Source organism: Dreissena polymorpha, chromosome 7 (genome assembly GCF_020536995.1).
Source record: "Dreissena polymorpha isolate Duluth1 chromosome 7, UMN_Dpol_1.0, whole genome shotgun sequence".
NCBI lineage: Eukaryota > Metazoa > Mollusca > Bivalvia > Myida > Dreissenidae > Dreissena > Dreissena polymorpha.
The window spans coordinates 33911511-34054529 of record NC_068361.1 but is presented as its reverse complement, the minus strand read 5'-3'; the positions used below and the strand labels follow the sequence as shown (position 1 = coordinate 34054529).

General features: G+C 36.8%; 5 protein-coding genes across 11 annotated transcripts; 1 reads left to right on the top strand and 4 right to left on the bottom strand.

The window, feature by feature from the left end:
• Positions 1-16993: 16993 nt before the first annotated feature.
• LOC127837486 (uncharacterized) lies at positions 16994-28692 on the bottom strand. The gene is made up of 5 exons (XM_052364619.1): positions 28410-28692; positions 25709-26382; positions 24870-25028; positions 21520-21583; positions 16994-17434 (listed from the first exon to the last, which is right to left on the bottom strand). Exons 2-5 carry the CDS (start codon positions 26237-26239, stop codon positions 17058-17060), a joined length of 1131 nt encoding a protein of 376 aa, XP_052220579.1. The 5' UTR covers positions 26240-26382; positions 28410-28692; the 3' UTR covers positions 16994-17057.
• An 18721-nt stretch (positions 28693-47413) lies between these two features.
• On the bottom strand, positions 47414-97061 carry LOC127837485 (actin-related protein 5-like). Of its 7 annotated transcripts, none has more exons than XM_052364614.1 (22): positions 96908-97061; positions 89347-89507; positions 87700-87794; positions 87195-87299; positions 86917-87028; positions 85332-85427; positions 84605-84709; positions 83386-83474; positions 82597-82713; positions 70973-71071; positions 70184-70267; positions 69740-69868; positions 69062-69214; positions 62892-62975; positions 54869-54977; positions 53738-53799; positions 51296-51390; positions 50907-50981; positions 50231-50348; positions 48533-48644; positions 47802-47937; positions 47414-47638 (listed from the first exon to the last, which is right to left on the bottom strand). In XM_052364614.1, exons 2-22 carry the CDS (start codon positions 89468-89470, stop codon positions 47605-47607), a joined length of 2133 nt encoding a protein of 710 aa, XP_052220574.1. In that variant the 5' UTR covers positions 89471-89507; positions 96908-97061; the 3' UTR covers positions 47414-47604. The 7 variants fall into 7 exon arrangements, 5 of the variants coding, with proteins under 5 accessions (XP_052220574.1, XP_052220575.1, XP_052220576.1 ...); XM_052364615.1 differs by having other exon boundaries at positions 89347-89502; positions 96908-96990; XM_052364616.1 differs by lacking the exon at positions 96908-97061 and adding an exon at positions 96352-96405.
• Positions 97062-101274: 4213 nt separating this feature from the next.
• LOC127838143 (vesicle-trafficking protein SEC22b-like) lies at positions 101275-111741 on the bottom strand. Its single transcript, XM_052365718.1, has 5 exons — positions 111538-111741; positions 109519-109634; positions 107128-107288; positions 104421-104567; positions 101275-103548 (listed from the first exon to the last, which is right to left on the bottom strand). The coding sequence occupies exons 1-5, from the start codon at positions 111610-111612 to the stop codon at positions 103394-103396; spliced, it is 654 nt and encodes a 217-aa protein (XP_052221678.1). The 5' UTR covers positions 111613-111741; the 3' UTR covers positions 101275-103393.
• Positions 111742-116491: 4750 nt separating this feature from the next.
• LOC127839136 (protein FAM166B-like) lies at positions 116492-125690 on the bottom strand. Its single transcript, XM_052367337.1, has 6 exons — positions 125454-125690; positions 120084-120319; positions 118875-119050; positions 118396-118534; positions 117713-117934; positions 116492-116866 (listed from the first exon to the last, which is right to left on the bottom strand). The coding sequence occupies exons 1-6, from the start codon at positions 125513-125515 to the stop codon at positions 116787-116789; spliced, it is 915 nt and encodes a 304-aa protein (XP_052223297.1). The 5' UTR covers positions 125516-125690; the 3' UTR covers positions 116492-116786.
• Positions 125691-127593: 1903 nt separating this feature from the next.
• LOC127839618 (uncharacterized) lies at positions 127594-134020 on the top strand. Its single transcript, XM_052368006.1, has 6 exons — positions 127594-127636; positions 128475-128667; positions 129227-129315; positions 130379-130549; positions 131955-132178; positions 133842-134020. The coding sequence occupies exons 2-6, from the start codon at positions 128488-128490 to the stop codon at positions 134018-134020; spliced, it is 843 nt and encodes a 280-aa protein (XP_052223966.1). The 5' UTR covers positions 127594-127636; positions 128475-128487.
• The last annotated feature ends 8999 nt before the right edge of the window (positions 134021-143019 follow it).

The window sequence follows — 143019 nt, the reverse complement described above, 5'->3', positions numbered from 1 at the left end:
TGCTTTATTTGAAATGGGGCTTTTCAATCATCAATCATCGAATACAACAACAAGCATATGATACACACAAGTAATCTGAACTTTCATACATAAAAAAGCAGCCAACGGCGAGTTACTGTGTCAGGCATATATGCAATATTAATTTATTTCCAGAGTGTAAACAAATCTGATTATTTTAGATCTGATTTGATTACCTCGTTTTAGAACGCACGTAATCCAGATTTGAGCTCGGTCTAGAAATTGTCAAGACAAACTTTTGGCCGACGTTTCATAAATATTGAGTCACAATTTTGGCCTCAAACGTGGTAGCAATGCTTATATGAGATTAGACATGTCGACTTTGTTTTTTGACGGAGAAGACCGTGATCCTAGAAATGACAAGATAAACATTCCTATTCAGTATCATTAAGAAAGAATTATGACTACGGCCACTAAAGTGGTTATAAGGTTTTTCTTATATTTGACGCAGAGACTTTATCGCCAAGTGTTATTGTCCAAGAAAACATTCTCACCGAAATAATCAAGAATGAGTCATACTGTCAGTTTCTAGAGTGGTAATACGCTGTGTGTTTTTTGCTTGACCTTGTTACCTAGGATTTTGGCCGCAAATAATCCATATATAAACTACAGTTGTAGCAGTTTGAACGTTTTATCATGCACACGTTATGCCGCAAAAGCAAAAACTAACCGTCGTGCTCAGGGAAGCAAATACAAAAACATGCAAAGAGGACCACGACTGACATGTAGCGTCCACATGTAGCGTTCACTTGAGTTCACGGACACCAATTACTTAAGACTTGATCTAGTTTTAGACCTCCGTGACCCAAAATCCAATTTTGCCAACATAATGTCAAAATAAATGCTCTAACAACAAGAACCATTAAGACTGCGTCATAAATGTTTGCCTAGAGTGGTATCAAGTAGATTATACAATAAGACCAGGTTACACAAAGTTGTTGAGCGAATCTGCCCAAACTTTGACCTTGGCCTGCCATTGTTTAGAGTGGTAATAAGAGTTTTTATGGTTTGACCTATATATGAACTCAATCCGGAATGAAACTCGTTCTAGATATTGTCTAAATCAACATTATAATGAGGTTCCACCCAGATTGAGTCAAAATGTTATAATAAGGATATCTTATGAATTTGAAATGGTGAAATATTTTTGACTCACGTAACTTAGATTCAATCTTTTATTTGCCTATTTATTGTCCAAGTAAATATTGTGGATAATATTATCAAGAATGAGTTCTTAATGTGGCTTACAGAGTGGTAATCATGTTTGTTTTTTATTCGACCCAAATACCCATTCTGGGGCGAACATGACCAACCTTGGAACTCGGCGTAGACATTGTAAATATACACTTAAGTTTCATTTACGTTCTCAAAAGAGCTTACTTAACAAGAGTGTTTTGTTTAACGTATATTGGAACTCGACCATCTTGTCAAAAGTTGATGATTTACATAACACGACGCCGGACTTGGGTTGTCACAAAAACTAACCTTTGGCACGTCGTGCTCAAAACAGTTAAAAACAAATACAATGCGGGTTATGTTTTAAAGTCAATGTGCCGACAATCAAATTATTTCTGAGTAAACTACCGTTATATAATATTTAAGAACTTTGTTTGTTTTAGACATTGTCAAAAGTACTTAAATGAGAGAACCTGCACAGACCGACCAGTTCACATATATATGAAAGGAAAAAATATGGTGTTTAACAGGTCGTATGATATGTATTTAAAATGCTGAAATAACAACATATACATAGCAAAGCGGCAAAATTTTACTTCGATGTTTCAATATTCATAATAATATTGTAAGGTAATATTTAATCATAACATTGACAACGCATGTATGTTTTAAATATAAGACAGTTCAACATAAAATACCATTCGACGATAACAATGTTTATCAACATAAATACCGTGTTATGGACAAAATATGTAGACATCTTTTAAAAGATTAATCGTGTACAGGTTTCATTTGAGCTCAGTAAAAAAGCACATTTACAAGATTTCAGACTGATAAATAATGAACTGTTAATGTGTATGTTAACTACTAGAATGCAGAATTATTCAATTATTGTGCTTCTTGTCCAAAAAAAGAATTTTAGTAAGAATATGTTATTAACGCATTCATATTCATACAATACACGCATTGGTGTTAATAAAAATACAATTAATACAATTATAAACATATCATCTAAAGAAATATTATGACAATTTAGCAAATTGATGTTGGTCTGTAAAAAAGAACAGTACATTATGTTAAATGTTTTCCCGATTAAAGAATGATCACATGTATGTACATGTAACATCATATATACCCAAAATTACGGTTATAAATAAATTATACTTTAGGATCATATTTTCTGGTTGATATCCAACGGTCAGCAGTATATATACAAAGAAATAAAGTCATAAGTGCGACAGACTCTGAAAGCACGTATCAATAATCCATTCCACGGGTTATTCGACAACAAAGTATGATAGAAAATATGATTCTGATTCTAACACCATTAATTTTTCTAAGTTTGAATTTAAAATCAAATTCCATTGAATATTAGTTTTCAATATTCCGCCCACCTGTATTCTTAGCATATACAACACTATAATGTCGATTGCATTCGTACAATTAATGGTATTACGTAATTTAAATTGACACAAAATCAAACAATCAATATAAAGGTGTATTAAGGGACATTATAATGGATGTAACATTTTCAAATAATTTATTTAAAATAACTTAAATAACTGGAACATTTTGTACAAATATTTTTTTAATTCAAATTATGTAATCCTAAGTTACCATTACTTGCTAAATAGTCTACATGTATTTTGAAACGAATTGATAGGGAGCATGAAAACACGTGCATTTCATGGTTTAATTACACTGAAATATTTAGAACTATTTTTCAAATAATAAACGGCGCCGATTTTTTTTAAAGAATAATCCACATTAATCCACGCATATACAAGTAAAAACCTGAACATATGGGCTGTGCTCTGTGAAAAGGGGGTTTAATGCATGTGCGTAAAGTGTCGTCCTATATTTGCCTGTAAAGTCCGCACAGGCTAATAAGGGACAAGACTTTCCGCTTTTATGATATTTTTCGTTTGCAGAAAGTCTATTCTTAGCATAAAATCCAGTTAAGGCGTAAAGAGTTGTCCCTGATAAGCCTGTGTGGACTGCACAGGCTTATCTGGGACGACACTTTACGCACATGCATTTAACCCTCTTTTCAAAGAGTACTGCCCATATGTTCAAGTTTATACTGTATACGCGTTTAAACGTCCATAATGACTTTCAAGTTTTCATTCTGAAATATTATTACTTATTTAGTTGTATCAAGGTTTATACAAAAATATTTAATATTATTCCAGGACAAATACATGCACATATTTTATTTTCTGATAACGCGTCCAATACTCAATTAACAATTCCACATTCAATTAATTATAATCGTGTTTGGAACAATACATGATATATTACACAAACAAACACACTTGTGATATATATAATTCAATGTACACCCAATCAGATAAACTTTCGGTAAATGTAAAAAATGGTGCATTTTGCAATGTAAACCATTATGCGCTAAACTTTTATTTGAAATGTAAATATTTTTTTTATTTAAACATTTATAAAACAAAATATAATCGATTCTATGCTGCACTTACAACATAAGAACAAATTAAAATATGAACTACACCATTCCTTTCAGAGCTTCTTATTTGTAGTTATATTATAAAGATATTATTCATTTTCGGTCAACAGAAGCTGTCGAGTCCTATTTTGTATTACACGCCAATATCAACCTGCCACTGACCCTTATGCATGAATACATTAAAGAACCGTTCGAAAATTATAATTTCGCACCGGAAGAGATTTTAATCAATTGAAGCTTACATTACTGAGTATACGGCTATGGTCTTAACAGCTCGTTATACAATTGTTTACCTTTTATTAACTACAACTTTATTTAGTTTCGATGACCTAAATATGAAATTAACCGGAACGATTTGAATACAATTGGGTCACCCAAGAATCATTCATGTGAAAATGTGCCCAGGAGAAGTCGTTAGAAGAACGAAATTGAGGAAAACGCGCACGGATTGACGTACGACGGACAACATGGTATAAAAAAGCCCAATTTAAGCATAATGTGCTCAGGTGAGCTAACAAACAGAGCATTTAAGGGAAAATAAGCTATAACATTATAGTTCATTTGTTATTCTTAAATTTTACACGTCTTCATATTTTATAAGTAGCGTTCAAAGTACATGCAGGCGTTATTAACGAATAGTAAAAAAAACAACACATATACTATTTTTAAACAGTCCTATAACATTTATAAAACACGTATAAAACCAAAATGCCTGACAAATACACATTGTACTATAAATTAAACTTAAAACAAGAGTTCCGCGGTCGGAGATGACCGCATTGAAGCCGGATTTTTGATTTAAATGACAGGAAAGTACCTTTCGTGTTTTTGTCAATGCAATACTTAAATTACTGAAATATTGTTCAAAGGTCAAAATGAAATGTAAGTACTTTTCAAGGCATGAGCAAACCTTGTGTTATGTTTTGAATGCATGCATATACATGAACAACAATAACATTTAAGGTCACAAATATGAACTTGAATTGACAATTAGGAAAGTTTGATCTCAATTTTTTTATTAGCAAATTAGTAACATATTGTTTGAAGTTTCCATCAATTTCATTATCAAATGTAAGAAAATAAACTTAGATGAAATAATACTATTTATTGTTTTGCTTTCACATACCTACACAGAAATCCAGACAGCCTTATGATCACTCCAAAAGGTTTCTATCACACCAGTTCTAGCAGTGACCTTGACCTTAGAATGAATGACCTTGAAATGACCAGTGGTCATCTAAGTGTGCTTGCAAACCTTCATGTCAAGTTTGAAGACTCTATGTCCAAGCATACCAAAGTTATAACAATTTTAACATTTTAACATTTAAGGTCACAGTGACCTTGACCTTCAAATGAATGACATTGAAATGACCAGTGGTCATCTTCTAGTACTGGCCAATCTTTATTTCAAGTTTGAAGACTCTAGGTACAAGCATACCAAAGTTATAACATGAAATAAGAACTTTAACATTTTTACATTCAAGGTCACAGTGACCTTGACCTTCAAATGAATGACCTTGAAATGTCCAGTGGTTACTTACTAGTTCTGGCCAACCTTCATGTCAAGTTTCAAGACTCTAGGTCCAAGCATACCAAAGTTATAACAACTTTAACATTTTTACATTCAAGGTCACAGTGACCTTGACCTTCAAATGAATGACCTTGAAATGTCCAGTGGTTACTTACTAGTTCTGGCCAACCTTCATGTCAAGTTTCAAGACTCTAGGTCCAAGCATACCAAAGTTATAACAACTTTAACATTTTTATATTGAAGGTCACAGTGACCTTCACCTTCAAATGAATGACCTTGAAATGACCAGTGGTCATCTGTTAATCCTGGCCAACCTTCATGTCAAGTTTGAAGACTCTAGGTCCAAGCATACCAAAGTTATACCATGAAATAAGAACTTTAACATTTTTACATTCAAGGTCACAGTGACCTTGACCTTCAAATGAATGACCTTGAAATGACCAGTGGTTACTAACTAGTTATGGCCAACCTTCATGTCAAGTTTCAAGACTCTAGGTCCAAGCATACCAAAGTTATAACAACTTTAACATTTTTTATATTGAAGGTCACAGTGACCTTGACCTTCAAATGAATGACCTTGAAATGACCAGTGGTCATCTGTTAATCCTGGCCAACCTTCATGTCAAGTTTGAAGACTCTAGGTCCAAGCATACCAAAGTTATACCATGAAATAAGAACTTTAACATTTTCGAGCACGCCGCCACCCCGCCCGCCCGCCCGCCCCCCCGCCCGCCCGACAACATCAATCTATAAGCCGAGATTTTTTCGAAAAAAATCCGGCTAATGATTGTATTTGACATGATAAATCATTTACGGTGTAACACGTTAACCATCTATGTTCTAGAAGTATCGTTTTGTCACAGTTATATATTGGTTTACGGCATTTAAGATACTATGAAATATAAATAATTTACTGAAGCGAGTACTAGTTAGTGGTTATCAGTAACAAAAAGCTTTAAACGATCCTTACGTTTGCATCTATGGTCTAACAAAAATAAAATTATAATTTTGAGAACTCAATGGAAAATGTATTTACAGGTAATTACAAAACTATCCTTATGTTGGCATTAATTGACTTACAATTTTAAAGTAAGCATAAAAGGTAAAATATATACATGTTATTAAAAGATGCTCCTTATGTTGGCATACATTCACTTGCAATAATAGAGTAATAATTAAAAGAAAAATGTATATACAGGTAATAACAAAATATCCGTTTGTTGGAATAAATCAACACCACTATTATGTATGACGAATTATACATTTGCATACTTTTCACAAAGTGTTTACATAATTTTCTCAGGACAACGTTCGTGTAATTTACAGCAATACATATCGTACATGTTAACGTTTAGCATGACAAAACAAAATAATAACCATAACGGCTATGCGAAAAAACTAAACACACATTTGAATTCATATATGTAAATCATTTTAACAAGATACATACATGTGGAAAAAGACATTTCAAACAATCTAAAATGTGATATATTTTATACTTAATATAAGCAATCCTCTTAGTATCACAAAATATAACGACAACAACAGAACTCTCCAAATTATTCAATCGTTTCGCGTTGCAACGCTTTTTAATTGTCATGGCTTTAAATCGTCAAAAAATGCATATAATGGATATTTTAGAGCATGGTAAATGTTCAGTATTACTGTTTCCTCACAAATATCATAACTTCAAAGAAAATTTACAAATCTAAACATTTTTTTAAATTATGTCAATTTACCAAAACGTGAACAGGTCCCTTTAACTAGGTTTTTTATATTGTATATACATTTACACACCTTCTTTTCCTTTAATTTACATGGTTATTCTAAATGACCAAAGTAAAAAAAAAATTCACACCTTTATATTTACCGATACAAATTATATTTGGACCTTGATTAACAAACATTTGCAATAAACCATTTAAACTCGCCAAACGATACAACGTATTACACGTCAAACTACGATACAATAACAATGTCAAAACAAAAATGTACATACTTTCATTTACATCACAAAAAATCTACATTTCAAAATAACACTATAAAACATAGCACCCCCGTTAACAATGACGGCACAATATTTTTAAAAATGTGCACAATAGCACAAAAGCGAATTTCAATATACGCAACATCACAAGTAGGTATTGTCACAAAACTCATTAAGTAGCAAATTATCTGGGACAGGAATTACTCTCTTTAAATGTTGAATAACATGAACAGCATAGCTTTTTTTCTTCACATCGATGCGGATATCATGTGACCATAGACGCTTGAGAAATTGACAGTGCAGTTAACGTGCGACGGACGTTATCTTTGGTGCAATACTACATCATCAATCACGGTCTTTTTTAATTTTCTAATGGATTGCCTAGCGAAAACATTGCGGAGAACCTGTTCAAATTTAAAAGAAAAAACACACATAGGCATGTTTGTGTATAGTATTATACAATCTTTTAAAATTTACCAATGAATGCATATGCTATTAATATTAATGATATATTTTATACAAGCATGAGCTTTATAATTCTAAAATCAATCGTTTATGAGTATCTCTCTATTTAAATTGTGTCTTTACGCCGTTAACAATTTACAGTTACATTTAAAGTGCGATACAAATTTGATAGATATATTTCCGGATCTTTACCTCCAAGATTTAATCTTGACGTCATTTTACACGTATGAGTCTGGTATCGTCGATTATCACGGCAGAATGGCTGTTCTTGCTCTCCTCATTCATATCTGCAGAGGGCTTCATGACCGAAACATCTAAAAATAAGGTAAACGTACTGAGCGCAAAGTGATGTTAATTTTTACCTATACTATAAAACCTAAACACAATAATTTGAAACATTATCTTACGTGACAATACATAGCTTTTCAACTTATAATTATTTATGAATACATTATACAATAGCAATTATGTTCATGACCGTTAATAATCATAAACTAAGTTTGCAGTGTAGAAAAAAGTAATGTGTCGTATCGACTGATACAATGCTTTTTGTGTGAATATAATGTTTACGTGACCTAAGTCGGGAGCAAAAGTTGTTACTTATATTTTGTTCACTAAAATTAAAACTTAAATACAGAGTATATTTGTCACCACATGTGTATGAGTCCGAGCCTTATGTTATTTATTTAATTGTGCATAATTATGCATTTATGTAAACAAGTATTAATATTTGGATATTCATACATATCTAACTTTCTGTAAAATCATCATTCCTATGATTATTGCAAAAATCAGTCGAGCGTCTGCTATAAAACCCGAGATAGTATAGATCTGTATTTTTGACTTTTGTTTTCGAAGACCAACGAACTTGAAGCAATACGTTATAAATTTACAGCATTATCATAAAACAAGAGCGACATAACGGTCCTTTAGCGTTCACACGCGTTTATTGACACCAATTGGGGTAGTCCTGACCCGATAGAAGGAACGGACTTAGTATCAGAACAATTGCATAGACAGGATGATCAAGAGATCTGTCCATAGATCACGGGTGACCCAACATTTTTCATCTTAAAATCCTGCTTATGTCCAACATAACCTTGATATAGCCAATTGACCTCTAAGTGTGAACTTGACCTTTGAAGTAGGGAGAATTGTCATAAACCTGACAATCAATCTCCGCATGGTAGTCATTTGTCGTAAGTTGTTCCCCAATTGAATGATAAATAAAAAAATACAGACTTAACAAGCTGGTGTGTAACCAAATTTCGTTTAAATACTTTTATTTAAGTTCGATTGCATGGAAAGCTCTGAAGTCCAATTCCTGGGTAGAACCAGTGCTTGGTGACTATTGGGATGGTCGAAAGAACAATCCCATAAACCCGTGGGTATCCGGTCGCTAGGCATAAACAAAATCCACACACTGTGACCTCTAAGTGTGACCCTGACCTCTAAAGTAGGAGAAAGCAAAATAAAATACATGGATGTCGCTAATGGCAATTAATTGTAAAAGATCATGCACAAATAACAAATTGCATGCCGATTAAGTTGTTTTATAGAGAAAACATATATCTTTGAAGAGTGACGTTAACCTATGTGGTGGAGAGACAGTAGCACGCGACAGGTCGCCTTATGATGACTAGAATTTGTGCTATGTTTTACAATACATCAATATAAAGCCACGTTGCGGTACTTTCAATCTGTTTAATGACAAAATCGGAAAATTATGACCAAATGCATCACCACATTTTACTTTTGACCTGTAACTGTGACCTTGATCTTTGAGGTAGGTAGACGATTGTTACACATGAGATTTTGTATTATATGAACAGGTGGCCTTGTTTTCGGAAGCACTTGATCCAGATTTGAACTCGATTGTTTAGATCAATAAGTTCGATCAAGAAGTGATGAACAATGTGGCCTTTGAGAAAAGTGATGAGCTGAACGTTGACTACGCAAAACGGACACGAACGACGAAGGACGCCGTTCTTGGTGTGATCCCAATTGCTCACCTTGAGCATTTGGTGCTCAGATGATCTAAGAAAAAGCAATAATTTCATATACAACAGATATTTCCATACTGTCCATTCCACGTATTTAAGGACTATCAGAAGTGCGAACGATTATATACGCAAACCACTATCATTTAATTCATGTTTGTGAGATCTTTCCCTGTCTAGAGTTTACATGCCCGGAAGTGCTATTTGACGCATGTTTAGCTGATTTTTTACACTTAATATTACACAAATTATGCAAACAAGATTGACCTGAAAACATGTAAAAATGAAATGCCCAATAAAAACAAGTTCATCTATTGACAATAGAACCACAGAAATAAAACTATTCGCTTGACCAAAATATTTTTGTTTGCAGTCAATTATATAAAGTATAGGTTATTTCTCACTCTTTAGTCGTTTAAAGCATTATAATCATATATAGCCAAAAAAATGGACATAAATAGATTAAAGTAAAATTATAATTAAATTCATAATTAGTCTATCTAAATACTATTACCTTAATTTTCGCAAAAAACAACAAAAATAACAATTGAACATAACTGTGCCATGCATAAAAAGAAATGTAGTTCAATGAAATTTTTAACATAAATGTGATCACGTTTTATTACAGAACCAAAATGTGTGTTTGTGCCATGTAAAAAATATGCACAGTTTACTTGGCATCTAAAAACAGTCTACATGTCTTCTACGCGAATGATTTGTTTCGTATTTTTTTAAATTTTTCATTTCGTTGATTTTCTGGTACCGCTTTTGCTGAACTTAAATTTTTTATTAAACAACCTATCATCTTTTAAAAAAAAAACAATTGTGTTGAGATATTTGTTATTGACAATAAAAAAGCTATATCAGAATACATATCTTAGTAATTAAAATAAATGAGCCGTGCTCTGTGAAAAGAGGGTTTAATGCATATACGTAAAGTGTCGTCCCAGATAAGACTGTACAGTCCGCACAATCTAATCAGGTCAGACACTTTCCACCTAAACTGTTTTTGCTAAGAAGAGACTTTCTTTAAACAATAAATATTATAAAAGCGGAAAGTGTCGTCCATGATAAGCCTGTGTGGACTGCACAGGCTTATCTAGAACGACATTTAACGCCCAAGAATCGAACCCCCTTTTCACAGAGCTGGCTCTAAATATATCACCAATACCTCCGACAAACCGTTTACTGGTTTGTGATGCTGACTTGGCTACTCGGCGATAAAGACCATGCTTTTTTGAGCTGCTGACTTGGTAACTTGGCGATGAAGAGTACGTTTGCCGCGCCTGAATCGGAAGTTCGTAGATGATGACTAGAGTTTGCCCTGCTGAATTGGTTACTTGGCGATGAAAACTATGGTTCACTCTGCGGAATTTTGGTAATATGTCGATGAAGATTATGGTTTGCGCTTCTGAATTTGAAATTCGGAGATGATGACTCTGGTTTTTGCTGCTCACGTGGTAACCCAACCATGAAGACCATGGTATGTGCTGCTGATTCGTTTGCTCGTAGGCCTGAACTTAAGTTTCAGCGACGTATTGATTACTAGTAGACGATGATTATTGTCTGCGCTGCTGACTTGGTAGCACAGCGACAATAACGACGGTTTGAGCTACATAACAAGTGACACTCAATAATGTCCGGATTGCACTTTTGAATTTGTAAATCGCAAGGACGACCATGGTTTACGCTGCTGTCTTGCTGTTCCGCGATAACGACCATGGTTTTCGAAAGCTTTCTTGCTGAACCGTGATAACGACCATGGTTTACGCTGTTTTCTTGCTGTTCTGCGATGGCGAACATGGTTTTCGGAAGCTATCTTGCTGTTCCGCGATAACGACCATGGTTTACGCTGCATTCTTGCTGATCCGCGATAATGAACATGGTTAACTCTGCTTTCTTGCTGTTCCGCGATTACGATCATGGTTTTCGGTTACTTTTCTTGCTGTTCCGCGATAACGACCATGGTTTTTGTTGCTTTCTTGCTGTTCCGCGATGGGGACCATTGTTTACGATGATGAATTGCCGTTCCGCGATGGCGACCATTGTTTACACTGACGTCCAGCTGACCCAGACTGGCGAAAATGGTTTGAGGCTCGATGCACACTCATAGGCCTTTGGTACATTACACTTTTTCAGAAAGGAAGTTGTATTGTGGGTAAATAGTTTATTGCGCACAATGCGGACCCATATTTAAATATGCTAATGATTTATTTAATCGCGTTTTGCTTTTATAATATAGCAATGCGAAGTTGATTTTTTCATTTTTTGAGAGTTACTTAAGATTAACCAATATGTATATTAAATCTTCTGGATATATTACACACGGTTAAAGGTTGCTTTACAATAACATGTTAATTTGTATATAAAAAAAACACTCTGGTGTAATGCTATTACCTTAAAATATTGCAAAAAGCAAATTTTGTCGAAAATAAATAAATATCAAAAAATACGAATCTTTGTAAAACAGTTTAAGCCCTCTTCAAATCATAATATAAATGTAATGTACACAATCAAAATGTTAATTTTCGTATTGTTCTTCTTATAACCGTGGAATATCAATCAGATATTAATATGAATCTATATGCTACACCGTTTTCTTATAAAAGTAAATTTAGTGAAAACATTTTAAAATTGGTATTATGGTGAATGTGTATGCAGTTTTCTAAAGAAAAACAAGCGAAAACATGTTATTGAATTGTAAGGTAGAAAATTTCAAGATGGGGACTTCTAAGTAGCTGTGCAATGCGGGCTTCGATTCATACATGCTATAATATCCTAATTAAAACACGCACGAGTTTAACGAGCACCAAAGGAGTTGTCTGAGCACGAAATGTTCATACGAATTTTACAATAATGAACCCACGGTTTCGTATCAACGTATTCTCCCTGACTTTGCAGTATATATTTTTCATACTCGTCATCAGCATCATCAGCGGTAGCAGAAAGTGTACGAGAAGCCCAACCACCAACAACAGCATGTCGTTTGTCCACAACTTCAAACAGTTGCACTTCCAATAATTCCTGGTCACAATATTCTTCTTTGATTTTCGTATATTCATCTTCTTTCTCCTCAACACGGAAAAGCAGTTTACAATGCACAGTATGTTTGGTAGTAAGCATGTTCTGTACGAAATGTCGTAGCGAGGATGGAGACAATGTTTTGAAAATTACAAACACATACTTTATAGATTCTGGCATTCTCATATCCATATGATAGTTATGCAAACATATCCTCAGCTGCTCCAAGTAGGTAAGACGAGACAGTGTATGTGACAGCATGTCAAAGTGGTCTATTTCAGTCATGTTCAGACTGGTGATTTGCATTGTGGGTAATAATTCATACAATCCAGGGCAGTCCTTAATAACCTCTAATTTAACACTCGACAAATCTGTACATGGCATGGCGGGTGGTTTTGAATCTTTTCCACAGGGCCCGTGATTATGTAACACTACAAATTTATGCAATAACAAGCGCACGGAATGACCTAATGTTAAAAGGTGTATCAACAAACCGTAAAGCCAGTCTGATGAACATGATCCTTCTTCTAAAATCAATAATTGCAGAGAAGCTGGTAATATGTTTTTAAACTCTGTCGAAGGAATTCCTTTTAAATGAATTTCTTTCAACATGGTTAATGCGCTTTGTGGCACTAACGTTAGTGTATTCTCGTCCCAAACTATAAGTCTAACACTTCGAACACTTGAACCACTCAATATGTTAAACAAGCTAATGCTGTTGGTATTAACCCATATCTCAATATTGGACAGGTCACGTGACAATATTTCAGAGCGCAAGTCTGATGCATGTATATGAGAATCATCTCCGTGAGCTTCTTCACATGGCTGCAATACAACATCCCACAGCCTACACTCGACATGATCTAATGAAGACAGTGTGATCAACAAGCTGCACAGCCACTCAGCTGAACATTCGACTTTCTCCAGACTAATACATTGCAGTGAAGCAGGTAGCCTAAGATCACATCGACCCGTTAAGGTCCCACATAAATATAGCTTTGTGAGTTTGTTGAGCGTGTGAAGAATCTCTGACGCTAATGAGACACGATCAGCCGTTCTCAGATCTAGGATCCCTATACTTGAATCACGTAATATTTCAAACAGTTCCATACTGCAATTCTTCACTAATATCTCAATATTGGACAGGTCACGTGACACTATTTCAGAGCGCAAGTCTGATGCATGTATATGAGAATCATCTCCGTGAGCTTCTTCACATGGCTGCAATACAACATCCCACAGCAAACACTCGACAGGATGATCTAATGAAGACAGTGTGATCAACAAGCTGCACAGCCACTCAGCTGAACATTCGACTTTCTCCAGACTAATACATTGCAGTGAAGCAGGTAGCCTAAGATCACATCGACCCATAAAGGTCCCCCATAAATATAGCTTTGTGAGTTTGTTGAGCGTGTGAAGTATCTCTGACGCTAATGAGACACGATCAGCCGTTCTCAGATCTAGGATCCCTATACTTGAATCACGTAATATTTTAAACAGTTCCATACTGCAATTCTTCACTAATATCTCAATATTGGACAGGTCACGTGACAATATTTCAGAGCGCAAGTCTGATGCATGTATATGAGAATCATCTCCGTGAGCTTCTTCACATGGCTGCAATACAACATCCCACAGCAAACACTCGACAGGATGATCTAATGAAGACAGTGTGATCAACAAGCTGCACAGCCACTCAGCTGAACATTCGACTTCCTGCAGACAAATACATTGCAGTGAAGCAGGTAGCCTAAGATCACATCGACCCGTTAAGGTCCCCCATAAATATAGCTTTGTGAGCTTGTTGAGCGTGTGAAGAATCTCTGACGCTAATGAGAGGTCACCCGCGGTACTTAGACACAGTTTCCCGATAGTTGTACCATAAAGTAATCCATATAAGTCAGTATTTCCCAGTATCACATTAAGTTCAATATTTGTCATGTCACTTAACAATAAATCTGACTGAAATAGGTGTGTATTGCAATCAGTATCAATCGCAAACAAACCACAATTAGTATCGTGTTTTAATGACGCTAAGTGCATTAGTAAACGTCGCAGAAACACGTCAGTACATGTACATTTTAACAAATCAATTTGTTGTAGTGTGTCAGGAAGAACGATGTGTTCCGAAAAACGCGAGTCCTCAATTTGCAAATACGTTAATTGAGACAGGGACGAAATTACGCATGAAAATGATGATACGTCAATTTTCCCAATACAGTGTAGCTCTTGTATGATCGTCTGCTGTAATTCTTTATTGATTTCTGGAGTCATTTTCGTCTTAACGCGTTTAAGACTACGCTTGGAATGTTGAAGGACTGTCAGTATTTCGCCTGTTTGTAGAACATTAGTTTCTAAAATAAGTGACCGCACATTTGACTTGTTGAATATTAACAGTTCTTTTAATGCATTTGAATCGGCATTACTCACATATTTACTAAATGTAAAGTCCCTACAATTCAGGCAAATTTCCTTCTGACCGCTGGCTTTAGCCTCAATGCAGCATGAAATAATCATGCGCTGGAACAAGACTGACAATGCAACAAGAAAATGTGAATCTTTAGCCATCTGAGTGTGTTTTGATTTAACATCCTTTATCTTTGTATAATCGTCAGTCTGAAATGCCATTAAGTGTTTCATGTCAACGTATCCATGTACGTACTTGCTTAGTCCTTGGTTTATGTTTTCTAGGAACTCTACGTCAGTCAGACGGTTTAACAGTTCATTAGCTTTCTTACAGTCTAGCCCACACAGATAAATAACTGTCTGACTCATTTCTAAGACATTGTATTTCGTTTCGGTTGGGAAAAAATCTGAAAGTTCTTGCTTTGAATTTGCGATATGATATGCAGCCAGGAATTCCTGGACAGTCTCGTGTATAAATGAAAACTGTGATTCCTGTGCTGCTTTACCGAGACTGCGTCTTCGTGTTAAAACACCAGCATGGAGGCAAAATTGCAACTGTTCTACAGTTAAATAATTCATTAATTCCCGTTCGCTGAACGCTAGAGATGTTTTTGATGAAAACGTAAACTGAAACGCAGCATTCGCAAGCGCATCAAATATATCACGTTTTTCCTTAATGAAGCTCGTATTTGATAAACACTGTATCGAATGCCCAGTTGGAAAGTAACCCTTTTTCGCATGTGCCTTCTTAAAAAGAAGGTCAAGTAGAATACAGTTAATTTCGCACAGGGAACCCTTAAAATCGCTGTTGTTCATCCACACATTAACTAGCAAGACCTGCAGCCAGGGCGACGTAAGAAAACGCCTCAATTTATGTTCATTAACGTATGCCTCGAATTCATTGTGTGTCCTGTCAGTACCCGTCTGAAGACTGAGTATTATGTGCTTTGTGAGCTCTTCTGAATCGGTTATCCCTTCAATTTCTATAAGTCTGTCAATGTCAGAATCCTTGATCCGCTCATCCATCATTTTCCATGGTCGCGTTGTTACTACAGATACGCACTTTGTATGGCAGTTTGCAATTAAAGGTACCGTGTATTTATTTAAATCATCTGCCCATTCGTTCAGTCCATCCATAGTTACGAGGCAAGGCTCTTGTTTCATGATTTGTTGTAGAAGCTTAAAAGCCTTATTTCGTTCATCACCCGTATAAATTATGTCTATTATTTGTGTTTTTATCATCTCTATCACCTCACGCTGACCGATGGCATCTCTTAGTAAAATGTGAAACAGAAACCGGAAGTCTCTTAACGTATCAACATCACTGAATGTCGATACGAAATTGGGATTGTGCGATGACACTGCCTCGCACCAGTCAAGCGCAAGTTTAATAAGAAATGTAGATTTCCCCGTTCCGGGGTCTCCTTGAATAAACAGACGGTTAAGCGATTTATCGCTGTAAAAGATGTCCTTGTATTGTTCAATCGTGCGGTTTGTTTTCGTTCGAGAACCATCTTTTTCGATAATAATTGGACTCAATTTCGGCGTCACAAAGAAATCCCTGATCGGTTTGTCACAACCTTCCCGTAGTGGAGAAACAGATACAGTATGCATCCTCGTCAGATAGAACCGTATTAGGTTGCTGCAAAAATCTGAAATAATACATGTAACTGAGATTGACATCAATATACATAATGAAAACAACACATACCATAACAACACTGCTTCTTCTACTACTACTGCTACGTCTACTTCTACTTAATTACTTCTTATCTGCTGCTGTTACTTTTACTAATTCTACTACTACTAATTAACAACACCTGCAGCCAGGGCGACGTAAGAAAACGCATCAACTGATGTTCATTAACGTACGTAAAAGCTTAAATGCCGTTTTGCGTTCATTACCCGTGAAAATTATGTCTATGATTTGTGTTTTAATCATGTCTATCACCTCACGCTGACCGCTAGCATATCTTAGTGAAATGTAAACAAAAACTGGAAGTCCTTCAACGTATCAACATCGCTGAATGTAGATAGGTGAATAGGATTGTGCAATAATACTGCCTCGCACCAGTCAAGCGCAAGTTTAATAAGGAATGTAGATTTCCCCGTGCCGGGATCTCCTTCAATTAACACACGATTGAGCTTTTTATCATTGTAAAATATGTCTTTGTATTGTTGAATCGTGTGGTTTGTTTTCGTTCGAGAACCATCTTTTTCGATAATAATAGAAATCAATTTAGGTGTCACAAAGATGTCACAGACGGGTTTGTCACAACCCTCCCATAGTGGAGAAACCGATACAGTATTCATTTTCGTCGTATAGAACTGTATTAAGTTCCTGCGAAAATCTGAAATAATACATGTTACTGAGATTGACATCAATATTAATAAAGAAAACAAAGACTACCATAACCATAATACTACTACTTCTACTACTACTATCACTACTATAAATTCTGCTTAAAGTACCTTTAATCCGCTGCTGCTGCAACTTCTATATATTCTACTACTACTAATATTATTACTACTACTATATCGCTACTTCTACTACTACTATCACTACTACAAATTCTGCTAAAACTACTTTTAATCCGCTGCTGCTGCAACTTCTATTTATTCGATTTCTACTTCTACTACTATTACTACTACTACTACTACTACTACTACTTCTACTACTACTCCTACTACTACTATTACTACTACTACTACCAGTACTATTATACTACTACTAAACTACTAATGCTGTCGCTGTTGCTTCAACTAATTTAACTTCAACTTATGTCATTCTTACTACTACTACTACTACAACTACTACAACTACTTCTACTACTACTACTACTACTACTACTACTACTACTACTACTACTACTACTACTACTTCTACTACTAGTAATACTAGAACTACTTCTACTTCCTGCTAATACTTTTATTACTACTTATAATTTTACTACTACAGCTACTACTACTACTATTACTACTACTATTACTACTACTACTACTACTACTACTACTACTACTACTACTACTACTAATAATAATAATAATAATAATATTACTGATACTACTAATACTACTTCTACTACAACTACTTATACTTCTACTATAACTAATTATTATACTACTCATAATACTTGTACTATTTCTACAACTACAACAACAACTACTACAACTACTACACCTACTTCTGCTGCTGCTACAACTACTACTACTTCTACAACTACTACTATTACTCATACTACTACTACTGCTGCTTCTCCTACTACTACTACTTCCACTACAACAACAAATACTACTACTACTACTGGTATTACTACCACCACCACAACTACTACTACTACTATTACTACTACTACTACTATCACTACTACTACTTCTACTACTACTACTACTTCTTCTGCTACTACTACTACTACTACTACTACTACTACTACTACTACTACTACTACTACTACTACTACTACTACTACTACTACTTCTACTACTACTATTACTACTACTACTACTACTACTACTACTACTACTACTACTTCTACTACTTCTACTACTACAACTACTTCTACTACTACTATATATACTACTTCTACTACTACTACTACTACTACTACAGCTACTACTACTACTACTACTACTACTACTACTACTACTACTACTACTACTACTACTACTACTACTACTACTTCTACAGCGACTGCTACTTCAACTATTTTTAATAATTTTACTACTAATAATACTTGTACTATTTTTACTACTACTTCTACTACTAAAACTACTACTACTACTGCTACTACTAGAACTAAATCTACTACTACAACTACTACTACTGTTGCTACTAACAGCAATTTTACCCGGAAAATTGGTTTCATGCGATATATTCTTGAAACATTATTACCGGATATGTGCATTTAAACATTGCATACAATTACATTACTGTTTCCTTCATTTGAAATTGACAATTAGCAAGTATATTTTGTTTTAGAAATTCTTGTTTAATACCTGAACTACAAATGTTACTAACAACGTCAAATTATCCAAGTATATATTAAAAAAGGACATCAATGAAAACATGTTATTTTTCTAGAACTCTAATCATTGAAATCTAAACTCAATACCGCATGAACCACTCAGGCCTTCAAATAATAGGCCGAAAACTATATAACAATTTTTGTAATTATCCATTATCTTAATATTTTTGCATAAACTCAAATATAAACTGTATCGTTCATTTATATATAGGTAAACATTGCATCAATTTAAATATTTAAGTTCAAACAGGCATGTAGCACTTTAAATTAATACGCATGTAAAAAGAAATATATTACTGGTTCAAACAATAGCAAACTCTCGCGCACATTTCCTCCATCACGTTTGTACAATGATTGGTAAGGAGATAAACTTGTTCTAAATTGTATCAATGAAGACAATGATATGCGAAGTATTAACAGATTTAAAAGTATTAACCAATTGGTGATTTTATATATGAACATATTTCAGAGTGCGTGTTTATCGATACGAAGTTTAAAAGAAGAGTCAAATATTACATTTATAAAATATGGCTATGTGCGTCATGACAAGTATTCCTGATGTAAAACAAGAGACGCCGTATAACTGAACAAGCTATTAGGTGGCTATGTCTCCATTGCTTTTTATGACAATTGTGGTAGTGATACCAACACAGTATTGAGTAATTGCTCTAAATGTTCTCAGACGAACTTAAAAAACAAGAACTCCTGGGATTTAATTCTTGACATTTGTAATGTTTGAAAGAAAGTACAAGATGAGCTATCCAAAATGATCGCCTTTTACTATTTACACAATATTTAACTAACGATAAGTGTTAGTAAAAGGTACAAAGTCACATGGTTAGTTTTAGAGTTATGCCAATACTATGTACCTAATTTATATCAGCCTACTCAGTCGCAGATAAGAGATAAGAGCCTTGGTCAGTAACCTTGAAGACGGGGAGCAGTTGCAATTGAGTACATTTAATGAATGCACAGATGTATTGATGTTGCATGCAGACCTTGATTTGGCATTTGGTTATGTTATGAACGTATACTAATACTGTTAAATGAAAATCAGAGAAATGGGCCTTGCAAAATGCCTCAAATGAATACTTAAAAAAAACTTGAAAAACGTTACAAGCATTTATTCGTTGTAGTTTCATCAACTTATACTTGCACACACAAACAAATCTCTGATACTAGAAGAATTCGAAGCAACATATGTTTGCAAAATTGCAAATCAGAGTTTAACGTCTTGGTATGTATGACATTTTTTTTCAATTTTATATGAAAAGTAGTACAGAAATTTCCAATTGTTGAACGTTAACCTTATCTTAAATTGCATCTTGTACACGAATGTTAAACCTGACTTTTCTTAATATGAACATTAGGCACAATTCTGCTCAATTGGCAGGGACCTAACATAATGACTAAGTATGCGAAGTCTTAATTAAATACATGCAGTATTTGCAGAGATTTAAAGTGAATAAACGCAAACCTTAACCCTAGGATTTCGCAAACGCCTAAGACCCAGCAAGCAGTACAGATTGTAGGTATAATACATAGTCCAGATAAAATTTCTGGACAAAGACGTGTTCCTTAATAACGCGCTCGATTATCAGTCTGCTGACTAGTATATATCACTATGTACATTTTGTTTTAATCAAAAGTATATATCTACCCCAAAATCACACGGGAGAAGTTTCACTTATAGTTTTATAATAGTTATATTTAAAAATTTCAACTAATATTAATTAGTATTCCATATATCATATAAACTTTAAATTGTTATATTTACGTTTAATTGCAGGCCAGAGTAATGAGCCTTTTTAGTGAACTAGCATAAAACGTATGTGAAATTCCAAGTAAAAACAATCGAAAGTTACATACTTATATGGATTTTGTTTACAAAACAAGAGCTGTCACCATATGATGACATATGCCCCCGAAAAACGCTTTTTCGAAACCTAAACGCAGATTTTGAAACCTAAACGCGGACCCTAAGTTCAAAGTCAAGGTCAAAGGGGTCACAATTTGTGTGCGTATGGAAAGGCCTTTTCCATAAACACTTGCATACTAGATATGAAGGTTACATCTGAAGCGACATAGAAGTTATGAGCATTTATCGAAACCGGAACGCAAAGTGTGACGGACAGACAGACGGACAAACAGGCAGACAGACGGACGGACATGCGATCACCATATGCCCACCTTCGGGGGCATTAAAACAAGCCTTAACAAGAACATAAGGTTGATGAGCAGGTAAGAAGTGTAGCTAAAGACAACTCCTTAGGGATTAATTGTAAATGTACACGTCTTTGTATATATGAAATATATGGATCACGTGTCCATATTTGTTTCCAACTATGGTTCGCTTTCGTTTTGCGATAATAATTAGTACATGTATAAGGAAACAAACCTGTTTAACTTACCTGCTTTGCCTCGTTCGTATTCTTCCAATTCTTCGATGGACATGTGATCATTCTGCAACTGAATCTAAATCCGAAAGATTATTTAGTTGCTTTAGACCAAACCAAATATGTTAATATGCCCAGTCATATTGTACAGAATACTGCTAGATGAATAATTGATTCCGTGCGAAGTCGTTTTAGCATTTCATGAGTGTTCATATATTGTTTTCGAGAGTTTCGGAGCCACGAGAATAAATAAATGAATCTTTAATATGACTCAAAGTGAAAAGGAAAAACAATCTAACAACGAAATAAAACACAATTTATTTAAAATAAACTTTAAATGTCTTGCTCATGCACATTGAATTTATCAAATGCGAAAGATATGATTGAGCGTCATACAATTTTGTAAATTGTAACCTCACATATACGATACCATCACATATTACAGAAAGGACCTTCAGTGAGTTAAGAGTAAATAGTAAATTCTTTTATAATACTCCCTTTATTATCGTTCGAGCATCAAAACTTTTATCAAATTTACGGAAACACTGCTCTAAAAACATTTCGACATGGCGCCTTTAGCAAAATTACAACACCAATCCTTGGACTACATGTTTACATGTTTTAACACCCCATGCTAGAAAAAAGTCAATGTTTTTAACTGATTTAAACTCTTGAATCCAATACAACTCCTTAAATAGTCTATACTAGTGGGGACTGTCACGCATTTGCGCTAACGCTGAGGCTTAAAGTGGTCTCGCATATTGAGGTGTTCCTAAATGGGTTTATCTCTCCGTAGTCGCACGTCATTCGCATGTTCCTTGGCCCGTTCTTTTAATGTTTTGCTGGACTCCGATACCTGCAAAATCTTCTTGCAATCGTTGCAAACTATTCTATGCACTATGTGGTAAATGTTTAAGTTTTGTTTCGTCACGTAATTTGGCATTTTGATTATGGGTTTGATATGGAAACTTTTTTAACATTCCACAAACAATGCATTTTTGCATGATCTAGTATTTGTTGAAACATGAAAAATATTGTTTTCATGTCTGTACACAACTATTGAAAAATCTTGGAATCGGTCCAATTTGTTAAGCTTGTTTGTAAATTTTCGAATTATTGCGTGGATATTTGGGAGAACGTTGAAATAGGTACTCTGTTGTTGGCTGATTTACTTTTTTCTTCTGAAGTAAGTCTCCTCTTTTTTAAAACATCCATTCGAGATTATTCATGTTCTATAAAAATTACTTGCTTCTTTTTGTGCAAGTATGCTTACGTCTTTTTGGGAGTTTGATGTGTTTTCTTTCGTCAGAACATATTTCTTAATCATGCTCTAAGTCTATAAAAAAATATGTCATGACAAATGTTCGATGATCCAATATTTGAAATATTGATGTTTACTAGTTGGCTTACCAGTTGGTTAAACGTAATAATAAGTTTCTTTTTTACAAGTTTACCGTGGATTTTGTGTGTCTTCTACTTTGATGTGTTCATATATTTTGTTTTCATATTCAAAAAATTGTGTAAAAACATTTGTTCGATGCGTCCATAGTGCAAAATAATAATCTATGAATTACTTTTAGAATATCGGTAATAATAATCTTTCATTCAATTTGCTCATGTAACAGCACGCAACAACAACAACGATTTTACGTTTTCATCTTATAGCTACTTCCTCTCGTTGTCTGTAGTATTGCCATTAAAATTCAATCAAAATATAGACCGATAAATTTGTTGTATCATTTCTATTATTGCTTCTGTGTTGATGGTCTGAACAAGCTGTTATCTGCTTTAACATTGTCTCTCTTTCTTTGGATTTGTCATAACATAAAACAGTACACAATAGTTCCTTCTGGTAATGGTTCAGCAACTTGTCTTTCTTAAACATTTTCAAGCATCTGTGTGCCTTTGATGTATGTTGGTGTCTCTACTTAATACATGTAATGCTAACTCATTTTCTGCTACTTCTACTATTGTTTCAGTACTTGTTTCCATGCAAGAAATCTCGTTCAAGAATATTGTTCTATATGGGTTGCCTTTCTTGTGTATTTTTATGACAATTCTGTTTCCTTCATAATGGATATCAGTTGTTTATATGATTCGTTGTCTTCAAATGCATTCTTTCGTTTTTCTACATATGACGGTAATTAAGTTAGGTGTATAATGCCGGGTTTTTTTAAATAGCGATATTTGACTGTCCGTTTTGTATGCTATACTTTAAATCTTTAATACGTCTATATAAGCATCCGGCCACTTTTCTCATATTTTTTGGTAAAATGGCTTCCTCCAATGGCTTTCTCAAATACTCTTTTATTTCATCTTCTCTTTCTTGATTTTCATCATTATTGAAATACTATGCAAGACGCATCCTGCTCTCAAATTCTGCTAGGTCACTGTATATCTTTGTTAAGTCTAAAGGTTTTTGTTTACGGTATACAAGATCTTCCCCTGGATAATGATACTATGGTCATTGTAAAATATGTATTAATTTGGCCCATCTTTGTTCCTATTGTATAATATAGTCGAAAAATTCAAGCCAGAATGAAATTATCAAATGGTACGATATCATTCTAGCTTCAGTGAAATGATAACGTTTGATACTGTATTTGTATTCTACACTCGTTCAACGCAAATACAGAAATTAATTAACCCTCCACAAGGCTTTCACCGTCTGTCAGCATACTACTCTATTTATATACAATGTATATGTTCATATTTTAATTAATGAATCCGTGTCCGGATACAAATGTGAAAGTATATATGTTTATCAATAGTTACATATAATATTAATATAAATAATTACATTTATTAGGTGGCTCGTCGCTTCCGTTTCCTAACCACAAAGCTTTATCCACCTTTTGGACAGAATACACATATTTTGTTTTTGAAAATCATGCGCGTCTACATCTTGCAACTTGCGCCCTTAAATTTGTCACTCCAATAAGTACAAAGCAGCTACGATGAAGTCCTTTAAGATTACTTACACAGGAAAGGCAATAAGCTGTAAAAATGTGAGCAATATCGTTCTGTAATTTAAGAGAACAAAGTAAACTCATTTTGGGTGGTTATATATTTTAAAGTTTAAACATAGACAAGAGGGCGAATATTTATGCGAAATCACCAGTTCAATGAAAATCTTCGTGATGGACTTACGTTTCAAAGAACGTACGAACGAACGGACGAGTGTAATGCTTAATTCCTTCCACGTTGTGGGGAAACCATCTTATTTCACAAAACATTTATATGGCCTTAATGTTATTTTGATCATTTATAATAAGTTATTTTGTTATTGTGCTTTTTTTTGTAATTTTAAAAGATGTCACAAACTGATTTAAATTTGTAAATGTAAACGGGTCCCTTAGACTTACATCTCTAAGAGTCGTGCATGCAATGGTTGCTGAGGGATCATGTTGTAAGCAGTTTGGATCAGCCAGTAGCGTGGACAGGGTCTGGAAATAGTCCTGTTGGTCAGCATCTGTAACCTTGTTGTCGGATGTGTGACGTACATCTCGGCCGATCTGACGGACCTAAGAACAATATATCATGGTAAATGAGCAAGTTGTATGTTTATCCAATACGGAAGTTTTAGTTTACACGATTTAAATGTCAGCATTTTATTTTCGCAATCTTAATAAACATATTAATATGCCCGAGGAATATTAAAAAATAAGTAAAAATTAATTAAATATCTTTGTAAAGTAACATCAATCAAACATAATTACTTCATATACATTTTAAACCGTAACGTTCACTTGTATTTGTTGTAGAATCAAAAGTGCGTCTATGTGTTGTATAACCGAATTTAAGAAGGCTTATACGGATTTGGTAATATAGGACCTGCCGTGTGAACATGAAGGAGTTTTCTACTGCACAGCAGAACATTATGTGCGATTTAAAAAAACAACTTTTATTTAATTTGTTTCCTGCTACTACTTCTACTTAATTTGTATTCTTTTCTTTGAATCATCACAGTTTTATCTGTTAAAATGAAGATCGCATATACTCGGTGTAATTTACAAATACATGAAATACCAATGTAAGCGTGTAAACACTATTAAGAAAGTCATATGATATAAATTGATGACATGAAATATTCCAAACACTGTGTACATGTCTCCGTGATTTTCGTTATTACATTCAGTTATGCGTGAACGAAAGAGACACAATACTGTATAAGCATTAAACTCTTGATTTTAAATTGCATAACCTTTTCTAGTGGACATTGTTTATCAGGCGGTGGAGGTGATAGACATGATGAAGAGAGACATGTCTGGAAGTGTAGGCAATTCAACATAATGCTTATCACGCCATTGAAGTCTGATTCCTGTACCGAGCAAACATGGCTATATCCGTCTGGAGGGAGGAAGCATTTTCCTATTTCCCAATAGTCTTGTGCCCAGTTTTCCGCACGAGTGTTTCTCCAGGACGGCCCACTGTATCTGTGCTGTAATATGATATTCTGTTTTACGTGATCACATGTTGGACATGGCTGTGGTTTCTGTGATTTGTGAAAAGGACAATAATTTCGTTTCCTCTTGTTACAATATGGGTTTGTGGGACATGGTATGAGTTTTTCGATCGGGCAGTTTCCACAACATTTACCAAGAGCGGCGTGTACATTCTGTAATTGTTTGTCAAGAAAGTCAGTAAGTCCTTGCTTCGCCACATTGAGTGCTTTGGACGCCTTGAACCAATTTATAGTCTCCTTGTCGGTGAACACGTTGTTCTTGGCGGCCATCCTGCTATAATAACATGAGCCGTTCAGTTGAGCGTACGATGATGGACATGTATAAACACGACATCATTTCCCTTATACGTCAGATTCCGATGTTCAAAATTGACTCCGATTATATACTCTTTTCAGTGGTTTTCATTGGTCATCTGCAAACAATAAGTTCATGTACAAAACTCACGACATGGGTTTTGATCAAACCCGTCTAACACTAAGTGTTTATACATATGTTATAGATTCATAAGCATACATTTTATCTATTTATTAACATATTGGCCGACTGTATAAATATAAGCTTATCTCCTACGAAATCCTATATTAATGACAGTAGGATTATGTCGCTTAGATGTGCATCTTTTATATCACATATAATAAAACATCTTCATTTGCGATTCTCAGAACACCATACTGTTTGAGACTAATCGATAAATAAGAAACCTTTGTTTTGGTATTTCAAAACAAGAAAAATACAAAAATGATATAAAGAATGCGCCAAATGCAACGGAACTTGGAGTTGAAAGTTAATTTCCAGTTTGCGGATATTTGTGTTTGAACGATGATTTTCACAATTGAAACAGTCGCTAGTTGTATGTTCCATAAGTCTGAGTTTGCTTTTGTACAATTGCATAATCGCTCATATTAAATCTAATAAAACACATGTTTTGGTCCAGTAATTTTTTGAAAAATGAAATGCCAGTCGGTATATGTTAATGTTATTATTTTACGTCAACGTTTAAATCTCAGAAATGTGTGTGAGTACTTGTATAAGGCCACAATTAAAATATTGTTGGTTTGCCCTTTACCGACCCTAGATTTTACAGGTGGGTAGGTTGGTAGGAAAATTATTTTATTTTATTTTAGAAATTATATTTTAAATGCACTAATAGTCTATGAATATTTATAACACTGGTATTAAAGCCCTGTTACAGTGTAAGAAGTCCTATGTAGCTTAACCATATCTTGTTTGCTGTTTTCTTGCATATATTAATATCAAATGCATGCTTGTGTGTTATTACATCAAATATGTGTTCGATAAATGATGTTAATTGCTCTGAATGTAAATAAAATATCTACAATAAGGAAAACATCAATACCACTTATTGTAACAAGATATTTATAAATTATGATATGCCAATGTAATTGTATAAACTATCATGCATGGGTTTTGGTTACTTCGGTTTGAAGTAAGTATAAAACTAATTAAAATCAGTTTTCACTTGAATGAATGAATGAACAGTAAAGCAAACCGTTTAAGAAGCTATAGAGATCATTTGACTGACTGTGACAACCAAATTTAAACAAAATAAATCGTTTCAATTTTTCATCTAAGTTCTAACTTCAGGTTAAAAGCGAAAGTAGATTAACATGTGCAAATATTTACTTCATTTGAAAACCATTATCCATTTCAAACTGAAATCTTCCGTTAAATAATAATAATAACAAAATGTTCAAAGCACAAGAGATGCTGTGCTTTTAATCTGTTTAGATCGTATTCACAATTGAACATAAGTTTACATGTTGACCTTCATTGAAGATTAACACTGTCCGCCATTTTCACGATTTTGATTGTTCTGACAGGAAGCGAAAATCTCTTCTATTTCCTGTGAAAAACAATTTTAAAAACTCGTAAATTAATTTCTTTTTACTGTTAATAGTTATAATATTTATGTTTAAACCATATGTGATATGAAACCATGCATGACATGTCTTTAAAAAAATAATTTTGAAATTGGAACCACATGTACTTTATTGTTTTAAACAAAATGACGGACTAAGTTGACAGTTCATAGACGCTTGCATAACTGCGCACCTCCTATTATTCCGAAATATTGACTACAGTCTATGTCATTCACAGCTGTTGATAATGACTCCTAACACTTCCCATATACATTTGGTTTAAAATCATATCTCGCAATATTGAAAGCTTAATTACAACAACCAGTTTTAAAAAAAGGTCGCACATAAATCAACCTATACAACAATAATTGTTTTGCAGACACCTTTTTTAAACAGAAGATTACTCCACGAGGTCGGATATTCACGTAAAAACAGTCATTTAATGAGCGAACGCATGCAATACATCATTAAGTCCATATATAATTAAGAGCGGTGTATGCACATAGTCGTTATTGAACACATTCCTCTTAATTAAGCACAATATATTTAAAGAACATACTTTTTTCTCGTCGATGATAGAAGCTTGTCACCGTTCGCCAACCAATTTCACTCCTCTGCACTTAACCTACTGCAAGATGGCTAAACTTGTCGAACGTTCGTTTCGCACGTAAACCACTTTGACGGTTGGGATTGGTGGAATGTTTAAGACTTCCTAGTCAAAGATCCTAGTAACAAGTGGGCTGTAAGCGAAATAAACAATACAGCCTTGTGCGTTTCGGCCGTTGTACCATTTACGCCCTTAGTCTTAGTTGAAATGACAAGTGATACTTGAAAAAAATGCGATTGCTATAAAGCGATCCGTGTAGAAACCGCGCTCTATGAAACGGTTTTATTGAATGTGCGTAGAGTGTCGTCCCAGATTAGCTTGTGCGGTACCCTTCGTGTGTGTTTAAATGCCTGTAATTTAGTCTGTGTTTGAATACATTTTAACAGAATTAATTTGTGATAACAGGTTTTCAAGTTATAATGTTAAACAAAAATTTGCACATTCATCATAATTTTCATTATTTTTGTCTTTATTTTAAAATATGTGTTTAAAAGCGGGTGCTGTTTAGTTCACATTAGCTTTTTGCACGAAATGAAATTGATATCTACCTATTGGTTTGTGTGGGTTGATGTTCGAGAGTGCAGTCATTTTCATGGAATGAATACTGGGTATAAGGATAATTTATAGAATGTAAAGAACTTAAAAAGCCGATTCAAATGAAAGTATATGCTAGATAATTATTTTATACGGGTTCTAAGATATCACATTACACTGAAACATTTTACTGTGAGTGCTTCAAACTTTTCATTCACCTGGTGACTTTTATTAAAATTTGTAAGCAAACAAATACAACACCAATTTCACTATTTAAGTTAAAAAAACGACGCGACTTTTCCCAATCTGAAAGGCCCCGGCCCTGTTCTCGAAATGGTGAAGAATTAAAAAAAAATTCTAACTTAGCCAAGTGACTTGCGGAAGTAAGTAAACGATGGACAATTTAAGAAACATATACTTCGTTAAAATGAAAGCAATTTTAAACAAATGTGTTCCCATACTGCTCGTGAGGTCCAAGAAATATATCCAAATTATCCCAAAAAATTAAATGTTGCAAGCTATAGATCCCGCAATTACGTATTTGATGAGTGTTATTATGTCATTTGCGAGTTTTAATTTGGGTAAATACCTTCATATTGAACTGTTCAGTACGACTAAAGTTATAGTCAAACATATACATTTTCGTGTAAATAGAAATAAGTTCGGATACTTTGTTAGCGGTGTAAGGGCCTCAGCAAAAATATATGTAAGTTAAAATAAATAGTTTGTACATGAAGAAACATCTGTTTGGACTCCGGACCATTTTAAAGGGACCTGTTCACGTTTTGATAAATTGAAAAAAAATGAAACATAAAATGTTTCAGATTTGGAAATGTAAAACGAGAGTTGCCTTTAAAATGAACAAAAGGAATCCGTGTTTTTTCAAGTACATCCACGGTTTTCTCGAACCATTGTTGTGTTAGCAGATGTGTTAAATACTATACTTCAATGAACATGCAATTTGTCAATATTATTCAGCATGCCTTATAAGAACATAAGTGAAGCTGTGAAGGGCATTGTTTTAGGCCTTTTGAGATGCAAATGCAGTTACAGAAGCATTCAAATGAACTAAAATGATGGACCATGCTATTTCTTTGGGAAGTATTCAGAATATTCGACATGACGCTACTGTATAGCGCAGAACAACGCCTGGTGGTGCTACAAATTCTACTTCAAGTAGACGTCCATATAAGGTCACGCCTGACGTCGTATGCAAAATTCGTCGGTGGATCTCTAAAATCAATCCGCCGACCCAGAGAAAAAAGGCATTGGACACAGGAATTTTCAAGGGAACAGTATACTACATCATTAGGCATGATGTGAAAGCAAAACTACGGAAGAAGTTCAAGGCTCATCAACTCAACATGGCACAGATTCAGAAGCGCAGGGCCAGGTCTTGGAAGCTATATATCTTAAGCTTAAATGTGGCAAGTGGAGAGATTTTGTTACATCTGACGAGCGATGTTTTATCTTGGTGGAAGTTATGGAAGAAGAAGAGTATGCTATGTCAGAATGGGAGAAAACGTTTGCGATTAACTGAAGTTTGTAAAAAGTGATGCGTTTGCCCGTGGCGTCATGGCGTATGCTGCTTTATCGTCCAGAGGTAAATCAGTGATCAGAATAATTCCCAAAGGGACCAAGGTAAACTCAGAATACTATATCAATAAAGTTCTGAAACAATTTATACGAAAGGATGTACCGAGACTCTTTCCGTTGGATAAACACGTCATGACATTCCAGCAGGAAAGTGCATCTAGCCACAATTTTAAACACTGTTTTCTAAAAAAAATATCAAAACATTAAGTTCATATTACCCGAAGAATGGACTTAAGTCTCTAGATGCGGCCCAAATTGATTTTGGTATGTGGGGATACTAAAACGACGCTTACAGAATCGACACGTAAACTCACTTTCTGGTCTAAAAAGAGCTCTGAAGAACGAATGGCGAAAATTGGAACAAACAACCATCAACTAGACGTTGAAATCTTGGCCAAAGCGTTGCAGGATAAGTTACAATTGCCATGAATCTCATATTGAGCATTTGTTGCAAAAAAATGTATTTAGATTATAAATTATTCATATTTTTGTTTTGTTCGTCATGAAATTGGGAACCTCTCGTACTGAACATTTATGATAACCTTAAATATCCATTATATGCATCTTTTGGCGATTTAAAAACCTGAAATTTATAAAGAGTTCTTTAGTTCCTATGTTTACATTTATCAATTTAAAGCATTTACTTACAAACTTCAAACCAGGTCAAAAATCAGTAAACAAGCCCCTTTAATATATACAGATTTAGCATATCCGTTTTATGCGGCGGCCTTTAGAAAACGGAAACCGTCGCTTGCTGAAACAATAACAACATTATTGTCCTTAATTCATGACTCACTGACTCACTGTTCTTTTTCCACGAATGGTGTATTTTTAGTTTGGTTTTGGAATAGTTTGCAGACGGATAAATTGCACGATGCTAAGTGTTTATATCGTTATTCAAAAACGTTTTCCTGCCAACAAGAAGTGTCCATATTGCAAATTACTAGAAGTTGGTATACACATGTTTTAATAAAACGTACTTAACCCACCGCGAACGACAACGAAATGATGGTCAGAACATTTATCATTATACTCAGTTATATACATGGTTAATTTGTAAATTCACACATTCATTACGAAAATATAAGAAATTACTTGACGTACACATTATTACCTTTTTATAAATTATTCACTCGAAATGCATTCAAGAAACAGTTTACAATAATTAATATATCAAATTAACTTAATTGACTCGCGTCATGCGAAAATTGGTCTTATGCCATATGCGACCAGCGTAGCTTCAGACCTGCCTGCGCATTTGCGCAGTCTGGATAGGCGATACTAATGAGACCACGAAACCTTAGGTGACATTTTAGCGGACAGCGTAGATCTTGGCCGCCCGTAGTTAAAGCCGATGTTCGCATGTCCGTGAATATAACGAATACCCATATAACATAATCTAAAAACCACCAAGAATTGTCTAATGCCAGATATTGCTGACAGTCAGATCCTCGGACTTGCCTAATTTACAAAAAAGGCGTAAAAAAGTTGTTTGTTTTCACCAACCCATTGCACTAACGTCCCTACGTGTTTGTGCGAACCACACCCTGATTTTCGGTATTGCATATTCACTAAAATAACTATAGCATAAAAAACAATCGATCAACTTTACTTAACTGACTTCAAATTGACCAAAACCATATAAATATATTGTTAAATACAGAGTGGGAAGATTTCTGCATGTCATGGCATATTCTTATCAAGGGTAATCAATCGTAAAAGAAAAATTTAGAAAACAAAACTAACGTTTAACCGACCTACCTACCATCATGTTTGGCTATGTTAGTGAAACTTTCTTTTGGACTAACTATACGAAAACTTTGTACTTATGTGCTCTATAACCCCTTGATAATCTAGCTTTCACCTGCCAACATTTTTTGCTTAATTGGTAATTGTAGGCTCAGGTACTACTAAAAAGTACCCCTGGCATGAATATTTAATAAAGACATACGCTAAGAGAAATCTAGAGAACACAAGTGGAACTATTTAAGTTTATTTAAGGCTCATTATTGTTCATGTTGAACATTTCAATCGTGAATTAAGATGTTATTAAGAAAATTTAATAAATAATTAAATCTGTTAAGTAAATATTGAGAACAGCACAAACAACGTTTATTTCAGGCAATAAACTTTTACATGTAAAACGTTATTTAAATAAAAAAATAAGAAAGTTATTGACAAAAGCTGATATGTCCTTTTCAATAAAAAAAAGTATGACATGTCCGGACATCTTATACAGTTTTGCAAACGAATAACTCCGGTACTTGTTCATTTAAAATCACAAAATTCATTTCCGGCTAGATATTTTTGTATTAGCTTAAGAGCGATTTTTAAATAAAAGATTGCTAAAAACCACTTTAGTTTAAGACTTAACTAGATACATAATATTAATTTTTAAAAAAAACTGACCTGAAATCTTACAGAGTTCCGCTTATAAATATTTCCGGACCAATTTTAGAATCACAAACTTCATTTCGGCTATAGATGTGTATATTACCTTTAAAATGACACTTACAAGGGAAATATTAATAACGAAATGGTAACTGTTGAGACAAACAAAGATATGTACTATTCAATAAAAAAGCCATCATCGGTCTTTAAGTACTGTTTATTGGAATAAAGCGAGTGTACACTATGATAACGTTGTAATCTACCGAATTCTTCAGTACCGTTTTAGTAGCGGGTGACGTAATAGCCAATATGGCGGCGGTCAATTGATGGATTCTGGGATTGTCTATCGGGGCATATGAAATTCCAACCATCGCAGCGACCTAGATCGGTCAGGGGCGATAAGAATGGACAGGGATAACGTGCACGAATAAATACTGCAGTCGGCTCTTTTATGATCGGCGAATACGAAAATAAAAAAATACGTTTTCAGAAATCGCAATAAAAAAATTTGGGTCGGGGGGTAAAAAGTGAATCGGTCGGTAAAGGGCAAACAAACTTAATTTTAATTTAGGCCTGACGTAGATCACCTGAACTTTACGTCATTCTTGAGGCATTGGTGAGTGTAGCAGGATTGTTAACGTGGTGAAGAAATTGTATATTGTACAAAGAAGATATTTGCCTGAAGAAACATAAATTTACGAGTTTTTCAGGTTCATGAGGTGCCGAAAGGCAGTAGGAATGATAACTTTGTAGAGGTAACCTGGATGTTTGTTAAACAAAGTAAATGTTTATGAGACAAAATAAATGAATTGTAATTCATCAAGATGTTGCGATCGTGGCAACACTACTTGCATATGGCTTGAGGTTTAAAGAGATATAATGACAAACAATTAGCTTGACCTAACTTTCCTTTACTTTTTCCATCTGACGTTTGTTACCTGTCATGTTTGCTTTTGAAAAATACTAGGACTGCCATATATTGAAATAAGGTATCTGACCTATTCTCTGATAGGTTGCTAGTAATAGACTTAGCGGAGGTCATGTTAATAACAAGGGGATTGTTCACGGCATCGGTAGAATATACTTTTAATAGATACATACATCTTTTTTTAAGTTGGATTCTCCTTACTTTTTTGCTACTGAATATTAAAATCACTTAATTTCAATGTAACAATTTGTTGTTAAGTTTATCTTGAACAAAACTTTTTTGCAATCTGTTTATAAATCATCAAATGATGTCATTAAAAAAAAATGATAAATATAATAAAACAAGAGTTTTGAGAATGTTAACATAAAGAATAATACTTTGGTGAAAACAAACAAAACAATACAATCTTTTTTTAAATGTTATATACAAACAAGGTTAATGGACTTAATATAAACAAACACACTTGAGTGTTCGTCTTGTGTTACTGATGTATTAAAGGGGCCTTTTCACAGATTTTGGCATTTTTCAGGGGTTTTTTTTACTAAGAAAGTGACGCCGATATTCGGCGTCTTCCCCTACCAGAATTTTTCCCCTTAAAATACAATTTCCCCACCAACAATATCATTTTTCACCAAAATATAATATTTTCTCTCAAAGAAATGTTTATTTTTCCTTGGGGCATTCGACAATTATCCAATTTGCACCATGTACAACAAATTCGCGCTCTCTCTCTCCAGACGAACACACAACATCTGGGAATCCCAGTTATTCTAAATATAGCTCTTAAATAACGTCATGTAAACTGGGCAACTAATCGTAATAATCACGTGACTATTTTACTGGATACCGGTCTTGCGCGAGAAGGGTGTTTCGTCAATTAATTACCGGAAACCAGTCGAATTTTCATCCGGGCTATGTGCAAGCCGAGGTATAAACGTGAAAACAGAAAAAAATGTCTCACAATTAGCGTTCTTACACAAACAAAATAAAACATTCGAACTCGGAAGATACTGAACGCATCGAGGCATTTTTTAAGAAAGAATCATCGAAAACCGTTATAACCCAGCAGGATTCCGAGGTAATCAACATCGAACATTGTGAAAGTGAAAGTAGACAATCGGCAGCTGCCGCTCCTTTCCCTTCCAATACTGTAGCAAATCAAGATCGTCAACCCATTCATCATGAAATTGAAATTACAAAATTGACATCGTCCCCCGGCCCCAGTACAAAGATATAGTTGAAAACATTTCCCATTATTAGATCTACACCTGCAACTTTATTAAGGACTTTGACTTTAATACCTGTTAAATGTGTTTAAGAACAAAAAGGACAGAGACAAGTCTCTTTTGATGAGTTATAGACATTGAAATGAACAGTTTTTATTTTTTCCCCTAATATCTCTCTTTCGCACTCTTTTTTTCCCCTTTCACCCAGCGTCCAGCGTCTTCCCCTTTCTCAAAAAAAACCCCTGTTTTTTAACTTATCAAGAATAAAATTTGAAAAAGGAAAAGAACATTGCCCGGAGCAGGTTTCGAACCAGTGACCCCTGGAGTCCTGCCAGAGTCCTGAAGTAAAATCGCTTTAGCCTACTGAGCTATTCCGCCGAGTACACATTATAGAGGAATTTTATACCTTATATAAGCAATTTTCGTAGTTTCACAAAATTTAACGACAAAAACAGAACTCTCCAAATTATTCAATCGTTTCGCGTTGCAACGCTTTATTATTTTTAGGTTTTAAAATCGTCAAAAGATGCATATAATGGCTATATTAGAGCATGGTAAATGTTCAGTATTACTGTTTCCTCACAAATATCAAAACTAAAACGAAAATTTGCGGATCTGAAACAACTTTTTTCAATTTTGTCAATTTACCAAACCGTGAAAAGATCCCTTTAAACTGAGTTAAATTAATATATTTAATTTGTTTACCTCATTCTTTGCGAAAGTCGGCGTCCTGTGTTTGAATTGAACCACGAATCGTATTTAGTTTGTATATTTTTCCAATCCGTGAAGTGGTCTATGATAGACATGTGTAACGCGCCAGCCGTCTATTTTTAGACGTGTTGCAAGGTGTCTGCATTCGAGGTCGCGTGATTAGTGGTGCGGAGTAGTTTAAGTGCACTAACTGACCTGAATGTTTACAATGATAGCGTCGCTGTTCAAAATGTAAACGGAGTACGAGAAATCGGGGTTTATGAGCAAGTCCGTCTGTGGCGTACCTAGAGCAGCGCGGGTTGGGTAGGGTTTTGGTTTGGTGTAATGGATATGGTGAAATCATTGTTTTATTGTAATTAATATTTAATTGTTGCATTTAAGTTTGAAATAAATTAATAGACGTATTTTTTATTGTGCGTGCTGTGTTTCTTCAATTTTTTGTGTACTTTGCTGCATTAGAAATGAGTAGCCAAAATATGTCTCCGGGTCTTGTACGTGTAAATTTCGACCCCCCACAAACGTTGATGTTGATCTCCGGAATAGGGCCCAAATTGGCGCGGGTCATTGTCCAACTTAGACAAGGGTCAGGTAACCTAGACATGGACACCTTGGAGGGACTAATTGGGCGGCCCCTAAGTGAGAGGGAGTTAGACCAGCTCGATTTTGCAGAAAATCCAATGCTTGCAGCGGCGTACCAAGCCAGTGGAACGGAAGAAGAACACCCAAGTAGGTCCAGGGCCCCAGCGCCAATGTTTGTAAGCACGCCATACCTAAACCAGGACCAGATGAAGGCAGTGCTAGCCTCTCAGATATCAGATTTAGAGGCGAACATCACTCGATGGGAGGAATTCCCGGGGATATGGAGTGATTTCCTTCCCCAGTTTGCAATGCATTTGTTCCCCAAGCGTCTGTTGTTTTAGCCAGATGCTGTGGTGGTTACAGGCATGCCAATACCGTCTGATGTCGCATCAAGCGTCCCCGCCCCGCCCAAGCCGTTAGGTTTGCCCCAGATGAGGGCTGGTAGGGCAATCAAGCAACCTAGGCGAAGTAGCCTTTGTCGCTCGGTTACTTCAGAGGCCTCCTCCATGGCCCCTTCAGCGCATAGCACCTGGCGCGCGGCAGATTACAACGTGCCAGCACAATTTAGAGAGACGTCCGCAAATTATTTGGGACACTTTCGGGCCCCAAGAAGCCCTCCTGCTCCTATAATGCGTCCTTTTCCAACCCATTTCACCATGCCTAACAACCAACCTGTTGTAAGTGGCGTGTCACTGTATAACAACCAATCTGTTGTAAGTGGCCTCGCACTGCCTAGCAACCAACCTGTTGTAAGTGGCGTCTCACTGTATAACAACCAACCTGTTGTAAGTGGCGTCTCACTGCCTAACAACCAACCTGTTGCAAGTGGCGTCTCACTGCCTAACAACCAACCTGTTGTAAGTGGCGTCTCATTGCCTAACAACCAACCTGTTGCAAGTGGCGTCTCACTGCCTAACAACCAACCTGTTGTAAGTGGCTTCTCAATGCCTAATAACTCACCCGGTGTGAGAAGTGTTCCCATGCAAAGCACCCTACCGGTGGTAGGTAATCTCACAGTAGCCAGCAATTTACCTATAGTGGGTAATAACCCTGCACACAACAAACCACCCGTTGCAGGTAACCTTACCCTACCCAGCAGTGTCCCCGCTCAGACAAGCCCTCCAGTCCCAATTAACCCCCCCGACCCAGCGGGATCGGGATGTTTTGACCAAGCTGCCAAAGAGCCTGCTATTTGATGGGTGCAGCAATTGGTTGTTGTTTAAGAAGAAGTTTGAGCGTTACGCCAGAATGCAAGATTGGTCTGACGAAAAATGCGGTGATTGTCTTGGTTGGTGTTTAACTGGTAAGGCGGTTGACTTTTATGCATTTGTGACCGAAGGAAGGGAGACGTTACCTTAAGCCGAGCTTATGCAGCGGCTTCAGGAGCGCTTTGGTGCCAGGGAGCTCCCAGCCACTGCGCAGGGTCGTTTCCAGGATGTCCAACAAGAAGTAGGCGTGTCCCTGGACGATTGGTCCGATCGGGTGCTGACGCTGGCAACAACGGCATTTCGTGATCTGCCCTATGCGTACGCCACTGAGCAGGCAGTGACGAAGTTTTGTCACGGTTTGCTTGACAAGGAGGCCGGCAAGCATGTATGCCTGCAGTTACCCACATCGATGGGAGATGCAATGAACATGATGAGGATATATAGCCATGTTCAGTCGGCTTGAGCCGCGACTCCGAGGGATAGCCTTTCTAAGACTTTCCTTATTTTCCTCAAAATCAGGCGCTTCGCACGATTTTTTTCACATCAAAAAAGGTCAGGCCTTTTCCCCAAATTCAGATGAAAAAACCTGCACTTATTACACATGTTCATTATATTTTGTAACATTTAAATAATAAGTTATCAAAATAGTCGTTATTTACCAGTTAACGGAATCTTTGAAATATAAGAAACACTTTTTACATGCGATAATTTTTCCCAGCTGAGCCAATTTTTCGATTAATTTTTTTCCCAAAATGGGGGTTTTCACGACGCGAAATTCCCAAAATTCCAGTGTGGCGTGTTCCCAAAATGGAGCGGAAAAAGCCTGAGGATGTTTGTTAAACAAAGTAAATGTTTATGAGACAAAAAAATGAATTATAATTCATCAAGATGTTGCGATCGTGGCAACACTACTTGCATATGGCTTGAGGTTTAAAGAGATATAATGACAAACAATTAGCTTGACCTAACTTTCCTTTACTTTTTCCATCTGACGTTTGTTACCTGTCATGTTTGTTTTTGAAAAATACTAGGACTGCCATATATTGAAATAAGGTATCTGACCTATTCTCTGATAGGTTGCTAGTAATAGACTTAGCGGAGGTCATGTTAATAACAAGGGGATTGTTCACGGCATCGGTAGAATATACTTTTAATAGATACATACATCTTTTTTAAGTTGGATTCTCCTTACTTTTTTGCTACTGAATATTAAAATCACTTAATTTCAATGTAAAAATTTGTTGTTAAGTTTATCTTGAACAAATATTTTTTGCAATCTGTTTATAAATCATCAAATGATGTCATTCAAAAAAAGATAAATATAATAAAACAAGAGTTTTGAGAATGTTAACCTAAAAGAATAATACTTTGGTGAAAACAAACAAAACAATACAGATTTTTTAAAAATGTAATATACAAACAAGGTTAATAGACTTAATATAAACAAACACACTTGAGTGTTCTTCTTGTGTTAATGATGTATTAAACTGAGTTTTTTGTGTGTACTTTGCTGCATTAGAAATGAGTAGCCGAAATATGTCTCCGGGTCTTGTACGTGTAAATTTCGACCCCCACAAACGTTGATGTTGATCTCCGGAATAGGGCCCAAATTGGCGCGGGTCATTGTCCAACTTAGACAAGGGTCAGGTAACCTAGACCTGGACACCTTGGAGGGACTAATTGGGCGGCCCCTAAGTGAGAGGGAGTTAGACCAGCTGGATTTTGCAGAAAATCCAATGCTTGCAGCGGCGTCCCAAGCCAGTGGAACGGAAGAAGAACATTCAAGTAGGTCCAGGGCCCCAGAGCCAATGTTTGTAAGCACGCCATACCTAAACCAGGACCAGATAAAGGCAGTGCTAGCCTCTCAGATATCAGATTTAGAGGCAAACATCACTCGATGGGAGGAGTTCCCGGGGATATGGAGTGATTTCCTTCCCCAGTTTGCAATGCCTTTGTTCCCCAAGCGTCTGTTGTTTCAGCCAGATGCTGTGGTGGTTACAGGCATGCCAATACCGTCTGATGTCGCATCAAGCGTCCCCGCCCCGCCCCGCCCCAGCCGTTAGGTTTGCCCCAGATGAGTGCTGGTAGGGCAATCAAGCAACCTAGGCGAAGTAGCCTTTGTCGCTCGGTAACTTTAGAGGCCTCCTCCATGGCCCCTTCAGCGCATAGCACCTGGCGCGCGGCAGATTACAACGTGCCAGCACAATTTAGAGAGACGTCCGCAAATTATTTGCGACACTTTCGGGCCCCAAGAAGCCCTCCTGCTCCTATAATGCGTCCTTTTCCAACCCATTTCACCATGCCTAACAACCAACCTGTTGTAAGTGGCGTGTCACTGTATAACAACCAATCTGTTGTAAGTGGCCACGCACTGCCTAGCAACCAACCTGTTGTAAGTGGCGTCTCACTGTATAACAACCAACCTGTTGTAAGTGGCGTCTCACTGCCTAACAACCAACCTGTTGCAAGTGGCGTCTCACTTCCTAACAACCAACCTGTTGTAAGTGGCGTCTCATTGCCTAACAACCAACCTGTTGCAAGTGGCGTCTCACTGCCTAACAACCAACATGTTGTAAGTGGCTTCTCAATGCCTAATAACCCACCCGGTGTGAGTAGTGTTCCCGTGCGAAGCACCCTACCGGTGGTAGGTAATCTCACAGTAGCCAGCAATTTACCTATAGTGGGTAATAACCCTGCACACAACAAACCACCCGTTGCAGGTAACCTTACCCTATCCAGCAGTGTCCCCGTTCAGACAAGCCCTCCAGTCCCAATAAACCCCCCGACCCAGCGGGATCGGGATGTTTTGACCAAGCTGCCAAAGAGCCTGCTATTTGATGGGTGCCGCAATTGGTTGTTGTTTAAGAAGAAGTTTGAGCGTTACGCCAGAATGCAAGATTGGTCTGACGAAAAATGCGGTGATTGTCTTGGTTGGTGTTTAACTGGTAAGGCGGTGGACTTTTATGCATTACTGACCGAAGGAAGGGAGACGTTACCTTAAGCCGAGCTTATGCAGCGGCTTCAGGAGCGCTTTGGTGCCAGGGAGCTCCCAGCCACTGCGCAGGGTCGTTTCCAGGATGTCCAACAAGAAGTAGGCGTGTCCCTGGACGATTGGTCCGATCGGGTGCTGACGCTGGCAACAACGGCATTTAGTGATCTGCCCTATGCGTACGCCACTGAGCAGGCAGTGACGAAGTTTTGTCACGGTTTGCTTGACAAGAAGGCCGGCAAGCATGTATGCCTGCAGTTACCCACATCGATGGGAGATGCAATGAACATGATGAGGATACATAGCCATGTTCAGTCGGCTTGCGCCGCGACTCCGAGGGATAGCTAAGAGAGTGAGCGAGAAGAGTCGAGGTGTGTTCATGAGGTGAGAAGAGCACCCTCTCCAGATACGGTAAGCGGGTCGGCGGTCGACAAATTGACCCAGGTGGTCGATCGGCTGCTGGGTTCTGTGGGGCGATTATCGGACTGTCGTGGGAGCCAGGGCGATGATTCTCGCGTCAGACAACCGGTTCAGGTGTTCCGTTCCGATGAAGAATATGGATTGTATGGCGAGTATGCAGCCGAAGGTTCCAATGAAGACGGCACCCAGAACCGGGGCTTCAACAAGCAACGCCACGTTAGGTGTCACGAGGGTACGGGTGGCGGCGGTCCACGTGGGCATCGGAACCAACATGCCTACGAAAGGGGATCCGGCCCAAATGCTTAACAAGGGGGCGCCGGTAACCGGCGAAACAACGGGAACCGTAGTGGGTACCAACATTCAAATGTCCGCCCCGAGAGATCGAAGCGAGGCAGGTATGGTTCAAATTGGGGCGAGTATCCCGGGATGGCGAGGCGGGACATATCGTGCTTGTTTGGTGATTTGGAACATTTCCGGTGTGATTGTCGTGTGGGCGCCGGGTCCGTTGCCAACAATGTGTCGATACCGATGTCAGTTACCGAGGCGGCTGAGCAGCAGAGTAGACTGGAATTAGGTCGCGTCAACCAGTTGGGTTCAGCTGCGAAGTTTTGTTTAAAGGTTCAGGTTGGTGACGTAATGGTTGATGCAGTGATTGATTCGGAAGCGGAAGTCAGCCTCATCTCAGATCGGGTCTATAAGGCCATGAAGCAGCCACCTCCCAAGCAGCGTGATGTCAAGCTGTTGATGACAGGAAAGGATGCCTCCATGCAGGGTTTTGTCGTAGGCCAAGTTAAGTTAAAGATTGGTAACTACTGGTATCAGCAGCATTTGTATGTAGCCCCGACTGATGTCTATATGCTTCTTGGTTTCGACATTTTGATGAATCCGGGCAGGGCCATCATCAATATGGCAGAGGCCACTATTATTTTTGATGGGCAGGTTTTGAGCCTCGAGGGGGGAAGCCTACAGCATACCGACCACGTGCATGACGCAGTTCCGTTTGCGTTGCCGACAGCTTCAGAAGTCGTCCGGGATCCACAGATGGTCACCGATGAGAGCACTAAGCGGGACCATGTGGGTTCTAGTTATGTCGGTACGTTTCGCGTGCAGCGGGTGGCGGTCCAGTCTGGAGTTAGGGCCACCCCGCCCGCCGGACATGCAGATCCGGCTGGCGTCACCGCGGAAGACAGCCGGGAGAAAGCGTCCAGTTGTGGTGTCGCCGCGGCAGACCGTCGGAAAAGGGCGTCCGGTTATGGCGTAACATCGGAAGTCCGCTGGAACAGTGCGTGCGGTTACCGAGTCTCCACTAGTAACATCAAGCTGCCGACAAGTCGCGAAGTTGTCCGACACATTGGGGTGTGTACCGACATAAGCGCTGAAGGAGGCAACGGTGAGACTGGCGGCGTCGGTGACGGTGAAGCTACAGCGGAGGGAGAAAACTGTTGCAAGCCGTATCCAGTCCCGCAGGAGGTGTCCAGTGTGGGCAACGCAGCCCTAGAAGAGTCGTCTTGCTACGGGAACTCTGTCGGCATAGTCCTTACAGGGTTGCCCAAGAGACCTGCCGGCATAGTCCCGAAGGAGGTGTCCAGTTTGGGCAACGCAGCCCTAGAAGAGTCGTCTAGCTACGGGAACCCTGTCGGAATAGTCCTTACAGGGTTGCCCAAGAGACCTGCCGGCATAGTCCCGAAGGAGGTGTTCAGTTTTCGGAGCACGTCAGAAGAATCGTCTAGCTACGGGAACCCTGTCGGCATAGTCCTTACAGGGTTGCCCAAGAGACCTTTCGACATAGTCCCACAGGAATTGTCCAGTTTTCGGAGCACGTTAGAAGAATCGTCTAGGTACGGGAACCCTGTCGGCATAGTCCTTACAGGTGTGCCCAAGAGACCTGTCGGCATAGTCCCACAGGAGTTGTCCAGTTTTCGGAGCACGTCAGAAGAATCGTCTAGCTACGGGAAATCTGTCGGCATAGTCCTAACAGGGTTGCCCAAGAGACCTGTCGGCATAGTCCCACAGGAGTAGTCGAGTCGCCGGTTTCCCTCTGGTAACACCCAGAGGAACCAGTTTGGTCATGGCGACTCCTCGGTAAACCGCCAGAGCGGTGCGTGCAGTTACGGAGTCGCCGCGTGTGTACGCCGGAAGATCTCGGAGGATGGATCACGGGGACCTTTCAGGCCTGGCTCTGAAGGGTGGCGACCCTCAAGTTCTCGCCGTTGGGAGCGGTCCCAGCGGTGGAAATTAGGCAAGTGTCTGAGCGAGCGTGGGGGCCTGAGGAAATTATCTATTTAAAGGGCGGGGTGGGTTCCTTTAATAGTTCTCTGTTTTTCTTGTTTTATTTTAGTTGTGTTTCGCTCCATTTAGTGTCAGTGAAGTGTAAACTTGTTATGTGTCAAACAATTCTGATGATATAATCGATGTGTTTGATTAATCAAGCACGTGTCCACTTATTCGATTAGGCCCTATTATTGGCCTCGCCCACCAGTCCATATTTTGGTTATTATTTAGTAACTTTGAATACATTATTAGACTGACTAGTTACTCTTGGTCTCCGTGACAACGCAGGGTTGATTTCACTGTCATGACATCCGGCAACTGATACCTTTTTTCATTTTTCTGTTCATGTTTCCCTGAGTGGGAGTGGAGATGTTTGGGTTGGTATTGCCACCCGTAAAAATATAGAAAAAAACACTATAATTGTTGTAGTGGTGTTGTTAAATAGTAGAAATGCAAGCATTATAGACATATTAACATTTATGTTAATTATTATTATTATTTCGTAATTGTACTGATGGTGTGTTTTCACGCGAGTATAATACGCCTGATGTCGTAATGGGTACACGTCGCCTCGCTGAATACTGGGGGTAGTTGGCGGCAGGGCGAGGCATTTAGATTACTCTTATCAGATCCAGCTGTGAGCTCTTTCAGCCCACTTTTATTTATATTTCTCTGAATAACCACTCATGGACATGTCATCATTGTATATTATGCCATTAGAAGATGTAAATTGTTGCATGTCAGGTACTGTGGGGAACTATTGCATGTCAGGAACCGTGGGAAACTGTTGCAGGTCACCCAACGTAGTTTTTTAGTGAAATTTTAGTGTAACTGTTCATAGCTGAAGGCTGTCCATGGTTAAAGCTTTGTGGATTTACTGGCTGGGCGAGTCCATTAATCTCTCGGCATGAGACTGTGAACGGCAATATAAAGCAATACTTAAATGTTAGCATTCTATTTTCATTTTATTTCAGACCAGGGATCACTGACATTTTATGGAGGGTATTACACTTGAATTGGGGTATGCATGCATATTAGAATATTCTTGGTGGTCGTACGAAAACCGGCCAACGGGTTAAATTAGTTGTGGTCTTTCTAGGGTTGTGTCCCCCATTCTGCGCACGTTGTGGCGTGCCTGTAGTTTTGAAACAATTAGGTTGTCCCGACTTTGGGGAGTCCGGGCACGGTCATAGATCCGCTAGGTCGCTGCGTCTAGGCGTACATCGCATAGCGAAGGCGCCCTTCTTGCTTACGAAAGGGGCCTTGGATCCGAGAGATAGTCAATATACTTCCTCGGGGTGCATGGAACGGCTTGGGCGCAGCGGCTTTAGAGTACGTTGCATGGTGAAGGCGCCCTCCTTGCTTACGAAAGGGGCATTGGGGTCTGAGAGATAGTCAATATACTTCCTCGGGTGCGACAGGACGTCTGTGGCGGACTGACTATGACATTCGGTGGGACGATTTCTTTGTGAGTAGGGGGTCGTCCCAAAAAGAGAAAAGTGAGGGGAGTGTAGTGCCAGTGACATCCGGTGCCACGCCCCCCCCCTGCAGAGTGGTACCCGGCTTGCGTCGTTCATGTGACTGGACCATGCTGCATGATGTGGAGCCAATGGGATGGACGCAGATGCCTGATGGGATGACCATGCTCTCTTGCTACCCGGTCCGCGGACGTGTGCAGACGTGTTCCCTGAGGTAAGTATTGCCAGGAGGATAGATGCCCTGATGTAAGTATTTCCAGGAGGATAGGTGTATTAGCCTGTGACGTAAGTATTAGCCTGTGACTTAGTGTCTTGCCCTGGAGGTTTAGCCTGTGCGTGAGGTAGGTATTACCAGGAGGATCGGTGGTGTGCAGCCGACGACGACAGCAGACGAGTATTTCCCTCGAAGTGTGTACTGCCGAGGACGACGTCTGCCATCCTGACAAGGTCTACAGTCGATGATCATTTGAGTGTATTAGTCAAGTGTCGTTGTTAGTAGTTGCTGAAATTGCAGGCAAAACCAACTGAAGAGCTATCCTAAATAATCACCACATTTCAATGCTATTTCAATTTACTGAACAGCGTGACAAACATAATAAAGCAGAATATGCATATGAATCTGATTATACAGAGATCCTCTATCATATAAATCTAATCATGTTTGTCTATTTCCATGTTTGAAAGATCCTCTTCTAAATTGTTTTACTTCGCGAGTAGACTTAACTCCCAATTTGCAAACAGAAACACTGGTTTCCGTGACACAAATTCAATGTGCACATTTCTAAACAAAATATGTGTTTCTTGTATCTAAAACGTAGTCTTTTTCGTGGACAAACACATTTCATTATTCCTATCAAACTATATGATGTGAGTCGTTATTTCGCTTGCTATTTGTCATTTCAATAATCTTAATTTTCACTTCACAACGGCGCCATTTGCATACGAAATACCAAACACATTTTGAGAAACCGATTTTAATTGGACGACAGCCAATTATATCGCTCGTTTTAAAAATGCTTAGGCAGAATCTACCAGTGTCAAATGCGGAGAGATTTCGCAGGCCGCGGATATATCAAGCGTATGTTAATTCTTGTGACCCCCGGGGCAGGGTCAAATTTGACCCCAGGGGCGTAATTTGAACAAACTAAGTAGAGAACTATTAGATGTCACTACATACCGAATTTGGTAGACCTACGCCCTACGGTTATGGACAAGAAGATTTTTAAAGTTTGCACAAAAAAGGCTTTATATAAGCATATGTTCAATTTTGTGACCCCCGGGGCAGGGTCAAATTTGACCCCAGGGGCATAATTTGAAGAAATTTGGTAGAGGACTATTAGATCTCTCTACATACCAAATTTGATAGCCCTATGCCCAATGATTATGGACAAGAAGATTTTGAAAGTTTTCACAAAATAGGCCTTATGTAAGCAAATTTTCAATATTGTTACCACCGGGGCGGGGTCAAATTTGACCCCAGGGGCATAATTTGAACAAATTTGAAAGAGGTTTACCCCAGGAACATTCCTGAGAAATTTAATCAGAATTGGACCAGTACTTTAGGAATAGAAGATGTTTAAAGAAAAAGTTAAAGCACGGACGCACGCACGACAGACACAGGACCATGACATAAGCCCCACTGGCCTCTGGCCAGTGGAGCTAAAAACTCGTGAAAAGGCTAGGGATAGCAATTAGAATATCTTTGTCGTACTGCTAGAGTATCGAAACATACCACTCAACTGCGGCTACAGCCCTGCACAGATGTTACTCAAGGTCAAACAGTTTTTAAAAAAACACTCGAGCGAGAAACAAGCAGAACTACGATAAGTCGGTCAGATCCCTCCTGCCACTTAATGTAAATGACCCTGTTAGGATACAGATGGGTAAAATTTGGATTCCGGGAAAAGTGATACAAAAGCACTGTCCAAGGTCTTACACACAAATGCAAAAAGTGTATCGCACAAATCGCATTGCTTTATACAAAACAAACGAAAATGTATCAGACATATTTGTACCAGACTACAACATTCTTGCAAATACCCCAAAGAAACCCTAATAAGCTGCTTCAGCCAAGACTGCCCTGGTCAAACCTTCAGACAATTCTTCCGCAATACGGTCTGGGAGAGAAGTAGAGGAATGCCCGCTTCTACAGAGCAGAGTATGATAACCAATGATTTGTATGATCACTGATAAGTACAAGCACTTAAGACTCAATACAGTACAAACTCGTGACATAGATTACTTCGTCTTCTATAATTAAGCATGAATTTTTAATCTTGTTATATTTTGATTTATGCATGCATTTCAATTTCCTTTTCATTTATGAAGAGGGAAATGTTGCATTATCAGAACAGTATAACAACCACGTGATCAAACACGTGTTAAAGGTTCCTGCTAGAGCCCGCTTCGGTGCTAAGCCCTCACTCATTAGCTATCTAGCAACGCAACTGTACAAACGCTTATATGCTACCTGTAAATATGTTAAATAAAATTGTACAGTAGAAGTTCGTGTATCTTGTAATATCCCCTTCACATTAGTGTTGACATTCACATACCAAATACACAATATACAACAGAAGGGTAAGTATTCTTTTACAGGCTTTTTCTGCACTAGAACTAGAAGGGCAAGATTTTGATTCTTTATTTTTTATCACTGCTCCGTGATTATGATTTCATTCATCAGTCTGTGCTATAACAAACAGGGCTAAGTTCACATTATCAACAATTACTCAATAAACACATGGTGGGCAGAGTAGTTTTTCCCCGCACTAGTCTTGAACCGGAACCAAGTGGGTGGGATATTTTCCTATTCTCAACTATTTCTGCACAAGGACCGGGTGGGGCAGGTACCTGTAACAAAATTACAAATATTTATAAAATTTCCAAACAGCATATATGTATGAAACATGAACAGCGACGAAAACATAAATTAACAAACATATATAGCCCGTGGTATTTATGAACAGTTTTTCGCGTTGTGTATGTAACTATTCCATCACATTACCCCACATACCTATTGGAAGCCATATGTTCCTTGAGATAGTGACCACCCTTCTCGTCGTACTCCTGGCGGGTGATCCACACGTCTGCCACTGGGTCAGTGGTCAGCCACGCCCTCGCACCCAACCATGCGTCAAAGCCCGGATTTGCTGTGTAACAAGTAATAAATTAATTAATAAAGTTATCTGACCCAGCTATAATCAATATTCTATAACATTACCTGTCCAAAGAAACTAGAAAGCATGTTCATTTTGTTTTAGGTCTGTCGTAACAGTCTGAACTTAAGGCAACTTTTTATTTTTAAATAAATGGTTCTCACATTCTTGACCTTTCCCCTTGTGTACAACAATTATTTTGGATTTACAATTTTAAAAAATACCAGATAAAATCAATTTTATGTTTCGAATCCGCATCATGATCTGCCATCCATCAAGAAAAATTAAGACCAGTATGAAAAAATAAATCCAAAACTTCTCTCAGACAATATGTTAAGTCAAATCTTAAGTATATGATAACTAGCAAATTGTTATATATTATCTTATATCGTCAATTTACAGCCATCAAGTATTTTAATATTTTAACTTTCTAGTGAACCGTTACAATAGTGTGTACCAAGTCAATAATTTATATTTGGAACAAAATTCTTTTCCAGGCATTAAAACCCTACCAGATCGAAAAATGCTGAAGATTAAACAAGTTGGTAAGGTCTTAAGCAAAGTTGTCTGAGAAATGCGCATATTTAACCTGCGGTGGCAATGTTAAACTTGGACTGGAAGGGCCGGATCGCTCGTAGCTCCCTCTCCAGGCGCGCTGGGAAATAGTGAAAGTTTGCGTTGCTGCCTGTCAGAAACACACACTGCAACAGGAATTAAAAGATGCATTATAAGCCTCGCTCATTGAAAACAGGCCTTAATTGATGTGCGTAAAGAGTTGTCACAGATTAGCCTGAGCAGTTTGAACAAGCTAATCCGGGATGACCATTTCTGCTTAAATTAAATTTTTCATTTAAAGAAAGTCTCTTCTTTATATAAACATTTTAAAACAGAAAGTGTCTTCCCTGATAAGCCTGCGCGGACTCAACAGGCTAATCAGGGACGACACTTTACGCACATGCATCAAGCTCTGCCTTCCCACAGAAAGGCACGTAGTATTAATGTTGACTTCATTCCTAAACTGTAAAATCCCATATATCTATCCTGGCATAATTTAAATATTGCATTTTTTTGGAGTATAATATGTGCCGATCTGGCTATAATTTGCAATACAATTTGATTAGGTCTAAAAATAGTTAAAGAGGTTATACAAAAAATCCATTTGAGCTGTTAATTGGTAGGTTCTTATTAAAATATATATATAACTTAATGTTGTTGAGCGCTTGATTTTTATATTAGTTGTTCACTTTCCTCTTGTTATTATAAGCATTTATTCTTCAGGCATCTTAGGGGTAAAGTATGTGTTTTACTGATCTGAAAATTACAGTTATTCTGAAACCACTGTGTGTAAGACTGCATCTGTCGCTGTAGAGTAGTGGATATAATGTACGCCTAGCAACTGGGAGGTCACGGTTTGATCACCACTGTGTGCGCATTCTTTCCATCTAGCATAAGGACATCAAGTACTGGTTCTACCCAGTAGACAGACTTAAGAGCATTTAAATAAGCAAAATGGCATCCATGCAATCAAGATAAATTATTTATTGACATGTTTGTAGTCACTAAGATCAAAAAGATCATATAAAAGACTTGTCTTAATAATGTATTTTCAAGTTTTAAAGGCTTCATTCTCAACCTTAAGATATTCATGAGCAGCAAACAGAATAAAACCTGAACAGACTGCAAGTTACTTGCAACCTGTTCTAGTTTAAGACTAGTTGCATACAGCCATTTCATATTGCTTCTGAGTCGAAAAGGGTAAAACCACAATGTGTAAGACTGCAACCTGTGCCAGTCTATCCTACAGCTGTGCCGTGTACTTATTGAATACATAGTCCATACCTGTGCCAGTCTATCCTGCAGTTGTGCAGTGTACTTCTTGAATACATAGTCCATACCTGTGCCAGTCTATCCTACAGCTGTGCCGTGTACTTCTTGAATGCATAGTTCATACCTGTGCCAGTCTATCCTACAGCTGTGCCATGTACTTCTTGAATACATAGTCCATACCTGTGCCAGTCTATCCTGCAGCTGTGCAGTGTACTTCTTGAATACATAGTTCATACCTGTGCCAGTCTATCCTACAGCTGTGCAGTGTACTTCTTGAATACATAGTCCATACCTGTGCCAGTCTATCCTGCAGCTGTGCAGTGTACTTCTTGAATACATAGTCCATACCTGTGCCAGTCTATCCTACAGCTGTGCAGTGTACTTCTTGAACACATAGTCCATACCTGTGCCAGTCTATCCTGCAGCTGTGCTGTGTACTTCTTGAATACATAGTCCATACCTGTGCCAGTCTATCCTGCAGCTGTGCTGTGTACTTCTTGAATACATAGTCCATGGTCTCCACAATCCCGGCCTGATCCAGGCCAATCATGGACGGCTGAAACAGCAGCTCTGGCACCCTTGAATAGCCCAGAAACAATCTAACCTACTGGTTTACTGTACAAAATTGAGCCTCGTCATAGCAAAACAGGGCTTAAAGCATGTGCGTAGAGTGTCATCCCTGATAAGCCTATTCAGTAGGCACAGGCTAATCAGGGACAAAACTTCAGCTTTTATTTAATTTTACGCTAAACAAAAATCAAGTTTAGGCACAGGCTAAACAGGGACAACAAATCCACTTTTATTGAATTTTAAGCTTAAAGGAAGTCTTGTTCAAAACCAAAATCCAGTATAGGCCGAAAGTGTTGTCCCTGAATAGTTTGTGCAGACTGCAGAAATGGTTCAAAGTGATTATTGGACTTAATTCAAGAGCAAATAAATCAATTAAGAGAATCTTGCTTTTAAATGAAGGGCAATTACTATTAAAATGTGCCATTTGCAGGTATTCTGTCTGATTATCAAACATGATTTAACTGTTGAAATAAGACACTCAATTGAGGAAGCAAGGCATCTGGAATAGTCATCCAATCAGAAGCCTCCACCGAGATCACATGATCACACACAAGGTTACACTGCACCTGATTCTCTCCACAGCAATGTGCAGTCTGTAGTACTCTGTAATGTCAAACTCCCCTGCTTCCTTATCCATCTCCCTGAAAGGGCCATGTTTTGACTGGCTTATGCACAAGCTCACACAACATAAAGATGATAAAACATCTAGAAACCAAGATTAAAAATATTTGATAAGGATTATACCATTTAAGCATTAATTGTACATGTTTCAGCACCATTCAGACAATTCATCAATCTGAAAGGGAAACAATTCATCAGCATGAAAGGAAGACAATGCATCAGCGTAAAAATTCCATTAGCGTTAAAGGAAGACAGTTCACCAACTTTAAAGCAAGAAAATTCACCAATCTTAAAGGGAGACAATTCCTATTTTTTACAATAGTTATTTGCTTACTTCTGGAAGTCCGGGTCGTGTTCCTTCAGCATGGTCTCCAGCTCCTCCAGCTGTAACTCCTCTGCCTCAGAGTCACTGTCAGACATGTTGGGATTCTACAAGATCGCATATATAGGTCACTGTCAGACATGTTAGGATTCTACAAGATCACATATATAGGTCACTGTCTGTCAGACATGATGGGATTCTACAAGATCACATATATAGGTCACTGTCAGACATGTTGGGATTCTACAAGATCACATTTATAGGTCACTGTCCGACATATTGGGATTCCACAAGATCACAAAGATATAGAGTTATAGACACTTAGTCACTATCTGACATGTTGGGATTCTACAAGATCACATATATAGGTCACTGTCAGACATGTTGGGATTCTACAAGATCACAAAGATATAGAGTTATAGACACTTAGTCACTATCCGACATGTTGGGATTCTACAAGATCACATATATAGGTCACTGTCCGGCATGTTGGGATTCTACAAGATCATGAGATGATTTATCAGAAAACTGTACTTTATACATTATATAAAGTGTCGTCCCAGCTGAGCCTGTGCAGCCGGAAAGGCTTATCAGGCATAACACTTTCGGCTTTTATGGAAATTTTTGTTTAAAGGAGATCTCTTATGCACAAATCACAAGTGTATGGGTAAAGTGTTGTCCCTGATTAGCCTTTGCAAAGTGTACCAGCTAATCTGGTACAAATCTTAATATACATGCATTAGGCCTGGTTTTCCAACAAAGCAGCTCACATACAAATGCACTAAGGGCAAATGTTACAACTGCAAAATTCATGTATATAGAGATGTCAGGGAAACTAATGATTTAAATGTTTAATACATACAGAGATAGAGACATAAGGCAAATGTTACAACTGCAATTTGACAAATGTTTTAACTGCAATTTTTCAAAAGTTACAACTGCAATTTTATAAATATTACAACACAAAGAGAGTTACAGACATTCTGCAAATGTTACAATGGCAATTGTTAAGGTGTTAAAACTGCTTTTTTCATACAATATTTTTTTAAAGAAACAAATTACAGTCAAAATTGCAAATGTAAAAATTTACAAAAAATGTTAGAGACATACGGAAAATGTTACAACTAAATTGTTTCAATACACAGAGACAAAGGGAAAATGTTTTAAAATAATATCTGCCATTAAATACGGAGTTTATGTGTGTTTATGTTCCCAAATGGGATATTCAATTTATACACAGTTCAGGTTAAAGTTTTAAATCTTGATAATATAAATTTAACTAAAAGGGATGCAACAAAATATGTCTTGTGTATCTATTAACTATTTGAACATTTTCTGTAAACATCTCAGCAAAACATATACAATTGTGTTTAAGACCTTTGGGCACCAATCATTTAAACTTCAAAAATCATTTTAAAACTTAAATTGAACGTCCAGCAATAACTGAACTCTGAAAAATGAAGTGCAGCATGAACAGAGTAAAGTACATTTATAATGAGCACCTCACTTATTTGGAATGTATATTGGGGAATTAAATACATTAAAATCAGCATTCAATGAAGATTGACAAAAATAGTATGTGCTTTGGCCTTTTGCTACAAGTTTTGAACAAAACATAAATAAGCCTTGCTCTGGGAAAACAGGGTTGAATGCATAAACGTAAAGTGTTATCTTAGACAACAGGGTTGAATGCATAAACGTAGTGTTATCTTAGAAAACAGGGTTGAATGCATAAACGTAGTGTTATCTTAGAAAACAGGGTTGAATGCATAAACGTAAAGTGTTATCTTAGAAAACAGGGTTGAATGCATAAATGTAAAGTGTTATCTTAGAAAACAGGGTTGAATGCATAAACGTAAAGTGTTATCTTAGAAAACAGGGTTGAATGCATAAACGTAAAGTATTATCTAAGAAAACAGGGTCGAATGCATAAACATAAAGTGTTATCTTAGAATACAGGGTTGAATGCATAAACGTAAAGTGTCATCTTAGAAAACAGGGTTGAATGCATAAACGTAAAGTGTCATCTTAGAAAACAGGGTTGAATGCATAAACGTAAAGTGTTATCTTAGAAAACAGGGTTGAATGCATAAACGCAAAGTGTTATCTTAGAAAACAGGGTTGAATGCATAAACGTAAAGTGTTATCTTAGAAAATAGGGTTGAATGCATAAACGCAAAGTGTTATCTTAGATTAACCTGTGCAGTGTGTGCAGGCTAATCAGGGACTACACTTTGTGCCGCGACTGGATTTTCCATTACAAGAGACTTTGTTTTAACAAAAAATCCATAAAAGCGAGAGTATTGTCCCTGACTAGACTGTGTGGACTGGACAGGCTAAACCTGGACGACACTTTACGCACATGCATTAAGCCTGGTTTTCCCAGAGCACGGCTCAAGTGTACATACCGTGTACTCACAATTTACCTGTACACACAATATGCCATGTACTCACAATTTCCTTGTACACGTCCCAGTCCTTGTCATCCTGACCAAATGTGTCGTCTTTCTTCGTGTCTGAAATACCATGCAGGGGAATCAACCTATCACTTCACTTATATTGTGGCAGTATACTGGGCAATTACTGGCAGGCAATGACAGTCTAATACCTGGAAGGGCTTTTTTGCACATTTTTGGGAATATGACATATACCTGTGACATTGGGAGATTTAGCGTAAATTCAAATTTTATTGAGAAAATGTATTAATGTTTCATTTATACCATTTGAATAATTGATAACAATAATATAAAGTAGAAAATCAAAAGCATGAACTTCTTAGTAAAATGTAAAATGAATATTATTATTTCAAAAGTCTTTATTTCTACATATGACAGCTGCATTCCCAAATATCTTAAAGTCTAACCATCAACAGGGAATTTTAGGACAGGATTTGAAAAGAATGATACTATTTCTTATATGAATATGACCAAATGATGTCTATGAGATCAGACGAAAAACCTTCATGATAACTGAATTACCAATTAGTTCATAGTTATATTCAATTGTATATCTTGATTTCATTTCTTATGAACTAAAATTCTTCTCCTAACTGCTTTTTTTTTCATGTCAGAGATCAGAAGTTGCTCCAAAGTTTATCAAAAGTGTTCACACTTTCCATGCTTCCATTATTCTCGTGTTTTAATAATCAACATTAATTTGCTATACATTTACAGAATATTGTAGGCTACATGTTGAAGCTGCTCAACGTTATCTTCATTTCCTTATATTTGTTGAATATATAAATAAAGTGCTAAATTATTGCAGAGTTTATTTACAGTAATCATTAAATGATACTTTCCAGGCATCAAATGTACTGTTATTTGATTGCATGAACAGTTTCTACATAAAAATCTTCGACAAACAGAAGGCCAAGTAATCTCATTTGCTCTACTGGTTAATTCAAGACATGTTTTCCATGCACTACAGGCTAAATCTATTCATGTATTCCACCCAATACAGGTCAGTTCTATAAATGCATTCCACCCACTACATGTCAGTTCTATAAATGAATTCACCCACTAGATGTCCGTTCTATAAATGTATTTCACCCACTACAGGCCAGTTCTAAACATGCATTCCACCCACTTTTCGCAAGCTGTGAGATGATCTTCATCCTCTGCTGGGCTGCGTACGTCTTCCTCTTGGCCATGTCCGTCTTACGCTGCTTACGTGACTGACGAGACTCCACCAGTTTCTACAAGCATATGGAAAAAATGACATTCTACAAGCATTTAAAAGAGTGAGTCCAGATAGATAGAACTGAGTTTCAACAAGCATACTAAAGACTAAGTTTCAATAAGCATTCGAGAGAATTAGTTTCTAAAAGCATTTTAAAAACTCAGTTTTCATAAGCATTTTAATACATTTTTACAAGCTTTTGAAAGAGTTAGTGTCCACAAGCATTGAAAGACTTAGTTAAAACATGCTTAAGAAAGACTTTAATTCTACAAGCATTAGAAATACTTAGATTCTCAAGCATAAGAAACACTTTAATTCTTCCAGCATTCAAATAACTCAAGTTTCTACAAGCATTAGAAATATTAAGATTTTACAAGAATTGGAAATACTCAATTTCTACATTCATTAGAAAGACTGAGTTTCTTCCAGTGTTTGAACAACTGTGTTTTTAAAAGCATTATATAAAGGCTTAATTTCTTACAGTATGCCAGGGATGGAAACTTACGTTTTACAATTGGTGGCCGACACAGGCAACCATCTTAAGTACTTTGATTGCCCATCTAAAGACTATCAAGGCAAATACCATGTACATGTACATGTTGTGTAACTTATACTTTCTTTAATTAACAACTAACAATAAAATTGTAAAGATGACACATTTTCTGTGTATAACATTTGAATAAGAGTCTGAGCTGAATCTTTGCCTTGGCCTTGATAAATGAATAATGTAAAAATAATTATAAGTCCACAGTCGCCAATTTGTATTATATGTTTAATTGCACTGAACTGTTTCAGGCTTAACAAGAGATGTTTTGTCAGAAACACAATGCTCCCTATTGTCCTGCTTTGAAGCCATATATTTGACCTTTGACCTTGAAGGATGACCTTGACCTTGACCTTTCACCACTCAAAATGTGCAACTCCATGAGATACACATTCATGCCAAATATCAAGTTGCTATCTTCAATAATGCAAAAGTTATTGCAAAACTTTAACAAAGGTTAAAGTTTTGGGACACAATGAATGAATCACAGACGGACGGTTGGACGGACGGACGGACGGACTGTCAGACAGACAGGCCAAAAACAATATGTCCCCGATCTTTCGATCCGGGGACATAAAAAGTAAAGAAAATTTTTATTTTTTATTTTCTGACCTTTGACCTTGAAGGTTGACCTTGACCTTTCAACACTCAAAATGTGCAGCTCCAAGAGATATACATGCATGCCAAATATGAAGTTGCTGTGTTCAATAAAAAACAAATTATGATAAAACTTTAATAAAGGTTAAAGTTATAGGAAAGAAAAATACAATGATATTTTACCTTTGACCTTGAAGGTTGACCTTGACCTTTCACCACTAAAAATTTGCAGCTGCACAAGAAGTAAGTAAGAGATTGAATGGAGAAATGAAAATTATTTTTATTTTATTTTGACCTTTTAACCTTGAAGGATGACCTTGACCTTTCACCACTCAAAATGTGCAGCTCCACATGATACACATGCATGCCAAATATGAAGTTGCTGTGTTCAATATTAAAAAAGTTATGATAAAACTTAAACGACTTTTCACTACTCAAAATGAGTAGCTACATGAGATACACATGCATGGTAAATATCAAGTTGGTATTACGCATAACGTATTTTTTCTCTGCGTAATGAGTAAATCTGTCCCGGAAATACCCGGGTCCTATATACCGGATTCGTTCCGTTTATTCCAAGCGCTTTCATTATAAAATTCGGCACAATGATATGTACGGAAGAAAGCGTCTATGTAAACACGTGTTATTGTTGTGAAAATGTCGAAACCTTGAGGCTGTAAAAAGGGAAATATCGTATCCCAGGCACAAAAAACTCAATTTTCAAGTGATATTATGCGCATCAAACAGTATATAATGCTATGTTTATAGGTGTCTATTGCAAACCGTTGTTTAGTTTTGGTGTTTTCACTGCATATACACTTATATTTGTTAATGCAGCATCAACATACTTAAACAATATCCCGGAAAGAGAAAAATAATGCATTTGAACATCAACTGTACTTTCGTTTTGACAACTGACGACAGAAATTATTCGATGTACGATGTGAATCTAAATTTAGTTTAAGTGCAGATTGGTTTATACAACACAAAGACACAATTTTGTTTTATGGATCATTTCGGCTTAGAGGACTGGGACAGTCATGTACAATATCGAATATAATATATAATTTTTTTATAAACAACTAGTAGCAAGATGAGTTGTAGATAAATGGTCAATTACCACATTTTAACTGACTCTTTTGACCTGTTACTTCTTTTCAGCTCAATTCAACAGTGAAAAATGCGCCTAATATCACTTTAAGTTATTTAACCGCGAGCAAAAAAAAATCAGAAGCGGAAAATATAGTGCAACCAATTTTTGACGTTATTGTGTCGGAGGCAAGCGCTGACAGTGCTTACATTGTAAGAAAACTGGTGGAACAACTCGTCGAACTTTTTTAAAATCAAGACTGTATACTAGTATTATGGATACATCTACATAATAACACAAGATCTCTGAAACTAATCAATTAAGAGTGGAACTTAACCAGCTCATTCAGGTAAGCATTTGATAATTTAAGACAATGAAAAGACCCAATTTTAATACAACAAGGGACAAAATTGTCACAAAACCAGGTTTTCATTGTGAAAAAAAATCTGATAAAGGGAGAAAACTCAAACTGAACTTTTGAAATGAACAAACAAAATTAACCCCCTTTGTAAGTTTGTTTTTTAAAAAAATCTATTTTTAGTCGTGGCGACCTTGACATTGGAGATATTGACGTGATTCTTTCGTGCCACACACCGTCCCATGATGGTGAACAAATGTGCCAAATGATTTTAAAATCTCACAATGAATGACATAGTTATGGCCAGGACAAGCTCATTTATGGCCATTTTTGACCTTTGAACTCAAAGTGTGACTTTGACCTTGGAAATATCGACGTAATTATTTCGCGCGACACACCGTCCAATGATGGTGAACAAATGTGCCAAATGATTTTAAAATCTGACAATGAACGACATAGTTATGGCCCGGACAAGCTTGTTCCGCCCGCCCGCCAGCCAGCCCGCCAGCCCGCCCGCATTCGCCAATCTAATAACCAGTTTTTTCCTTCGGAAAACCTGGTTAAAAATACCCAATTGTCAATTGAAGTAGGGAGTACCGACTTTTTTGTACCCAATCAAAAATGAAAATACCCAATTGAACTCAAAAGTAGTGGGTATTTATCCAATTACTCAGAAAAGTTATCTGGAGCTCTGGGACTGACAGTTCAACTGCTATATGCCACCCTACCGGGAGCATAACAAGAGCTGTCAGAGGACAGCGCCCTCGACTATTCGAGTGCTTGACAGAATAACGTAAGCCATCATGGGTATACGGACCATACGGACCATGGACCATACGGCCCGGACTATACGGCCCAGATTAGCGGACCATATGGCGCAGATTATCGGACCGTACGGCCCAGATTTGCGGATCATACGGCCCACATGTTTCTTTACGTCATGTACATTATTCTAAAACACGAATACACTACAATACTGTGCTACCATTGTTCCGTAAATGTGTTAAAATAAATACATGCGCTAGTATGTGTTTCGCTTTTGTTAATAAATTACACGGGAAATGAAATAGTTATTATTTCTCTCAGATTTTAAATTCATTTTAATGTTGTCATCAACTATTTATGTAAGCAGTACACATCACGCAAACATTCACTTTAATCGACATAATATATTTTAATAAAGTTGTAAATAATACTTATTAAATTTAAAACATGCCGCGTGGTGAAAAACAGTAAAAAAAAATTATAACATAATTATAAAATTTAATACATGCCGCGTGGTAAAAACGGTTATACAAATTTATAACATAATTATAAAATTTAATACATGCCGCGTGATGAAATATATTATAATTGCAATAGGGGTATGACACTCGAATAAGTGACTCGTACGTTTGTATATTGGATACGCCCTATTTATGACATCTACTGATTGATCTTATCTATTACAGTAATTGATAATAGACCCTTATGGATTAACATGTCTGTAAGTACCAATTAAAGGTAAAGTGTGATAATCGTTATAATTGTATACAACAACGGCTATTGTTTGCACATCTTGCGCGCTATTTATAACATAAATATTGATTGGTGTTGATAATTACACTAATGCTAATAGAGTGAGCATGTCCTTAATTACTAATTAAAGGTAAAGTGTGACAATCGTTATAATTGAAGACAATATAAATATCAAGTATGGACATGGTCGATGAAAAATGCCTGCGCCTCCGTGTTTATTTTGTTTAAGGAGAATTTACTCCAACTCAAGAGCGATCACTTGACTTGTGACAAGTGCCAACGTTGGCACTATATCCGATGTGGAAACGCCGGAATATCGGAAGAGGTATATGACGAAGCGGTTTGTATTCAGTATGAACTGCGTTTCGTATGTGAATGCGAATGAAGTACCTATGCAGTGCAAACTCATCAAGGATAAGAAATTGCAGCGGCATCAGAGTCGGCAAACACGTGCCACACAAGGGCGTTTGTGCGCGGCTTGGGACCGGTACGGGAAAAAAAGAAATTAGTACGAGTGAGCTTCTCTGAAAGAGTGCTGTAGACTGTATGGACCTGTGTAAATGTGTACGTGTGTTTGTTTGTTTGCTAGTGTGAACGATTGAGTGAAAATGTATATATCTGTTTGTTTGATTGTATATAAAATATATTTGTTTGATTGTATGTATGTAATACAACTTTGTTCTTGTACATTTGTTTGCTCACATTTCACAAAATTGCTATAAATGTTGTTTTTTGTTGTACATATATATGTATTTGTTTAGAAGTGTTCTATATATATATGTGCCTGAAATTGTTTTTTTATTTGTTGTACATATATTAGTTTTTGTTGTGTATTTTGATGTCGATATTATATTAACAAACATTAAAGGAATTTACTAGGGTATCAATAGTTGTGTCCTTACACGATGAAATAATATAAAATATGCTTGAATGAAAATGAAAAACTATAATTTTAATATGTTCTTAAATTTATTCATACAATATTTAAAGGAACACTGAAGAAATATTAATTAAGATATGGTCCGTATGCTTTACAAATCTGGGCCGTATGGTCCGCAAATCTGGGCCGTATGGTCCGCAAATCTGGGCCGTATAGTCCACAAATCTGGGCCGTATAGTCCGATAATGCTTACACGATGAAATAATATAAAACATGCTTGAATGAACATGAAATACTACAATTTTAATATTTTCTTAAATTTATTCATACAATATTGAAGGAACACAAAAGAAATATTAATTAAGACATGGTCCGTATGCTTTGTAAATCTGGGCCGTATGGTCCGCAAATCTGGGCCGTATAGTCCGATAATCTGGGCCGTATGGTCCGAGAATATGGGCCGTATGGTCTGGGCCGTATGGTCCATGGGCCGTATGGTCTCTAATCCCCATCATGGAGGGGGGGGGGGGTATAATGTGGGTGTGTGGTTATTTAATAGATGATGTTTCAAAAATAACAAAAACAAGAGCGCCGCATGACGGAGCAATATACGCCCGATTCGTGTGCCATTGGAGATGCACTAATTGACCCTATGACCTAGTTCTTGACCCGACATGACCCATATTCGAACTTGACCTAGATATCAACTAGATGCAACTACTGACCAAGTTTGGTAAAGATCGGATGAATACAATTTGAATAAGAGTCCGGACAAAGTGGCGCTGTTGAAAATGGACTAATTGACCCTATGACCTAGTTTTTTACCTGGCATGACCCATATTCGAACTTGGCCTAGATATCAACTAGATGCAACTACTGACCAAGTTTGGTGAAGATAAGATTTATACAATTTGAATTAGAGTCCGGACAAAGTAAAATGCACTAATTGACCCTTTGACCTAGTTTTTGACCCAGCATGACCCATATTCGGACTTGACCTAGATATCAACTAGATGCAACTACTGACCAAGTTTGGTGAAGATCGGATGAATACAATTTGAATTAGAGTCCGGACAAAGTGGCGCCGTTGAAAATGCACTAATTGACCCTATGACCTAGTTTTTGACCCGGCATGACCCATATTCGAACTTGGCCTATATATCAACTAGATGCAACTGCTGACCAAGTTTGGTGAAGATCGGATGAATACAATTTGAAATAGAGTCCGGACAAAGTGGCCCCTTTGAAAATGCACTTATTGACCCTATGACCTAGTTTTTGACCCGGCATGACCCATATTCGAACTTGGCCTAGATATCAACTAGATGCAACTGCTGACCAAGTTTGGTGAAGATCGGATGAATACAATTTGAATTAGAGTCCGGACAAAGTGATGCCTTCCGCCCGCCGCCCGCCCGCCGCCCGCCCGCCCGCCCGCCCGCCAAGGGGTTTCACATAATACGTCCCGTATTTTATACGGGCGTATAAAAATAATAATAAAAAATTTGTTTCGGGGGGGGGGGATTCTGGGGTGGGGCATGGGGAATGGTTTGGGTGGAGTGCATTGTGGTATGTCAGGTAAGTGTTGTTTTGTCAAAGTATGAATCAAATGTGATCATAAATGAAGAAGTTATGGCAATTGAAGCAAAATGTTCAATTATCAAAGTATAAAAGGGGCCATAATTCTGTCAAAATGCTTGAAAGCAATATGTCAAAGGATATAGGAAATATTTGAGGTGGTATGTAAACTTTAACATAGATTTATCAATAATATGCATATTCTAAGTATAAAAGGGGCAATAATTCTGTCAAAATGCTTGATACAGTTGTCTGCTCTTGTTTATAGATTGGGGTCATGTTGGTAAAGAAGTATGCAAAATATAAAAACAATATGTCAAAGGACATAGGAAATATTTGGGGTAGTACGCAAACTTTAATATTTGCATGCTAATGGGAACGCTGACGCCGGGGTGAGTAGGATGGCTCCACTATATATATTTCATATATAATAGTTTCCACAAGCATTTCAAGGACAACATTTTTTACAAGCATTTGAAAGAGTGAATTTCCACAAGCACTTTAAAGGGTAAATTTCCTAAAGCACTTGAAAGAGTAAATTTCCACAAGCACTTGTGTTATTTTCACAAACACTTCAAAGAGAAAATTTCCACATGCACTTGAGAGAGTAAATTTTCACAAACACTTTAAAGAGTAAATTTCCACAAGCACTTGAGAGAGTGAATTTCCACAAACACCTTAAAGAGTAAATTTCCACAAAAACTTGAAAGAGTGATTTTCCAAAAACACTTGAAAAAATGAATTTCCACAAGCACTTGAAAGAGTAAATTGCCACAAGCACTGTAAATAGTGAAATAACAAAAGCACTTGATAGATTGAGTTTCGACAAACTTTGGAAATACTGAGTTTTTACATAAATTTCAAATTCTGAGTATTTTATATTTTCATTATTTTTTTTGCTTTAAAAAAAAATCACGCTTTATTTGGACTTGATTTCAATGACAAAATAAACAGCAGTGCACGCCAAAGAATGACGTAAGTTCTGCTGTTACGTATATGCACTGAGTTGTTGTAATGTTGGAAGTAAGCAAACAAGTTGCCATGCACACCCCTGACACCACTTAATAACAAAACTCAATAGCTAAAACTGGGCTTAATACATTTACATAAAATGTATTCTAGATTAGCCTGTTCAGTGAGATCAGGCTAATCAGGAACGGCACTTTCCGCTTTTATGATTTTTTTTTGTTTAAAGGAGATCTCTTCGAAATAAAAATTCAGTTTAGACTTGAAGTGTTGATCCTGATTAGCCTATGGGGACAGCACAGGCTAATCTGGGCCAACACTTTACACACACGCATTATGCTCAGGTTTCCCAGAACAGCCCCCAATAAAAATCAATCTGCAGCTAAAGTGTATCCCTACCTGTCGTTTCTGTCGAACCTCAGCCAACCATCCCTGAAAGTCCGTGAGCCGCTTCCTCTCTAGAGCCTTCTCTACAGCTAGCTCCTTTAAAAAGATAGAGGGATTAGCAATGAGTAAACATACAGCTAGCTCCTGTTCATAGATAGAGTTGCATTGAGTACACATACAGCTAGCTCCTGTTCATAGATAGAGTTGCATTGATTAAACATACAGCTAGCTCCTGTTCATAGATAGAGTTGCATTGAGTAAACATACAGCTAGCTCCTGTTCATAGATAGAGTTGCATTGAGTACACATACAGCTAGCTCCTGTTCATAGATACAGTTGCATTGATTAAACATACAGCTAGCTCCTGTTCATAGATAGAGTTGAATTGAGTAAACATACAGCTAGCTCCTGTTCATACAGGTTTTTTTTTGGCCCGATTTTATAGCCGAAATTCGGCTATGTTCCCAATCCCAAAAAGTATACTTTTTTCCCAAAATGTGGCAAACAATTCCCTATTTCCCAAAAAAAAATAATATATATATTTTATTTTTTTTTAAAAGAAGTGTCGTATGCATATTGTATCTCAATTTTAATTCAATTACATCTAACAAAGTATTTTATGATTTTGTTCTTTTAATTTTAATGATTATAAAATGTTATATCAAATTTAGTATTTCCCTAATTAGTGGACTTTTCGTGTGGACAAAAAAGGCTAATGAATTAATTTTCCCAATTTCATGAAAATGCCGATAAAATTCCCAATTCCAAAGCCATGGGCTATCTTCCCAAAAAAGGGGAAAAAAAACCTGTCATAGATAGAGTTGCATTGAGTAAACATACAGCTAGCCCCTGTTCATGGACAAGAAAGAAGTGTTGTATTAATATTAATCTTGAGGTTACAGCTGTTTTGTATACAGATGACATAAGTTGCCAGCTGAAAATAGGAATCCTGGACATTTCCATTCTATCACAATCACATTCCCATTTTATCTGAAGTAACATTCCCATTTTATCTCAAATTACATTTCTATTTTGTCTAAAATCCAATTCCCATTGTATCCAAGATTACATTCCCATTCTATCTCAGATCACATTCCCATTTTATCCCAAGTAACATTCCCATTATATCTGAGATCACATTCCAATGTTATCCCAAGTAACATTCCCATTATATCTGAGATCACATTCCTATTCTATCCCAAGTAACATTCCCATTATATCTTAGATCACATTCCTATTCTATCCAAAGTAACATTCCCATTATATCTTAGATCACATTCCCATTTTATCCAAAGTAACATTCCCATTATATCTGAGATCACATTCCTATTCTATCCCAAGTAACATTCCCATTATATCTGAGATCACATTCCTATTCTATCCAAAGTAACATTCCCATTATATCTTAGATCACATTCCTATTCTATCCAAAGTAACATTCCCATTATATCTGAGATCACATTCCCATTTTATCCAGAGTAACATTCCCATTATATCTGAGATCACATTCCCATTTTATCCAAAGTAACATTCCCATTATATCTGAGATCACATTCCCATTTTATCCAGAGTAACATTCCCATTATATCTTAGATCACATTCCTATTCTATCCCAAGTAACATTCCCATTATATCTTAGATCACATTCCTATTCTATCCCAAGTAACATTCCCATTATATCTTAGATCACATTCCTATTCTATCCCAAGTAACATTCCCATTCTATCTCAGATCACATTCCTATTCTATCCCAAGTAACATTCCCATTATATCTGAGATCACATTCCTATTCTATCCCAAGTAACATTCCCATTCTATCTCAGATCACATTCCTATTCTATCCAAAGTAACATTCCCATAATATCTTAGATCACATTCCTATTCTATCCAAAGTAACATTCCCATTATATCTTAGATCACATTCCTATTCTATCCAAAGTAACATTCCCATTGTATCTTAGATCACATTCCTATTCTATCCAAAGTAACATTCCCATTATATCTGAGATCACATTCCTATTCTATCCAAAGTAACATTCCCATTATATCTTAGATCACATTCCTATTCTATCCCAAGTAACATTCCCATTCTATCTGAGATCACATTCCTATTCTATCCCAAGTAACATTCCCATTATATCTGAGATCACATTCCTATTCTATCCAAAGTAACATTCCCATTATATCTGAGATCACATTCCTATTCTATCCAAAGTAACATTCCCATTATATCTTAGATCACATTCCTATTCTATCCCAAGTAACATTCCCATTATATCTGAGATCACATTCCTATTCTATCCCAAGTAACATTCCCATTATATCTGAGATCACATTCCTATTCTATCCCAAGTAACATTCCCATTATATCTTAGATCACATTCCTATTCTATCCCAAGTAACATTCCCATTATATCTGAGATCACATTCCTATTCTATCCCAAGTAACATTCCCATTATATCTGAGATCACATTCCTATTCTATCCCAAGTAACATTCCCATTCTATCTCAGATCACATTCCCATTTTATCCCAAGTAACATTCCCATTATATCTGAGATCACATTCCTATTCTATCCAAAGTAACATTCCCATTATATCTTAGATCACATTCCATTTTATCCAGAGTTACATTCCCATTCTATCTCAGATCACATTCCTATTCTATCCCAAGTAACATTCCCATTATATCTGAGATCACATTCCTATTCTATCCCAAGTAACATTCCCATTATATCTTAGATCACATTCCAATTCTATCCAAAGTAACATTCCCATTATATCTTAGATCACATTCCTATTCTATCCAAAGTAACATTCCCATTATATCTTAGATCACATTCCCATTTTATCCAGAGTAACATTCCCATTCTATCTCAGATCACATTCCCATTTTATCCCAAGTAACATTCCCATTATATCTGAGATCACATTCCTATTCTATCCAAAGTAACATTCCCATTATATCTTAGATCACATTCCCATTTTATCCAGAGTTACATTCCCATTCTATCTCAGATCACATTCCTATTCTATCCCAAGTAACATTCCCATTATATCTGAGATCACATTCCTATTCTATCCCAAGTAACATTCCCATTATATCTTAGATCACATTCCTATTCTATCCAAAGTAACATTCCCATTATATCTGAGATCACATTCCTATTCTATCCAAAGTAACATTCCCATTATATCTTAGATCACATTCCCATTTTATCCAGAGTAACATTCCCATTATATCTTAGATCACATTCCCATTTTATCCCAAGTAACATTCCCATTATATCTGAGATCACATTCCTATTCTATCCAAAGTAACATTCCCATTATATCTTAGATCACATTCCTATTCTATCCAAAGTAACATTCCCATTATATCTTAGATCACATTCCCATTTTATCCAGAGTAACATTCCCATTATATCTTAGATCACATTCCAATGTTATCCCAAGTAACATTCCCATTCTATCTGAGATCACATTCCAATGTTATCCCAAGTAACATTCCCATTATATCTGAGATCACATTCCTATTCTATCCAAAGTAACATTCCCATTATATCTTAGATCACATTCCTATTCTATCCAAAGTAACATTCCCATTATATCTTAGATCACATTCCTATTCTATCCAAAGTAACATTCCCATTATATCTGAGATCACATTCCTATTCTATCCCAAGTAACATTCCCATTATATCTGAGATCACATTCCTATTCTATCCCAAGTAACATTCCCATTATATCTGAGATCACATTCCTATTCTATCCAAAGTAACATTCCCATTATATCTTAGATCACATTCCTATTCTATCCAAAGTAACATTCCCATTATATCTTAGATCACATTCCCATTTTATCCAGAGTAACATTCCCATTATATCTTAGATCACATTCCCATTTTATCCCAAGTAACATTCCCATTATATCTTAGATCACATTCCAATGTTATCCCAAGTAACATTCCCATTATATCTTAGATCACATTCCTATTCTATCCCAAGTAACATTCCCATTATATCTTAGATCACATTCCTTTTCTATCCCAAGTAACATTCCCATTATATCTGAGATCACATTCCTATTCTATCCAAAGTAACATTCCCATTATATCTTAGATCACATTCCTATTCTATCCAAAGTAACATTCCCATTATATCTTAGATCACATTCCTATTCTATCCAAAGTAACATTCCCATTATATCTTAGATCACATTCCTATTCTATCCCAAGTAACATTCCCATTATATCTGAGATCACATTCCCATTTTATCCAGAGTTACATTCCCATTATATCTTAGATCACATTCCTATTCTATCCAAAGTAACATTCCCATTATATCTGAGATCACATTCCTATTCTATCCCAAGTAACATTCCCATTATATCTTAGATCACATTCCCATTTTATCCCAAGTAACATTCCCATTATATCTGAGATCACATTCCTATTCTATCCCAAGTAACATTCCCATTATATCTTAGATCACATTCCCATTTTATCCAGAGTAACATTCCCATTATATCTGAGATCACATTCCTATTCTATCCAAAGTAACATTCCCATTATATCTTAGATCACATTCCTATTCTATCCAAAGTAACATTCCCATTATATCTTAGATCACATTCCTATTCTATCCCAAGTAACATTCCCATTATATCTTAGATCACATTCCTATTCTATCCAAAGTAACATTCCCATTATATCTTAGATCACATTCCTATTCTATCCAAAGTAACATTCCCATTATATCTGAGATCACATTCCTATTCTATCCAAAGTAACATTCCCATTATATCTTAGATCACATTCCCATTTTATCCAGAGTTACATTCCCATTCTATCTCAGATCACATTCCTATTCTATCCCAAGTAACATTCCCATTATATCTTAGATCACATTCCCATTTTATCCAAAGTAACATTCCCATTATATCTTAGATCACATTCCTATTCTATCCCAAGTAACATTCCCATTATATCTGAGATCACATTCCTATTCTATCCCAAGTAACATTCCCATTATATCTGAGATCACATTCCTATTCTATCCCAAGTAACATTCCCATTATATCTGAGATCACATTCCAATGTTATCCCAAGTAACATTCCCATTATATCTTAGATCACATTCCTATTCTATCCCAAGTAACAATCCCATTCTATCTTAGATCACATTCCTATTTTATCCCAAGTAACATTCCCATTCTATCTCAGATCATATTCCCATTTTATCCCAAGTAACATATCCATTATATCTGAGATCACATTCCAATTTTATCCCAAGTAACATATCCATTATATCTGAGATCACATTCCAATTTTATACCAAGTAACATATCCATTATATCTGAGATCACATTCCAATTGTACCTCAGAATACATTCCCATTCTATTACAGGTAACGTTCCCATTTCATACCAAATCACATTACAATTCAAGAACAGATCTTAGGTCTTTAGTTTGAAAGTCAGAAGTGCTGGATTATTGAGCACTATTGCACTTTTTTTAACTAACATGTATGCACTTTTGGTAGAACAGTGAACAAAAATTGGGAGTTAATTCCTTCTTAACATCTGTTTACCATTTCCCACACAGATGCAAAGTGAAAATGGCTACATGCAAAGATTTTATGGTCTTTCTGCTCATTAGTATCTAGGGTTGGAAATAAAGCCTTTTAAACTTGAAAGTAGTAAGAAAGGTCTTAAATTTAATTAGAATTTCTAAGCGACTACAAACGCTTCTTACTGAGAGGTAACTGTATCGGTGGCTTTTTGTTTTAACCATTTTGGGAATTGGGCCAAGTCACTATGGATTGGGAAATTGTTTGTGTAATTCTGGCTTAAATTGGGAAACAGGTGTGGTTGGTTTTACTTTAAAACTGAGAATGAAAGTGATTTCCATAAATTTCCATAAAGTTTCAACTTATAGAACTTGATTTGAGATAAACTCCGTGTTGGTTGAACTCAATCTTTAAATTTAAACCAAAAAAAAAGTATCTTGAAACCTTTCATTGGAAATGTTTAGGTCCCATTTAAGAAAAATGTATAATTTGTTGTCCATTGGGAATGGGTTCCCTTGCAGGTCCAAAATTTGACGAAAAAAACAACACTGGTGTTTAAGCAAGCTACTGCATTCAACACTGGTGTTTATGCAAGCTACTGCATTCTCACCTTCTGTCTAATCTCTCGCTGCTGAGCCTGAGCCCGGGCCCGTCCCTCTCGTGCTTTCTGCAGGATGTACTGGCGTTTCTTCTTCACTAGCTGGTCTGGGGTCAACTGTTCATCAGGGATCTCCAACAGGTCAAATGTGCACTGCTTCTTAGGCTGAAGTGATAAAGGATTTTTGTTTAGCCCGTTAATGCTTTATATTGTCAGCACTTTTACAGTGTTCAATTAACAAATTATTACCGCGGCAACTATTGTTTACCATTTTTCACATGAAGGATGATAGAAGTATGGCTTTCTGATATATAAAACTGGTGTTTGTTTTTTCAAGCAATTGCAATTAAATTTCTTATTCATTGATTTTTCAATCACCAAGATTCTGTAAAAGTTATTTGTTCTTTAAATAAATTCTAATGTCTTCAAAACAACACCATTGCAAAAAAAATCGGCAAAAAATATAAACAAGTTTTCTAAGACCAATTTTGATTATTTAATTGATTTAGATATTGATTGCTTGTAACAAAGATGATACTAGTGCAGTATGTTGAGTGGTCCTCTAATCAGGAGTTCAACATGCCTATGAAATATGCCTCGGCATTGGTCTTAATACACTCGCACACAACCCTATTTTGTTATGAATTTTAACCCGATCTGCGATAATCTGTGGTACTATGGGAATATCACCTCAGGTTCCTCAGGGGGTGGTTCAGTCCCATCAATCAAAGCCTTCAGTCGCTGTATACTGACACTCAGCTTGCTGATCAAGGCCTGTAACTCTTCCTCGTTTTCCAGCTCTCGCTCCTTCAACGCCAACTAGAAGGGACAGAAATGCCATTGACTGATATTTTTCTACTTATAGTTTCTGCATTTTTTTCTTAAAATAAACTAGTCAAAGATAATAATCTATTTCATTATTCAATCACCATCATCATAAACATCATCATCATCATCATCATCATCATCATCATCATGAATGAACACAACAACCAAGCCAGCCTATCAAAAACTCATCATCATCATCATCATCATCATCATCATCATCATCATCATCATCATCATCATCATCATCATAATCATCATCATCATCTTCATCATCATCAATAATGAACAACAACGTCGCCAACCTACCAAGAACTCATCGTCATCATCATCATCAGTCATCAGCTCCTGTAGCTCCATCAGTTCCTTTAGTTCCCTCTCTTCCTCTGCAAGCTGCAACCAATGAGTGAGACACACATGTAATCCTCTCCATTGTTTTTTGAATGTGAGATTTCAACTTGCATTTTTACCTTACAATAAGATCTCAGACAAAGTGATTATCAATTCAAAACAAGAAATGTGTTTGTCAGAAACACTATGTCCCCTACTGCACCGCTTTGATTTATTATTTTTTAAATTAATCAAGTGACAGGTTCAGAAGATTATCTCCCTTTAAAGCTTATTACTTCCCTTAGATTTGTTTTTTTTTTACCTTTAACCTTGAAGGATGACCTTGACCTTTCACCAATCAAAATGTGCAGCTCCATGAGATACACATGCATGCCAAGAATGAAGTTGCTATCATCAATATTGCAAAAGTTATGGCAAAAAGTTAAAGTCTGACGCAAACAAACACACACACAAACAAACAAACAAACCAACAGACAGGGCAAAAACAATATGTCCCCCACTATAGTGATATGGGACATAAAAATAGGACTCAACTGTTTGTAGAACTCACTTGCTCGAGATATGTATACTGTAAGCAATGTTTGGCACACTTTTTATATCTGGTAAGAAGGCACAATTATAAACGTCATATTCTACCACAATGCACAACTTATCATCCTGGTGGCATTATTTCTTTGCATAGGAACTCCAAACCATTATCATTACGGCAATTTATCCTCACTTAAGCACACATGAAACTTTGCCTACCTTTTCCTGACGTTTCTTCATGCTGAGATCTTTGAGGCGACGTATCTGCTGCTCCCGTCGCTCTGCCTGCTGTTGGGCAGAGATCTGGTTGCCAGGGGCCTGTAGTCATAGCAACACCCATAGCAACAGAGTAGAAACAGTGTAGTAACACCATAGCAACACTAATGGCAATAGTGTAATAACATCCTCGTAACACCATATTAATGGCCATAAGAACAGCATAGCAACAAGCTGTAACCATATAGCAACACTAATGGGAATAGTGTAGTAACACCATAGCAACAGAGTGGTTTCACCTCATAAATGCAAAACAACAGCATTGCAACAAAGTAGTAACCCCTTAGCGTCATCATAGCTGGGTTGAGAACTTACCCTTACATCATTTACTTACATACACAACAAACATTTTTCACTTAGCTTTAGTTTTATCATGTCAAAATCAGTCATACCATATCTGTAAACGGACAAAATGTTACTGCTCCATTTTCTCAAAGAAATGGAATTAAAATAAAAGAATTGTCTAAATGTACTAAAAAATCATTTTGAGTTAATCAAAAATAAAGATCACCACAGGTGCAAATGTAAATCACAAAACATCATACACATGAGCAATTTTATTACATAATTTAACCACTATAGATGTGATATCCATGAGTTATAATTGGATTATAGGACAGAATAATTTTAATATGAGCCCACCCTCTGCGAAAATGGGACTTAATGCATTCGTAAAAGAAAGTCTAAAGCCTCTTTTAAATGAACATCTACATGTAGTCTAAGCCCAAAGAGTAATCCCAGATAAGCCCCTGAGAACCGCTCAGGTGACTAAATTTTACGCACATGCATTAACTCTCTCAGTGCTGGAACCGAATTTCGAAGGCCTTTGCAAACACTTTGGATCCAGATGAGACGCCACAAAACGTGGCGTCTCATCAGGATCCAAACTGTTTGCTATTCTGATAGTATTCTTTGAAAAAAAAATCGAAGAAAATGCTAATTTTAGAAATTTAGCAGACGACATTTTAGCAGACGACAAATTTCCCAGCATGCAAAGGGTTAAGACTCGTTTTCCCAGAGTGTGGTTCAATTCAGTCTTGGAAGCATATCATAAGAATGTACTAAAGGCTATAAGCATGGTGTGGACAGTCTTGGAAGCATATCATAAGAATGTACTAAAGGCTATAAGCATGGTGTGGACAGTCTTGGAAGCATATCATGAGAATGTACTAAAGGCTATAAGCATGGTGTGGACAGTCTTGGAAGCATATCATAAGAATGTACTAAAGGCTATAAGCATGGTGTGGACAGTCTTGGAGGCATATCATAAGAATGTACTAAAGGCTATAAGCATGGTGTGGACAGTCTTGGAAGCATATCATAAGAATGTACTAAAGGCTATAAGCATGGTGTGGACAGTCTTGGAGGCATATCATAAGAATGTACTAAAGGCTATAAGCATGGTGTGGACAGTCTTGGAGGCATATCATAAGAATGTACTAAAGGCTATAAGCATGGTGTGGACAGTCTTGGAAGCATATCATAAGAATGTACTAAAGGCTATAAGCATGGTGTGAACAGTCTTGGAGGCATATCATAAGAATGTACTAAAGGCTATAAGCATGGTGTGGACAGTCTTGGAGGCATATCATAAGAATGTACTAAAGGCTATAAGCATGGTGTGGACAGTCTTGGAAGCATATCATAAGAATGTACTAAAGGCTATAAGCATGGTGTGAACAGTCTTGGAGGCATATCATAAGAATGTACTAAAGGCTATAAGCATGGTGTGGACAGTCTTGGAAGCATATCATGAGAATGTACTAAAGGCTATAAGCATGGTGTGGACAGTCTTGGAGGCATATCATAAGAATGTACTAAAGGCTATAAGCATGGTGTGGACAGTCTTGGAGGCATATCATAAGAATGTACTAAAGGCTATAAGCATGATGTGGACAGTCTTGGAGGCATATCATAAGAATGTACTACAGGCTATAAGCATGGTGTGGACAGTCTTGGAGGCATATCATAAGAATGTACTAAAGGCTATAAGCATGGTGTGGACAGTCTTGGAGGCATATCATAAGAATGTACTAAAGGCTATAAGCATGGTGTGGACAGTCTTGGAAGCATATCATAAGAATGTACTAAAGGCTATAAGCATGGTGTGGACAGTCTTGGAAGCGTATCATAAGAATGTACTAAAGGCTATAAGCATGGTGTGGACAGTCTTGGAAGCATATCATAAGAATGTACTAAAGGCTATAAGCATGGTGTGAACAGTCTTGGAGGCATATCATAAGAATGTACTAAAGGCTATAAGCATGGTGTGGACAGTCTTGGAAGCATATCATAAGAATGTACTAAAGGCTATAAGCATGGTGTGGACAGTCTTGGAGGCATATCATAAGAATGTACTAAAGGCTATAAGCATGGTGTGGACAGTCTTGGAGGCATATCATAAGAATGTACTAAAGGCTATAAGCATGGTGTGGACAGTCTTGGAAGCATATCATAAGAATGTACTAAAGGCTATAAGCATGGTGTGGACAGTCTTGGAGGCATATCATAAGAATGTACTAAAGGCTATAAGCATGGTGTGGACAGTCTTGGAAGCATATCATAAGAATGTACTAAAGGCTATAAGCATGGTGTGGACAGTCTTGGAGGCATATCATAAGAATGTACTACAGGCTATAAGCATGGTGTGGACAGTCTTGGAAGCATATCATAAGAATGTACTAAAGGCTATAAGCATGGTGTGGACAGTCTTGGAGGCATATCATAAGAATGTACTAAAGGCTATAAGCATGGTGTGGACAGTCTTGGAGGCATATCATAAGAATGTACTAAAGGCTATAAGCATGGTGTGGACAGTCTTGGAAGCATATCATAAGAATGTACTAAAGGCTATAAGCATGGTGGGGACAGTCTTGGAAGCATATCATAAGAATGTACTAAAGGCTATAAGCATGGTGGGGACAGTCTTGGAAGCATATCATAAGAATGTACTAAAGGCTATAAGCATGGTGTGGACAGTCTTGGAGGCATATCATAAGAATGTACTAAAGGCTATAAGCATGGTGTGGACAGTCTTGGAAGCATATCATAAGAATGTACTAAAGGCCATAAGCATGGTGTGAACAGTCTTGGAGGCATATCATAAGAATGTACAACAGGCTATAAGCATGGTGGGGACAGTCTTGGAAGCATATAATAAGAATGTACTAAAGGCCATAAGCATGGTGTGGACAGTCTTGGAAGCATATCATAAGAATGTACTAAAGGCCATAAGCATGGTGTGAACAGTCTTGGAGGCATATCATAAGAATGTACTAAAGGCTATAAGCATGGTGTGGACAGTCTTGGAAGCATATCATAAGAATGTACTAAAGGCTATAAGCATGGTGTGGACAGTCTTGGAGGCATATCATAAGAATGTACTAAAGGCTATAAGCATGGTGTGGACAGTCTTGGAAGCATATCATAAGAATGTACTAAAGGCTATAAGCATGGTGTGGACAGTCTTGGAAGCATATCATGAGAATGTACTAAAGGCTATAAGCATGGTGTGGACAGTCTTGGAAGCATATCATAAGAATGTACTAAAGGCTATAAGCATGGTGTGGACAGTCTTGGAAGCATATCATGAGAATGTACTAAAGGCTATAAGCATGGTGTGGACAGTCTTGGAGGCATATCATAAGAATGTACTAAAGGCTATAAGCATGGTGTGAACAGTCTTGGAGGCATATCATAAGAATGTACTAAAGGCTATAAGCATGGTGTGGACAGTCTTGGAGGCATATCATAAGAATGTACTAAAGGCTATAAGCATGGTGTGGACAGTCTTGGAGGCATATCATAAGAATGTACTAAAGGCTATAAGCATGGTGTGGACAGTCTTGGAAGCATATCATAAGAATGTACTAAAGGCTATAAGCATGGTGTGGACAGTCTTGGAAGCATATCATGAGAATGTACTAAAGGCTATAAGCATGGTGTGGACAGTCTTGGAGGCATATCATGAGAATGTACTAAAGGCTATAAGCATGGTGTGGACAGTCTTGGAGGCATATCATGAGAATGTACTAAAGGCTATAAGCATGGTGTGGACAGTCTTGGAAGCATATCATAAGAATGTACTAAAGGCTATAAGCATGGTGTGGACAGTCTTGGAGGCATATCATAAGAATGTACTAAAGGCTATAAGCATGATGTGGACAGTCTTGGAAGCATATCATAAGAATGTACTACAGGCTATAAGCATGGTGTGGACAGTCTTGGAGGCATATCATAAGAATGTACTAAAGGCTATAAGCATGGTGTGGACAGTCTTGGAGGCATATCATAAGAATGTACTAAAGGCTATAAGCATGGTGTGGACAGTCTTGGAAGCATATCATAAGAATGTACTAAAGGCTATAAGCATGGTGTGGACAGTCTTGGAGGCATATCATAAGAATGTACTAAAGGCTATAAGCATGGTGTGGACAGTCTTGGAGGCATATCATAAGAATGTACTAAAGGCTATAAGCATGGTGTGGACAGTCTTGGAAGCATATCATAAGAATGTACTAAAGGCCATAAGCATGGTGTGGACAGTCTTGGAGGCATATCATGAGAATGTACTAAAGGCTATAAGCATGGTGTGGACAGTCTTGGAGGCATATCATAAGAATGTACTAAAGGCTATAAGCATGGTGTGGACAGTCTTGGAAGCATATCATAAGAATGTACTAAAGGCTATAAGCATGGTCTGGACAGTCTTGGAAGCATATCATAAGAATGTACTAAAGGCTATAAGCATGGTGTGGACAGTCTTGGAAGCATATCATAAGAATGTACTAAAGGCTATAAGCATGGTGTGGACAGTCTTGGAAGCATATCATAAGAATGTACTAAAGGCCATAAGCATGGTGTGGACAGTCTTGGAGGCATATCATAAGAATGTACTAAAGGCTATAAGCATGGTGTGGACAGTCTTGGAGGCATATCATAAGAATGTACTACAGGCTATAAGCATGGTGTGGACAGTCTTGGAGGCATATCATAAGAATGTACTAAAGGCTATAAGCATGGTGTGGACAGTCTTGGAAGCATATCATAAGAATGTACTAAAGGCTATAAGCATGGTGTGGACAGTCTTGGAAGCATATCATAAGAATGTACTAAAGGCTATAAGCATGGTGGGGACAGTCTTGGAGGCATATCATAAGAATGTACTAAAGGCTATAAGCATGGTGTGGACAGTCTTGGAAGCATATCATAAGAATGTACTAAAGGCTATAAGCATGGTGGGGACAGTCTTGGAGGCATATCATAAGAATGTACTAAAGGCTATAAGCATGGTGTGGACAGTCTTGGAGGCATATCATAAGAATGTACTAAAGGCTATAAGCATGGTGTGGACAGTCTTGGAAGCATATCATAAGAATGTACTAAAGGCTATAAGCATGGTGTGGACAGTCTTGGAAGCATATCATAAGAATGTACTAAAGGCTATAAGCATGGTGTGAACAGTCTTGGAGGCATATCATAAGAATGTACTAAAGGCTATAAGCATGGTGTGGACAGTCTTGGAAGCATATCATAAGAATGTACTAAAGGCTATAAGCATGGTGTGGACAGTCTTGGAAGCATATCATAAGAATGTACTAAAGGCTATAAGCATGGTGTGGACAGTCTTGGAAGCATATCATGAGAATGTACTAAAGGCTATAAGCATGGTGTGGACAGTCTTGGAGGCATATCATAAGAATGTACTAAAGGCTATAAGCATGGTGTGGACAGTCTTGGAGGCATATCATGAGAATGTACTAAAGGCTATAAGCATGGTGTGGACAGTCTTGGAAGCATATCATAAGAATGTACTAAAGGCTATAAGCATGGTGTGGACAGTCTTGGAAGCATATCATGAGAATGTACTAAAGGCTATAAGCATGGTGTGGACAGTCTTGGAAGCATATCATGAGAATGTACTAAAGGCTATAAGCATGGTGGGGACAGTCTTGGAGGCATATCATAAGAATGTACTAAAGGCTATAAGCATGGTGTGGACAGTCTTGGAGGCATATCATGAGAATGTACTACAGGCTATAAGCATGGTGTGAACAGTCTTGGAGGCATATCATAAGAATGTACTAAAGGCTATAAGCATGGTGGGGACAGTCTTGGAAGCATATCATGAGAATGTACTAAAGGCTATAAGCATGGTGTGGACAGTCTTGGAAGCATATCATAAGAATGTACTAAAGGCTATAAGCATGGTGGGGACAGTCTTGGAGGCATATCATAAGAATGTACTAAAGGCTATAAGCATGGTGGGGACAGTCTTGGAAGCATATCATAAGAATGTACTAAAGGCTATAAGCATGGTGTGAACAGTCTTGGAGGCATATCATAAGAATGTACTAAAGGCTATAAGCATGGTGGGGACAGTCTTGGAGGCATATCATAAGAATGTACTAAAGGCTATAAGCATGGTGGGGACAGTCTTGGAGGCATATCATAAGAATGTACTAAAGGCTATAAGCATGGTGTGGACAGTCTTGGAGGCATATCATAAGAATGTACTAAAGGCTATAAGCATGGTGGGGACAGTCTTGGAAGCATATCATAAGAATGTACTAAAGGCTATAAGCATGGTGTGGACAGTCTTGGAAGCATATCATAAGAATGTACTAAAGGCTATAAGCATGGTGTGGACAGTCTTGGAGGCATATCATAAGAATGTACTAAAGGCTATAAGCATGGTGTGGACAGTCTTGGAAGCATATCATAAGAATGTACTAAAGGCTATAAGAATGGTGTGAACAGTCTTGGAAGCATATCATAAGAATGTACTAAAGGCTATAAGCATGGTGTGGACAGTCTTGGAAGCATATCATAAGAATGTACTAAAGGCTATAAGCATGGTGGGGACAGTCTTGGAGGCATATCATAAGAATGTACTAAAGGCTATAAGCATGGTGGGGACAGTCTTGGAGGCATATCATAAGAATGTACTAAAGGCTATAAGCATGGTGGGGACAGTCTTGGAGGCATATCATAAGAATGTACTAAAGGCTATAAGCATGGTGGGGACAGTCTTGGAAGCATATCATAAGAATGTACTAAAGGCTATAAGCATGGTGTGGACAGTCTTGGAGGCATATCATAAGAATGTACTAAAGGCTATAAGCATGGTGGGGACAGTCTTGGAAGCATATCATAAGAATGTACTAAAGGCCATAAGCATGGTGTGGACAGTCTTGGAGGCATATCATGAGAATGTACTAAAGGCTATAAGCATGGTGTGGACAGTCTTGGAAGCATATCATAAGAATGTACTAAAGGCCATAAGCATGGTGTGGACAGTCTTGGAAGCATATCATAAGAATGTACTAAAGGCTATAAGCATGGTGTGAACAGTCTTGGAGGCATATCATAAGAATGTACTAAAGGCTATAAGCATGGTGTGGACAGTCTTGGAAGCATATCATAAGAATGTACTAAAGGCTATAAGCATGGTCTGGACAGTCTTAGAAGCATATCATGAGAATGTACTAAAGGCTATAAGCATGGTCTGGACAGTCTTGGAAGCATATCATGAGAATGTACTAAAGGCTATAAGCATGGTCTGGACAGTCTTAGAAGCATATCATAAGAATGTACTAAAGGCTATAAGCATGGTCTGGACAGTCTTGGAAGCATATCATAAGAATGTACTAAAGGCTATAAGCATGGTGTGGACAGTCTTGGAAGCATATCATAAGAATGTACTAAAGGCTATAAGCATGGTGTGGACAGTCTTGGAAGCATATCATAAGAATGTACTAAAGGCTATAAGCATGGTGTGGACAGTCTTGGAAGCGTATCATAAGAATGTACTAAAGGCTATAAGCATGGTGTGGACAGTCTTGGAAGCGTATCATAAGAATGTACTACAGGCTATAAGCATGGTGGGGACAGTCTTGGAAGCATATCATAAGAATGTACTACAGGCTATAAGCATGGTGTGGACAGTCTTGGAGGCATATCATAAGAATGTACTAAAGGCTATAAGCATGGTGTGGACAGTCTTGGAGGCATATCATAAGAATGTACTAAAGGCTATAAGCATGGTGTGGACAGTCTTGGAAGCATATCATAAGAATGTACTAAAGGCTATAAGCATGGTGTGGACAGTCTTGGAGGCATATCATAAGAATGTACTAAAGGCTATAAGCATGGTGTGGACAGTCTTGGAGGCATATCATAAGAATGTACTAAAGGCTATAAGCATGGTGTGGACAGTCTTGGAGGCATATCATAAGAATGTACTAAAGGCTATAAGCATGGTGTGGACAGTCTTGGAGGCATATCATAAGAATGTACTAAAGGCTATAAGCATGGTGGGGACAGTCTTGGAAGCATATCATAAGAATGTACTAAAGGCTATAAGCATGGTGTGGACAGTCTTGGAAGCATATCATAAGAATGTACTAAAGGCTATAAGCATGGTGTGAACAGTCTTGGAGGCATATCATAAGAATGTACTAAAGGCTATAAGCATGGTGTGGACAGTCTTGGAAGCATATCATTAGAATGTACTAAAGGCTATAAGCATGGTGTGGACAGTCTTGGAGGCATATCATAAGAATGTACTAAAGGCTATAAGCATGGTGGGGACAGTCTTGGAAGCATATCATAAGAATGTACTAAAGGCTATAAGCATGGTGTGGACAGTCTTGGAAGCATATCATAAGAATGTACTAAAGGCTATAAGCATGGTGTGGACAGTCTTGGAGGCATATCATAAGAATGTACTAAAGGCTATAAGCATGGTGTGGACAGTCTTGGAAGCATATCATAAGAATGTACTAAAGGCTATAAGCATGGTGGGGACAGTCTTGGAGGCATATCATAAGAATGTACTAAAGGCTATAAGCATGGTGTGGACAGTCTTGGAAGCATATCATAAGAATGTACTAAAGGCTATAAGCATGGTGTGGACAGTCTTGGAAGCATATCATAAGAATGTACTAAAGGCTATAAGCATGGTGTGGACAGTCTTGGAGGCATATCATAAGAATGTACTAAAGGCTATAAGCATGGTGTGGACAGTCTTGGAAGCATATCATGAGAATGTACTAAAGGCTATAAGCATGGTGTGGACAGTCTTGGAGGCATATCATAAGAATGTACTAAAGGCTATAAGCATGGTGTGAACAGTCTTGGAGGCATATCATAAGAATGTACTAAAGGCTATAAGCATGGTGTGGACAGTCTTGGAAGCATATCATAAGAATGTACTAAAGGCTATAAGCATGGTGGGGACAGTCTTGGAGGCATATCATAAGAATGTACTAAAGGCTATAAGCATGGTGTGGACAGTCTTGGAAGCATATCATAAGAATGTACTAAAGGCTATAAGCATGGTGGGGACAGTCTTGGAAGCATATCATAAGAATGTACTAAAGGCTATAAGCATGGTGTGGACAGTCTTGGAAGCATATCATAAGAATGTACTAAAGGCTATAAGCATGGTGGGGACAGTCTTGGAGGCATATCATAAGAATGTACTAAAGGCTATAAGCATGGTGTGGACAGTCTTGGAAGCATATCATAAGAATGTACTAAAGGCTATAAGCATGGTGTGGACAGTCTTGGAGGCATATCATAAGAATGTACTAAAGGCCATAAGCATGGTGTGAACAGTCTTGGAGGCATATCATAAGAATGTACTAAAGGCCATAAGCATGGTGTGGACAGTCTTGGAGGCATATCATAAGAATGTACTAAAGGCTATAAGCATGGTGTGGACAGTCTTGGAAGCATATCATAAGAATGTACTAAAGGCTATAAGCATGGTGTGGACAGTCTTGGAGGCATATCATGAGAATGTACTAAAGGCTATAAGCATGGTGTGGACAGTCTTGGAAGCATATCATAAGAATGTACTAAAGGCTATAAGCATGGTGTGGACAGTCTTGGAGGCATATCATAAGAATGTACTAAAGGCTATAAGCATGGTGTGGACAGTCTTGGAAGCATATCATAAGAATGTACTAAAGGCTATAAGCATGGTGTGGACAGTCTTGGAGGCATATCATAAGAATGTACTAAAGGCTATAAGCATGGTGTGGACAGTCTTGGAAGCATATCATAAGAATGTACTAAAGGCTATAAGCATGGTGTGGACAGTCTTGGAGGCATATCATGAGAATGTACTAAAGGCTATAAGCATGGTGTGGACAGTCTTGGAAGCATATCATAAGAATGTACTAAAGGCTATAAGCATGGTGTGGACAGTCTTGGAGGCATATCATAAGAATGTACTAAAGGCTATAAGCATGGTGTGGACAGTCTTGGAAGCATATCATAAGAATGTACTAAAGGCTATAAGCATGGTGTGGACAGTCTTGGAGGCATATCATAAGAATGTACTAAAGGCTATAAGCATGGTGTGGACAGTCTTGGAGGCATATCATAAGAATGTACTAAAGGCTATAAGCATGGTGTGGACAGTCTTGGAGGCATATCATAAGAATGTACTAAAGGCTATAAGCATGGTGTGGACAGTCTTGGAAGCATATCATAAGAATGTACTAAAGGCTATAAGCATGGTGTGGACAGTCTTGGAGGCATATCATAAGAATGTACTAAAGGCTATAAGCATGGTGTGGACAGTCTTGGAGGCATATCATAAGAATGTACTAAAGGCTATAAGCATGGTGTGGACAGTCTTGGAGGCATATCATAAGAATGTACTAAAGGCTATAAGCATGGTCTGGACAGTCTTGGAGGCATATCATAAGAATGTACTAAAGGCTATAAGCATGGTGTGGACAGTCTTGGAAGCATATCATAAGAATGTACTAAAGGCTATAAGCATGGTGGGGACAGTCTTGGAGGCATATCATAAGAATGTACTAAAGGCTATAAGCATGGTGTGGACAGTCTTGGAGGCATATCATTAGAATGTACTAAAGGCTATAAGCATGGTCTGGACAGTCTTGGAAGCATATCATAAGAATGTACTAAAGGCTATAAGCATGGTGTGGACAGTCTTGGAGGCATATCATTAGAATGTACTAAAGGCTATAAGCATGGTCTGGACAGTCTTGGAGGCATATCATTAGAATGTACTAAAGGCTATAAGCATGGTCTGGACAGTCTTGGAAGCATATCATAAGAATGTACTAAAGGCTATAAGCATGGTGTGGACAGTCTTGGAAGCATATCATAAGAATGTACTAAAGGCTATAAGCATGGTGTGGACAGTCTTGGAAGCATATCATAAGAATGTACTAAAGGCTATAAGCATGGTGTGGACAGTCTTGGAGGCATATCATAAGAATGTACTAAAGGCCATAAGCATGGTGTGAACAGTCTTGGAGGCATATCATAAGAATGTACTAAAGGCTATAAGCATGGTGTGGACAGTCTTGGAGGCATATCATAAGAATGTACTAAAGGCTATAAGCATGGTGTGGACAGTCTTGGAAGCATATCATAAGAATGTACTAAAGGCTATAAGCATGGTGGGGACAGTCTTGGAGGCATATCATAAGAATGTACTAAAGGCTATAAGCATGGTGGGGACAGTCTTGGAAGCATATCATAAGAATGTACTAAAGGCCATAAGCATGGTGTGGACTCACATTGGAGAAAGGCAGCTGTATTTTGTGCACGTGTTCATCATAGTACTCATGTGACGTCCACTCTGCCAACTCAGGCAGGTAGTCCACGGCAATGTGGCAGTGGTCTCGTACTAGCTCCTGGAACAGTAGGGACAGGGTAGTAAACACGCAGGCAGTACAGTGATCCATCTTACTCAGTTAACCCTTAAGCACTTTAACGCGTTTGCAGGCTCTTAGAAATCAAATTAATTGGAAGACCTTTCTAATAGTTGTAAGTTTTAAGGCTGCATTTCAAAAGCTAAGATACTGGTGAGCAGCAAACAGAATAAAGAACAAACTGCGAGTTACTTGCAAGCTGTTCTGGTTTAATGCTGGTTGAATTTCCCATTTGCACTTCGCTTGTGTACAGGGTTGTAACATCATTGTCACTTCACATCAATTTCATTGAGAATCACAAAATAGAGATTTGACACAAACACAACTTCTTTAACCACACTTCTTTTTAAGCTATTTTCAAGGGCTAAAAAGTTAGGAATGTCGGGATCACTGGTGATAAAAAAGTGTCCTGCACATATAAAGTCCGTGGTGATAACATTTTAAGATTCTATTAAATTTTGTTAAGGGGAATGTATTTCTCTCTACAAACTTAAGCGAAAACATGGACAAACCGAAAGAGTCACTCCAACATACCCACTCCCAGCTGGGGCATTTTCACTCCTAATTAAGTAATGCTGTTGACAAACAAATGAACCAGGCGAATAACAAATACGAACGCATATTGTTAATCAAGTGCGATTCAATACAACCAACCTCAGCCCTTGGCAGGGTTATTGCTGCCAGATGTCCGGGGTACTTCAGCTGCAAGAGTCGCTGCATGAACCAGTCCACATGAGCACCACCTGCAAGTTAAACATAAACCAGTCTGCATCAGTGTCCAAGTGAGCACCACCTGCAAGTTAAACATAAACCAGTCTGCATCAGTGTCCAAGTGAGCACCACATGCAAGTTAAACATAAACCAGTCTGCATCAGTGTCCAAGTGAGCACCACATGCAAGTTAAACATAAACCAGTCTGCATCAGTGTCCAAGTGAGCACCACATGCAAGTTAAACATTAAAGGTTAAATGTGCGGTTAATAGTCTGCTTCAATAAGGTATGCATCTTCAGCCGACTTCGACATTAACCCCCCGTCAACTGGGATTTACGTCGTCCGTTTACATATGGCGCCGAAGGCAGCCACAGCACATTGGCTTATTTCCCTCACAGATACCCATTTATACACCTGGGTGGAGAGGAACAAGCGTGGAATAAATTTTTTGCTAAAAAAAATCCAGTGCCCCGAGCAGGATTCGAACCAGGGACCTTCCGATCCAAAGACCAGCATCCTATCAATAGATCACTGTCCACACATTAACCAATCTGTGTCCAAGTGAGCACCACATGCAAGTTAAACATTAACCAATCTGTTTTTTTTAACATTTAAATTATCACATTTCGCATAAAATAAATATTTGATATTTGAACTTAAGTTAATCCATCATTCATAAGATTATGAGTTTTTCCTAATGACAACATCTATGCCAGGCATGATTATCAGTATTCACTATTTCAATTCATGTGGCTTTAAAGCATCCTTTGAAATATCAAGATTACCACATGAACCAGTATGGATTACTGTAAACAAGAAAGCATATAACGGTTACACTACATACCCACATAAATGTCACTCTATGCAACCACATGACAGTTACACTACACTTGAACATAAAAGTAACACTATAGCCCCCAATGCAGGTTAAAATACATCCCCGCATAAACAGTGTTCTCTGGAGGCACCAGCAGCCGGCAATTTCACTGGTTACTAATAATCTTGTCGCCGGTTACTTTTCCCCAAAATATCAATTCAAAACAGCTTAAATTTTTATGGAGAACACTGGCATAATTTTGCTGCACACCAACCTAAAGATTACACTAAACACCCACACACAAATGATACACTTCCCACCCATTTGAAGGTTACACTACATACCAATGTTGATGCGTCTGCAGTGCTGCAAGTCCAGTCTCCCACCCAGGACAGGTAGTAGATGTGTGGTCTGGTACCCACAATCCACCACCATGGCATCTGCACTGCCTGAAGAGTAAAAGGCATGTCAACACCAACCCAATAATGACAGCATCTATTTGTGTGATTTTTTTTCAATTGTTAATACATTTTTTTGCTGAACACAGAAATTTAGTGTTCTCCCTGACCACTCCCTGAAATCATCAGCTTTCATCTTAAAGAACAAACTACTATGGACAAAACATAAGTAGATAACAAGAGATGTGTTTGCCAAAAACACAATGCCCCCTACTGCGCCGCTTTGAATTTTTTGTTACCTTTGACCTTGAAGAATGACCTTGACCTTGACCTTTCACCACTCAAAATGTGCAGCTCCATGAGATACACATCCATGCCAAATATTAAGTTGCTACCAACAATATTGCAAAAGTTATGACCAATGTTAAAATTTTGGTTAAAGTTTTGGACACACACACAGTGACACACACACATATACAATGACAGACAGGCTTAAAACAATATACCCCCGATCATTTGATCCGTGGGCATAAAAATGTAAACAATCTGACTAGGGAGTTCAAGTGGTATTCCTTTATAGGTGCAAAAAGATGGTGCAATTAATGTGCAGACTATTGCACATAATGTCTATTAAACATACCTACAGAACTTTATAACAATTTCTAATACTCACTTGGGTTCGGATGGTTTTTGTATAGACTGAACAGCGAATCTATACCATAACACACCTTTGGAACTTGGTAACACTCAAACAAAAGCTCAGACATCTCTGGAAAGACAAATATCCAACATCTATGTTCACTGTAAAATTATAATTAAAAAAAGATATCAGATTCATATGTATATATTGCCTTATTATGTTTGTCAAGCTGTACAGTTTACTAAAACAGCATGACACTTAAATAGAAGACATTGCAAGGTAAATATATTAATATTAATTAAAGTAAGTTAAATACATCAATTACACTTATCTGTTCTTGTTTATATTTTATGTATTTCCCACTGATGCGATTAAATTTTCCTTCCAAAACAAGGTTTTCACTGATTGTTTTGCCCTTTTTTGCATAAAATGCACGTTAAAATGCTCTTTTTGAATGTACTGTTCCATGCACCATTTGTTCTCCTTAGAAAACCGCAATACATGGAACTGCTTTAGAATGTTATATTTTGATCAAAGAGTCAGATGCACACCATTGTCATTACAATACTCAAGCATAGCAACAAGGTTAGTAACTCGTAAAACCCGCAAATTGGAGGTATCTTTTGCCCATGCATTAAATCAAGTATAATCAAAGGGACAAATGGTTGTTGTAGTGTGGTGGATAAGGTTTTGGTGAGCAATAAGGAGATGTAATGAGTCAATCCTCACTCTGAGAGCGGTCTCATGATTCAAAGACACAAAGATGCACTTGATCTACCAAGGAAACTGACTTCAAAGGAACTATAAAAGACTCTGGGTTTCGTTGCACAAGACCTAAATGAAAAAGTTTAAATACAATCATAACTATTACACCATAATCCAAACATTATCTCCCTTTACGTACTTTTTACACCTTTCTTAAGTTTCATAATGAATCAAACAAGTAATTGTCTGTTTAAAGGGGCACTCTCACCAATCTTATGAGACAAAAAAAAGTTGGTAAAAAGACAACTGTTAAATTTGCAGATCTGTAGCCCATTTATTCCCACTTAACATGTGAAACAATCTTTGGATAAAAGTTAAGTTATGTACACTGCCTAGAAGGCCCTTAATGTCCACTTTACATGCTACACGAACATTGGATAAAGGTAACAGTTATGTACGCTACCTAGTAATCCCTTTATGTCCCCTTTACATGCAACACAAACATTGAATAAAGGTAACAGTTACGTACGCTACCTAGTAATCCCTTTATGTCCCCTTTACATGCTTAACAAACTTTAAATAAAGGTAACATTTACGTTCGCTACCTAGAAGCCACTTTATGTCCCCTTTTCATGCTACACAAACATTGAATTAAGGTAGCAGTTAAGTTCCCTTCCTAGTAGTCCCTTAATGTCTCCTTTGCATGTGATACAAACAATTGATATGGTAATAGTTGAGTATGCTACGTAGTAGCCCCCTTATGTCTCCGTTTCCTGCAAAAAACATTGGTGCAAGCCAACTGTTATATACCCTACCTAACAGCTCTTAATGTCCCCTTTCAATGCGACACACACATTGGAATAAGATAAATGTCCCTTATTCATGCGCACAATGATAGATGCAAGCTACGTACGCTGCCTACAGAAGTTTGGGTTGGCGACTGCCTCTGTAAGCAGCACGGGGTGTGGTACCTCCCCATCTGTGTTCACACCCAGATTGGAGAACATGTAGTCAAAGATCTGCTCCTGGGAAAAATATACAATATACACAATTATTTTCATTAGCCCTTACTCAGAACTGGATTTTCTGCTCATTTAATGAGGAACAAAAACAAGAGGGCCGAGTAATTAGTATTTACCAGCACTTACAAATGAACTTTAATTGTATAAAACTGAGCCAGCAAATACCTACCTGTACATCATACTGTGTGACAATATTTCGATCAAACTGTGACCTCATCAGCAGTCGCAGCTGCTCAAAACTTGTGATGTCATTCCCTATCTGTACATCAGAGTCCTGAAATAAAAATTGGATATTCAAAATAAGCGAATTTAGAATTGTACCAGTCCTGAATATAATCTACTTATCCTATCAAGAGTGATTGGTTTAAATTCAATAGGTCAAGTTAACATCTCAATCACTTCATCCCAACCCCTTTTCACTTGTCAACATAATAAGTGCAAAAATCTTTCAAAATGTTATAGTCTGCAAATATCCAATTTCAAACAAAAAAAGTTCTTGAAAGTAAACAATGTGCTTCAAAACCTTTACTAGAGGAGTTTTAATAACAAATTGCTAGGATTTAGCCATTGATCAAAAAATGACCCCTTCAACAGCCTCCTGTACTTGTTATGATCCTAGCTTTTTTTCTTTTGTTTCTAATCAAGAACACCCTGGCAACTTTTATAGCACCAACCTTTTCTTTACGGCTCCTGTGTTTAGCAGTTACATTTCTAAAGATGAGATCGGGGGTTGAACTTGTGGCCCAGCCAGCCCGGCACTGGTAGGCACCTGTTGATATAACGTGTGGGAGAGCTTATGTTTAGGTAGGCTTAATGATATTGTCTATAGGATTTTTCATGCTTTGTTCTCTATACAATTGTATGTCAATTCAAACTTAAATTTAACATACTTCCATGCAATCTAGGTGCAAAAAAGTATTGGTCACACATAAAACATATTGGCTTGCAAAGCCTTAGATAGGCTTTTGATTACTTTATCTAAACAAGAGCACCGCATAACGGGTGCCAACACTCGGCTGCAGGTGCAGTTTTGAACAAGGGCTGTTTGTAAAACATGCATGCCCCCCATATGGGCTGTCCGTTGTAGTGGCAGCCATTGTGTGAATACGTTTTTTGTCACTGTGACCTTGACCTTTGACCTTGTGACCTAAAAATCAATAGGGGTCATCTGCGAGTCACGATCAATGTACCTATGAAGTGTCATGATCCTAGGCAAAAGCGTTCTTGAGTTATCATCCGAAAATCATTTTACTATTTCAGGTCACCGTGACCTTGACCTTTGACCTTGTGACCTCAAAATCAATAGGGGTCATCTGCGAGTCATGATCAATCTACCTGTGAAGTTTCATGATCCTAGGCATATGCGTTCTTGAGTTATCATCCGAAAACCATTTTACTATTTCGGGTCACCGTGACCTTGACCTTTGACCTCGTGACCTCAAAATCAATAGGGGTCATCTGCGAGTCATGATCAATCTACCCATTAAGTTTCATGATCCTAGGCGTATGCATTCTTGAGTTATTCGGAAACCATTTTACTATTTCAGGTCACCGTGACCTTGACCTTTGACCTAGTGACCTCAAAATCAATAGGGGTCATCTGCGAGTCATGATCAATCTACCCATGAAGTTTCATGATCCTAGGCGTATGTGTTCTTTAGTTATCATTCAAAAACTATTTTACTATTTCGGGTCACCGTGACCTTGACCTTTGACCTAGTGACCTCAAAATCAATAGGGGTCATCTGCGAGTCATGATCAATGTACCTATGAAGTTTCATGATCCTAGGCCCAAGCGTTCTTGAGTTATTGTCTGACAACCACCTGGTGGACGGACCGACCGACATGAGCAAAGCAATATACCCCCTCTTCTTCGAAGGGGGGCATAATAAATGAAAGCTTGTCAGAAAAAAAAATCTTTAAGAGGTCACAGTGACCTTGACCTTTGACCTAGTGACCCAAAATGGGTGTGGCCTGTAGAACTCATCAAGGTGCAGCTACATACATGTATAAAGTTTCAAAGTTGTAGGTGGAAGCACTTTGATTTTAAAGCCAATGTTAAGGTTTTAGCACGACGCAAATGGCAGACGACACGACAGGCTGGCTATGACAATACCTCGGGTTTTCTCTGAAAACAGCCAAGCTAAAAATTAAATGAGCAGAATGAGAATTCTTAAAAGACTCCATCTTGTCATAATATACATAATTTTAAAGCAAACTTTCTTGGACACTTGTTTTCATTTAAAAATGTGAAGACATTTATCACCATAAAACATAAGCCCAATGCCCAATTCCTATCCCCTGGGCAACACACAACATACCATTATCTATCACAAGAGGGACCTGGTCATCTCTGATACTGGCCGTGTACTGGCACTCAAACTGAGGTGGACGCTGGTCTTTAAATGTGTAAACATTTGTGGGCTGGTCTTCCTTTACACTCATTGTTCTCTTATTTCAAATACAGGATACTGGAACTTTTCTGAATTGAAATTATTTTCATTGCTTCACTTTCAGTGGGGATATTTGTGAAATTAATCTGTGATAACTGTGAGGTCGCGGTGGTGTAATGGATTTGGTGTCCGCCTAGCGACCAGGCTGTCAGTGGTTCGATCGCCACTGTTCTTTAGATCTCCCCCAAAGACACCAAGTACTGGTTCTAGGCCCAGAAAACAGACTCGAGAGCATTTCATATAAGTAGAAAGTACTTGAAATTCAATCGAGCTATAAATAGGGTTTAACTAAACTTAACTATAACTGGAAAATTGTTAAAGGGATATTTGAACTTTTTGACGTTGGAAGCATTTGAAGACACCCACATTTTATGAGACTTAATATAAAGGCATCATCAATTAAGCAAACACCACACATCATAGGTATTTGAGTAATAAACTTTTTTTTTTAATAATACTGGCTTTATGTTCATTACCACAGTGTTCTGCCGTGGATGCGCCCTTGCGTCATTGGCGCAAAAATAAAAGATTTGTCCCCACCCGTTTTCTGTATATGGGTCCGCGGGCATACAGGAATTAGTAATAAAAACTAATCGATTCAATTTGTAAGTCGGTAAAGTAATCAATTGAATGTGTAACTAGAACGAATTATTTCATTGGACGTGACGTCATTTAGCAGCCAATGGGTAATTTACTTTAATAACACTTTATTGCAATGGTAAGTTGATATTATAACAACCAATCAGCTGATATCAAGGAAATTTTCACACCTATCAAAATGGTGGAAAGTGACCGGCCGAAGAAAACAAAATCCATTTAGTTTTTTTCCTCCGGCAAATAAAATTAGAAAATATGACGATAATAATAACAACACCCCAACAGAGTCTTCCCAAGTCCCAACATCGTTTAGCAATGACAAAAAGTCTGCCCCTAAACGTACATTCCAAGCATATTGTCTTCCAAAATTGTCTTGGTCACTTTTTGACAACAAAATGACATGCAGTTTGAGCATTAAGCACAAAAAAGAAAACTCCTTTACTATCGGTAATTCTAATTATCAAACAAGTACTTTGACACGCAATGCTGAGTCCAATTACCATAGATCTGTTCAAAGTTTTGCAAATATAATGACAATTGTTTGACAGTTTTAAAAAGTTTTTAAAATGTTCAAGTTTGAATTAGAATGTTACATCCTGTGGACTGGCTGTAAGAAGAAATCAAGCAAATTTAAGAGTGCAAGTAAAAGGTAATTTGTTTCTGAAAATTTGATTCTGCTATTTTGTGTCCCCAGATTTTTCCTTTTTCCACTTTTTTAACCCTAAAGGGTCCCTGTCCCCAACAGTAAAGATTCACGGCAGAACACTGTACCACACCCATTCCAATATACTTTACATTAATAGATTGTCTCCATTTATAATTAGATTTCAATATTTAAAAAAAAAATCTATTTCAATTTTAACTCAATTTACTGAATATGGAACTCAACTTAATTTAAAATTGTCTATTGTTTTGTAACAGTAAGCAAACCAGAACTGAGTTCACAAAATAACACAAGGGACATATACAAATTATGTAAATATACTAAATACCATGTCTTTTTAAAGTACTCAAAACTGAAATATACCACATCATAATAAATTTAAAAGGTAATAAAGCGTATGCAATATTATTAGTTTCAATATACTTTCAAAGTTAAACAATATACTTTTTTTGGAGTTTGACAAAATTAGAGTCTATAAAAATCATAATGGAGGAGAGATTACGACAAAAGCCATATCAACTTGGCAAGTTTGAACCACTGTGTAAGCAATTGTACTTTTTTCTTTTTCAATCCCCTGTGGTCATTATACTTGAGATTATTATACGGGCAAAAGCCTGCGTAGCGGACGTTGACCGTTCATACATATGGAATTTAAGCCAAAAAAATAGACAAGGGATGCATCTGAAAAAGTTTCTACACGCGACATATATTTTCGCGATGCAATTACCTCCCTTGTATACTTATCTTGTCCATGTTCTGCCTCCGTTTGTTTAGTTGCGAATTTATTTGATCCGATTAATTCAATATCTTATTGTTATTATTATGCTAACAAATCAATAAATAAAACTGTTTAAAAAATTGATTCGCTTAATTCATGAATATCGGCGTTGATTTCGAGCTCTCAAATTTTTAAGGGGAGCTAACCACTGCGCATACAGCGTCCAGTGTTTACTTGTCAGAATTCGTGACGCATTTTCCATTTGCTCTCAGAAAGCAGTTTTACGTGTGATCATGAGCAATATTCTGGTGAGTGGTGGTTGTTATCCATCAGCAACACATTTATTTACAAAATTTAACGATATTCCGATTTTACTTTTTAGTATTTTAGCTTAATTTAAGGCATTTACAAAGCCTCTGCTCGCACTTAGCCGATATCCCGAAAGGTTACATATCACTATATAAAGTTTAGGCCTAAAACCACAAAATCTAATACCGTTGGATTTTCGTACCAAAATCGTTCGTAACAAATCTCCCAGATTCGAAATCAACAACAAAAACAGGACATTTATAAATTGTCTGCATCATTTATCAAATTTTACGATATTTGTTGGTTTTCCGTTTTTAGAAGATGTTCTGCCAAGGAAAGAACTGGGCATCACACAAGCCATTCTATCGAGCAACATTGACAGTTTAGGTTTCCAGAAATCATCAACGGAGGTATTCCTGAACTATCAAAGTTTCCAAGCAATACACACAGTTATTAGCTGTTGTGATCTTATTTATTGTTTCTGTTGGTTTACTTGGATAGAACATGTGTGATCTTTTGTAGAACTTTGAAAAGTCTACAATGTATATCTGTCTATGTATAAATAAAAATCAGCTATGGCATTATAGATCAGATAGGCAAACATTGTCATAGGGTTGTTAAATTAACAATTTGAATGCAATTATGCTGAAGAAATATGAAGGTTCCCATGCAAATTTAATCTGTATATAGACAGGTGTCTGCCAATTAATATCAAACTAGAAATACAAAACTTACCACAAGTATTTAAAAGCACAAAGTACCTGTTGTGATCATTTTTAGTAAGATAGTGTAATTCTAAACAGTAGCAAATAGCTTGTTTAGTTAATGCATAATGCCATTAATAATATTTCCTTTCTTTTGTATAATTAATAAATTGGTTGTTAATTGGTGTTCCTTGATAAATGTTTTAAAAAACCAGCATTGTTAATTTTGTAAAAGGTAATAAAATGTTACTTCGTTGATTCCACAGTTTTTCAAAAGATAACATCACTTTGTAATTTCATATACGTAAATATTCTTGTAAGTTGATGACAGTGTTTTAGTACTACTTATTGTGTAACTATTATATTATGTGCAAATAAATCGGTGAAGTGTTTTGTATCTTTACACAATACAACATACCTCTTTATATATGTACTGAATATATATACTAACATCATTAACATGCTTCTGCTAGCGGCTTAGCCAAGAAAGACAATGACTGACATATAAATAAGCTCATATGATTACTGATAATCTATGTTTTATTGTATGTGTTATTTGAATGTTTAAATTAAAAAAATATGGATGATATAACATTGTGTTTGTCAAATTGTTTAATTTTGTCGCCACTAAAAAACAAGCCATTTTGTAGCAATTCATAAATCACAGTCTGAACTGCATACACTTAGTTTGTAGCTGTATAGTTACAATTTGAATGCAAATTGATTTATGAATTGCTACAAAATGGCTTGTTTTTTAGTGTTGACAAAATTTAAACAATTTGACAATAGTTTGTGATAGAAAATTAGAACCCTGCAAGATACCTATATTCATGAACTATTTTAATTGCAAAACAAGTGTGCTTTCTTTCTGTTCCACATAATTATACATTGATAATAAAAAAAATCCTGTCAATCAAAATTGATTTAACACATTATTTTGATTACATTAAATCAGTGTATGCTAAAATCAACTGCTTTAGCAAGCTGAAGTTGAATTGAGACATTTGCTGAAACAAACTGTTTCCTGGGTAGGAACAGTACTTGGTGTCTTTAGGGTAATCTAAAGAACGCTCCCACTTAAGGTTCATGTAGAGGCTTCATTTTGAAAAATGTGGGACCCCTAGCATTGAACTCAAATTTGACTAAAGGAAGAGTGCCACATTGAAAATGTATACATATATGCTTTAAAGGATGTTTTTCCTTCAAACTGCTACCAATTTTGTACATCAACGTATCATAACATCCACAAAATCAATCAAAATACAAAGCGATTTTAACACTAAAATATACATTATTTTCAAAAATCTTAATCATGTTTATTTCACGTATTTCGGCGGAAAATTATATAACTAGTGAATTATATCGACATTGACGAGGGCAAGTTACGCTTAAATAGTAAAAAAAGTTTACATATCTAGAAATATCAAAACTCGAACACATGTCATTTCATCACCATGGGGCAGCCATTTTTAAATTAATAAAATAGAAAGAAACATGCTAAAAACTCACTCATCGCCTAATTGACATTCCAAACGGTTGACGATGACAAATGCATTGGATTGTAATCTTTCCGTTGATGTTTGCAAACTGCACGATCAGACCTCATAAACACTCAAAAGAATAACTATGTAAGAAGCATTTCACCAATGTTTACAATCGTTGTCGAATCACACGACATATATTATAGCGCATAAAATAGTACGCTTACAGACTGATAGAAAGATCGATACGTAACTCTGTTCAATTCATCACGGTATACTATTCTATCGATAATATATAATAAAACATCGCTTTAACAATCTAAAAGTAGAAATAATTCTTTTAAATGGAGTTTTTAATAACGAAAGTGAAAACAACGGAAGTTGGATGGATATTCTGTGAGATGCACTTCTGCTGCAGAAAAACAATACAAATAAACTAAAAAAAACGTGTGGGGGACAATTTTCAGCTGGAAAATATTTGTAATAAGGTAAGTGATGATATCTCTACGTGGTCATTTCTATTATTTAGTGCGATCTCTTGCTGATTAATGATAATAGTTGTTTTACTAGTTGCCACCCAACTGTCAAACTAAGTATGTGTTTTCTAAGGTATGTGTATACAGGGGTGTGATTGGGGCAAAGTCAGAGGGGAGGAAAATTCAGTTGACTGATTTTGACTACGCGAATGGCGCGCATAACGCAATGACAAACATAAAAACAGACATTAAAATAAACAACTTTTTGAACTTCATAACAATATTTCTTTATAAAAACCTGTTAAACTTCACATTAATCATACTGAGGATGCAAAGTAAACAGTTAAGTAAGTATTTATTGTGATCAATAGCAGCAGTTTTTCAATGTATTGAATGACAGTTAATAGACTAAATATAAACAAACACACTTGAGTGTTCTTCTGGTGTTAATGATGTATTAACTGAGTTAAATTAATATATTTAATGTGTTTACCTTTCAATATCTTGCATTTTACATCTTCACTCAGTTCAAAGCTATTTCAGTTAACTGAACAGCGTGACAAACATAATAACGCAGAATATGCATATAAATCTGATTATACACAGACCCACAGACATATAAAAATCAAATCATGTTTGTCTATTTCCTTGTTCGAACGATACTCTCTAAATTGTTTTAGGCCTACTTTGCGAGTAGACTACACTCCAATTTGCAAACACTGGTTTCCGTGACACAAATTCAATTTCAGTGAGCACATTTCTTAACAAAATATGTGTTGCTTGTATCTAAAACGTAGTCTTTTTTTTGACAAACACATTTAATTATTCCTATCAGACTAGGTGATGTCAGTCGTTTATTCGATTGCTATTTGTTATTTCAATAATCTTAATTTTCTCTTCACAACGGCGCCATTTGCAAACAAATCATAGAACACATTTTAAGAACACGATTTTAATTGGAAGATTGGGAAACGACAGCCAATTATATGGCTCGTTTTAAAAATGCTTAGGCAGAATCTACCAGTGTAAAATGCGGAGAGATTTCGCGGGCTGCGGATATTTCGGGCCGCTTATGAAATAGGTCCGCGGAATCGGTGGTAGCCCCTCTCCCCCACATTTTTTAAAACGAATTTACGCAAATCTCAGAAGTGACATCCGGGACAACCCGATCCGCGGAAATCCGCGGATCCGCGGAAAAATCACACCCCTGGTATACACATACCCGGTTTTCTCACCACTGCACGTGGTTTTGACCGATTTGTTTTGCACGTTTTTCTACGGATCACAGCGATGGCCACGCTTTCAAAATGGGTAGAGGGAATCGAAATATAAAATCAAACGTTTTGCCAATTTCTTTATATTCCTTTACAATTTTATATGTCGTCTGCAATCTATTTCAATTTGAGATGGTTTAAAATTTGCAATTTGGTTGAGAGGTAAATAACAAAATTGTTAAGCCTTTGAAATAGAATTGTGACTCTTATTATCCACCATACCTGGATTTTTAAAAAGTAGTTACGTTTAAGTTATTTTTAGAACTTTGTTTAGGATATTTATCCAAAAAAGGCAGTTGAATAAAAACTAATTTGTTGTTTTATGACAATAATTTTCTGTGAAATGTTGCCAACTTGACCTTGTATATGTATATAGCTTATTCAACTTAAGGTAGTGCATATCCTTCCTAACTTTAGATTGAGATTTTGTAAATTAGTGTAAAAATGTATTGGTTTTAAACCAAAATATGAATAAAACACACAAATATTGACTGTCAAAAATGTGTTTATGTTATTCTATCCGTCTTTAGCTTTAAAATCATATATAGTTTGACCATATTGTACCACATTCAATGAAGAAAAACCAAAGCAAAGTTTTAATGAATTTTATCCCCCACCCCCCATTAACCTTAAGGGATCAATACAGAGACCTCCCAGTGACTTAGAAGTTACCATATCCACTATACCGCAGCCATCAAATCAGCTTTAAATTCCTGAAGCTAGAAAACACACACAATTATAAGATGCTAGATCTTTAAGTTATGAACATGTTGCTAGTTTGAAGATTGTTTTTTTTTTAATTCATTACTTTATTATTGAAACAACTATAATACTGTCCATAATTAATATATATTTATTAAAAATACATGGCTATCAAAAAAGCTTTCGTGAACAACTCAAAATGACATGCCAGCAATTCATTTATGCAGCAGTAAACACTATGGATAGTGCTGATGCAGCTTTCAAGATGATGAGTATTTTCTAAGTCTTATACAATATCAAAAACATTTAAGAGGAAATTCTAAAGTTTGTCGGAAAGCAACATTTCCGAATACAACTTATATCCGAAATACGCGTCAATTGTGTTCTCTCTATGTAAGCGTCAATGCATTCGTTGTTAATTAAAACATATACAATATCAAAAAGTGTGCAAATTCAATTTCAACAGGTTGTCAAAATAGTCTAATTTGTTATAAGAACTATTACATTTGTGGCAACTATAACGAGATAATTGAGCTTCGACCAGTTTCAGTTGTTATTGTATCCGCGCGCCCTTATTAACACAAAGAAAATTAAAGCTGGAATGTACAATTAATGAAGGAAAGGAAAACTGCACTTTCCACTTGATATGGGAAAATATTAAAAACCTATATTCTTTATCTTTAAATAGTTTCTTTTTAAACCAATTTCAGTAGGAGTTAAAACTTAAAGGAACATAGACAGAAGTCATAAATCTTGAAAGCATCCTGAGTAGCCAACGCATATACATGTAGATTTAAAATAAAACCCACTAATATTCGCTAGATTGCATTTTAAGCAAGTTCAAGGCTTAGTGAAACACTCTCAAGTCCGTTTCCTGCTAATAACCAGTACAGTAGACTCTCTGTAAACCGGACGGTCTCGGGGCCGGCCTGATCGTCCGGTTTTCAGAGAGTTCCGGTTTACCAAGAGTTTTCATATTGCCGAAATATACATGGTATGCGTTGTGTACAGAATCACATAAAAATAAAACAAACCATATACATTTACATGTACCATGTGATAACTGTACGCAGGTACTGATGATGTTAATTGCATTCTTAAAAAATGTGTTTTTTATCGATTAAAAGCAAAAAAATTCCATACCGACTTGTTTTGATTAAACCCAAAGTGAGCGTGGTGCTTTATACATGTACGTACGTGGCATTTGTCATATAGGCGAGTGACGACACAAATAAGATTGTTGTAGATACACGATTTATTATTCAATACATACATGTACCACATTTAATAAAACATACACACAAGCAAAAAATACAGTAGCGTCATAATTATTTTTTAAGATATTAATAATCTCAAAACCTACTAGTTCTTGAAGTTTACGATTTCACGAAGAAGTCCAAGATCACTCTCTGCTTGAATGCACATTTCTCCTTAACGATCTTATTCTCTAACGTAAGCTCTACGCGTCTGCGTTTAGCTGGAGGCTGCGACATTTTAGATGCGTTCGAAATTAGTAAACGGCAATGAATGAATTCGCATACAGATGGATGGATATTTAACAGTCATATTTCTAACAGTTTATTTGACAAACAAACAAACAACCATTTCAGCGTTAAAAACATGGCTATAAGATCTTTTAAAATACCCGAGAAGATCACAAGAAAGTGATAGTCGCAACGGCATGCATTAATTTTTAAATTAAATTGTGTATCATAGGCGATAATAAATAATTAATAAAACGATCGAGTCAATCACTTTTTGGTGTTACCGCACGTCTATTATAGACATTAACAGTTTGTTTTACATTACTTAATCGGACTCCCATGCGCGGTAACGACTTGACACCTTTATGACATGTTTAATCCGATTATCGATAATTTCGCGAGCAAAATGTGTGACACCGGGCGAGGTATAAAACCCGGAAATATCCGGAAAACCCGGAAATCTTTTAGGTAAAACCCGGAACCGATATAAATGGTTATAACTTCATTATTATTCGTCCGATATTAATTATAATGGTACCGTTGTAAAGAAGATCCTCTACAGATTCTAACCATATCAAAATATTTTATGGCAGAGTCGTAGTCGGCCTGTAAATCGCGGACAAAGTCGGCCTGTTTTAACGGGTTTTTTTACACACGCAAATGCCGTAAAGAAAACCCGGAACCGATATAAATGGTTATAACTTCATTATTATTTGTCCGATATTAATTATAATGGTACCGTTGTAAAGAAGATCCTCTACAAATTCTAACCATATCAAAATATTTTATGGCAGGGTCGTAGTCGGCCTGTAAATCGCGGACAAAGTCGGCCTGTTTTAACGGTTTTTTTTTACACACGCAAATGCCTAATAGAAAACCCGGAACCGATATAAATGGTTATAAATGCATTATTATTCGTCCGATATTAATTATAATGGTACCGTTGTAAAGAAGATCCTCTACAGTTTCTAACCATATCAAAATATTTTATGGCAGGATCGTAGTCGGCCTGTAAATCGCGGACAAAGTCGGCCTGTTTTAACGGTTTTTTTTTTCACACGCAAATGCCGTAAAGAAAACCCGGAACCGATATAAATGGTTATAAATGCATTATTAATAGTCCGATATTAATTATAATGGTACCGTTGTAAAGAAGATCCTCTACAGTTTCTAACCATATCAAAATATTTTGTGGCAGGGTCAGAGTCGGCCTGTAAATCGCGGACAAAGTCGGCCTGTTTTAACGGGTTTTTTTACACACGCAAATGCCGTAAAGAAAACCCGGAACCGATATAAATGGTTATAAATGCATTATTAATAATCCGATATTAATTGTAATGGTACCGTTGTAAAGAAGATCCTCTACAGTTTCTAATAATATATAAAATAGTTTATGGCAGGGTCAGAGTCGGCCTTAAAAACGCGGACAAAGTTAACGGTTTTTTTACACACGCAAATGCCGTAAAGAAAACCCGGAACCGATATAAATGGTTATAAATGCATTATTATTCGTCCGATATTAATTATAATGGTACCGTTGCAAAGAAGGACCTCCACAGTTTCTAATGATGTTAAAATATTTTATGGCAGGGACAGTGTCAACCTGTAAATCGCTGTGCGGTAAAAGTTGACCGAAAAATACCGTGTTTTTTTACACAGAACAATGTCTTGATGAAAACATCAAAGCGAAAATGGTTATAAATGCATTATTATTCGTCCGATATTAATTATAATGGTACCGTTGTAAAGAAGATACTCCACAGTTATTAACCATGTCAAAATAATTTATGGCAGGGTCAGAGTCCGCCTGTAAATCCCGGTCAAAGTCAGCCTGTTTTAACGGGTTTTTTTGCTTTAGATTCACATGTTTGTTTTTTTAAGATATGAAAGATGCAAATGTGTCTAACTTATATTGTTTTCTGGTCTTTAAGCTATCTTATATATGTGACTACGTGCTATTTTGTTGGAGAAATGAAAGATTCAAATTTGTCTTATTTATATTTTATCCATGTATCGTGTGTATTCAGTGTCATGCGAAAATATATCTTATTTCTTAATTTCCACCTTCACACTTTATTAGCGCCGTCTTTAATTAGTTCATTAAATTAATTAATTTAATATTATGTGCAACGGTGAGGTGGATTTATGCTCGTTGTTAATTTAAATTACACACCACTTCAGCAATCACTGTGCTGACTAGGTATTGTTATTTTCACGCCTCGGGCATCTTTAGAATTTAGACCGTCCGGTATACTCAATGTATTTTACGTTGAAAATGACCAAATTTACGGAGATACCCGTCCGGTTTCCGGTTTTCAGAGAGTTCGGTTTATTCAACATTTTTAACAAAGAAATAGAAGGAGAAAATACGGGACTGGCCCGACCGTCCGGAATCGGGAGAGTTCCGGTATTCAGAGAGTCCGGTATTGGCAGAGTGTACTGTACTTGGTTTTTTATGAAGGCAATCTTGAGAATGCCCCCATATTTGCTACCTAATCTGGAACCTCCTGATAGCTTTGCGGATACCATATCAAATGTAAACTCTTTCTTGTGGTTTTGATGTGGGTTTAAATCTAGAGAAGGGATTTTTATATCATTTTTTTCTTAATTAAATTGCAAAATTAAAGTATCCCAAATACTTCAGTTCTTGCAGCAGATTTTTCTTACATGATCGTCTATGATTGTTGTATCTTACATGGTGATCACAGATTGTTCTTTCATGATGCTCACATGTAGATTGTTCTTACATGTTGCTCTCAGATTGTTCTTACATAATGCTCTCACATTGTTCTTACATAATGCTCTCAGATTGTTCTTACATAATGCTCTCACATTGTTCTTACATAATGCTCTCAGATTGTTCTTACATGATGCTCTCAGATAGTTCTTACATGAAGCTCTCAGATTGTTCTTACATGATGGTCTCAGATTGTTCTTACATGTTGCTCTCAGATTGTTCTTACATAATGCTCTCAGATTGTTCTTACATGATGGTCTCAGATTGTTCTTACATAATGCTCTCAGATTGTTCTTACATGATGCTCTCAGATTGTTCTTACATTATGCTCTCAGATTGTTCTTACATAATGCTCTCAGATTGTTCTTACATGATGCTCTCAGATTGTTCTTACATGATGCTCTCAGATTGTTCTTACATGATGCTCTCAGATTGTTCTTACATAATGCTTTCAGATTGTTAGTACATGGGAAAATTTGAAATTGGAAAATGTATACTGTTATCCAGTCCTGTTATTATCTCTTTGATCATGTCAAAGGAGTCACATTTTCATTGTTTATTTGCAAGCCTTAACTCCAAGTCAAATTCTCATACATTTCCAGTAATACAACTTATATTATTGTCAATGTGCATAAAACTCACACACACCATATTCAACGTAATTTTATTTCATAATCACAATAAGTTATAGTCAATAAATGCATACAATACATATGTACAAAGACACATCCTGTACACAATAACTTATTTCCTACACAATTTTCACTACAGAGTCTAAATAACATACATGTGTTAACAATTACATGTATAGTTAATTGTTTATATCCACATTTCACCGCTTTATATCCGGAGCATAAACAAGTGTTTAAATATTGGAAATGTTGACATAGCATTTTTTTTAACTTCTTCACTATTCAATTAAAGTTAAAGAAAGATAAAACCTTAGAAATTGATCCTTATTAATTTTAAAGAGACAAAAGGTGTCCTACAACATCCACCACCAAAAGCTTTGGGCATTTAACACTTATAAAATAAATAGAAATTATATATACCGGGGTATTCTATGTTTAAACAGAAGAATCACAAATGACTTACCTTAATCAAAAGAAGGATCACAAACAACATACTCATTGGCTCCAAATATTATTTGTTATAGAAATGTCAATCAATTTATTTTGATCACACAATTTACCCCAGCTGACATGAAACTGTGGAAGCATTTTCTAATTGTATCACTTATCAACATGACAAAGTTAAATAGAAAATAAAAATCAGTAAAACATTATGTTGATTTTTTTTCCATTTATACCTGTTAATTTAGAGCGTTAACTTCCATATGCTTTTCTTCAAATCTGTTAACAAATCAATAGATGCAATGTTGTTTCAACATATATATTTACTGTATACATTGTACATTGTATATTCTTACGTGACATTTGTTGATAGACAAAGACCAAAATAAGCATGAACAAACTTTCAGCAGACAATGCAGCAAAAAAGTTTCTACCCTGATCAAAAGCATAGTAATTATAATTGTTTAAGTGTTTTCAAATATTTGTATGTAAGCATAAAAAATATACTCAGATTGTCATTATTTACCGTAAAATAACCAACACAGAGACCAAAACTCTAGTAGGAGGATTCCGACACATGGCAACCTCATAATATTGACTCATAAACAATGATAAATACAAAACAATTTCTTAAATAATTACTGAACAAAGTCATTTTTTATAACAATTATCAACTGGTTCATACATTCAGCAAACCATTTGGCATAAATATTTTCTTTGTTTCAGATTACCTGAAATGTTAGTGCCTCACAGTGACACATTTAGTTTACACTTATATAATGTTATAGGTTTCCTTCAGTATTGTATGACAAATTTTAACCCTTTACCACTTAGATACGTATTTAGATGCATGTGTAGTCCCTAAGAAGATTAAATTTAATTGAATACCTTTCTAGTTTTAAAGGCTTCATTTCCAACCATTAGATACTGATGAGCAGCAAACAGCATAAAACCTGAACAGACTGCGAGTTACTCGCAGGCTGTTCTGATTTTATGCTGTTTGCACATAGCCATTTTCACTTTGCCTTTGAGTGGAAAAAGGTTAAGCTTTAAGGCACACTTTCTCTGATGAAGACCTTTCTGTACTGTTCCACTGGACATGCAGTCTAAATTGTGTAATAAATCTGTGAAGAAAACAGTTTTGTTTTAAACTAATATCTTCGCTCCTAGATTATTTTGCAGAGGTATTCTGAAGCCAACAAACTTTATTTAAATGTATTACATGGCCTTACATACACAATAATGTTTCTTACACATGTGCTGCACAAAAATCAGTTTATCTGTACTTAGAATTTTTGGCTGTAATGAGATGTCCGTATTTAACATTCTGCAGGTATAAACTGCATTTATTTCTCTTAACATCAAGCAAAATTGAACCCTTTTACATATAGTTAATACTATTACACAATTATGTATCGTTTGTCTATTGTTACTTAAACTTTAACAATCAGTTAAGCTTACAGTGGTTAGTTTGTAAATCAAGTTATTTCATGTGACTTACTTGTTAACCTTTTAATATATGTGTTAATAGTAAACAAATGTGTTTGCTACAATAATTTGCAAATGTTTTATAATAACATTTCTTTTATAATTAATTATGTTTGGGTCTTAAGTCAACAGACTGTTACCTTAACTGGCTTTTGAAGTTTTGAGCAACAAGGCTTTAAAATTGAACAAATTGCTGAACACAACAGTTTTACAAGATCCAGAAGCGAATGAATAGAAGGAACACAACTATAACTGCTACAATTGCAGCTATTTTAGCATATGACGATCGCAAGTTCAAATATTTAGCGTCCTTTTTGTACTTTGAAGACATTGTTGACAGATGACTGGCTTTAGAATCCAACACTGAAAACAAAGAATTACATGCATGTTAGGCAAAGAAGGTGAACATATTAAGAATGATAAGGTATCCAGTGGTAACACACAAAATTATGGCAACAAAAAGACAAGTCATTAAGTGTCACAACTATGCAAAGTATATAGTACAATTTTAGAATTTAGACAGTAAATGATGAGTCTGATACTGAAGTCAAACAGTATTGTGTTACTGGTCTAAGCAAATATAGTGTTGTTGTTGTTGATTTTGTATAAAAAAAACGCTTGCATTACAGGAACTGACCCCAGAGACTCTTTTATACCTAACATAGAATTAGGCAATTCAGATTTTACTTGCAAGCTTCATGGCAGCTCACTCAACGCATGATACATGTGACATTGAGGTAATAAACACAAGATTGGAAGGGTGAGAAATTACAGACATTGGCTCCAGGATCAGAGTATACTATTATTTATAGACACTTGCCCCAGTTTTCGTGTTTACCTGACCTTGACATAGATTTAACAAATGAACTTTGTTCTGTGAAAACCGAGTGTAATTAATTATATAAATATGTGCAGTCCGCACAGGCTTATCAGGGACAACACTTTGCGCTTAGACTAGATTTTCCTTTTAAAGGCACTTCCTCTAAACAAAAAATTTCATAAAAGCGGAAATTGTTGTAGACTACACAGGTTAATCTGGGATGGCAATTTATGCACACGCATAAAGCCCAGTTTTCCAGAACCAGGCTCGAACAAACGTAAGATTTTACTAATGTGCATTTACAAACACTGGCCCCATGACCAATTTATATCAGACGTTAACATGAAGTAAACAAATGAACTTAAGATTCCACTTCAGACAATTTACATACGCTGGCCCCAGGCCCCAAGTCTACCTGATAGAGAGTCTCCTCTCTGTAGGACATCGTCTATGTTTTGTACCATGATCCTCTGCACGTCTTGCAGCTCGGTGTTTATGGACGACAGGTTCTTACGAGCCCGTGAGTCCATATAGTTCTTGCGTACCTTCTGTATGTAAGTGTCTGAAACAGGGATGGAGAGAATAATATAAAGGAAGTTAAAGTAGTTTATATGTATTTATCTAAGGCTTATTGCATGGTAAGCCTAAGGCTTATTGAAACATTATTGAGTCCGTTTCCAGGGTAGAACCAGTACTTGATGTCTTTGGGGAGATCTAAAGAATGCTCCCGCAGTAGCAATAGAACCCGTGACATCCTGGTTGTTAGGCGGACATTTTGTCCCCAAGGCAACGACACCCTCTATAATGGAATCGCTTAATAGTATGATAAGCAAGTGAACATACATGTGTAACATTGTATAAAATATGGTTATCTCTAGAAGCAATTACATATAACCAAAATTATTTCAGCAACTTTGAGGACCATATCTGCCAAGGAACATTGCAGTATACAGTTTTATCATTGTCTCAGTTGTTTAAGAGAGACACTTCTTTCATTGACAATTTTAAGACAAGAGGGCCAAGATGGCCCTGAATCGCTCACCTGACGAACCAAATACAATCCCAACCCAGATTTCATCAAGATAAACATTCTAACCAAATTTCATAAAGATTGGATGAAAAGTGTGACCTCTATTGTCTACACAAGGTTTTTCTAATATTTGACCTATTGACCTAGTTTTTGACCCCAGGTGACCCAAATACAATCCCAACCCTGATTTCACCAAGATAAACATTCTGATCAAGTTTCATAAAGATTGGATGAAAACTGCGACCTCTATTGTCTATTCAGAGCTTCCTGTCGCCATCTTGTATTAAAAACTCTATTAATTATGAACACCTGGGAGTGAACAACCAATTTAAATCTGATGGTAGCACTGCTATTGAGGCATTAGCAATTTAATTGGTTATTGACAAGAACCGGCCTTTTATCCTGGTCAATTTATATTCAAGAGGATGTGATCTTGAAACTCTGAACGGCCTTTTTAAGCTAAACTGGGCCAAATTAGCTTTTTCCAATAAAAACTTTTGCTCTCCTGAGCATTGAGCCTCAGTTCCCTGTGTAATATAGTTGCGACCTCTATTGTCTAAACAAGGTTTTTCTATTATTTGACCTAGTTTTTTACCTAGTGACCTAGTTTTTGACCCCAGATGACCCAAATACAATCCCAACCCAGATTCCATCAAGATAAACATTCTGACCAAATTTCATAAAGATTGGATGAAAACTGCAACCTCTATTGTCTACACAAAGTTTTTCTATTATTTGACCTAGTTTTTGACCTAGTGACCTAGTTTTTGACCTCAGATGACCCAAATGCAATCTTAATCCAGCTTGATAAACATTCTGACCAAATTTGATAAAGATTGGATGAAAACTGCGACCTGCATAGTCTACACATGGTTTTTCAATTATTCGACCTAGTTTTTTACCTTGTGACCTAGTTTTTGATCCCAGATGACCCAAATACAATCCCAACCCAGATTTCATCAAGATAAACATTCTGACCAAATTTCATAAAGATTTGATGAAAAGTGTGACCTCTACTGTCTACACAAGCAAATTGTTGACGGACGCACACACGGACGCACGCACATACGGACGCCGGACATCACACAGTCACATAAGCTCACCATGTCACTTCGTGACAGGTGAGCTAAAAATTAATGCCTGAAGAATAATTTATGTTTCACAGTAAATAATGTGGCAACAAATTACTAAATACCAAAGTCAAAACATGGCATTTAGACCTGAATACTTACATTTTATATAAATTCATAAATATTTGACAACAACGTATATACCCGCTTTAAATGAAAGGGATCAACAATTTACGTTTATATTTAATTATTTTATTTTTAGCGAACACGATGAACACCGCGGTAGATATAATGGGTCCGCGGTGATTCGCGGTGTCCACCTTATTGAAAACGGCCCCCGCGAATATTTGATCTGAACACCCATCGCGGGGGTCGTTTGGTAAGCGAACACCGTAAAATGAACACCGCGACGAGTGGCGTTTGTCAAAGTACACGTTGCCTGTATGAAAACTACATTTAGACTCGCATCGTACATCGATTCATTTCTGTCCTAAGTTGTCAAAACGAAAGTACGTTGATATTCAAATGGATTATTTTTCTTTTCGGGATATTGTTTAATTATGTTGATGCTGCATTAACAAATGCAAGTGTATATCGAGCGAAAACACAAAAAATAAACAACGGTTACGATACACACCTACATTGTATATTGTAAATACTGTTAGTTGCCCATAATATCACTTTAAGTACGCATACATTTGCACATACATGTAGTTTATTATGTTCATTTGTACATTGTACATGTACATGTAAATTTAAAACTCTTGAATGACCATCGCAGACAGGTATTACATGTATCAATGGCCGCGCGGCATTGCGGTGATCACGGGTGTTCCAGTTAATGATGACGTGCAATCGCGGCGATTTCGGGTGTTCGCCGAACACCGCGGTCAGTAGCGTGTCCGCCCCCCGCGAAATGTCACCCATCGGGAAAATTGAACACCGCGGACACGCGTTTTTGTCAAAGTACACGTTGCCTGTACTGTATATTAAACAGTCTGAAATGTAAATGTACAACTCACCAAACTCTATAAAGCTATATGGTCTGGATACTGTCTCTACTTTCGCTCCAAAGTTGGATGAGAATTCTGTCTGAAGATCCTCAAGAAATGAGTATGCTAACCTCTTGGAGAATGTTTTGTCACATAATACCAAATAACATACCCCTCTCTCCAGGAAATAACTGAAATACAAGTCAAGAAATTTAGTATAAGCAAATTGAAAGAAAAAAAGGACCTGTATGTAGGGTTTTAAACCAATTTCACATTTAAAGGGTATCCATGAAATATAAATGTATAAGGCAATTTCTCAAAGTACAGGTACCGGTAATTGGAAACCCTAAGTACACCAAATGCTACATGTTTTTAAAAGCTGGTAGCATAACGACTTGTTATTTTGTTTTCAAATTGCTATTTATAAACCATGAGATATCTGATTAGCTTATGCAAAGATCTTTTTTCAATTAACCCATAGAGCTCTGTACAGTTTACACATACAGTTTATAGCAAATATGTATGTAGACCATGGTATTCTCCATTGATTCAACAATGTTTGGAGACAAAACAAGAGCTTGTCCGAGACTCAAATATTCTTACAATTTAATACTAGAGTGTACATTTTCTGTATAAAAACTATGCATAATAACCCCAAAATGTTAAAGAGGTTTGAAAACATAAACCTGAATATTTAAAAGAATAAAAAAGGTAGTAAATTTGATTAAAATAGAGCAGTATTGATTTGTAACTTTTTAATGTTGATCCTGAATAAAAAAAATAACTTTTCATTGATTGTGTAGTAGATAGAGAGATATCAATGTGTTGATGCATACACACCACAACCTAAATATAAAAAGCACTAAGTGACCCCGTGACCTAGTTTTAGGCCCGGAATGGCCCATGTTCAAGCTTGTCCTAAAGATCATTTAGATAAAGCTTGTGACCAAGTTTGGTGAGGATTGGATGAAAACTACTTGAATTAGATAGCGGACAACATGGTGAGGTTTAAAACGCACTAAGATACCCCGTGAGTTTTTGACCCGGCATGACCCATATTCAAACTTGACCTAGACATCATCTAGATACAACTTCTGACCAAGTTTGGTGAAGATTGGATGAAAACTACTTGAATTAGAGAGCGGACAACATTTTGATGTTTAAAACGCACTAAGTGACCCCGTGACCTTGTTTTTTACACAGCATGACCCATATTCAAACTTGACCTAGACATTATCAAGATACAACTTCTGACCAATTTTGGTGAAGATTGGATAAAAACCACTTGAACTAGAGAGCGGACAACATGGTGAGGTTTAAAACACACTAAGTGACCCTGTGACCTAGTTTTTTACCTGGCATGGCCCATGTTCGAACTTGAGCTACACATCATCTAGTTACAACTTCTGACCAAGTGTGGTGAAGATCAGATTTAAACTACAAGAAATAGAGAGCGGACACCATGCTCAATGTGTAAAACGTACTAAGTGACCCTGTGACCTAGTTTTTGATCTGGAATGGCCCATGTTCGAACTTGGCCTTCAGATCATCTAGAAAAAACTTCTGACCAAGTTTGGTGAAGATCGGATGAAAACTACTTGAATAAGAGAGAGGACACCATGCTGAATGTTAAAAAACGCACTAAGTGACCCCGTGACCTAGTTTTTGACCCAGCAAGGCCCATGTTCGAGCTTGGCCTTAAGATCATCTAGATACAACTTCTGACCAAGTTTGGTGAAGATCGGATGAAAACTACTTGAATTAGAGAGCTGACAACATGCTGAATGTTTAAAACGCACTAAGTGACCCCGTGACCTAGTTTTTGACCCGGCAAGGCCCATGTTCGAACTTTGCTTGACATCATGTAGATACAACTTCTGAACAGTTTGGTGAAGATCGGATGAAAACTACTTGAATTAGAGAGCGGACACTTAATACGGACAGACAAACTGACCGACCGACCGACAGATTAGTTCACTCCTATGTACCCCCCTAAACTTCGTTTGTGGGGGTATAAATACTATCAGAAACAAGACCTGTGTTTGTGAAACACAATGCCCTCTACTGTGCTGCTTTGAAGTCATACAAATGTATATTTGACCTTTGGCCATGAATGATGACCTTTGACCTTGAAGGATGACCTTAACCTTGACCTTTCACCACTCAAAATGTGCAGCTCAATGAGATACACATGCATGCCAAAAATCAAGTTGTTATCTTCAATATTGCAAAAGTTATGACCAAGGTTACAGTTTTTGACAGACACACAGTGCACATACAATGACAGACAGACAGGCCAAAAACAATATACTCCCGATCATTCAATCCGGGGGCATAAAAAAGCTCCAATTACTTAAATATGAATACGGGTGAGTAAATTACTACAGTGTATATCAGAATAGCAATAACCAATGTTCTTACTGAAATATGTATGGTCCTGACTCAATACTGCATCTTGCTGGGGCTTGTGGATCTGCTGATATTTTGCGGAATAACTGCTTTGCCTGATTTTGGTACTCCATAAGACCTCGACCAGCCTGAAAGAGTTGAAACCATGGGAAGAGAAAGACTTGAGTTCTATGCCAAGATTGCTTATTGTGTAGTGAGTATTATCTGACAACAAATCAGTTTGAAAACTGTATATCCTACAATTCTCTTATATCAAGTGTCTCCTGATTTTGATCACTTTGTTTACATTAAGAATGGGGCACTCGTGATGATGTCATGCACAAGCACACCTAGAATTTTATCATACTAACATTACTAGACATGAAAACAAATACAGGCACAACCAAAATAGGAAAAAACAAGTAGAATTGCATTTCAAAATTTTACATCACCTGATATAATTTAAATATATCTTCTCTATTCGATTCAATGTTTTTGGAATCTTCATTAAACTTCTACATAAATTGCAAAGTGATGCAGACAACTGCGCTAGTGAAAACACAACACTTACATGTATTTGAAAATTATTTTAAAGAAAATACTTATAACATTTCCTGATTCTCAGAAAATGTTGTATGAAACAATATAGCATAAGAACTGTGTGCGTGATCACGAAAATATGTGAAATGACTATATACACATGTTCACTTTGTAAACCCCGTCCTGATTGGCTGCTAAATTTATAAAATCTTTAACACATATGATGAAATATATTTGAACTTCAACACATAGCGAACTTTTATTTTTTGCATTACTTGAATACTTTTACATGCCCATGTTTCTCAAAAGAAGAATGACCGATAAAACAGAAACTCAATGGACCGAATTTTTAAAGTTTTGTTTGCTGAATGACTATTGCAAATGAGTGCTCTCCATTTTCAGATGTGATGTTTCAATAACAGGTAAAGAACATGCGTAGTGGATGTTATTGCTGGTGTGTATGGAAATGATCGGCTTTGTGTGGTAAAACGCGCGTTAATGAACAATTTTGACATTAATTTTTAGGCAATTAAATAAATCTTTGAAGGCAAATTGTTTATTGCTGAATTGTTTGCATTAATATAGAAATTCTTTTACTTGTTTCATTAACCGCTCCATACACGATAATCGGGTGATATGTGAAGGTTTCGATTGAACAGGATTTATTAAATAAATCATACTAGATAAATTAAATGTTAATGACAGACAAAATATAAGCACAGCTACAAAATGCAGCATTATGATACACAAACTGTGCATTATGCATTACTTTAGTAAATATTCATTTTGAAATGTCGGTGTTAGGCTAAGTCTAGTTGCAAGAATTCAACTCTAGCTTTATAGCCCAATGCGCTGCTTTGAGTTGCAATGCGCTCTCTCTTGTCCATGGGTGCAAACTGTTATCAACAATGCAAGGGTTAAGGAACACTGAAACTGCAAGAACTTATTAAAGTTTACCTATTTAAACCAAAAACTTTTATCTAAATGGTACCATTAAAGCAAGAAATAATTGATTTTATTTACTTAGGTTTTGTTTTGTACGCTTTATCCGCCATATTGGAAAATTAACTCAATATTGGTTAGGTCGGATTACACCAATATTTTGCACGTCAGGTTATGTGCTCCAGCCTATAAAGTCGATAACGGTGTGGTATTCGATACAGAATACACTGTTTCAAATTTAAACATAAACGTGTCAGCGAGAAAAGTGTGTTGAAAAATCGTCGTGTTTTTATAGGGTAAATGCAAAGGATAACATCCGTAGGTTGCCATTCAGGTAAATTTAACATGTTTATGAAGTTTATTCATTATTTTCCTCAATTTGTCTCGAACGACGTCTGTTTAGTGAAGCGCACGGATTCGCTGCGCTGAACTGCACCCATGTTTATGAAGGGGTGCATATGGACTGCCAGAGCCGCCATAGCAAAAATTATCAAAGGCTCTGGGAGTCCGTTTATATGGACTAGGCTAAATCTTGCTATTTACATTCAACCACAAATATATTTAACTAACCTGTTCATCTTCTTGTACCGATGCCGCTAATGGTAGGCCATCGGCTACACGGGCTATCATTGTCATCAAAACCATTTTACAATATCATGCACGAAATAACAATAACGAAACTGTCTACGAAATTATGATTGTTTTGACGTGGCCGATGTCAAATCATGGTTCGCTTGATTGTCGCATGTAACCCTATTACTTAGTCGATTATTATGAAGGTTAACCCGGCTAAAATAAAACATTTTCGATTTAATATGGTCATTTACTGTAAACAAAAAATATTGTATATGTTCTTCAAACTATTTGTTTATATTTATTTACAATTTAATATCCATCGTATTTTTTAATCTATATTAATCATCGTTGTTTCCGAATAATCACGTTTCTATGAAAGCTAGACGCTTATCAAATATTGTACAGGCAAACGTTTAATGATAAAGATCATATCTAAGGACGCCAAAATGGCGGGTGCAAAACCATTTGTTGACAAGAAATTGAAACAGAGAAAGGTTTTGTTGTTCTCCAAAACATACTCGCCTACGTGCAATGAAATTAAAACAATCTTAGAAGGCTATGGACTCAAGTTTCCTAACTATGAGGTTGTTGAAATCGAATCACGCCAAGACTGCAACCAAATCGAAAACTACTTTCAAATTCTGTGCTTAACAGACAGAAGAGATGTACGTTGATGAGGGCTTCTTTATTGTTTGTTAGATCATTTAATCTTTTATAAAAGTGGTATTCTTAATGAAAAAAATTGCAATACATATATACAAACCTTGAAGGAAAAGTGACTTGAACTGACTCCTCGTGAAGGTCAATTGGTCTTTGTCGGCTTGGGTACTACTTAAAAGTACACTGGGTACTCTTAAGTATACTACAATGTACCCCAAATATAGAAAATCCACTAAAACATACCTGGGAATACTTATGCCAAATCGGCCATTCTTGGCTCATTTTTTTCAAAATAATTATGTTCATATTTGTGTCAATATATTCTGTCAAATATCCTCGATATTATCAAAACTGATACTCAAGAAAGCTTGTTAATGCAAGTTTAGTTGTAAGTGAATTTTGTTTTATAATGATGGAAAACCTTAAGTTGTAATTCGAACCCCTCAATATTTAACTTTTGTTTCTCTTCTTGATCACTGCAATATCATTTCTCAGACACAAGTCCATGTACATTCAGAACTCTTCGATTGACAAAAACAAGACAGTTATGTGGTAGCGCGTTTTACCACATCGAATTTGGGGGGGGGGATAAAACTCCGGGAACAGTCTTAGATTGGCTGGTTGCCTGAAACAAATTTTCAGAGAACAGGGTACATTAATTGTAGTATACTTAAGAGTATGCGTGGTACTTTTTAGTAGTATCCGAACCAACACTGACCAATTTAGCACTACTGAAACACTAGTAAGGCATGCTAACAACTGTGCTTAGCAATTTTCTTTACATAGACTATATGTAATGTATCCCAACAAAATAATGGCAAGATCATAAATGGATTATTACTTATAAATTCTATGAATACTCACAACAACCCTGATTTCTTATGTTTTCCTTATTTTGTTCCATCATATTTTTCTATAAAATAATAATCAATTTTGATGAAAATCATGAAAATTATTTATTTCGTTTTCGTTTAAAGGTGCCCCAGTTGTTCCTTGATGGGAAGTATGTTGGAGGTGAAAAGGAAATCCACTTGCTACACAAGTCTGGTGATCTTGGAAAGATGCTTGTAACATCTGGAGCATTGAAAAGAACATCGTAAACTGTCAACATTTACCAGATATATTCATTAGCAATTGTTTTTTAATTCAATAAAATGTTTTATCCTTTTGCTAAAAAAGACAAATATTGCTTGAAAAGTTTTTAATCATTATAGATTTCAATTTAATAGGAATGTATTAAAAATGAACTTTCATCTCATATCGTGTTTATTTACATTATGAAATATTATTTTTTTTAAGAAATTTATGTTTAAGATATTAATATATAGTTCATTTTATTTTATACATATTATACACTTTTCCTTTGCTATTTCCAATGTATGTTTTTAGATAAATTATACAGCATTAGCGAAATTATTGTTTGCTTCGTGTTAAGAATTATTTATAAGTAATAAAAGCTATACTTGTCATAGTATTCTTGACCTTTAAAATACATTATTTATAACTTTAATTTCAATAACGGTATTTCATAGTTAATATTCTCAGATCATATTTTAACATTATAATGTTCATTCAATTGTTTGGGATAATTCCCTAGAACAATGTATAGAAATACCAATGCTAGGGTAGATTGATATATTGCTTAATTGAATGTATAACCCCACATGCAAATTAGATACCCGGTATGTGGAGCTTTGACTCTTACCCACAGCTTAAACGGTGTATTTGTGTAATGTGTTTCTTGCATATGAGGCAAAATCTCAAATAGGTTAGCATATGTACAAGATATTTATGAGCCCTCAGTCAGTGCATTATCGGTAAATTAAAGAGCGACCATGTGCTGTTATCAAAGAAAGTGCTTTACATTTACATTTGATCTTGCAGTATGCAGGGTGCAGGATTACCTGACTTTGTAGGGTTCACAATTAAACGTTAATTAATGGATGTAAACACACTAGTAAGCAGTGCTTTTTTTCAAATAACTTTTTAAAACAATGTTTCTGAAGAATTCAAACGAGTCCATATACAACAGTTTTTATGCTGCTTATGGAAATGTGAAAAACATCAAAAAAAATTATTAAATAAGCCTGTGTTCTTTGCCAAAAATTCGATGTAAACATCATTTATGTACACGGTTATGCTTTACGCAACGTGAAATTTTGTCAACGATTTCACACATGTTCAATTATTTATTGTTAAATCTTAAGATACCGACACAAACTGCAACAAAAACTGTCTTGTATGCATTAAATATTTTTGCAAATGTGTTTCAATAACTTGAGATATTTACAAAAATAAAGTTCTTAATGGTTTATATTCTGTTTAACCAGTGTATAAACCCCTGTGAACCCCGTTGATCATGCACCCTGGTAGACACATTGTCGCACTTTTTTTCATCAACTGCTTTAATTCCATTCAAAAGATGCAAATGCTTAGGGAAGTTAAAGTGTATACCAGCTTAATTTTGGCGATAAAGTGCTGTATTTGACCTTTGATCTAAAAGTATCTGAGTCATGTCTTTGAAAGTAGCCTTGACAGATCTTCTCATACGTGTGCACACATGTGTTAATTAGGTTTCGAAATCATGGGATGGGGAACTTTAAACAGTTGACAAAATTCGGTTCCGATAGACGGGCCGACCAATTTAAAAGGTGATTCCAATGAACCCGTTCGACCTCAACAAATTGGTAGTGACCTAAGGTCTTATACGTAATTAGATCTTGATAAATGTTCATCCATGTCTTAAAGTTGTATTGCTTACTTAAGTCTTTAGAGTCGATTCGGTGAGACCGCCGCGTGCATAATGCTTGAGCAATCACCAGCGAACGATTTCGTGCTGAAGGTGAAAGAAGCACCGTCCATATATCACGTGTTGTCAACATAATATCATTAATACTGTTATCATGGTTATGCATGTGCGTGTATTTCAGAGGATCTGATTATTCATCGCCAAAGCTCGACCGAATATGTCTCCGCAGCATAACTAAATAAATACTCCTTAGCTTTTACTGTTTGTCAGATTCGGTTCCGATGATACCACCCAACCAAAATTGAAGCGACTCTAACATTATCTTATAAACTCGATTAAGCACTAGCGAGTTTTAACGACAGCATAGTCAAACCTTTTTTCTGAGCTAAGTAAAATACCTTTCACTTAAGCAAGATGGTTTTGTATATTAAGTGGTACTCAACTGTTCGTTGAAATTTTAAATAGATCCAAGAAACTATTAAAGTATATTATAAGTACGATTTCATCTCTGTCATCGTGGTAATGCCCGACTTAAAATATTAACTAACGATGATCGAAATTGTATGATAGTTATTTATACAAGATTGCATATGTTGACGCTTGGCAAATATTATCATTTGCCACGGTCTAACGTGGACTACAAATTTGCTACTACTTTCTCATTCACTCTGATCTTATTAACCTCTACGGACAAACCGATATTTCATCTCGTTTCGAAGTAGGCCGACTTTTTTTCAATAAGCGCAAATGAAAAAAAGTTTGTACTATGTACGTTCTTCCAAATATTTAATGTGCCAGAATACCATTATAAATATTCATTAGTTTAAAAGGGACTTGTTTACAGATGTTCATATTTTTTATAAACGAAACTGTACTATTATGTGGAATATTTTTATATTCGGAAATACATTTATTTGCTAAATTTTCAATGAAAAGCGTTACAGACGACCTTTACTTGTTAGAATTTTAATTGATGATTTACAATAAACGAACCATTTTTTAAACAGTTTTTTTCGTCACGAGTGTTATATTGCTTGTTTGAATATATTTCATACATGTTTTATCTAGATTTTTGTATTTTCTTCTTTTTCAAACTGTGAACTAAAGTCCCATTACATTAATTAAAATACAATTAGAATTGTTGCATTTTAACTCCTGCTCCAGAATTAGGGTTTTCCAAGAATTATGTGCACACACACTTCATTATACAAACTATTGTACACAAGATAGGTGGTTTGAGACAGAGTAACACATCATGAGTAAGAACAGATCTCCGAACCTATATTATTGTTTCTACATTCCTTTGCCGAACCTTTTGTTGTTCCAAGGTTTCTATTTTGCATGCTTTTATGAGTAAACAGGTCATTGAAAAGCTTTATTGAAGTGGACAAAAAACTCGTGTATGGTTAATGGCTAAACTAGTTTGCCGACCTACCTACCCGTTTTTAGCTTAAGATGTTAGTTGAAAATAATTACGAATTTGGCATATATAGCCCGTCCAGAACATGGAATTTTTCCATGAAACACTAAAACTCTACCAACATACTATAACTTTATTATGGAAATTGTTAGTAAAACAACTATAATACTGTACAAAATATCACAAATTCATAAACTGACTCCAGACACAAGAACATGTATCCAATTAATATTAACTATCACAGCGATACGTTCCAGACACATGTGTTATACCAAGCATGAATAAAAGCATCATCTCTGCATAAATGAATATTTATCACAAAACTAAAATGCACTCGTTAATAAATCCAATATGTTGTTTTTATCCAGACATATGAAGCATTCTCATAAAATGTGTCTATGGTTTCCAAGGTAACTACACAGAAACGCGAACTTCTGAGTGTTTGGCATTCTCTGTGCTGTGACCAAACGTTTCACCGTAACGAAACTTTTGACCTGAAATCCAATAAAATATATTTTAACAGATAATAATACAGTGTTCTTAACGCCCACGATTCCCTTAAATTGTTGAACCGAACGAATAATCTGAAATTTTATTTCTATGGCAAATGTATAGTCTTTAACTCTTGTAATGTGATATTCATACACAAGAAAATATATATATGTCAAATGGATTTGTATCACGAAACGTGATTAATAACTCCGCATTCCTCATGATTTTGACAGTATGTGTTGAATGTTGACCTTTAAATATGACCTTGACCTTAACGGTAAAATGCTGGTGCTGATGCTTGACATATCGTTTATAACAGCTAACATTGCTTCAATGTTAATTCGAAATGATGTACTCGATGCGAAAAAAAGAATGCAGCCACTTGTCAAATAACAAAAAATAAGGTACTATATTGGAACATCAGTGTTCGACCTTGACCTTAAAACCATGTATATTTTTAGCGCGAAAGTCCCATGTGCGTGCATGTTAAACTAACTTAAAATGTGTGCTAAGTGATCCAAAAATTATTGTATGCATGGGTAAGCAATGGGACGGTTAAGATTTGTGACTCAACCGTCTTAACGGTTGACGGTTAAAACTGATTCAGTAATAGCCTCCAACTAGACCGCCCCGCATACTTGACTTGGGAGTATATTGATAAGTTGGCAGGACATTATGGTTAAAAAACGTATTTGTGGACATGTAAATTAATGGAATTCTGCATTTGGAAAAAAATGTGGAATTTGCGTTGGTCATATAAAATTTATTTTGACTTCTAACTATGTGGTCAAGTAGAAAACTAAATTAATCAAAACGTAAATCAAGGTCGTGCTTAGTAGTCAACTCACCTGGAATGTGTCCAGTGTAGTGAGGAACAAGTCCGCTCTCCAGCGGGTAGATCAGTTTAGCGTCCTTGACCCTAGGCTGGTCACGGTGGATTGTGATTGGCTGCGACTTGAGGCCCTGAAGTCTCGCGGTATCTGACGTGAATTCGTTCAGCGCCTCGTGGGTGATTATTGGATAACCCATCCCAAGGCGTGGCCTCGCGCGCGGAACGAAACCCGTGTAACCTGTACAATTGAAGCAATCATTGGGTATTCGTGGAAGATATTTTAGGAAGGTGTGTTTATTGTTCCCTACCGGTTTCACCGGAGGAGACTTATGGTTTGCGCTCTGTGCGTCTGTCTGTGAATCTGTCAGTCACACTTTTCTGGATCCTGCGATAACTTTAAAAGTTCTTCATATTTTTCATGAAACTTGAAACATGGATAGCTGGCAATATGGACATTATGCACGTCATTTCATTTGGTTCCTACGTCAAAAATTCTAGTTTCTATGGCAACAAATATAAAAAATAATAATTTAAAAAAAAAATTGACAATGGTGGAGCCGGTATGGGACATATATTGCTTGGCAATAGTCTTGTTTAAAATAGAGCGACGTTAGCGAACGAGCAAGATATGAACACAATCTGGTATGGATTGATTTCCTGTTAAATAATAAATTAAAACGACCAATAATTGCCACTTACCGGACATAAATCTCTTCATGTCGTTATCGTTAGCCATATAAAATGGAGACTCTGCACTTTTCGTCATACTGGCGGAAATGTACGGTTTGGCGTCGGCTGCTATTGGCCTGAGGGGAGTCACTTGTCGGCTTCTGATTGGCTGGAGAAGAATTGATATCATAAAATACCATGGATTCTCGTTTAACTGCACGTCATCACATTTACAGATCAAAATCATTTGTTGTTTTACATTTGTGTACAACAATTAAATTAACATGGGTGAGTACATTATTAGTGTTTATATAGTTCCAAAAAAGACTGTTTTCCTGACAGCATGTTTGATAGTTTTATACAAATTTGTAGTTGTTTTTGTTTAGATTTACAAATAAATTAGCAAGCATAGGTAGGTTTAATTGTTAGTGTGAAGATTCAAAAATAGAGCATCAATGGAATAGACCTTGCAGCCATACTATGTACATGCATTTAACTTAAGCACTCACAGGTAACATCGGTACGGCGTCTTTGTTCACTTTGCCGGCCTGTACCGCTTCGATGATGCGGAGTTCGTCGGCGTTCTGGAGGTACTTCCGGTGGTCCGACTCGAAGTCCGAGATGGCGCCCTTGCAGTTAACGGCGTAGCGCTTGCCGAAAAAGTGCTCATGTCGAGGTATAAAGCCTGAAGAGTTTGAATGCAGTGTTGATTATTTCGGGCTTAATGAATTTGCTAAATGAATTTGCGTAATGTGTCGTCCCTGATTAGTATGTGCAGTTCGCCAAGGCTAATCAGGGACGACACTTTATGCCTAAACTAGATTTTCAAAAAGAAGAGACTTTATTTTTTTAAATACCGTGTGTTTTACGTGTCGTCTCAGGTTTATTAGGGACGACACTTTTCGCCTAGACTGGATATTTGTTTTGAAGAGGCTTCCTTATAACGAAAAAAATAATCATAAAAGCGGAAAGTGTCGTCCTTGATAAGCATGTGGGAACTGCACACGCCAATCTAGGACGACACTTTACGCAAATGCATCAAGCATAAAAAGGCTCAATTGATGACGCTCGAACCCGTTTATCAAGAATATAGTATAAAATTGAATGTTTAATTGAACTTGAAACTGGTTTATGTTCTCTATATTTCAATATCAGTAAAATATTAAGCGTCATTAATTTTCCTGTTACGTTATTATCGTAACGTGACATTAAATTGGGTGATTATAGCAACACATATGCATGTACATACACGTAATATAATTGTTGACACAATTAAAAAAATCGTAGAACACTGCGCTTATTAGCGATTACGAATTTCTCGCATTACCCCAATAAGCTTTTCATACAAATACAAGTAACTGCCTCTATATGTCTATGGCTAATAATGGCTGTAACATTGACCTTCACATGACTCATAATTCGATTTACTTCGCTTGGACAGACGAACATGGATATGCGAAAAGACTTGTGGACTGGACAAGTTTGTACAGAAAAGTATCATAATTTAACTCAGATTTTAAACCATAAACAATACACATACAAATTACAGCGTTCATTCTCACTTCGTTTATGACGACATGCATTGAATGAGAGCTTGGCTCGGCACCAGTCAGCCAACTTCGCCGAGGTTAATAAGAGCTATTCACAGAACCAGTCTAGCCTTTGCAAGGAAGTTGTTCAAACAACTTCAACTACCTGTACAAACAACTGGTGCCCACCTGTATATCCTGGTATCATCTGCTCCATGAGTTTTTGGTCGCCCCAGCTGTGGGTTCGAGATCGGAGCAGCGTCGCCTTCGGGTCATCCTCCATCACCGGCGCCGAGCTCGCCCGGATGTCCGCCAGCACCAGCTTCCCGGAACTGGCGACGGCGTCGCTACGCAGAAGCTTGGATGTGGTCTTTCCAAACGTCTCGCCGATCTGGTATTTGAATTGTGGACAGAACCCGCCATATCTGGAGTACATAAGTGGGAAACGATAAGAGGTATATTGCCTATTAACATAAGGAGAAAGTACACGGATATGTTGTTTCAGGAAAATTTATTGTCGCTTATAAAGGTACATTGTGAAATTCCCACGCATCACTTAAAGCAGCTGAAAAAGTGATGTATCACTATCTAACTACCCCGCCGAGAAGCAGTAGGTTTTATGGATGCCATGTGTCCGTTTGTCTGTCCGTCCGTCTTTGCGCCGCAACATGTTCGTTTCATTATATTTTCTCCTCAAATGATTTTCATGGGTGTTGGCTCAAATGGTTCTTTCATTTAACTGATTTCCAGACATCGCGGGTCATTCATGCCACATCAATTTCATTGTCATACTTGAAAGTTACATTTTAAGTCTCGATTTTCCAGTCAATTTTTTTAGTCCGCTCAATGTCTTCAATACCATTTGAATGATTTCCTAAAACATAAATATAGGTACATAAGGTATTCCAGATTGTTAAAATATGCAAATTACAAAAGCCAGTCGTACATAGTCAATGTCAAGGCCTAAAGTGTCCTTTAAAAGATGTTCGTCATCGCTCATTTTTGTATCCCAGTGCGGGCATGTGAAGAAAGTATTACAAAGACCCGCTACCACAAGGTCAAGGTCACGCTTTAAATGCGTAGCTGGCGTATGGCTTAATTGAAAGTGTTCTCTTTCTTATAATTTATAGTATCGTCCATTCATTTTCGACATTCTGTCTTAGACAATACTAGTATTTGTATGTTCACATTATCATAAAATATAGCTTTATGTCAAAAATGTGGTCGTGCAATTCACTGGTCATTTCAAAATATCTGGCATTTGTATGTTACCCAACTATAATCAGTATCTCATTCCGATTCGCACATTTGTCTCGTTTGAAGAAACCAAAGCTTTAATAACTGAAAGTTTATATTTTTCCTTTTGATGGGATATTTAAAAAAAAACACTCTTGAAATGGTGCGGTTAACACTATCTGGATATTTTGCCCCTAATGTATCAGATTGATCTTTACTTTTTAACACATGTAGGCCTACAACAAACTTCAATTTTTAATTGCCACTCTATCATGTATTAAAAACCCTCTCTAATGTTAAACCCGGTCAATGATTCCAACTTTTCTCCGTGTACCAACCGGTTCCATCGTTTTTACCATATCATTGATTTTTATAGGACATATCTATTAGCTAATCGATGGAAATGAATGAGCACATTATTCCAAATCGGCAATTGGCTGCCATAAACAATCATTTCTGCTGAGAGAGAAAAACGCGAGCTTTGTCGATGAAATCAAAGATATGGCTGTCACTGGATTTAAATATTACTATTGAATAGGGAGCTGGTTGTTTTTCAATAATTGCAATAATTGGTTTAAATGATCATTTTACTGATAGGGTTATTAGACGTTTTCAAATTTATTGGCATAACTGTCACTTTACAAACATGGACATTATTTTCTCGATAAAATTAAAATCTTGACAGTGTCTACACGTTTCTACCATTTGCCTTAAAAAACATCAAGCTAAATTATATACTCCGATACACAATAAGTTCGACTGTAGTATTTCAAATCGACCCGTTTTATGAGCCCCGTTCTGGGAAAACAGGGCGTAAAGCTTCATCGCAGATTAACCGGTTCAGTCCGACACATTCCCACTTAACTGAATTTTCGTTTAGAAGAGACTTCGTTTGAACTTAAACAAAATATTAAATAAAAGCGGAAAGTGTAGTCCCTGATGAGCCTGTGCGGACTTCACAGGCTAATCTGGACACCGCAAACGCATTAAGTCCAGTTTTCCAGGAGCGAGGCTCATATAATAACCTAATGTTATACTGGTCTTATCCGACAGCAAACGCATTAAATTTCTTGTCAGTTTGCACGTGCTTCATTCTCCAGTGAATAAAGCATTACTTTGCGTTCAATAAATTGAGAAATAGCATACTTAGCGCATAATATTGCTATAATAAATCGTGTTTGAAAAATAAATGTACCTGTCATAAACAGTATAGGCTTATTCGATTTACAATGTTTACATTTCTGATCAATACAATGCGCATTTCATATGAGAGGTTTCAAATCTGAAATCGTTCGGTCACTATCTTTAATGATAAATCACATATTAAGCAAAAACTTGATGCGATTTTTTTTCATCTCCCGCAGCGTTATCTGTAGTCAGTGGCGTTTTGTCTTGCAGAATGAAACGGATATGATACTTGTCTTTTTAAAGGTGTGATTTAAAAATGCGACAGTTTTAGATTATTGATGCGTATTTTTTTCCTGTTACAATATTGTACATAGCATTTGATCTACTTAAACTTGGATTGCAAGGCTCCATTTTCGCATGTGTTACACGCAATGAAAATCGCGACTCTAGTTGCATGTTAAAGTATTAATCGAATGACTCAATTATTGACGGTTTGAGAATTATTTCGCCTAAACTAAATCCGTATATTGCGTTGTTACTTTTGTACATTTATGCAGCGCTCTGTGGAAACCGGGCTTAATGCAAGTGCATAAAATGTCGTCCCAGATTAGCCTTTGCAGTCCGCACACGCTCATCAGTGGCGACACATTCCGCTGTTATGGTTTATTTTCGTTTTAAGGAACTATCTTTAAAACAAATATCCAGTCTAGGCTAAAAGTGTCGTCCCTAATAAGCCTGGGACGACACTTTACGCACATGTATTAAAGCCAGTTTTCCCAAAACGAGACTCATGTCAGTAAAAACCTGACAGTCTCTTATCCTTCAATACATTGTATTGGACTAGTTTACGTTAAGGACACGTTTGTATATAGCACATACATAAGCTATATTAACTTCAATATATAAATATATATTAAAACTTGTTGTTTTCGCTTTAAAACAAAGTAGCAGTCCAAATCATCAATAAATAAGCAATCATCAGCTAAATATAACTAGTAAATGTCAATGCTCAGAAAGGACTTAAGATACCCTTATTTTGGTTATACACACTTCTCCCACTGCCATTAATGCATATTCTTTACAAGGAGGATTAATTTAACAACGTTTTTAATACCAAAGATTAGTTTTAATCCAAAGCAAGATCTATGTTGCCCGATTTGATCGCAAATTTCCGTGTTGTACATTCTTTGATGATTATTTATTACACTAAAAATATATACCCATGATCTGTGAAAAACATTCAACAATGCGCTTTACATTCAAATCGATGTTTGCTGTTTGAAAGCATTAATGCAATGCTACAAACAAAACAACAGACAATAAATCGATGCAGAAATGGAACTTGCAATTGTCTACACAACAGACAACGTGTTAAATATACTTTGTTTGGAATTTAAGTCAATTGAAGAAGTTGTTCGTAATAGAATCGAAGATCATGTTTCTAAGTCTTAGATTGGACGTGGATCAAATTACAAATAATTATGTTTTCAAAGGTTACACAATCGTTTTAAACTCCATGAATGTAGATAAACCAAAATGTAAATTAATTTGAATGCTTTTTGCATGTCTGTTAAATAACCGCTTTGAAATCCTGATTCTCACGTTCGGCAAGCACACCTTCGATGTTCTCTTTGTCAAAATTATTTATATACATGTCTCTTCAAAAAATAAATACGAGTTTTACATAATGTGTTGTTTTTTTAACCGCGAAACGATAATCTAAAAAATGATGTATTGTCAGTGTCCTTAAACAAATGTTCAGTTTTACAAATCAACCAACGTTTAACACATTAGTTTAAAAGGCGTCACAACTATATAGTCCAGCATTTTCTACAAAAAAAATATTATAAGTTATTTAGATATACGTGTACTTATATATTGCATATTTCATAATCTATTTTAGTTTTATATTGAAAGGCTATACAGTTTACAAGTAGCGGTAATAAACCAACACACAATATGAAACTCAAAAGCGGACTGCCACTTAAAAAATGAACATATTATGAAACGCTTTGCATATCGCACTTTAATACCCAACTGTGTTTCATCAACATACAAATATACATTGAAGAAACCCTTTCCCCCATAAGAAGCAAAGTGAAAATGGCTTTTGCAACCAGCATAAAAACAGAACAGCCTGCGAGTAACTCGCAGGCTGTTCAGGTTTTATGTTGTTTGCTGCTCATCAGTATCTAAGGATTGGAAATGCAGCCTTTAAAACTTAAATTTAGTAAGAAAGGTATTTAATTAAATGTAGCTTTCTAATGGACAACATATGCGTTAAAATACGTATCTAAGTGGTAAAGGGTTAATTAATTAATTAATTAATTTACCCTTAATTAACATACACATATCTTTACGTATTGGCCAAAGGTGGTAAGCAATTAGTCATCATTGAAGTCGACACACAACACTGTATGCTTGACTTAAAGGGAATTTGTTTAGCGCGTCCGACATTAAAAAAAGTAATTAAATAATAAACAAGATATGTACGAAACTGAAGGTCATCAGGAGACAAAGATCGAAAAAATACTTGTATGCATTTGAAATGTGAGCCCAGTCTGGGTAAAGGAACCTTAAGATTTATAAATATTAGTCCGTAAGTGCTAATTGTATTCATATATGGGAATGGTTTTAGTGAAGAAACCTTTTGATTCAGTTTAACTTATTTAAAATGTCATTGAAAGCGGTAAAGTATACTTATCAGTGAATAATAATGATCAAGGTATCAGCTTTGATAAATTCACCTACCATTATGATTGCTTAAAAACGACGTGACATTTTTTACTAATTAATTTCTACACACGCAAAATCCGTCGCTAAGGTCAACTTAAATATTAACCATTCAAGTATTCTTTAACTAGGCGAAGTTTGCCGCAAATATCGATAATATTAATTAAACAAACATTTAATAGTTTTTCTAAGCGCTTTAAATGCCGTGTATCTATTGAAAGTTTTAATGTGGCGTACAATTACAATATTTATATCAGATCGGTAAATAACAGTGTCTATTAACGTATTGAATTTCTTTAATTCAATATGGCTTGGTAGTTTCTAACACTTTCTATTGTATGACAAGCCGTTTTAGACTTACCCGTGTCATGTATACATATCTATACACTGTATGTTATCGGTGTTAAATCGTTTTACAATTGCTCAGTCTGATAAAATAAAATATAAAATAAATAAACTTACCCTGGTGTATGATATGGGTCCGGGGTCATTAAAATGCTTTTTCCACTTGCCGGCAGTGGCATATTTATTATTCTTTTAGTCCGATCTAGCTAGAAACTACTCTAAGCTTTACACTAACACGATATCCTGTTTTGCGTCTGCCACTATCGGCTTTGAAAGTGATCACGGGAACCGATTAGCGTAGTTATGGATTAGTTTGTTACGTCACTCGATTATGCGCTCTATTGGCCACAGGTTTCCAACGTCGTTTAACGTTTGTACGCATTTGGACGTCATGACGTCACGATCTTAACATTTTACTGATTTACAGAAAAAGCTTGTTTTTTTTTTATAAAAGACTATGCGCCATATCAACCTTTTGCAAAGTTTTACTCGTAACCTAGGACTCAAATCGGAATACAAGTAAAACTGCTTTATTTTTAACTTAAATTTATAAAGCCCGGACACTGAATAAAAAGACTGGCACCATTTTCACAATAAAATGTCCTTAGACCTGTTCTATTATTAAATGTTTCGATGTTCGATTACTTTATTAATATAGATTGATTTGATTTGAACAAGTTTAATACTTTCTGAAGGGTAGTTCACACCGAAAACTGTACGTCTGCAATGATCTTAAATATGTATATATAGCCGAACATCCACTTGACTAACTCAAATGAGTGACCGTGAAAGCGATAACACATTCGTACTAATCATTTACATTTTGGAACGCTTTTTTATTTAATGCTTTCCGGTGGTTTATAGAGAAATATCAGTGAATTAAAACTGATAATTTCACTGTTTCAAACAGTGAAAATTATCAGTGAGAATTATCGATAATTTTCATTGTTTACTGTGAAATGACGTCATTTTTTTGACGAAATGACGTCATTATCCCAGCAAAATTCGTTAGTTAAACTCTTGAACAATGTATATAAACTGTGAAAAATGCATTAAATAAAAAGAAAATTTGTTGGATTCGGTTTATTATCGACTTTAATTCACTCGTGATCATAGAAAACATATATTTTCACTCGTGGCTGCGCCACTCGTGAAAATATTATTTTCTATGATCACTCGTGAATTAAAATCGATAATCCACCGGATCCAACAAATATTCTCTATGTAATCTAAAGATTTTTTGTTTAGGCAAACTGCGCATGCCCGGCATCAACCAACCCCACCCAACATTTTGAACTTATATGTGGCTAGTGTATAGTCAGTTAACAAATGTTCTAATCGAGTGAACCACATATTGTGTGGCACGACACGACATTGATTACACATATAAATCCTTAACCCATTTATGCCCAGTGGACTCTCCCATCCTTCTAAATTGGATCAATTTATTTCCAAAAATAGGGGTGTCTGGTATATTTATTTCTATATTTAGAATATTTCTGACAGAAATTTCTGTAAGCAAACAGCGCAGACCCAGATGAGACGCCGCATCATGCGGCGTCTCATCTGGGTCTACGCTGTTTGCAATGTCCTTTTTTCAGGACGCTAGGCATGAATGGGTTAATGTGTGATCATAAGTTATTTATATGAAAAATATCCCACACATAAGTGTTTAAAACACGGATTCTTTGCGGGACTTCATTGTTTGCCAACAAAAGTTAAAATGAAAATTAAAGGCATATTTAGTTAATGTCTGGACTACTTGGAACTTTATACCACCTTAAAATCGTGTCTCCTTATAGAATTGTCGGGTGTCTTTTTGTGACGGAAGACTTGTTTTATTTTTCAGCTGACTTAATTTTTTAAGGATTATACATGCTTTGATAATTTTCTTACTCCTTATTACTTGTGATTTTTTATGTAACTATTTTTGGACAATCTTCTACACAATGAGTTTTCATAATTATGCAGCTAAACAAAGTTGTATGTTGACAACGGGGCTCGAAAGTGGTGCGTAAGTCAAGACCGTAAGTGACTCTCCGTTTTTCTCTTCGCAAACTCCTCCCTTTATAACTTCCCTTTTATGTTTAACCGTATATATTATAGGGCTGACGATATTTAAGAACTATGCTCTGATCTAGTAATATTTTTGCACGGCGGTTTCCTTTCCTTTTTTAGAAGAAAGGTGTTTTGTAACCACACAAAGAACTGAAATTAGTATTATGTAGTCGTTTTCGTTTGGATGATTCTACTTCTTTACATAACCGTTTCCCGCTAATAAGTTTGCACGTCGCGCAAAGGTGATTCTCCATAGGTTAAATGTCTTCATCTTGAACCAAACTGACTATAACATAGTTTAATCGAATTTCAACTAAAGTTTTAAAGTCTTCTAGGTATACCTTGTAATAATACTCTGTGAAAGAAGGGCGCAAATGAACACGCACCTGTTCTATAATTAGCTTAAATTGACAGTTTTCATGACAACCAGGTAAATAAACAATGCACAAATAGAGCGTGACAGGCATGTAGAATCACGTGTTTTGCTGATCGAACAAGTTTCTACTCTTACTGCGCATTTTTATTTCTAGAGTTCGGGGAAACTTCTTGGCATATTTAAAGGTAAATTTCTGTGTTTACTTGACTTTTAACAAATTAAATAAAAATTACAGTGTACATTATTTTCCAATTATTTCAATCAAAGTATGCAGGTTTCATGAAAAGAACATTAAGAACATACTTGTTTTTTTCTTGCATCTGAAACCATGGTGCAAATTAAGAGATAAATCAATACACTTTTAAAGTTATTGTTCTTTTAAAATGTAAATGAAAGCTATATTTGTAAAACAGTCATGCAAAATTCACTCCATCAGATCACATAAAGTTGTGTTCATAATCATATGATTTGTGGCACCATGAATGACTCAGATCCAATTTAGTTAAGCCTGTATGTAAATGTTCTGCTCTGAGCTACTCAGGCACCATAAATCTGAACGTATTGAGCACCATTATATGAACAGCTGGATATATTTACTATTTGAGATTTAAAAAAATCATATATCTTATTTATAACTATTCTGGCATACTACTTACATTCATAAATTTTCACATAACATAAATTGTTAAACCATCTCCTGACAGAACAACTGCCAGCATGTCAACAGAAGTAGAACTAAAGCCATTGGACACTTCACCAGCTCCTGTAGAGACTGTAGAACGCCCTCAGCCAGTTGAGAACGGGGTGCAAGTCGAGAACGGGGTGAACGTAGAGGGGGTAGACAACCCAACCTACACTGAGAGTCATGAAGGAACACAGGCGGAGTATGACTTCACAGTATGTGAATTGATGATGTTTGCTTATAAGGCAGAGTTTAATGTACGCCTCTTATATGATTGCTCACATGTCAGAGAATAGTTTAAACCGCTTGTAAGATTGCACATAAGTTAAAATTTAGTTTAAACCTCTTGTAAAGTTGCTCAAAAGTATGAGTTTAGTTTAAACTAAAACATCTAGTAAGATTGCACATAAGTCAAAGCCTAATTGAAACCTCTTGTAAAGTTGCTCATAAGACGGAGTTAAGTTTAAATCGCTTTATTTATCTTAAATGCTTGTTAATAAATAATATTTAGATGCTCTCAAGTCTGTGTCTCAGTCTCAGATTATTAGTTTAACTTTTATATAGTAAGGCTTGGTTTTAATTTTGTTCTCAAGTAATGATATTCATATTCTTTGCATTCTAGTCTGAACTTGTATATAGCCTGCTGTCTGTTTATGAACTATATTTTCTCAGTGCTTATTTAAGTTCATGTATTTTTTTCTGTATGCATTATAAAATCTTCAAGACATTTACAAAATATACTATTAGTCTCTACAAAGGTGGTACTTTTTTTAGGTTCCACCTATGACGTTTGTAGATTTTATGCCTCGACTGATAGAAGAATCAACATCTGCACTTGATGCCCCAGTATACACAGAATTCAGGTAAAAGCCAGTGTTTATCCTGCTAGAAATGTAATAATAATAAAATACAAATCCGATTTCAATTGCTTGCACAGTAATATCATCACATTGTATATTGTCAGTTACTTGCATAAATAAATGCACTGGTTTGTGAGTAGGTTTAGTGACCGAATTGAATGCCATTGATACTACTGAAAAACTGTAGAAAACAGTGAGTAATTCGCACTTAACAAACAAACAAATTTTTACTTGCCATTAGTTAAGTGCAATTATTAAATACCAGGCTTAAGTATATGAACAACGGTTTTTTTCCCAATTGGGAAACAACCCAGAACCATAGGAATTGGGAAAAATTAGTGTGAAAAAACCTGAAATTGGAAAATTTGTGTCTTGAAATCTTTAGATTGGGAAAGATGGGTCTTTTTAATTGCTTGCTGTAAATTATGCCTTCACATGACTTTTGGCTTGAGATGTTCAGTTTCAGTCGAATTGTATATATACACTTGAAGATAATGCCTTTCGGGAACCAATTTTACTTTTTGGGGGAAATTTTGCAATGGCAATTGGAGATTTCTATTTTTCCTGAATTAGGAAAGTACCTTTTACAGGACTACTTTACAAGGAAGGAAAAAATCACTGATGAAAATCCTGAACTAAAAAATAAAACTTAAGAGGTTTTTATATTTTAATGTGTCTTGTTCTGAGAAAACTGGGCATAATGAATGTGTGTAAAATGTTGTCCCAGATTAGCCTGTGCAGTCCGCACAGGCTAATCAGGGACGACACTTTCAGCTTAAACTAGATTTTTGGTAAAAAGGGACTTCCTTTAAACGAAAAATACCATGAAAGCGGAAAGTGTCATCCCTGATTAGCCTGTGTGGACTGCACAGGCTAATCTGGGACGACACTTTACGCACATGCATTTTGACCAATTTTCACAGAACAAGACACATATATATGTGGGCCACATCTTTCAGTGTTTGCACTCGCAGCAAACGATTTGCTGCACAATAACCCTGACAAAATCAGGGTACACATGTTTTGTAAAAATCTGAGCCATGATGTTTGATGGTTTCAATTCCAGCACCGTTTTAGAGCAGGCTAACCAATGGCTGCAAGGTAACCCTGACTACCTGGTGATGAAGCTGGAATCCATCACTAAGAAGCTTGCAGAGGGGACAAACTCTCCTGACCTGGAGGCAGTGTGGCACCATGAGTCCAGTCACGGTATCAACAAATACGTCCGCGGACTTAGGTATGTGTACACATAAATCTGTTGTGACAAAATCCTTTTATGCACCACTATGATGATTTCAAACTTTGAAAAAAATCTAATACAAACAACAGTCATGTCCTTTGAATTGAGTTGAAAGAGTAGCATAAATCTTTTTTTATGTGCTGTTTTCTTTTTGATCAATATTTTTAAATTATTTGTTTATGAAATAAGAATATTGTTACAGAATATCTGTTTGAATCTATAATATAATAATGAATTGGCCCAGCATTTTCTCAGAGTATATGAGCCGGGTTTTTCCGTCCAGCACTTTTTGATTACATCATAAATAGCTTGATGTCCAACATTTTGTGAATTTTAAGCTGGTGTGTTTACCATAAAATTTTAGTTCAGTGCTGAGTTTGTGGAAAGTCCTACGATTTAATAAATTGAAAAAATATATGTTAAGGCATTTCGCAAAAACAGACCATTTATATTGGTTAAAAGCCAATAATGTAACATATTGGACACCACTTAGCAAACATGATTTGTATACGAAATTAAAAAATATTCTCGTTGAAATAAACAGCGTTTCGACCTCATCGTTGTTCGTATTAAAACATTTGTAGACGCTACAAAAGTTATGTAAAAACAGTTTGAGATCTGAATTCAAGACGTAACATATTGGACACGAACTGTTACGTCACCATTCATAAAATATAATGATTGTCTGACTGAAAATTGTATAGGTTTGTGCCTTTTTTTTTAAAGTTTTATATCCAAGAAATAACCTTTATAGATAATATTGAAATAAAGGTAAGTAGCCCAAGTTTTTTTGGTAGAGTGGAAACAGGAACTCATGGGCACTATAAAAGGTATACCTTTTTTGTCCAGAATCCACATGTATTTGATACAAATTTTTGTACTAACATGGTAGAACTTGTTAGTTTTATGATATTTATCAACAAGTTTTATGTTAATCTAATCAAATATGGTCACAATATTTTACAAATACATTCATTAAATTTATATTTTACATGTTTTTTAGGGATGTAACTAAAAAGTGCTGGACGGAAAACCCGGGCTCATATATGTACAGTGATTTTTTGGCCCCAAATTTTCGCTTCTTACAGGTTGTTTCCCAATGGCAAAAATAAACATTTTCCCCCCCAAAAAATCTGACCAATATTGTCCAAAAAAGATTGCAAACCTTTAAAATAAACTCATTTGGTTTATTGAGTTTATTATACAGTGATATAGTTCTGTAGCCCTTTATACTATGAAATTAATAAATTTAATACAGGTAATTGGAATACTGTTATTTATAATCATATAAATAATGTATAATATATGCCAATGCCATGGTTTAATGCACTCTTTTTTCCATTTCAAAAGGAACAGGTTGTAAAAAATAAAGTAAACAAAGTCACTGCAATCCCCGTTTTAGGTTATGGCTTGCCCCCCGCCTGGACTCCTCGGCCCCTATTCAAGAGATTGGGTACGTGACCACACTTCCAGAGCCCTCCGAGGGCGAACCGAATGACCCCGACAGCATGCTGTCGCTGTTCAAGGCGGGAATGTTCAACGCCCGCGCGGTCATGCCCACCTACTGCGGCTACAAGGAGATGCTGGACAAGCTGAATAAGTTCCTTAAAAAGAAGCCTATACCAGGTTCAAGCCACTTAATAAGCTTGATACACATTCTGAGAAATCTGGCCTTAATGCACGTGCATCAAGTGTACACCCAGATTAACCCTTTGCATGCTGGGAAATTTGTCGTCTGCTAAAATGTCGTCTGCTGAATTTCTAATATAAGCATTTTCTTCGATTTTTTTTCAAAGAATACTATCAGAATAGCAAACAGTTTGGATCCTGATGAGACGCCACCTTCTGTGGCGTCTCATCTGGATCCAAACTGTTTGCAAAGGCCTTCAAAATTCGGTTCCCGCACTGAAAGGGTTAAGCTATTGTTTTATGGTAATTTTTGTTCAAAGGAAGTCTCTAGTAAATGGAAAATGCCTTCTCTTATTAGCCCTGCTGACTGCACCGGCTTATCTGGGACAGCACGTGACACTCATGCATTTAGCCCTGTTATCCTATACCGGTGTTTTCTAAATGTTGAGCTTAATCCTTTGCATGCTGGAAAATTTGTCGTCTTCTAAAATGTCCTTAGCTTAATTTCTAAAATTAGCATTTTTTTTCGATTTTTTTCAAAGAATATTATCAGAATAGCAAACAGTTTGGATCCTGATGAGACGCCACGTTTTGCAAACTGTTTGCAAAGCCCTTTAAAATTCGGTTCCCGCACTGAAAGGGTTAATGTTGTGTTCAAATAACAGACGCCACAATTTCCAATATTATTTGACTCGAAATTTTAACCAATCAGACTGCTAGTAATTTTAGTGTTAACTTGTAAGAGATCAGGTTTTTGATTGGCTATGGCGAATGTTTTAAAAGTTGTGGGACAAGATGTGGGGTTAGAACAGGAAGTTACGAGAGACTTTGTAATTGTTGCACATTGCAAAATATTTGAAAAAAAAAGTTATGTGTCTGTGTATTAGTACATGTATTTTTTGAAATAAGGTTATAGATATGAACAATTGAATATTTAAACATGATTATTGCACATTTGGCACAGAGGCACAGGTGAGGTCTGCTAAATGTATTTGAAATAAATATCATTTTTAATTGTTGTATCCATTAATTTTGTCTGATGATAAGATAGCTATGTAAGATACGTTATTAGCAAGAATGATTTGTAACATAGACACCAGAAATTTTTTATAACATATTGTAAGAAAATGCTTACTTCAGCCACGAAGGTACAGTCCATTTAGTATAGGTATGTACAAATAGCCCATATATGCATAAACTCAAGGTGGTTGAGATTTAATGATACATAATCAATGATAATATAGAGGATATTTGTTGGATTCGGTGGATTATCGATTTTAATTCACGCGTGATCATAGAAAATAATATTTTCACGAGTGGCGCAGACACCGTTTATATACATTGTTAAAGAGTTTAATTAAAGAATTTCGCTGGGATAATGACATCATTTCGTCAAAAAATGACGTCATTTCACAGTAAACAGTGAAAATTATCGATAATTTTCACTGATAATTTTCACTGTTTGAAACAGTGAAATTATCAGTTTTAATTCATTGATATTTCTCAATTAACCACCGGAAAGCATAAAATAAATACCATTAGTTATCCAACTAAAAATTACTACTAGTTCATTTGGGAAAATAATTTTAATTCATGTGTTTTGTCAGTTTTGTTTAAATCTGAAATGCAATATAAAGTATATCTTACTTTTTGTGCACAGGTTCAATTCTCAGCGTGGAATGTGTGCGTGTAAAATACGATGAGAACTATACCTCAAAGTGCCTCGACTCTGAGCAGATGTCATGGGCCGACTGCGGCAAAGAAGATCGCATCTATATGTACGCAATTCGTATATACTACACCGTGGGAAAACCAGTATTCGAGACTATTGGTAAGTGACATGTGATCTATATGTACTCATTCGTGTATTCTGCACTGTGTGAAAACCAGCCTGTTAGACTTTTCAATTGTTAAGTGACATGTCATTATCTATACATGTATGTATGTATGCAGTTCTTATATACTACACTTAAAGAAAACTAGCATTTGAGGCTATTGTTAAGTGACATGGTATCATTGGTGCAAGAAAAGAGGTGGTAGTGTGTCAGCATACCCCTTACAAATATATTATTGAGGAATCAAATAGACTTGAGCCTCGCTTGGGGAAAAAGGATCGTAATGCATGTTCGTAATCTATGGTCCCAGATTAGCCTGTTCAGTCCACATAGGCTTATCAGGGACGACTCTTTCTGCTTTAACTGGATTTTTGTTTAGAAGAGACTTCCTTTATGCAAACATTCCAAAACAATCAAAAGTGTTGTCCTTGATAAGCCTGTAGGGAGGCACAGTCTTATCTGCAAGCAAACTTTAGTCACATGAATTAAGCCTAGTTTTTCCAAAAAACAGCTTAAAAGACTTTATTTTGGGCTTTGGCTACGTTATTTTCAGCTGAAATAGACAATCATTTTACAAGTTTAAATGGGCTTTTTTCAACCTTGCAATAGGCAAGGCATAAATGAAGGTGTGTAGTTTGATTTTGTGGCTTAAGTGATATTCTTTATTACACTTAATACCCTTACCCAACCTATTTTTGGAGGTCAATTTATAAAAAACAATACATTAACTTTCCAAAATTGAGCATAAGTCCCTGTACTTGATATGGTTTTTATGCTCCCCCAAAATTTATTTTGGGGGGAGCATATAGTCGCCGCTTCGTCTGTCCGTCCGTGTGTCTGTCCGTCCGTGCACAATTTTTGTCCGGGCTATTTCTCAGCAACTAATGACCAGAAGTCAATGAAACTTTATGGGAAGCTTCACTACCAAGAGGAGATGTGCATATTATCAGCGGGTTCTGGTCGAATGATTTTTTTACAGAGTTATGGCCCTTTGAAATTTTCTATAAAATAATTCTTGTCCCCCCAATTACTGTGCCCAAGACGTTTCCTTTTATCTGAATATATAGTACAATATTGTGCCGAAAAAACTTTGGGGAGCATCACCCATCTCCGACAGTTTCTTGTTTCTGTTAGTAGTGATTTATTGAAATGACAACAACAGAGCTTTTGACATAGTGATTGGCAAGTGACACAGGCTAATCAGGGACGTAACATTCTACCTAAATTGGATTTTCATTTAGAAGAGACTTCCTTTTTATATAAAATTCTATAAAAGCAGATTGTGTCGTCCCTGATTAGACTGCTAATCTGAGACAACTCTTTACACACATGCATTGGGCCCAGTATTTGACTGCTAATCTGAGACAACTCTTTACACACATGCATTGGGCCCAGTATTTGACTGCTAATCTGAGACAACTATTTACACACATGCATTGGGCCCATTATTTGACTGCTAATCTGGGACAACTCTTTACACACATGCATTGGGCCCAGTATTTGACTGCTAATCTGAGACAACTCTTTACACACATGCATTGGGCCCAGTATTTGACTGCTAATCTGAGACAACTCTTTACACACATGCATTGGGCCCAGTATTTGACTGCTAATCTGAGACAACTCTTTACACACATGCATTGGGCCCAGTATTTGACTGCTAATCTGAGACTTCTCTTTACACACATGCATTGGGCCAAGTATTTGACTGCTAATCTGGGACAACTCTTTACACACATGCATTGGGCGCGGTATTTGACTTCTAATCTGGGACAACTCTTTACACACATGCATTGGGCCCGGTATTTGACTTCTAATCTGGGACAACTCTTTACACACATGCATTGGGCCCAGTATTTGACTGCTAATCTAAGACAACTCTTTACACACATGCATTGGGTCCAGTATATGACTGCTAATCTGGGACAACTCTTTACAAACATGCATTGGGCCCGGTATTTGACTTCTAATCTGGGACAACTCTTTACACACATGCATTGGGCCCAGTATTTGACTGCTAATCTGGGACAACTCTTTACACACATGCATTGGGCCCAGTATTTGACTGCTAATCTGGGACAACTCTTTACACACATGCATTGGGCCCAGTATTTGACTGCTAATCTGGGACAACTCTTTACACACATGCATTGGGCCCAGTATTTGACTGCTAATCTAAGACAACTCTTTACACACATGCATTGGGTCCAGTATATGACTGCTAATCTGGGACAACTCTTTACACACATGCATTGGGCCCAGTATTTGACTTCTAATCTGGGACAAACTCTTTACACACATGCATTGGGCCCGGTATTTGACTTCTAATCTGGGACAACTCTCTACACTCATGTATTGGGCCCAGTATTTGACTTCTAATCTGGGACAACTCTTTACACACATGCATTGAGCCCGGTATTTGACTGCTAATCTGTGGCCCTACTTTACACACATGCATTGGGCCCAGTATTTGACTGCTAATCTGGGACAACTCTTTACACACATGCATTGGGCCCAGTATTTGACTTCTAATCTGGGACAACTCTTTACACACATGCATTGGGCCCAGTATTTGACTGGTAATCTGGGACAACTCTTTACACACATGCATTGGGCCCAGTATTTGACTGCTAATCTGTGGCCCTACTTTACACACATGCATTGGGCCCGGTATTTGACTGCTAATCTGAGACTACTCTTTACACACATGCATTGGGCCCAGTATTTGACTGCTAATCTGGGACAACTCTTTACACACATGCATTGGGCCCAGTATTTGACTGCTAATCTGGGACAACTCTTTACACACATGCATTGGGCCCAGTATTTGACTGCTAATCTGGGACAACTCTTTACACACATGCATTGGGCCCAGTATTTGACTGCTAATCTGGGACAACTCTTTACACACATGCATTGGGCCCAGTATTCGACTTCTAATCTGGGACAACTCTTTACACACATGCATTGGGCCCGGTATTTGACTGCTAATCTGGGACAACTCTTTACACACATGCATTGGGCCCAGTATTTGACTGCTAATCTGGGACAACTCTTTACACACATGCATTGGGCCCAGTATTTGACTGCTAATCTGGGACAACTCTTTACACACATGCATTGGGCCCAGTATTTGACTGCTAATCTGAGACTACTCTTTACACACATGCATTGGGCCCAGTATTTGACTGCTAATCTGGGACAACTCTTTACACACATGCATTGGGCCCAGTATTTGACTGCTAATCTGGGAAAACTCTTTACACACATGCATTGGGCCCAGTATTTGACTGCTAATCTGGGACAACTCTTTACACACATGCATTGGGCCCAGTATTTGACTGCTAATCTGGGACAACTCTTTACACACATGCATTGGGCCCAGTATTTGACTGCTAATCTGGGACAACTCTTTACACACATGCATTGGGCCCAGTATTTGACTTCTAATCTGGGACAACTCTTTACACACATGCATTGGGCCCGGTATTTGACTTCTAATCTGGGACAACTCTCTACACTCATGCATTGGGCCCAGTATTTGACTGCTAATCTGGGACAACTCTTTACACACATGCATTGGGCCTGGTATTTGACTGCTAATCTGTGGCCCTACTTTACACACATGCATTGGGCCCAGTATTTGACTGCTAATCTGGGACAACTCTTTACACACATGCATTGGGCCCAGTATTTGACTTCTAATCTGGGACAACTCTTTACACACATGCATTGGGTCCAGTATTTGACTGCTAATCTGGGACAACTCTTTACACACATGCATTGGGCCCAGTATTTGACTGCTAATCTGTGGCCCTACTTTACACACATGCATTGGGCCCAGTATTTGACTGCTAATCTGAGACTACTCTTTACACACATGCATTGGGCCCAGTATTTGACTGCTAATCTGAGACTACTCTTTACACACATGCATTGGGCCCAGTATATGACTGCTAATCTGAGACTACTCTTTACACACATGCATTGGGCCCAGTATTTGACTGCTAATCTGAGACAACTCTTTACACACATGCATTGGGCCCAGTATTTGACTGCTAATCTGAGACTACTCTTTACACACATGCATTGGGCCCAGTATTTGACTGCTAATCTGAGACTACTCTTTACACACATGCATTGGGCCCAGTATTTGACTGCTAATCTGAGACTACTCTTTACACACATGCATTGGGCCCAGTATTTGACTTCTAATCTGAGACTACTCTTTACACACATGCATTGGGCCCAGTATTTGACTGCTAATCTGAGACTACTCTTTACACACATGCATTGGGCCCGGTATTTGACTTCTTATCTAGGACAACTCTTTTCACTCATGCATTGGGCCCAGTATTTGACTGCTAATCTGAGACAACTCTTTACACACATGCATTGGGCCCAGTATTTGACTGCTAATCTGGGACAACTCTTTACACACATGCATTGGGCCCAGTATTTGACTGCTAATCTGTGGCCCTACTTTACACACATGCATTGGGCCCAGTATTTGACTTCTAATCTGAGACTACTCTTTACACACATGCATTGGGCCCGGTATTTGACTGCTAATCTGAGACTACTCTTTACACACATGCATTGGGCCCAGTATTTGACTTCTTATCTGAGACTACTCTTTACACACATGCATTGGGTCCAGTATATGACTGCTAATCTGGGACAACTCTTTACACACATGCATTGGGCCCAGTATTTGACTGCTAATCTGGGACAACTCTTTACACTCATGCATTGGGTCCAGTATATGACTGCTTATCTGGGACAACTCTTTACACACATGCATTGGGCCCAGTATTTGACTGCTAATCTGGGACAACTCTTTACACTCATGCATTGGGCCCAGTATTTGACTGCTAATCTGGGACAACTCTTTACACACATGCATTGGGCCCAGTATTTGACTGCTAATCTGGGACAACTCTTTACACACATGCATTGGGCCCGGTATTTGACTTCTTATCTGAGACTACTCTTTACACACATGCATTGGGCCCAGTATTTGACTGCTAATCTGTGGCCCTACTTTACACACATGCATTGGGCCCAGTATTTGACTTCTAATCTGAGACTACTCTTTACACACATGCATTGGGTCCAGTATATGACTGCTAATCTGGGACAACTCTTTACACACATGCATTGGGCCCGGTATTTGACTGCTAATCTGGGAAAACTCTTTACACACATGCATTGGGCCCAGTATTTGACTTCTAATCTGGGACAACTCTTTACACACATGCATTGGGCCCGGTATTTGACTTCTAATCTGGGACAACTCTCTACACTCATGCATTGGGCCCAGTATTTGACTTCTAATCTGGGACAACTCTTTACACACATGCATTGGGCCCGGTATTTGACTGCTAATCTGTGGCCCTACTTTACACACATGCATTGGGCCCAGTATTTGACTGCTAATCTGGGACAACTCTTTACACACATGCATTGGGCCCAGTATTTGACTGCTAATCTGGGACAACTCTTTACACTCATGCATTGGGCCCGGTATTTGACTTCTAATCTGAGACAACTCTTTACACACATGCATTGGGTCCAGTATATGACTGCTAATCTGGGACAACTCTTTACACACATGCATTGGGCCCAGTATTTGACTGCTTATCTGGGACAACTCTTTACACACATGCATTGGGCCCAGTATTTGACTTCTAATCTGGGACAACTCTTTACACACATGCATTGGGCCCGGTATTTGACTGCTAATCTGGGACAACTCTTTACACACATGCATTGGGCCCAGTATTTGACTGCTAATCTGGGACAACTCTTTACACACATGCATTGGGCCCAGTATTTGACTGCTAATCTGGGACAACTCTTTACACACATGCATTGGGCCCAGTATTTGACTGCTAATCTGGGACAACTCTTTACACACATGCATTGGGCTCAGTATTTGACTTCTAATCTGGGACAACTCTTTACACACATGCATTGGGCCCGGTATTTGACTTCTAATCTGGGACAACTCTCTACACTCATGCATTGGGCCCAGTATTTGACTGCTAATCTGGGACAACTCTTTACACACATGCATTGGGCCTGGTATTTGACTGCTAATCTGTGGCCCTTCTTTACACACATGCATTGGGCCCAGTATTTGACTGCTAATCTGGGACAACTCTTTACACACATGCATTGGGCCCAGTATTTGACTTCTAATCTGGGACAACTCTTTACACACATGCATTGGGTCCAGTATTTGACTGCTAATCTGGGACAACTCTTTACACACATGCATTGGGCCCAGTATTTGACTGCTAATCTGTGGCCCTACTTTACACACATGCATTGGGCCCAGTATTTGACTGCTAATCTGAGACTACTCTTTACGCACATGCATTGGGCCCAGTATTTGACTGCTAATCTGAGACTACTCTTTACACACATGCATTGGGCCCAGTATATGACTGCTAATCTGAGACTACTCTTTACACACATGCATTGGGCCCAGTATTTGACTGCTAATCTGAGACTACTCTTTACACACATGCATTGGGCCCAGTATTTGACTGCTAATCTGAGACTACTCTTTACACACATGCATTGGGCCCAGTATTTGACTGCTAATCTGAGACTACTCTTTACACACCTGCATTGGGCCCAGTATTTGACTTCTAATCTGAGACTACTCTTTACACACATGCATTGGGCCCAGTATTTGACTGCTAATCTGAGACTACTCTTTACACACATGCATTGGGCCCAGTATTTGACTTCTAATCTGAGACTACTCTTTACACACATGCATTGGGCCCAGTATTTGACTGCTAATCTGAGACTACTCTTTACACACATGCATTGGGCCCGGTATTTGACTTCTTATCTGGGACAACTCTTTTCACTCATGCATTGGGCCCAGTATTTGACTGCTAATCTGAGACAACTCTTTACACACATGCATTGGGCCCAGTATTTGACTGCTAATCTGGGACAACTCTTTACACACATGCATTGGGCCCAGTATTTGACTGCTAATCTGGGACAACTCTTTACACTCATGCATTGGGCCCAGTATTTGACTGCTATTCTGGGACAACTCTTTACACACATGCATTGGGCCCAGTATTCGACTGCTAATCTGGGACAACTCTTTACACACATGCATTGGGCCCGGTATTTGACTTCTTATCTGAGACTACTCTTTACACACATGCATTGGGCCCAGTATTTGACTGCTAATCTGTGGCCCTACTTTACACACATGCATTGGGCCCAGTATTTGACTTCTAATCTGAGACTACTCTTTACACACATGCATTGGGTCCAGTATATGACTGCTAATCTGGGACAACTCTTTACACACATGCATTGGGCCCGGTATTTGACTGCTAATCTGGGAAAACTCTTTACACACATGCATTGGGCCCAGTATTTGACTTCTAATCTGGGACAACTCTTTACACACATGCATTGGGCCCGGTATTTGACTTCTAATCTGGGACAACTCTCTACACTCATGCATTGGGCCCAGTATTTGACTTCTAATCTGGGACAACTCTTTACACACATGCATTGGGCCCGGTATTTGACTGCTAATCTGTGGCCCTACTTTACACACATGCATTGGGCCCAGTATTTGACTGCTAATCTGGGACAACTCTTTACACACATGCATTGGGCCCAGTATTTGACTGCTAATCTGGGACAACTCTTTACACTCATGCATTGGGCCCGGTATTTGACTTCTAATCTGAGACAACTCTTTACACACATGCATTGGGTCCAGTATATGACTGCTAATCTGGGACAACTCTTTACACACATGCATTGGGCCCAGTATTTGACTGCTAATCTGGGACAACTCTTTACACACATGCATTGGGCCCAGTATTTGACTTCTAATCTGGGACAACTCTTTACACACATGCATTGGGCCCGGTATTTGACTGCTAATCTGGGACAACTCTTTACACACATGCATTGGGCCCAGTATTTGACTGCTAATCTGGGACAACTCTTTACACACATGCATTGGGCCCAGTATTTGACTGCTAATCTGGGACAACTCTTTACACACATGCATTGGGCCCAGTATTTGACTGCTAATCTGAGACTACTCTTTACACACATGCATTGGGCCCAGTATTTGACTGCTAATCTGGGACAACTCTTTACACACATGCATTGGGCCAGTATTTGACTGCTAATCTGGGAAAACTCTTTACACACATGCATTGGGCCCAGTATTTGACTGCTAATCTGGGACAACTCTTTACACACATGCATTGGGCCCAGTATTTGACTGCTAATCTGGGACAACTCTTTACACACATGAATTGGGCCCAGTATTTGACTGCTAATCTGGGACAACTCTTTACACACATGCATTGGGCCCAGTATTTGACTTCTAATCTGGGACAACTCTTTACACACATGCATTGGGCCCGGTATTTGACTTCTAATCTGGGACAACTCTCTACACTCATGCATTGGGCCCAGTATTTGACTGCTAATCTGGGACAAACTCTTTACACACATGCATTGGTCCTGGTATTTGACTGCTAATCTGTGGCCCTACTTTACACACATGCATTGGGCCCAGTATTTGACTGCTAATCTGGGACAACTCTTTACACACATGCATTGGGCCCAGTATTTGACTGCTAATCTGTGGCCCTACTTTACAACACATGCATTGGGCCCAGTATTTGACTGCTAATCTGAGAATACTCTTTACGCACATGCATTGGGCCCAGTATTTGACTGCTAATCTGAGACTACTCTTTACACACATGCATTGGGCCCAGTATATGAATGCTTATCTGAGACTACTCTTTTACACACATGCATTGGGCCCAGTATTTGACTGCTAATCTGAGACTACTCTTTACACACATGCATTGGCCCAGTATTTGACTGCTAATCTGAGACTACTCTTTACACACATGCATTGGGCCCAGTATTTGACTGCTAATCTGAGACTACTCTTTACACACATGCATTGGGCCCAGTATTTGA

What these genes read in the sequence shown, in the direction of transcription:
- LOC127838143 (XM_052365718.1), bottom strand. Translation starts at nt 111,612, where the DNA reads ATGGTTTTGATGACAATGATAGCCCGTGTAGCCGATGGCCTACCATTA. An exon ending in TCAGGACCATACATATTTCA is followed by an intron (nt 107,289 to 109,518) that starts GTAAGAACATTG and finishes CTTGTATTTCAG; the next exon opens with TTATTTCCTGGAGAGAGGGG. An exon ending in GAGAGGAGACTCTCTATCAG is followed by an intron (nt 103,549 to 104,420) that starts GTAGACTTGGGG and finishes CTTTGTTTTCAG; the next exon opens with TGTTGGATTCTAAAGCCAGT.
- LOC127837486 (XM_052364619.1), bottom strand. Translation starts at nt 26,239, where the DNA reads ATGGCCGCCAAGAACAACGTGTTCACCGACAAGGAGACTATAAATTGG. An exon ending in AACAATGTCCACTAGAAAAG is followed by an intron (nt 25,029 to 25,708) that starts GTTATGCAATTT and finishes TATTGTTCTTAG; the next exon opens with GTCCGTCAGATCGGCCGAGA. An exon ending in CATGCACGACTCTTAGAGAT is followed by an intron (nt 21,584 to 24,869) that starts GTAAGTCTAAGG and finishes TTTCGGATTTAG; the next exon opens with ATTCAGTTGCAGAATGATCA.
- LOC127839136 (XM_052367337.1), bottom strand. Translation starts at nt 125,515, where the DNA reads ATGCCACTGCCGGCAAGTGGAAAAAGCATTTTAATGACCCCGGACCCA. An exon ending in ACGCCGTACCGATGTTACCT is followed by an intron (nt 118,535 to 118,874) that starts GTGAGTGCTTAA and finishes ATTCTTCTCCAG; the next exon opens with CCAATCAGAAGCCGACAAGT. An exon ending in CATGAAGAGATTTATGTCCG is followed by an intron (nt 117,935 to 118,395) that starts GTAAGTGGCAAT and finishes TCAATTGTACAG; the next exon opens with GTTACACGGGTTTCGTTCCG.
- LOC127839618 (XM_052368006.1), top strand. Translation starts at nt 128,488, where the DNA reads ATGTCAACAGAAGTAGAACTAAAGCCATTGGACACTTCACCAGCTCCT. An exon ending in AGGCGGAGTATGACTTCACA is followed by an intron (nt 128,668 to 129,226) that starts GTATGTGAATTG and finishes TACTTTTTTTAG; the next exon opens with GTTCCACCTATGACGTTTGT. An exon ending in TAAAAAGAAGCCTATACCAG is followed by an intron (nt 132,179 to 133,841) that starts GTTCAAGCCACT and finishes TTTTGTGCACAG; the next exon opens with GTTCAATTCTCAGCGTGGAA.
- LOC127837485 (XM_052364614.1), bottom strand. Translation starts at nt 89,470, where the DNA reads ATGAGTGTAAAGGAAGACCAGCCCACAAATGTTTACACATTTAAAGAC. An exon ending in ACAGGAGCCGTAAAGAAAAG is followed by an intron (nt 87,300 to 87,699) that starts GTTGGTGCTATA and finishes TTTTTATTTCAG; the next exon opens with GACTCTGATGTACAGATAGG. An exon ending in TGCAGGATAGACTGGCACAG is followed by an intron (nt 48,645 to 50,230) that starts GTATGGACTATG and finishes TTCCTGTTGCAG; the next exon opens with TGTGTGTTTCTGACAGGCAG.